Below are 144179 nucleotides of genomic sequence, written 5' to 3'. Positions count from 1 at the left end.
TCTGCTTTGTTTTCAAATGCAATACGTGCTTCATTATTGCATCGAAGCTCAAGAAGTGCCTCTGCCAACCCTTGAGGCTCTTCTGGTACAACAGCAATTTCACATTTAAAAGGGTCTACAATCCAACTGACAGCATGTGAATCGGCAGCATTACCCCCAGGAATTTCATTTTTAGCCCATTTGGGGTAATTTACCCCTGTTCCCTGACCACTGCTTTAATAAGTCATCTTGTTGCTTATTGCCCAAATATTTTAATTTTTCCAGAAACATGAAACAAGTGAAAAACAGCTGCTTGATCTCATGTCCAAATATTAATTTCTTTTTGTAACTTTAGAATGTTTTGTTTTGCAATGTTAAAAGCACCATAGAAATGTTATGAGTAGGTGGAGGAGAGAAGGAGTAGTAACACTTTATAGTTGCTGAGCTGTCAGCCACCCTTATAATTAACGTCTAAAGTCTCATTCAGAAGCATGACATTGTACATTCACACAGTGGGAGAACTTCAAGAGGGCTGTGACAAGTACTTAAGTTCAGGCATATTAAAATGAAGTAAAACTTTTTCATGTATAGTTTGAAAGGCAGGTCTCGAGTTATTTTTAGAAATAATTGCTATGGCTCTCTGTAGATTGTTTTTTTATATGTTAGTCCAGTAATTATGTAAATATTTATTATTTAATATGTAAAAATAGTAATAAAATCAAGATTGATTTGTGAGAGGAAATATTTCTTTACACCTGATGTTTCATATATCAGATCATTAGGAACCCGTGTCACCACATCAAGGGTAATTTACCACCATAAAAAGCTGCAGTGCTAATGCTGGTTTTTGATCTAACATACAAATATACCAGTTTGTAAGGACACAGTGTGGGAGGACAACTGTTTGCACAGGGTGATGCTCAATATCATACCTCACAACGTTTAGACGAGGCAAAATAAGCCCCGCCCAATTTACCCAAACTATCATTTATTTCCAACATTCTATAAAATGACAGTTAGAATCTGATTGGTTGCTATAGGCAACATCTCCACTTTATCTAACCCGCAGCTTGATATAATTACCCCTATGTCTCAGATTGACCAGAGATAATCGCTAATGGCAAGGTAGGGTTCCCATGAGCCTTAGGTCTTACACCATGTGCACGATGGAAAAACCAATTTCATTTCAATAAAAAGAAGTTATATTTTCTTTTCTTAGTGCTATCAGCACTCTTCTAGTATTAGATTTGACTTTCTTTCCAGTGTTACTATTTTATAACATCGATGGATGTGTTTACTTTTGGTCTTATTCCACTCTGTGAAACATGGGCTGGACACTTTTTTCATCACCATGTAAATGAATAAATCAACAAAGTAAATTGTTTTTCCATTTGACGCTATGCTTTGTTGCGACAAACAATTTCCACTCAAACATCGGCTAAAACAAATGATCAATCATGAATTAAAACAGCATGTACGTGCCAAGGAAATAACTTTCATGCATAATTTATGAATGCTATAATTTACCTTTTGACATATGGCAGCTAGCCCTGTAATAAGCTGCACTGCAAGTCATCCTTCAGAGCTGAATATAAAGATAATAATGTTCACTTGTGGTTATTGTTTTCCAGTTTATTTGTCCCGTGGGTACATCCTACTTGCACTACATGTTTGATCACTCACCTGTAGGCAATTTACATGTAAGGTGTACTGGAGTCTGTCAACAAATCGTTATAAATCCTTGAAACACGGGCCTGCTCCACTGCACACATCAAGTAACTATAATTCCAAAATCTATATCCGAGAACAATTACAGTGTTAAAAATACCATTCAGGCTTCTGGGAAATGAAATTTATATTGTAGCGCATTGAGTTAATGACTTACCCTCTGGGAATTCACAGTGTGACAAGGGACAGGATCTCACCACCAGATAGACAGTTTTGCCCTTGGTGGGGCTCATCAGTATAGGATTGGATCTTGTGCTCAGTATATCTAAGAACTGTAAAGGCAGCCTTTCTGTGGAAATGTTAAGGGGGTCATTTAGAGTTGGCTTTATATAATTTTTTCTCACGTTAGATACGCACAAAGGTCCTGGTTCAAGTCCGAACGCAACTTGCACACAGCTTGCAGTTTACAAAAGAGCAGGGAACTTGAATGTACTATATTCAAATCGAAGCGTATCTCACGATAATAAGTACTGTGCATATAATGCATTTTTATGGTTAACTTACTTACATGTTCTGCGCCAGCTAGTGAAACGCATACGTGTACTTTTTAAAAGCAATACTACATCATCACTATCAGCCTGTCCTGTAGCCGGTTCAAATGATAGGGCTGAAAGCAAGAATTCTTCCAAGAAACTCAGGACTTGTATCGGCCGCATCTGCGGAAAGCCCTCGACATTCCCTTACTGTACATTGTCCACGTTACCCTGCCCCTCCCTCGCCCTGTTCTGCCTTTCAACTCGCAGGCAGTCATAAGTGTCATTTGCGTCAGCACATGAATTGCATACAATTGCGTTCATTAGCCTAAAGTCTGTTTCTGAGTCTGTGCAGAGCTATTTCATGCAGGATAGGCAACACAAACAGTCGTATATCTGAACATGAATCAGGCACATACTGCGCATCTGCACCAAAATATATACAAATACTTCAATATATAGCTTTGTGTGTATTGCTGACTTACATCTCCTTACGCCTGCAGATGCGTAATGGGGGTGGATAGCGGCAGGCACACAGAAGCTGAGTACGGCAAAGGCATATTCTCGCAATTAGACATTGATGCCTCCATTGATACGTTCTGTAGGATGCAAACTCTTGTGGTCCTGAAGGGCTGGTGCAACTACACGGAATGTTGATGATGATTATCAGAAACAGAATCTAGTTGCTTCTGATTGGCTGATTGCATATTGACTGATAGTACTTAAAGTCACAACTTTATTAAATCAAAACTACAGCAGGAAAACAAATTCCCATTTGATTTTTAAAAATGAAAACAGATGTTTAATTTAATTTGTATTTAATTACATTTTATATTAAAAATGTGGCATTAGCGTTCATTAATATGTCACGACACTATGGACCTCATTCATTAAAGAAAGTAAATGCTGACACGTGCCGTATTTTTCGTAAAATCGCTCTGCGCATGTCCAGACCCGGACTATACACCAGTGAATGCAGCAACATCCAATTCATCTTTGAGCACAAAGGACTCTTGTGATAGCCTGCGATTTCAAGGGCAGAACAGGATGGGGGGGTCTGGGTGTGTGCGCGTAGTCAGTGTGCAGTAACGGCAGCCAATTAACGTCCCATTCAAGACTTGGGTCTCTCGAAGGTACGTGGTTGTCTGTCATATCACTTGCACCAGCTACAGGTCAGGTGGAAGTGCCGACTGATAGTGATGCCAGAACATGGGTTTGCAAGTAAAAAAAACTATAAAAATGCATTTTATGTACAGTACACATCAACAAAATCCTGATTTATGTATTTCATGTAAAAATTTTGGGTTTTTTCCATATATTTTTTTCATGATTACAGTATTATTAGTTGTAAATGAATTCATTAAAAAAATAATGTATTTATTTTTTGCATACGTTCTGATGGGATATTGTACGCATGTATGTGCGTATCCTGCAGTCTGTTCTATCTGTCTGCATATGGTAACATATAGCCAGGGCATACTTACACCCATATTCAAATGGAAACAATTTTTGAGGTCCGCTTGTACTTGAATACGGGCAGCGATTTTTTTTTAAACGCAAGTTGCGTTCCCATTATGTTAGAAGATGAATCATGACTATGGTAGCAACTTTTCATTAACTCACTGTCCTGTGCAGGGGCGCTGAGAGGGGGGGTGGGTACCAATTACCGGGGCCCAGCCTGCCCCTGGGGTGGCCAGGGCCCCACTGTCTGGTATTTTTTATAAAATAAAAAAATTCTAACAGCGGGTGGCGCTAGCTCGCACCCATGAATTGGAGGTGTGGGTAATGTTAAGGGGGAGGGAGGGAGCGAGTTGACAGCTGTCAGCACAACACAAACTGTCCCAGTAGCAAGGAGGACAAGGAGGAAGAGTTCCTGCTCAACGTAGGTAAGTGAGCTGGGCTGGGGTTGTGGGGGTGTATGATGTGAATGGGGGGCTTATAATGTGTCTAGGGGGGCTTATGATGTGTCTGATGGGGTTATGATGTGTCTGGGGGGGTTAGGATGTGTCTGAGGGGGTTAGGATGTGTCTGGGGGGGTTATGATGTGTCTGGGTGGTTAGAATGTGTCTGGGCGGTTGTAATGTAACGGTGGCATAATGTTTTTGCAGGGGTGGCGTGACGTTGCTGGGGGGGGCGGCATGATGTGGCTGGGGGGGTGGCGTGTTATATGTTATGTTTTATTATAATGTATGTCTTATATATTGCATGCTAAAAATTAAGAGGCCCTCAAAAACCATTAAACATATATTTGTATGTGTGTGTGTGTGTGTGTGTGTTTAAGGGTGTTTGAGCGCCTCTTCATTTTTATATGAAACATACATTTTAATAAAACATAATTTTATATATATATTGAAAAGTCCACGGGACACTTCGCAGTGGAGACTCCAACTGTAATTGCCAGCAATGTGCGCAGCGCAATGTCCACGTGCCACATCACCGACAATTGAATCTCCCCCATATTGTTACTTTATTAATAAATTAGTTTGGAGTTATGTTATTTTCTCTCATTATTGAATTTATGTTTAAGGGTTTTTGAGCGCCTCTTAATTTTTATTGTGTGTTTATCTTTGTGTGGGGTTACAGAGCCCCTAGAGGCAGCCATTTCTCTTATACACTTACAATTGGGTTTCATAATCTGACCATTTCCAAACTTACAGGTATCTGTGATTATTTGTATCACACATATTTTGCTTGTTATATAATTATATACTGCGTGATCTGTGCTATGTACTGTGTTCACTAATTATTTTCCATATTTCATGTACCTATACATTTTCCAACAGGTCCCAACATTCCAGGATCCAGACAAGAATCCAGTACCAGGTTGTGAAAGCTGCAATAACAGGAAGGTGAGAACAACACCATTTTAATACACAATGGGGAAGAATTCAATTACCGGTGATGTGGTGCGTGGACATCACGCCACACACATTGCCGGCAATTACAATAGAAATTTTGAAAAAATCTCCGCTGCAAAGTGTTTCACGGATGCTCCAGAGACACTTTTTGGCTAATTGAATTCCCCCATAATGTCATGTGTAAAGGGGCGCAGCCACAGCCCATGTTGGCCACACCCCCATCACTATGTGACCACGTCCCCTTCGGCGCGGCAGCGCACATCCCTTCTCCTACTATGTGTGGAGGGGGCCCCAGAAAGTTGCTGTAGCGGGGACCAAAATTCCTCTTGGCATTCCTCTTGTCTTGTGATCTACAATCCTCTTATTTTGGTGCAACACATGTTCCTCTGACCCAGATCAACCCTAAAAGAACCCATGTACCTCACCAATACACACTTACTATATATCTATCTAAATATGCAGCTAATACAAACAAGTATATCCATATTTAATTAAAATATGCACCCAATACAAGTACAGTATTAAAATACACGGCAATATATATATATATATATATATATATATATATATATATATATATATATATATATATATATATATATATATACACACATACTATCAAACATAATATACAGCTAACATATATTTATTAAAATTCTCAGCTAACACATTTATTATTAGGATACTTAGACTGTCTCTTTCACTCTGGTTAGCATGAGTCATTGACTGTGTATATTGACATTACATCTTCATCTGTGGTGAGCAGGACTCATTGCACACCTGTTTAATTGAATTAGGGTGTGCTGCTCTCCTGACCTGATTGGATCTGTGGAGTTTAAAACCCCTTCCTGTGCTATGTTTATTTGTCAGTGATAGAGTTTTCTCTGGTCGCCTGCACAGACTGCTTGCACTACAACCTTGGAAAACAGCATATAAAATCTTCAGACTTTGCACATTGGCAAAGTAGCATTACTACTCCAACTCAGGCATCCAGTTTACTTTGAATTTTCTTTGTGTGTACTGCAGCTTGAATGTAGGACTGCATATATAGAACAATTGTCTGCTGGTTAGAAATAATATATTTCTATATCACTCTGCCTGTTGATACTGCACTGAGGGGTTCTGGGCTCATCTCAGTTGTGCTTGTGGTTTTGCTCCCTTCAAGAATGATCATGAAAGAGTGATCATGAATATTGGAAACTCTTCATGACCAAGGTTGCATCATGTGAGTACTGTGTCCGTTTCTACTATCTTTTATTATTCTGTGTGACACATTACAGCTGCCAGTGTCTCTGGAGATCTTTAATTCATTACAGCTGTCAGAGACATCCATTACTAAAGACTTTGTTCTGTGCTTATTAAATCAGTAGCAAGCTATGTTTTCTCTGTTTCTGATCATCAGTAACTCTGGATGTTTTCAACATATGCAAATTAACACAGTTGTTTGAACTTCTCTCCTGTCTCAATCTTGTATTGAATTACCTAATATTTATATATTATATCAAAGAAACCCAGCACTGTCTCTTGAAATGTATGTGTATTCTGACCTAGGGGTAAATGTATTAACATGCGGGTTCTTCAACACCCGGCGAGTTCAGCGTCTTCGGCGATTAAATTTAAAGCGGAGCTGCATTGTAAAGGGAAGTTTCCCTTTACAATGCAGCGCCGCTTTAAATTTAATCGCCGAAGACGCTGAACTCGCGGGTGTTTAAGAACCCGCATGTTAATACATTTACCCCTAGTGTTGCTGCCTTTGGGAAATAGGTAGTATCCATACCCTCATTAATAGAGTTCCACAGTCCACATGGTCGGTTTTTTAGTATAAACAAATCATGTTGGTAATATTATTGACTTATTCAATGTTGGCTTTAAGCAGAGTTGCGGCACAATCTCACTCCTGCATAATTCCTTCTACCTCCCCTATTGGACAGGAGGGGCGCTGACTCTAGGTGTCTGGGAGTTCTCGGAGAGATTCAGCATCTGCTGGACGGAGCTGCGCATGCGCAGTGGTGCGTTCAGTGTTTCAGTGTTTTCAATGCAAGCATAAGATTTCTGCTGCTAGCAAATTAGATCTGTAGCGTATGTTCAAGAAAAGGGTTTGTTAGGCTCACAATGTCTTTGAGGGCTGGTTGGCCTCTTTGTCAGTATTAACCAATGCGTTTCACCTCAATCTCAGGAGGCTTCCTCAGGGAAGTATGAATTAGTTAATTTGGTCAGCGTGTAGGTTTAAATACCTGTCCTCTAGAATTTTGACTGGTCTTTTCGGTTGAGATGGGTAGTGCTACCAATAGACTTTTTATTCGCTGCATAATTCCATAGGCTTTCTTGTAAATTCAGTTGTTCACAATAGTCAATACAAATCAATGAAAAAGTTACAATAATTATATCTATCTCACAATGCATTACAGTACTCATAGCTTCTATAAATAGTGTAGTTCCTTTGAACTTTCTAGTTTGTGGATTAAAGTCCTCCAAAAGGAAACACCTTATTGGTTCTATAGTTCCTATAAGCTTTCATTGTTCAATGATCCCCCCCCCCCCTCATACACATGTTCTGTGCAATCTATTGGCACGTATATGTGTAGTTTTTAAAGCAAAGACAATGCCGTCACCATCATCACTATCATCGTCCCTTACACCTGCCCTTTAGCTGGTGCAAATAATACAGCTAAAAAAAAAAAAAAAAAACTTACGAGCAAGATGCTCAGAGCTTAAACTGGCCACATCTGACTTGGTACACACTCATGTAGCCCTTATTGTACATTACCTACGTTCATCGACCCCTTCCCTTCCCTATTCTACCCTTAAATTCGCAGGCAGTAGTAACTGTCATTTTCGTTAAGACATGAATTGCGTTCATTGGCGTATGGTCCGTTTCTGAACATGCGCAGAGCAATGTCACGCAAGGCATGGCATGCAAGAGGACTTATGTCGGAAGATGAATTAAGCCACTAATGTCCAGTTCTTCAAGGTAACGTGCCCATGAACTATGGGGCGGCCATCAAAGATCTGGATAGGGACAGGACACGTTTTATGAACAGAGGGTATCATATTTTGCAAATGTCTTATCCCAAAAATTTCCCATAGACCAAGAGTCAATGATAGTGGGGATGGTTATTAAGTATTTAGAAGTTTGACTTGAAGTGTTAAGGAAACATAGCACTCTGGGATGGTGGCTGAAGACTGCAGACTAAAGATGGACAAAGGTGAAGTTTTGAGAGAAACCAGACAGTGCCCCTTTATTGTGCCTGGATTAAGGCATTTCCCAACTGACATTTGGGTTTTGCCATGAAGAGGGCACTGGTGCAGGAAATGCTCGAAGTTCTCTGGCATAGCTCAGGTTCCAGCAATACTCGAACAGGATGTCCCACTGGTGGAACTGGGGGAGACCTAACAGGAGATGGTCCAAATCTAGTTGACTGAAATGTATTCAACTACTCTTGTATCCAGTTCATCTGCATCTGTTGTCAACAAAAATTAAGTGCTATTGACTCCTGCAAAATCCATTTTTGTAACCAGTTTATTCCGTCTGTGTAACAGCTGGATTCCAGTGGCATGAGAAATAACACAAGATCTTCCGTTATAAAAAGCTGTTCATTGAACAACTGCAGCAGCAGCAGCTAATGGCAAGTTTAGCAGAGAATGTATATAAAATTTTAACCTCTATACCTTTAAGTACCAGCAGAGGAGCCTCAGACTCAAACAATAATCCAAGTAAAAATAAGCCAGGGATCCAAAGCCAGAGGGGGAATCGTCCAAAGTGGTCAAGATCCAGAAGGGTAGTCAAACCAAAGGTCAAAGACAGATATGCAGTCCAAGGAGATTTCAGGAACTCTGGTTCAAATAAGTTGGTTAAGTGACTAGATCAATAAACTGGCAATATGTGCTTACAGGAAGCTGCTTTTTATAGGCCTGAGATTAACATAACAAGCATCAGATGGTTACTGATCATTGCCAGCAGCTGGCCGTTAAGAGACTTTCAGATCCAGGTCTGCAACAGTATAACAGGATTAACAAAGCTGCTACAAACTGCAAATTGAGCTTGTAGCTTAGTGTGTAGAGGCTGCACTGCTGAAATCCAAAGTCATGAGTTTGAGTCCCACAGCGGTGTCAGATATAAAGAACCTGTATCTACGCCATGTCAGAAGAGAAGTGTGATGTCAGACGGTGACTCCTGACAAACATGAGGTGCTCACCACATACAAGATTTGCACAGAAGTGCAAGTCAGGTCTGTACCAACACAGGATCTGAGGGTGTTATTTAGAGGGGAGTGAAAAATATATTTACTTGGCACTTTCCCCACATTAATAATCATATGATATATTTACCATTATGACTCTGCATTTAAAATTTTAGAATGTAGCACACCCTATTTCTTTTAGTAAGGAGCACTACAAGTCCAACAGTTTTGTAAAATCCCAATGCATGAAAAGCACATATAAAATGTGGCGTTAAAAATGCACCACTAAACATCCTCATCATCTATTTATATATAGCGCCACTAATCCTGCAACACTGTACAGAGAACTCACTCACATCAGTCCCTGCCCCATTGGAGCTTACAGTCTAAATTCCCTAACACACACATAGAGATTAGGGTCAATTTAATAGCAGCCAATTAACCTACTGGTATGTTTTTGAATTGTGGGAGGAAACTGGAGCACCCAGAGGAAACCCACACAAACACAGGGAGAACATACAAACTCCACACAGATAAGGCCATGGTCGGGAATCAAACTCATGACCCCAGTGCTGTGAGACAGAAGTGGTAACCACTGAGCCACCGTGCTGCCCACATTGCATTAATTTTCATGTGCTGTTTTTCCAGTGCATATGAGTAAAGGAGCCCTTAATCTTGTGCTCTCATCAGTGGTTGCACATTTTGTGGGAGGTGCTTAGTACGGGAACACACCTTTGGAAAAACTGAATCATATTTATAGGTGGATGGTTCAATCCTATGGATCCAAGAGGGGTTTGGGTCTGCAATGTGAGATCACAGGTGGCTCAGATGTTGAACAAGGATGGATATTAGTGCTGTGAGGAGCCCTTGTCTGCGTTAGGGCTTCATCATGATTCCTTGGGCTACTGAACACCATTAATAAGAAGCTATTATTTAAAAAAATTACTTATATACATAGGGCTTACTAATATAAATTTTATAGAATATGGAACCATTGACGCAAAGTCCACATTTGATACATTAAGATATTAATGATATATTAAATAAATAAATGTATAAGCCTGATCCTTGCAAATAATACAATTGTTATTTATGTATAATACTATATATATATACCGTATACCTGTAATTGCTAATATTGAACCATTTGAAATATAAATCATGTTGTTTAACCTGTCCTGTTCTCTTGCCTTTTCCTTTATCGCAAAATGTTATCATTGATTGTATCAAATTTAATAATGTTTGAGAATCAATAAAAATAAGTTACAAACAATATATCAATTATTAAAACAATAATTAATAAAATGCTCCTTCATAATGTAAAGAGAAAGAAAATACTTTTCTGTGTGTTGCCATGACTAATTAAAATGTACCTACCGCTTGCACACAGTGAAGGAAGCTATCTTGTGAGCCTAACTAGTAATAGTTCAACCAATCGATTAACTAGGAAATAATGACATCACTGAGACATAACGGGCCTGATTCTTCAAAGAACGCAAAACTAACGTAATGTCCAACAAGGAACGCATATAAAGATATGTCTATTGATCATTACGGATCTAGGTACGCTCTGCTCTAACAGACAACACTTCAGGATACATCCGATACATATGTGAAATATAAAGTCACAAAATAATGCACAGAAAAAATAAAATGTTTCAAATAATGTCACCTGTTACCACGTTCACACTGCCCTAAAAACCCAGGATATTGCCAGGGCGACCCCTGGCGACCCGGGGCATGGCTCAGCCTGAATGGTGGTGGTGGTGGTGGGGGGATTTTTTTGAGGGCTACTCCCAGGTCTGTCCCGGGTAGCCGCCAGTGTGAACGGTGCGACACGGGTTTTTCAACCCCGGTCTCACAGAAAGGAGCTGATTTAAATGACCTCATCTTTGTCAGCCAATCAAAGCGTCTCTTGTGATGACTGACACTTATTGCCAGGGCAGACCCGGGTTCAGTATGAACGGAGTCAACCCGGGAATTTCCTGGGTCCAGGGTGCAATGGGAACAGGGTCTGATGAGCTGGGATGCTCTGTGACACAGCAATAACCCAGGTTCAATAATATAGTCATACATTTTTTTTCTGCCATAAAATACATAAATTAGGATGTTATGAATGTCCACTGCACTTAAAATGTTACAGTTGCACCTGATTGCAAACACATGTCCCAGCGTGCAAACACACTGTCATAACTAGTAACTGGCACTTACACCTGTAGTTGATGCAAGTGATACACCAAAAAAACAATTAGCTTTACAGGGGCAAGCACAGGATCTTTAGGGGTGTTTTCAAATTATTGACTTTGCAACAAGTCCCCCAAAAAATGTTTAAAAATTGCTGCAATAAACTGGAAACAAACACTTTTTTTGTAGTGAATTTTTTTGACTATAAATAAGAAGTTTGGCCAAGTTAAAGAGTATAAGACATAATCTAATAACAAATGGTGCACAAGCAGCTACTGAGAGGCATTTGTGCCACGGTTTCCATTTGCTGGTTTTATTCCTGGTGTTTTGGAAATATTACCCTGATCAGGAAATTTTTGCGAAACCCTGATAATTCTAACTTATTTTAATATTTTAAGTTTAACTTTTTTTAAAACAAAAAAAACATGGCCACCGCCAGGCTTCCGAGACTTTTGGAGGAAAGTGTGCAGGGGAGATTTTCTCAAATGTACATCATAAAGAGAAGTGATACTGTGCAATGTCCAAATGTACAGCATGCAAATGACATACAGAGATGTGAGTGTGTAGTGTCCATATATACAGCATAAGAGTTGCAGAAACAGTAGTTGTAATGTGCAGAGTCTTACAGTGTCTTTACTAGTGTTTAACTGGCAGTGTTGGACTGGGGCATGAAGAGCCCAAGAAACGGTAAGGGCCCACAAAATAGTGCACGCTCTGCTCAAGGGGCATGGCAAGCTATCTGAAAGGGGGTGGGAGGGGGGAGGGAGAGAAATCACTGCCACGGTCACCTGAGTGATTTTCCTTTGCTTCTGGTACAGTGTCAGTGACTGTGCTGCTCTCTTACCTGTTCTTGAGGTTTTCACTCCTGCTGCTGCTTGTGTCCTAAGCTCAGGAGCTGTTTGTGCGGACCATGGAGTATTGGGGCCCTGTTTGGAAAAGAAAATACGTAATTTATTAAATACACATTTATTGAATACGTCCAATCCCCCCCCCCCCCTCGAAGCAGCTCTGATATGATATAATTAGTACTCACATTACATGAATATGAGTGCAATTTATGTCCACTGCTTGCAATGGCAGGGTTAAGCCAATATATTCTCATTATAATATGAAGAATTAAGGATCTGTTACGGCAGTTTTATAGCTTGCCTGGTTCAGGCATGATTTTTTACACTGACCCTGGCCTACGCTGGCTCCTCTGCAATGAAGTGTGAGGACACAACAGTCAGTGACTACTCTCATCATAAAGATAACTTGCAATGGAAATTTATCACTGACATGTGGCACAGTGGATAGCATTGTTGATAGTCCGACCCAGCATCTCCAGCAATAGCAGTATGTAGTATTAGTACACCCCCTCACCACAATAATAGTATGTAGTTTACTGTTAGTACCCCTGCTTCTTAGTACTATTGTGTAATGTAGTATTAGTAACCCTCCAAATAATAGTGTATAGCGTTAGTACTTCCACCAAATGTCCATTTAAACATAGGCAGATGCTCATGTAAATGTTTCCTAGTCTGCAGAAAATATGTTATAGTCCATTTAATATACGTACTAGCTGGGAAGTTCCATGCTTAGATAAAGGGGGTTTCTGGGTAACTGGAAATCCCCCTAAGTATGCTCCTGCTTTGAGATGCCCAAAGCTTGAATTGGACGCTGCTGCATGCGCCCGAGCTTGGCATGCCCTTACTGTATATTGACCACGGGCATATGCCCAGTCCCTACACTGTTCCGCCCCTGAAATCGTAGGCTGTAGTAAGTGTCCTTTGCACTTGAAGATGAATTAGACGTTGCTGGCCCACATGTCGGCATTTAAGTTCCTTTATTATTCAGGCCCAAATGACTTCAATAAATCCGAAAGAATCAGGATTCAATAAGGAACTCAAAGTGAATGCAATTGCGTGTGTTTTTTCTTTTTTTTTTGAAACGGGACGGAAATGCAAGTAGGTACAACCGTAATCAACAAGAAGAGGATCCCAAGAAACATTTTTAGTTGAAAACGGGTCTACGCATGCTCTGCCTATTCTACTTGCTGTATGCAGGCAAACACAACACACTGCATGATACGCACCATGCATATATATATATATATATATATATATATATATATATAAAGTCCCATCAGATAAAAAATAAAATTATTAAATACATTAACACATATTAATATTATAATCATTAATGAAAACCCATTAAAAAAAAAAAATTCACCCCCCCCCATAAAATGCATATATCAGAATGTTATTAATGCCTACTGTACATAAAATGCATTTTTACAGTTGCTCTGGAATGTAAACACATGTTCTAGCATACATACACGACCGTCATCACTATTAGTCAGGACTTACACCTGCCCTGTAGCTGGTGCAAGGGGGATATGGCTGAAAATCATGTACCTGAGAGATGCCCAGGGCTTGGATTGAACAGACGTGCTCGCATTCAGGGCCGGATTAAGGGAATGGAGGCCCCTGCGCTAAGGGGGCCTCCATTCCCCCGTGAGGGCCCCCCCCGTGATCTGAGCTGCCCGCGCCCCCCCGTGATCCGAGCTGCCCGCCCCCCCCCCCCCCCCGGCACGCTGTACGCTCTTTACTGAGGAGATCTCATGAGAGTGAGACTCACAAGATCTCCTCAGTAAGGAGACTACAGCGCGCCGGAGAAGGACCGCAGTGAAAGTGCTCAGCAGCACTGATCGCCCCGGGGGGCGCCCCCGACCGATCACTACTGCTGCTGAGCACTTTCAAGGGCCCCCTGGATGCCATAGGCCCCTGGGCTGTAGCCCAGTTAGCCCTATGGTTAATCCGGCCCTGCTCGCATTCAGCCTTGGTACGCCTTTACTGTACATTCCTTCCCACATTCCGCCCTTGAAACTGTAGGCTGTCGGAAGTATCCTTTGCGCTGGAAGATGAATTGCATGCTCTTGTGTTCACTGGCATATAGTCTGTTTCTGAGCCTGCGCAGAGCAATTTTACACACAGTACGTCAAATATTGCATTTATGTTCTTTATTGAATCAGTCCATTAATGAATAAAATAGCTGCCTCCACTGTGAGTAGGCGACGAGATCACTTTGAGTCATTAAAGGCAGAGGAGTGGGGCATGCATTTAATGAAAGAAAAACATGCAGCATAAAGATGACCAATATAACTGGATTATATATGTGTGCGAGGTAATACACTGCAATTTATTAACTTTTATTTCTAAAAGAATAAAGAAGGGACAAACATCATAATAAAAACGACTGATTTCATCGCTTTGGCTGAGATTATAGTGACATCATGAAATATGAGGTTTATTTCTGGCAGCATAAAAACAATTTTATTACATATACAGCACAATTTTTTCCCATTTTCACTGTTTACTTATATTTCTTGTTTGAAATGACCAAACAGTATTATGTTACCCATAGGTCATGGTGTGTTAGTAAAGGGATAGTTCGCAGTTGATGACTAGTTGAGTGATTACTTGTGTATAAAATCGCCATGTCCTGAGGATTGAAGAATTACAACAGCAAAATATAGAAGCAGCATGGGTAAGTGTTAATAGATGATTAATTAATTATTTTTTAAAACTTAATCGGTAAGAAACCCAACAATACATTATTTTGAATGTGTTAGACTATTTTAAAGTGTATTTTATTTTGTGCTGGTTTACACATATTCTTATGCTTTAATAACAGAAATCCTGTTACATGTAACTGTCATTGTGATAATATTTCTGAATCAATAGAACATTAGTACTAAAGTTCTTGAGTGTATGTATATCTGGCCATCTACTCAATTATTACTTTTGTAGTTTTGCCGATTACCACTCTCTAATAATCCCAGTTTTAACTCTCACCTTAGAAGAAATAGGGGTTGTTGTTATTTTTGTAGATATTCAACAGGTGATCAATTAAATAGCTTTGACTGATAGAGAGACAGACAGACTGAAAGACAGATAACTTGGCTCACATGTATATAGTTTACCTGGGGCAGTCTTGGTTGTAGTCCCTGTAAATCTTAAACCTGGAATGCTGGATTTCTCTTCTTAAATGTTAAAAAGCTTGTTGGAATTACATATTAGTTGAGAGCAGTGTTGTACAGTAGGTGTTAGGTAATTCAAGGCAAGATAGAGGCAGGACAGAATTTAAAAAATTGAGAATTTTATTTTGAATATGTTTTACATACAGAGTAACAAATGATCAGATACAGAGGAAACAGATTGCAACAGATTAATGAGCACAGAACAAATTCCCTAGTAATATTAGTCTCAGACAGCTGTAGTAATTAAAGATCTCAAGAGACACTGGCAGTCTGTAGTACTTCAAACTGTATGATAACAATTCTGATAGTAGACAATAGTTCTCACAGATGCAATCTTGGTAAAGGAGGATATCCAATATTCTTTATCACCTGAAAGGAGCAAAAATCCAAGCACAAATGAGATGAGCCCAGAGCACCACATTGCAGTACCAGCAGGCAGAGTGATGTCTGAAAGATTTCTTCCTTAACCAGCAGACAATTGTTTCATATAAGCACTTCTATGTTCAGTACTCACAGAGGAATTCAAAGTACTGTAAGCTGGGTGCCAAAAAAACTGAATTGGAGTAGTAACGCTGTTTGTCACTGACAAAGATTGCATAGAACAGGAGGGGTTTAAGATTCCAAAGGTCCAACCAGGTCTGGAGAGAAACACTACCTAAATTAATGAGACTGCTGTGCAATGATTCATGCTCAACATGTCACGGTCATCTGGTTTTTTTTTCTCCGAGTCGAGACTCTTGGACCTTGCTAATGCAGGAGTGTAGCTGAAACTGTAGCCCTTGATAAAACCATCTGGGAAATGCTCTGGCATGCCGTAGCAGATACAAAGTAGTCTGTGCTGGAATATGAAACTGGAATCCGCTGCTGTAATAAACTGGAACCATTCGAGGAGAACTCAACCCCGGCTCCTGTAAACAGGCACACGGAGCTGGAACCCAGTAATGGGAACTCAGAAGATGTAACACATGGAAACTCAGAACATTAATAATCTAGAACTGGATACAGGAACTCAGAACTGAGAATAGGAGTGAATAACTCAGGACTGGAACCCACACACAGATTCACAGAACTGGAAATGAGTCCTAGAGACTCAGACCTAGCCCCAGCAACAGAACTGGTGAAACTGGCAGAACACCAAGCTACTGCAGAAATAAGCACTAGATAAATGCAAAGTTCTTGCTGGAGTATGAGCACTTTAATGAAATGCAGATCACTTGCAGAGAAATGAGCACTTTGGAAAGTGCAGAGTGAGTCAGGATAACAACTGCAGCCTGGAGCCAAGGAACAATCCTCAGAAGAAAGTGAGTTGCTCTGGCAATGAGATAACGTCAGGATAGGGTATTCCCAGTGCCTGTTGGCTGCACAGGTCATGTGAATACAGCTGCTGGAGTTTGGTAGAACTGGGAAGATTACCTGACAGAAAAGAATATGGCTGGGCCCATGCAGCTGAGCAGACCGAAGTGTTTGTATACAAATCATGATATAGAGCTCAAGAATGCTGCAGGTGAGCTGGAGAAGCCCAGATGGCCATGAGATGACACCAACGTACATGGAAAATGGGACTTAGACCCCGATGTGTGATACACCACAGCTGAAGAGGTAACAACAGCAACACATTCAGTGATTCATGCTCACCAGAGTTAAAGAGGCAGTCTGATGAAGAGTACATCCTAACATTAAGGCTGCCTATGGGCCGCAATGCCATTTTATGCATCCTGCTGGAAGCAGAAAACATGCAGGGAGACCACAAATGCCAGGATAGAAGTACTATTGCAGTATGTCTGTCCTGTGTCCTCCTTTCTAATCCACATTGTTCTGGGTTTCACTGCGTCTAGGAGAGAGGGAACTCTCCAAGTCACAAGCCTTGCAGATAGACCAGTCATTTGTTGTGAGTTCAGGCAGTGAATCAAAATGAATAAGCTTGATTCGCTGTATTTCTGAGCATTTAAGTCTTAGGAGCAAATAAGGACTATGCAGTAGAATGTGTTGCAACAGGGAGGTGTTGCTACAGAAGGTGGTATCATATACCGCTACAGGGATGAGGGAATGTATTGCAATGGATGAGAATGTGTTGCTCTGCAGAGGGGAGAAGAAAAATGTATTGCTAGAGGGGGAGGAGGGAAAATCGTTGTAATGGCAGGAAAGTTGGAGGGCCATCTCAAGGGGCTATTATTGCAAGAACTTACATTAAGAAGAAATACTGACAAAGGGGATGTTTCTTTAACCCACTGTTTGTATAACCCTCCCAAAAACATAATAAAATTATTGTTCTAAACTCTATTAACTGAGTGGTGGTAGGTGAGAAGTGAGTCTGAGATCAAAAACTGTCAGGGGTCCCATACTTGTAATGGCCGCCCTGGCTACAGGGTGGGAGAATATGTTGCTATGGGGGGAGAGGAGAAATGTGTTACTACAGCAGTGATGGGTGAGAATGTGTTACTACAGAGGGAATAGAGGGGATGTGTTACTACAGATGCGATGGAGAGGATGTATTACTACAGAGGGGATGTGTTACTACAGAAGGGATGGAGGAGATATGTTACTACAGAGGGGATGGAGGGGGATGGAGGAGGATATGTTACTAGGTTGGGGGGAAGCATGTGTTATTACAAAGATGAAGAGTGGAATGTGTTCGTACAGAGGAAAGAAGGCCAAATGTGTTACAGGAGAGAGGGATGGCTTGCACCCTATGTAATATGACCAAACCCACTACATGGGATGGCCACGCCTATTGTGGTAAAGCAGCATTGTGATGGTTCACATGGGAAATTTAACCAATGTTGAGAAGTATGGCTTAAACGGGGTATGGTATAAATGCACACATGTTATGTTGCTCCTTCAATTATATACTATCTCCCAATGTAGTCTTTGGACCAAAAAGGAGGTGTCCACTCCTTGTTTTGAATGGTTCTATTATTTAAAAGTTTTAAATAAAGGCTGCTTTTCAATATTAAACTGCACTGACTGAGTAAGAGTGTGATTGACACATCAAGTCCAACCTTCTCCAACTTTAAAACAACCTCTTACATTAAAATTGTTTTTTTAACCCAAGCCTAGCTCTTACTTTTATCTCTAAATAGTTTTCCCCATATTCCTTTGCTTTTTATTGTATATGTCTTTGAATAAAAATCATTATTAGTCAAACATTTTATGACAATTTATTTATGGGATGTTCTAAATCTTGCTGATCTCTTCCATTGACGGAACATAATTGTGTCACTTACAAAACTTGGGGAAGTTTGTTGGAACTAACAATGAGTGTTTGGTACACAAATGGTTTTTAATAGCTTTGGGAAAATATCAGAACACAGAGGCGATGCCAAACCTTTGCTCCCAAGACATTAGAAAATTGCTCTTTAGGCGACTGTATGGGAACAGCTATATGATGAACAAGAATAGTTACAAATTAATACTAGTTAGATGTTACTTCATATAAGTTGATCTTTTCAATGATCTTAGGCTTGTGCTGGAAGAGGAATGTTCTTTGAAATTTATAGTGATATCTATGGTCCTATGATATCTGCAGTCTACTGACAGCATTTTCTTTGTAGTAATTGCTCTTAGCTGATGATAAAGCTACCAACATGCAATGTAATTTTGGTTGGGAATTTCAACCAAATTGACCAACCACAGCATCATATGTAGGCTCATCATATCTGCTGAAAACCTAATCTGATTGGATCTGAGTTGATAGCGAATGGTGGATAACATTAACCGCTTTCTCTGCATGTGCGTGGGGTCACTGTTCCATCCCAAAGTGCGGCAGTTAATGTCTAATCACCAACCGATATGCAAAATCGCTCACTGATTTGGTTGATGGTTGGCCAATGTGACCAACCAAAAAATTGCAGCGTGATTTTAGTGCATGTCAGCAAGTAAAATTCCCTACAGATTGGAGCTAGTATAATGAGCAATAGTAAAGGCACCATAACAAATTAATAACATAAGTAAAAAGCATTTGCCAAAATCAGTGGTGGAAGTGAGGGTGTACACGGTGGTATGCCATGCCCCCAATTCTCCTACTGCCTTCATTGTAGAACTATTAAATTCCATTCACTTACATTTCCATTACATTTTTCATACCACCACCTCTAAATATTTCTTTGACCACTGGCCAAAATGATACCATATAAAGAGATATTTGGATAATAGCACTCATATAAGCAATGTTTACAATAGAGGGTGTGTGTGAAAAGACTTGTCTGTACATCTGACCACAGGCTTTCATCCCAGCCATTCAATATCATTTTATGAGTTGTGTGAGCATAGAAATGGAACTAGACAGACTTTTGCAAACAGCTTAAAGGAAATTTGCTGTATGCATCTGTTTACATAATTGTGTATAAATGTAAAATGCTCAACATTTTAGATATTAATTTACTATTTGTGCATCTACATAGGTTCAATCTGACATTTTAATCTCTTGACCCTCCTGCTCCCCCCAAACCTAAAAAGCTGCAGAGTAGGTAACATTTGCTAAATTACCCTCTTTGGAAATCATTTCTTATTTTGTTAAGTTCCGGTGACTGGCAACCAGCGCTCAGAGAATATGTGCTTTTGTCCATTTCCTAACTTCTATTATACCTTATATTCCAAAATGGTAATAAATTAGTTGAACACATAAGTTAGAAAAGTGTTTCAAAATACTGAAGAAAAATTAAAAATTGTTAAAAAAAAAAGTTTGGACCATTCTGTTCATGCTTAAATAATTTCTTATTTCTATCAAGTACAGAGTGCAAACAGCTTGTTCTGAACAAAAGATGTCTTCATAAAAGCAAATATTTCTATTTAAACAGTGAATTATTTAAACATTGGGAGGTGAATTTGTTGAGACTTGTAGAATACCAAATGCAAACCCGTTTCTAACACGTCACTTGTCTGTTTTCTGGCCTACTAACCACAAAAATATAATTATATCAAATTCTAATACAAAGTATCATTGTGCAGCGAGTAAAGTTTTTCCTTTTTTCTGAAGCCAAATGAAAGTCATAGTTTCTACTCACAGCTCCAGGCTGTGGTTGTATAAATATCCCTCATTACTGGGCCGAAGGCAAAGTGATTAATGAATGGCATCCTAAATCACAACTTTATTCATATTCCTAAACGCTACAGCCATTCCTAAACTAGTTTGCTAAACTTCCACAAAACAACATTACTGTCATTGCTCAGAGCCACTGATCAGACTGGCACTTACTTACCTCTCTCCCCAACGGCTCTCCTCCGGACAAACGCAGAGTTCTCCGTTGCGGTCGCCATCCTGCCAGGATCTGAGCATGCGCAGACCTGGCGTTTTCATTTCATTCAGATTCCGGGCATCAATCAGTTACAGTCTTACTATAAAAGGCACCTCTTACATGTACCGGCATTACTTCTAAATCAAACTGAGCTAAAGAAGCACGCTGACATAGTGATCAGTGCAGGAGACATCCGATTATAGGACTGTGCAGTTACATCTGCCGTTCTGAAATATGGGTGGAACGTGTTGTCTGTACTGTCTAGAGATGGGCGGGCTCAGTTCCCCGAGAACCGAACCCGGCCGACCTTTAGGTATTGGAGTACCGAGCCAAGCTGACGCTAATTCGGATTCGAAATCGAGGCAAAACGTCATTGTGACATCGTCGGATCTCGGTTCTCGCGATGTTTGAAATCCATAAATCGCCGCCTCCACAGCAATCCAGCGCCATTTGGCAGAGGGAGAGAGAAGGGTTAGGTCGCAGGCAGCATTAGAGCAAGCAGAGAGCAATTCTTCTAGCACTTGTTATAGCAGGAAGAGAGTAGGATAGAGGAGGCATTTTTGCAAACATTACCAACTGTTTGGGGTGTCATATTCCCTCCTCCAGAAACTATTTTCTGCCTGCAGAAATAGAAATATACCAGCAGTATAAAGTTTGGAATTTCCACTACAAGTGCTTTGGGGTCTCCCATATTCCCCTGTGTGAACAAACAATTTTTCTGGTGCTCAAAGTATTATCTAGCAGCACTATATAGTTTATATTTTGCACTACAAGTGTTTTGGGGTCTCCCATATTCCGCAGTGTCAAAAAAACAATTTTTCTGGTGCTGAAAGTATTATCTAGCAGCACTATATATTTTTCATATTTTGCACTACAAGTGCTTTGGGGTCTCCCATATTCCGCAGTGTGAAAAAACAATTTTTCTGGTGCTGAAAGTATTATCTAGCAGCACTATATATATTTCATATTTTGCACTACAAGTGCTTTGGGGTGTCCCATATTCCCCTGTGTGAACAAACAATTTTTTTGGTGCTGAAAGTATTATCTAGTAGCACTATATATTTCATATTTTGCACTACAAGTGTTTTGGGGTCTCATTAAAATGGATTCAAAGTAGTCCACATATGAGCAGGATCAGCAAGCAAGTGCGGGCACCAGTCCTGATGGAAGTCTTCCCTGTACGTCATCTGGTAAAGCCTATGTAAATGTACATAGTCTTTCTAAACCAGGGAAAAAAAACACACCCCAAATTTTTTTTACCGTGTTGAAGCAAAAACGAACTGTAACTGATGAAAAGTTAACTGCCGATAAAAAGAAAATTGCCAACATGACATTCTACACACGCAGTGGCAAAAAAAGGATGAGGCCTTCGCCTTTCTCTATTAGTGCGAGATCTAAAAATGTTACTGAGCCTTCTTCTTGTTCGGTCACTCGTGACCAAGCAAGACCAAGAAATTTGGAGTCCAAAAGTGGTGCACAACTACTGTTACGCGTGAAAGCCGAGCTGCAAGAAAACAGTAAAGCATTAGAGGAAAATATATGCTCAGAATCAGAAATGACACCAATCCCTGTGGAGAGTCCATCCACCAGTGGTATGTGTAATCGTGAGCATTCTGTTAGTGTACCCATAAAGAGGGACCCCTTCAGCAGTTCTGCTGATGTGTGCCTGAACAGCCCGAGTGTAGCTGGTGATACACAAATGAAGGATGCCACTTTTGAATTAGAAGAGGATGAGGTGGAGTTTTGTGTAGGCGACGAGGGCGCTAATGAGGATGTTGATGAGGATGAGGTTGTTTGTGTAAGTCCTGCAGCAGTGGCAGCAGTTCTGGCACGTGACAAGAAAAAGGTCATTGTCATGCCTGGGCATAAAACAAAAAAATCCACTTCTTATGTGTGGAATTATTTCTACACAAATCCTGACAACAGTTGTATAGCCATTTGTAGTGTATGTCAAGCCACAGTCAGTCGAGGGAGGGACCTTAACCATCAGTAACCTCGTCCATGTTACGCCATATGACGAGAGTTCATGGTAAGGTTTTGGGAAAAGCTGAAAGTTCTTCCAAAAATATTACAAGCACTCCATCATCAGCTAGGACCCTTCTGTCACCTACATCCCGACGGCTGCAATCTACACCCACAACACCGTCCTCATCAATATCCTCAGTAGCGATCGGAGTTAGCCCTGCATCCCACTTAGTAAGGCTGGATGACTCCTGCACTATAATTGATTCCTCTGAAGAATGTTTAAGCGTTAGTCCCACTGCTGCTGCTGTTGCTGCTGCTGGGGGTGAATCTTCCTCCCATAAGAAGGCCAAGAAAAAGAGCAGTCCTACATTACAACAATTAACTGTGAAACAATCATTTGCTAGGGGAAGCAAATATGACAGTAGTCACCCAGTCGCCAAGCGAATCACAGACGTCATTGCTACTATGTTAGTGTTAGATCTGCGTCCAATATCCACAATAAATGCAGCTGGTTTTTCACAGTTAATTGATGTTTTGTGTCCGCGTTACAAAATTCCACTACGACACCATTTTTCCCGTAAAGCTATTCCGCAACTATACCAAAAAGTTTGTAAAAATGTAGTAATTGCGCTGAAAAATGCCATTCTGCCCACTGTCCACTTAACCACAGATATGTGGACAAGTGGAAGTGGGCAAACCAAAGACTATATGACTGTGACAGCCCACTGGGTTGGTCATTCGCCTTCACCAGCAGGAACAGCAGAAGTATGTACACCACTACGTAACATTTGTCACAGGCAGGCCACTCTTTGTATCACTGGCTTCACTATTAGGCATACAGCTGATAATTTGTTACGAAAACTAAGAGATTTGATTGATACATGGCTTATACCACTTGGACTCTCCCCAGGATATGTCATTTCTGATAACGCCAACAATATAGTGCGAGCATTACAGCTGGGTGAATTCCATCACATTCCCTGTTTTGCTCACACAATAAACTTGGTGGTGCAGAGCTTTCAAAGAAATAACTGTAAGTTGCAAGGGACGCTTTCGGTGGCCCGAAAAATTTCGGGACATTTTTCCGGAATTCTGCCACAGCATGTAGGAGATTGCAGCAGCTCCAAGAACAATTTGCCCTGTCACCAACTTAAGCAAGAGGTGTTAACAAGGTGGAATTCCACCCTGTACATGCTTCAGAGGATGGAGGAACAGCGCAAAGCCATCCAAGCGTATTGCACAAGCCATGACATTGGGAAAGGAGGGGGGATGTATTTCACTCTTGCACAGTGGGGAATCCTTTCTGTGCTGTGCAAGGTGCTGAAACCATTTAAAGTTGTGACGTGTGAAGTGAGTGCAGACTCTGCTAGCTTGAGCCAAGTCATTCCCTTAATTCGACTATTGGAAAAGCAGCTTGAGAAATTGAAGGAGATGAAAGAAAGCAATTCCGCAAAGTATGTTGGCCTTGTAGATCAAGTACTTAATTTGCTTCGCAATGATCCTAGAATAATTAAAATCTTGAACACGGACCACTACGTTTTGGCGACTGTGCTTGATCCAAGATTTAAGACCTACATTGATTCTTTGCCTCAAAATGAGCGAGATGTGAACCTTTGCAAGGAGCTATTGGTCAACAAGTTGTCCGCTGAACTGGGCTTGACGACATCTCCTCCTTCAGTTTATCAATCAGCTGCTGCTCGGATAAAATTAAACTTTCAAAAGCAAAACAGGATGACGCAGAGGGCAGACCACAACAGTTTAACATCTGAGCTAGTTTGAAAGATTTTTCCAAAAAATATGTGACCTTGGCCATAACTCCATCCAATCCGAGTATTAACATGCAAAGGATGGTGGAGGATTATTTTCAAGAGCTAATTGATATGAAAATGTCAGACAGTCCTTCTTTACTGGGAAGAAAAGCAAGCCATTTAGAAACCCATGTACAAACTTGCTTTGCAATACCTAAGCTGGCCACCCTCCAGTGTGTACTCTGAAAGAGTATTCAGCACAGCCGGGAACCTTGTCAGTGATCGACGTAGGAGGTTACTTCCGAAAAATGTGGAAAAGATGATGTTCATCAAACGGAACTACATCTTCCACAAGGAAGGGCTTTACCATCAAAGACATCCAAGCACTGACAGTTCTCTAATGGTGGATTCAAGCTGAGATTAATTAATAGTATGTGATGATGATGTACACACTGATGAAGGTGAGGATGATGCTGAAGATGATGACGACAACATCTTTTTAAAACTTTCTAGGGTGTAGGGTGTAATCTACCCCCAAACAGGAAAGGGACTTGGGACATTTCTATATCATGTACAGTCTTGAAAGGCTGCTGTTTTGTCAATTTCATGATAAGGGTAGGGTGTCATACACAGACGGACACCAAACTGCCTTTGTCCATTTCTATTTAACGTACAGTCTATGCAGGCTGCTTTTTTCTATTTAACTACAACTGGTGGGGGGCCTATACAGACAGACACCAAACTGCCTTTGTCCATTTCTATTTAACATACAGTCTATGCAGGCTGTTTTTTTTCTATTTAACTACAAGTGGAGGGGGGGGGGAGGGTCTGGGGTCTGATACAGACCGAAACCAAACTACCTTTGTCCATTTCTATTTTTATTGTACATGCATGCCGTCTTTTCTGTTTAACTACAACTGGTGGAGGGCCAATACAGACAGACACCAAACTGCCTTTGTCCATTTCTATTTAACGTACAGTCTATGCTGGGTGTTTTTTTTCTATTTAACTCTATGTGGAGGGGGTGATATACAAACAGTCACCAAACTCCCTTTGTCTATTTATATTTAATGTACAGTCTCTGCTGCCTGTTTTTTTTCTATTTAACTCTATGTGGAGGGGGTGATATACACCCAAAGATGATGGCTACATTGCCATTAGGCTAAGATGGAGAGGAAGACAATCAGGTTTGTGTGTAGAATTAAGGACCGCCTACCAGGTATTAAACTGTTTATTTCCTAATTTTTCAGCTTTAGAATGACCTCACTTATCCAAGAAACAGGTGGAGCACTAAATTAGGTTATTTTAGCCCCCAAAAATTTGATTTTTAAACAAAATTGCAAAACAAAACAAACCAAAACATGCAAGGGCGGTTTTGGCAAAACCAAAACCAAAACACGAAGGTAATCCAGATCCAAAACCAAAACACGGGGGTCAGTGACCATCTCTACATCAAGTGTTTGCAATCTGCACTTTACATCAAAGGTACCTAACTAGATTATAATTTTGTGGGAATTGGAGTTGATTCGAAGTTCACTGAAGAACTCGCTTTATGCTGGGAATTACAATGGCTCTTTTTAGTGCATTGTCTGGCACCCTGGATTGGTGTGTGCCTGATAAAAGCAGGCATCCCGGGGGGGTCAGCGCTCGCTGTCATGTATTAGCTGTAGAATTATCTCAGTTATCCAAGAAACAGGTGGAGCGATCAAATAAACCATAACTGGTTTCATGATCCAAGGACAATTCCATCTGGCACCACTTTTCTTTTCTGCCACTGCTGTGTGCCAATGTGTCCTAGATGTGCTAGGAACTGCCGTGTCTTTGAGTCCTTGCTCTGTCGCTTACCATCCAGCCAGGTTGCTGTAGTATTTGTCCGAAAGTGTATGAAAATAATATTGTGAACCTGTGAGGTGGTCAAAATTGACTGCAAATGACTTGAAATTAGAGTTATTGAGGTCAATAATAATAATGTAGGATCAAAAAAAGAGCAAAATTATGATTGTGATTTTAGCATATTTTAGCAATTTTTCTAAAAAAAAATCCAGATCCAAAACCAAAACCAAAACACACGAAGACGTTTTTGCCAAAACCAAAACATAAAGCTAATCCAGATCCAAAACCAAAACCAGTTCACGGGGGTCAGTGAGCATCTCTAATAAGGGGTAAATCTGAAATGATGTGACAATTTGCATTGCTTGGCATTTGCAGCTAATAAATATATTCAATGACAAAGATGTCCATAAAAACATTAATTGTACATATTCCAATAAAAAACATATATATTTATAAAGTGAGGATATATGTTTAAAATGGTTCTCTCTGTCTATGTGTGTATGTTGGGGAATTTAGAATGTTAGCCCCAATGGGGCAGGGACTGATGTGAGTGAGTTCTCTGTACAGCGCTGCGGAATTAGTGGCGCTATATAAATAAATGATGATGATTATGAAGTATGGGAACTGCACTAAGTCATGTCAGCACCTTCCCCATCATTCTCATATGTCCTTGTTCTATTTCTCTGTATGATTTGTTTATACAATATGTTGTACCGACTCTCCGGCGCCGCATAGTTTTGTGGCGCCTTATAAATAAGCAATGATGAGGATGATATGTTGCTATATTATTTTGAAGACATTTTTCTTCAGAAAGAGACCTCCAAAGTGCTATTGGATACGGTACAGTTTACAAACCTTAGTACATTGGCCACGTATAGCAAATCTCACTTTGAATATGTGTGGAGCCAGGTGCAGCCTTTGAAATTGTAAGTATTATTGTACAGTATTAGTGATTCACTGGTTTCCTAGGAAACCTGACTTGACATAGTCCTCTGCTAATGCATGTTTTATAAGTAGTACTGCGTGTTTCAACAGAATGTTATATGTGAACAATAACTGCCTGTGTCAAGGTAACCACTGTCTGTTTCCAATAAGCTTTAGATTAGAAAAAATATGTTCTGCATCAAAACTTCCAGATAAATGTAAAAGTATGAAGCTTGCTGCTTAGTTATGATTAAAGCATAAAGTAGCATTGGTTTGTGAATGTAAGAGTGGTCATATGCTGCTGCCCAAAATTAGTAAAGGACAGTTTTAGGACAAATCGGGAAAACATGGGACTGTCTCAGGAAAACAGGGATAGTTGCCAAGTATAGGCCGTCTCAACTTATCCTGTGTATTGGTACAAGCCTACAGAAAGTGTACGCAACTGTATTTTGCAATCAACCACATATTCGCATTGAAGATGACCCTTTAAAACAGCAGGCGGGAAGTGAGAACTTAATAGGCCAGGTATTGGATAAAGTGGACTGTGAATGCCTTGTGAGAAGTGCCTTAGGCATGCACACAAAAGAAAAGCAACCACAACAAAACCACATACACCAACAGCACTAAAAAAGAGCAGAACACATGATATCAGAAAGGGATGTTATATATAGCGCTCACTTGAACCTGTGTGACATTGTGATCCCTGAGATCCCTGAGTTGTGCGTGTGGACTCACAGGTAGGTCTTGAAACTTAAATTACTTTTAGTGTAAAGGTAGACCTGTTGTTCTCTGGATCTGTAATGAAGTACTCCCCCATGGCAGAGAGGCAGTGTTTCCAAAAGCAGAATAAAAACGGACTAAAGGTTAACACGCAAATTAACATAATGAAGAACAGCAATTTATTAATCAGCTCACCTGGGAAAGCAGGAGGGTGTTCTGTTTAAATGCCCCAGTGTAAGGATTCTTCTTTTTGCAAACTAATACAGTAATAATTTTTCACTCTCCTTTTTTACAATTTAGCGGAGATAAAATAATAAAGCTCTTAAGCTGGGTACACACCACAGGTTTTTCACCCTATTATAGTGCCAATCACATGATAAACAACTGTTAGGTCCGATATTGCACTAGTGTGTACACTCCCATGATCATGTTTTATTGTACCAAAGCACATTGTATTGTTTCATTTCATTTTATAACCGGACTAAAAATCTCTATAATTGAAGGAACGATGTTGGGCAAATGTGGAAGTGTGTAGGCATTCATGACCAGCAGTGTAGGCAGATCTCTATAGAGAGCGCAGAGTCACGATCCTGTCAGCAGATGGTTATGACAGATGAAGAGCACAGATCTGAAGGTAAGTCGTATAAAATCATGTACGTGTGTACACAGGAATCAGCATGCTGATCGGGACTTTCAGACGTTGATAAAATTGTTAAAGATATCGCATCAGGAGAAATTTTCTGTAGCAGGGGCGCACGGAGGATTGTCGGGGGGGGGGGGTTCTCCCCGCTGACCGAAAGAAAACCCCCGAATAAACCACGAGAGCAGCAGCTCCGTTTCGCCAGCGCTGTCCTATACAGCAGCCGCGGCGCTGTCTAAGAAGCGTCTGCGGCGGTGCTGTATACAATACAGCACCACCGCGGACGCTTCTTTGACAGCGCCGCGGCTGCTGTATAGGACAGTGGCCACTTAGTTAGCGCAGGGGGGGTTTCTAGAGACACAGAACCCCCCCTGCGTGCGCCACTGTGTAGCGTGTACCCAGCTTTAATCAGGATTACTGTGTTATTTAACGTCTATGGCAAAACCACCTACTATAAGTTAAAAATTACTCAGACCCTAATATAAGTTTTTGCTAATTACATGTTGTTAAACTTCCAAGATATTTATAAATATTACACAGCCATTAAGTCTGTTCATCCAGTTCCTGGAACACTTATGTACTAATTTAGCCATCATTTAAGTGTAGGAACACTGCTTCCCAACAAATATTAAAGTTCCTCTATTTGGTCTATTGAATAATGTTGGTATTTCAGGTTAGTTACTATCTTAGTGATAACTGATACAATAGTCTGTGTATATAAATGTTTTCCTCAGAGAATAGTTGTAGAGATACTGGAATTGATTAATTAAGGCACGCAAAACTAACGTATTGTGCCTTTTATTTATTTTTTTAAAAAAACACGTAAATTGGGCATATGCACATCTGTATTCAACTAGGAGCGGATATAAAAGATATGTCTTCTTGAATACAGGTCTAGGTGCGCTCTGCTCTAACAGACAACACACTGCAGGATACGTCCAATACATATGTGTAATATAACATATCATAGCATAGAATGCTGATTTAATCCCTTCTTGCTATGGTGTGTGGCCATTTCACATGGTGCAGTAGACTTGGCCAAAGGATAACACTGTGAAAAAAACAAGCTTGCAGGTCTGGGTAAGTCACCCACACTCATAATACATAATTACTTATGCCAGACGTATCTCAAACATTTTGTACCATTAATTCACAATTCACCCATGATCTGCAGTTAGACAGCCCAATATATGAACACAGTGATATCATCAAGGTTTTCCTTGCTACCATATTCATGACCTTGTATTACCTAGAGATGTTCACTGACCCCCGTGTTCTGGTTTTGGTTTTGGATCTGGATTAACTGCCGATTTATTTTCTAAAAATCCCTTTGTTGTTGCTGAAATCACATATTTTTGCTTTTTTTCCCCCCTACATTATTATTAATCTCAATAACACTAATTTCAAGTCATTTGTAGTCAATTTTGACCACCTCACAGGTCACAATATATTTTTCATACACCTTTAAACAAAGACTGCAGATTTAGAAGACCAAGCCTGCCAGACCTATTATTTGTATTTCAACAATAACAATTAGCAATGGAGCTCTCCTGAATGTCACTGGAGACTTTGAAGAACACTGCTACCCCTCCTCTTTCTTTTCTACCTATGACGCTGCCCAAGTGCACTAGAGACTGCCAAGAACTGTTCTACCCCTTCTGTGTCTCTCTGTTAAATGGCCCTAGATCGCCGTGGAGGGTGGTACTTATAGAATCCCAAACTCGCAAGATCCGAGATCCAACGATGTAATGATGACTTTTTGCCTCGTTTTCAATTCCGAGGGCGTGCAAAAATACAGAGCCGAGCTCGGATCTGCTAAGTTCGGGTGTGTTCAGTTCTTGGGGAACCGAGCCTGAGCATCTCTAGTATTACCTAGTATAGTATACTAATATAACTGTTTAATCTCTTTTTGTGACATACAAATGAGGTCACACTTATATTTAACTATTTCCTTACATACTCCTTTAAGCACTTTCAATTGCATATAATAGAGTTACTCTTACTGTCATCATTTCTAAAACTTTAAATCATTAGATTTTTTTGAATAAGATCAAGATAACCTGTGTACTTAGAAAATGTACTTTTGGAGATTTTCTCAGTTTAGATTCAGCTTAAATAATAATGTTTGCAACTTTCTGTTTTTTTTACATTTTATATCCTCTGTGTTTGTGGCTCAAAACTGCTACTGCAAGACAATTTAATCAATCTCTCAAATTGGATCATTAGAATCATTATTCTGATGGTTACATAGGAAGCCAGTTGCAGAATGGATCATTGTTTTCGTTGAGACAGAATACGAGTTGCTTGAATCTGCAAGATTTCATCTCTATTAGCAGTAATATTTCTCTAAGTATCAAGAAGTGAGTTATGAGAATTAAATCTGGCTTAAGTAACTAGTAGCTAACCAGCTGTTTTTGAACTACAGAACCCTGTATGCCTTGACAACTCCTTTACATTTTCTGGAACTGTAAGAGTTATTTCAAGTGCAGAATGACCTCTTTGTACTGCAAAAGCTTTCATTTTGTGAAGTGAGATTCCGGCAATGCGATAAAGGGGTGAAGAGACGGTACCTTAAGTGGTGTTCATGGCCATGCAGAGAGCACGGACAATCCCGCTACATAAAAAGACTTCAGTCTAGCACCAGTCTTCAGGTCTCATCCTATGTTTTCAATGGGATTAATTTTGCAACTTTATGTTGTACATCAATCCAGGGACAAACACAGGATTTGTAGATTGGGGTTTCCACACCACGCCGCCAGTGGGCGTCACCAGCATGCATGGGGGCGTGGCTATAAATTTAGACAGAGCTTCGCTGCTCTCCAACTCTTCCTATCCCGAATAATATACATGGGCAATGCTGCATGCACTACTGTTTGTTGGACGCAGCATTTCCCTTTTCAAGCAGAGCTGTGTGAAGCGGGAGCAGGGTCCAGCCACATCAATTATACAGTGCCCCAGTCTTGGAGGGGGGTTTCCAGGCACTAGGAACCCCCCCCCCTCAATTTGCCTATGCAATCAATATATACATTTTTGACTGTCCGATCAATGTAATAAGAAGTTAAACACACACATATTTTCCACATGTATTAAAGACATGTCATGTATGTATGTCCTATTACCTAAGAGGTTAAACTGAGCAGTATTATAAGTCAAGAATAGAGTTGTTTTTATTAAAAGGAGTGGTAGTCAAGTGGTAGGAGACTGGTCTTCAAAGGTTTGCACAGAATTGTCCACCTCTCTTCACACCTAGGCACATTTCTGTACTGTGGCGGCATTATGAAGGGTAGGCGTGTACCTTGAAGTGCTCTCTGCAGACCACCCAGCTGTTCTGTTGAAAAACTAAAGCTTAGTACACACAACAGGGTTTTTGTCCAATAATCAGCTCAACCAGCCGACATACGACCGCTCATTGAAAGTCGGGTCAGTGTGTGTAGTGACACGATGGTCGAAAGTCTGCCCAAATGGACGATTGTCGCCTCATTTGGTTGGTCGTACCGTTCAATATTTTCGTTCCAATCTCCTTTCTGTTGTGTAATGTGTATAAATTTTCGACCGATCCGACCGATGTTGCTTCAGTGTGTACGAAATTAAAATCATTGCTCACGACAACATGGCTGTAAAAAGTCACTAACAGGATGGCTGTTCTTCCCTTTATCATCTAAAACAAGGCTAGTGTATATACAGTCCATGGACCGAGCGATCAAACGAACGATCGGATGTAAAATCAATCGGCATAAAAAGTTGGTGTAAAATTCTGTAGTGTGTACCCAGCTTAAGGTGTTTCATGATGCACATTGAGTGACCCTTGTAAATGACCCCCAATAGATTCAGTCATTTTGTGGTAGGCTGCATTTTCAAGCCACATTGAACTAAGCATGAGATAAAATAGGGATTTTGGATTTGAAAAATCATCTGAAAAGTAAAGATTTTTTTATAATGCAAGAAAACCCTGTACAATAAATATTGTTTTCATAATATGTGTAGGATTTATTAGCATGATTTCTTATACCTATATGATAATTACAATACTGATTTGGGGATAAATAGTTTTTCTTGCAATTCTTCTGTTGAAGATAAGCCAAGTGCTGCCAAGAGAATTTAGTTTGATTACAAGTTGAAAGGGTACCCAAGAGCTTGCACACTAATTAGGAATCATCATCGAAAGGATGCTGTATATTCCAAAATCACAAAACTTAAATAGAAAAGCAGTATACCACACTTAATGTATCCTAGTAAAGTAAAACTAAAAATATATATGTAATTCTATGTGCTCACCTGGTATAGGTGGGAATAAAGCATGGAGGTATTACAAGCACACACCCAAGCCACTCACTGGACCACAGTGGAAAGAATTGCGAAATAAGTTATAGTTGTTTGTTCTTCTAAGGCAGTGGAAAATGTTCCTAATACATAAACATTTCCTTGTGTATCACTACAATAGTCAGTGAATATATTTTCAAGCAACATCATGTCAAACTATTATTTTGGGCATACTCAAATTGATTTGAACTGCTCTCAATGAGAGATCTGAGTGAGGATAGCCAGCATAATAGTTTGATATAGTGTCACTTTACAAGTAACATGCTTATTATTATTGATGGATTTTGTAATCCTTCCCACTGTGGTCCAGTGAGGGGTTTAGCTCTATGTTAAATATCTACACAATTTATTCTGAGCTATATCTACGCTCTACGCCCTACGCTCAGCTAATGACCGCCGCCTCTCCTCCACTCTTATCACCACTTCCCACTCCAGAATCCAAGACTTCTCCCGTGCCGCCCCCCTCCACTGGAATGACCTCCCTCGCTCCATCCGTCTCTCTCCTAATCTGTGCTCCTTCAAACGAGCACTCAAAACTCACCTGTTCCTTAAAGCCTACCAACCTTCTACCTAACCCCCATCTCCTCCAAACGTTCTACCCTCTCTCCTCCCGGTCCCTCTCCCCACACTTCAAATTCCTCCAATTGTGTCTGTTCGTTCACCCACCCTTAGGATGTAAGCTCGAATGAGCAGGGCCTTCTTCCCTCTTGTCTCCACACCTGTTCTTCTACTCCGCCTCTACTGCATTGACCTAACTGGAGTTTCTGAAGCATTGGTATTTTTGTTTATTGTTCTGTATTGTTATACCCTGTATAGTCTACTATTTGCTTTGTGTACGGCGCTGTGGAAATCTTGTGGCGCCTAACAAATAAATGATAATAATAATAATAATAATAATAATAATATCTAGTGAGCACATTGTTAATTTGCAATCTACCTGGATACATCCAGTGTGGTGTAATACCTTTCTACTGACTTTTCATGAATCTAGAGGGAATGAAATGGTGAATGAGTGGATCTAAGAGAAAATCTAAAAGAATAAACAATAAAAAGAAATGGCAAATACGAATAAAGTAAAAAATGTAAGGACTTATGATAGGGAGCATATGAAAACTATATAGATGCGTAACTATATAGATGGGCAGCACAGCACTTCTGCCTCTCAGCACTGGGGTCATGAGTTCGATTCCCAACCATGGCCTTATCTGTGTGGAGTTTGTATGTTCTCCCTGTGTTTCCGTGAGTTTCCTCCGGGTGCTCCGGTTTCCTCCCACACTCCAAAAACATACTGGTAGGTTAATTGGCTGATATAAAAATTGACCCTAGTCTGTGTGTGTGTGTGTATATTAGGGAATTTAGACTGTAAGCTCCAATGGGGCAGGGACTGATGTGAATGAGTTCTCTGTACAGCGCTGCGGAATTAGTGGCGCTATATAATTAGCTGATGATGATGATGATGATATAAGTACCGTATTTGCCGGCGTATAAGACGACTGGGCGTATAAGACGACCCCCAACATTTCCACTCAAAATATAGAGTTTGATATATACTCGCCGTATAAGACTACCCCCTCTTCCGCACACCTTACGGTACAGCTGCGGATGAAAAAAACAAACCTTGGTCAATTGAATACCCCCCATATGTTCTAATAAAATGACAACAAGGGGATGTTGGGCAGGAGCGCGCTTCTCTCATTACAACGTGTAATGACGTCAATCTGTGGTAAGACAGGCTGGTGTGACATGTAACTCTGTGTTATGGAGACTGGAAAGCTGAGCATCTACTATATCAATAGACATGACTATAATATGTTAGGCATCAGCTGTCATATTCACAAATGATTGAAAAGTTTTGTTAAAGCTATTAGTGTGATCACCAGTGTATGTACTAGGACCACCATCATTCAGCCACACAGTGCAGGGTGAGAACTGGTGCAGGCATCTCCATCTGAACCATGCAGCAGAGCGGAGTTGATCTGAGCCCTATTTAAGCTGCTGCTCCAGTCCTGCAGATACTGCTCCCCACCCCTGATCTGTACCTCTGGACAGCAATGGGGTGACATAACACACACAACCCCCCCCCCCACGCCGCGCCAGTGATACACGCCGCCCATTGTCTTCAGTCAGCTGTGTAACCCCGCAACTCTTCCCCCGGGTACCTGTCCGTGCAGGAAGATGGTTTTGTCCCGTGCTGACTCTCTCAGGACAGTCTTGAGTCGGAACCCGGAGAAGGGGATGTTGTGTCTCCACTGAGCTCTTCGCATCCCCGCTGTCGCCATTCTGTCGTCTTCCCGCTTCCTCTTATCACCGGTAGGAGCCATTGTTATTAGGAGCATGCGCGGTGTGGCCCAAATGCAGCGCCCTCTGCTGCACAGCTTTCTGAATCAAACCACTCCACTGCCTGCACCCGGCGTATAAGACGACCCCCCACTTGGAGGCATGTTTTTCAGTGCAAAAAAGTCGTCTTATACGCCGGCAAATACGGTATATGGAAATAAGTTCCTAGGGCTACCAACCTCTTACATAATGGTAAATGGCTGATTGAGGTCTCTGCAAAGAAAAATGCATCTCTTTGTTACAATATATAAATAAACACACAGTGGCCAATGTCTGCATAAAAGCATGCAGACATGGTTAAGAGACTCAGTTGTTGTTCAGACCAAATACCAGAATGGGGAAGAAATGTCATCTAAGTGACTTTGACTGTGGAATGACTGTTGGTGCTAGATGGGGTTTCAGTATTTTCAAAAACTGCCAATCTCCTGGGATTTAAACACACAACAGTCTATAGTTTACAGAAAATGGTGCACATAGTAAAAATTATCCAGTGAGCGATACTGAGAGGGGTTCACCAGCTTCAGCTTGTACTCAATGTTCCCTTCCTCTGCCGCTCTGAGGACAGTGGCAGGTGGGTAATTTGACTGGGGCAGTACACCTTTCAATCCGTAATGCAGATGTCCTAAGGCGAGCTTAGGGAGGACAGAAACCTCCCGTGGAGCAGAAGGGCAATGATGTCAGAGAGAATGACCACACTGGTTCAAGTTGACAGGAAGGTAACTCAAATAACCATGTGTTACAACAGTGGTATGCAGAAGAGTATCTATGAACGCACAGCACATGAAGTGGATGGGCTACATCAACAGAAGATCACAGTGGGTTTCACACCTGTCGGCTAAGAACAAGAACATGAGCCTACAAATGGCACAGGCTAGCCAAACCCGTATAGTTGAAGAACCCGTATAGTTGAAGAACCCGTATAGTTGAAGATTGGATAAACGTTCCTTCCTCTGGCGAATCTTGATTTCTGCTGTAAACTACAGAAGGTAGATTCAGGATTTAGCTTAAACAACATAAATCCATCCTGTCTTGTATCAACGGTTCAGACTGCTGGTGGTATAATGGTGAGGATTGTGATTTTTGGCACACATTAGAGAATTGTCCCTTTATGGCCATAGTCTACCCATTTCTAATGACAACTTCCAGCAGGGCAATGCACCTTGTCACAAAACATGGAGCAAAATCTGTAAGTAATGTTTCCAGAGCTGTGAATATTTGTCTGTGTGACTGGCAGCCACACTGCTCTCCCATGTAGAGAGATTAAAAAGAGAAAATTATTTTTTGCTATTTAAAGAGAAAAAAACCCTTCTATGTGGGATTGCTGCTTTCACCCTGATATTTCATGTATGGCTGCGAAAATAGTCTTATGTATGTCATTATTAACTTCTAATCTCTTACTTTCAAAGATGTCAATTACCATTTTACCCCGAATTCTGTTTCTTTTTCTTAGTCTTTCTATTTTGAAGTCTTAGAAGCTTATTCTGCAGCTTTACCAAAATATTCAAACTATTATTTTGAAGGGCAGGTTTCACAAAGTTTGTAGGATAATTAAGTATTGAACCCCAAATCTGGTAGGCAAATGTATATTATTAATATTATCTTGCCAACCAAATTGCCCCACCTCACTGAATGGCAATTCAGTCCTAATTTAAATGGATACATTGACCTGGAACAGATAATTAGTAAACCAGTTTCTTTAAAGTCTCTCTTTTGGATACCTACCACCTCCTGCCCACAGGTCTTAGATAAAATCCAAATCACACTCACTTAAAATATGGGACAGATGTAACTTGCATTCCCAACCTTCTTGCATGACTACTCTTCTGTGCATCCCTGTTTTCCCTTGGCGAGAACAGATGGGCTTTTTGCGTGGCATATGAAACAAGATCTAATTAGTGTAGACAATTGAGTCCTAAACAATATAGATACTTTCATTTCAGTTGCTCTGTTATATCTTTAATGCTGCACAGGAAGAGTTCTATAGGCAGCACATATGTGCCACATTCTGTCCTCGTTCCTCTGTGGACCTCCTTATGGCATTGCTACTTTTGAGTCTATCTATGGAACTATTCCACTGGGAAGGGTAATTCTAACAGCATTATTGTTGATGTAAAATTGGCTTTATGTTGCATTGGGAAAGCGATCTACATAATAATGGCTTAGTACGGTTTGGTTAAAAAAAAAAATGCTTTAGAAGAAACACTGACAGACAACCCTAAGGGCGGGCATATACCTGGGCAGCTATTCTGACAGAGAAACACCATCTGCACCAGATTTTAACTTTTTTTGAAAAATTTTCCAATCCCTATTACATTCATCAAGGATATATCCAGACAACCAATAAGGGAGGTGCCACCTGAAACCTAATAATGACAATTGAAAAATAAAGAAGCCCCGGGAAGTCTGCAGGGGAAAGCCTCATACAGGATTAAATCCTTACAGTCAAACTCCTGGCCTACACACACACACACACACACACACACACACACACAGTCTAATGTGGAAATTAGATCAAAAGGAGGGGATTTATGTATATATGGAATTGTGTACTTGTGCATTGTGACCAATACTGAACAAGTTAGCCAGTGGCTAGAGAGCTGCACCGTGGTTATATAGCCTTAGGGTCACAAGGAGGTGTGAGCAACTTGATGTTGTTCACCTGTTTCATTCGAAGTTTGCAGCTGATTCTGATGTGAACATTAAAACACCATTGATTTCAAGCAAGAAAACTGTTTGTGACTGATGTGCTGGGTGTCAGTGTTACAAGGAGCATCAGAAGTTCTACTTTACACACACACATATATATAGTGACAAAGGCACTGGATTGGTCTTTGATGGGAGATCTATTTCTCCTAGGTGTTTATTTTGGAGTTTTCTTTTGTTTTCTAACCAAATTAAATTGGCTGAGGCCAGTTGCACGAAACCTTTTGTGTGAAATATCTCAGCTGTTACAAACACCCCTGGAGATAATTCCAAACCCCCCCTACCTCTAGATGGAGAGGTGGTGAGAAACAGTAGGAGAAATTTGGAAAAAAATGGAGATGGTGGGCAAAGGAAAAGGAGGTGATGGACAAGATGGTCAAGAGGTGGTTGGATAGGCGAGCTTGAAGAATTGAGATTATAGATGATAAATTATGTAAAATGTGATTTTACAAATACACTGCGGACTACGCATTAGGCGGAAAGGTGAAGCAAATGTGGAAGATTGTATCAACAGAATTTGCTCTACTGTGAAACCTTTGGAATCATCTGTTTGTGCTAGTGTCTAGAATAATGGGGACTCTATATTAAATGCTGAACCCACGAGACTACCATGAGACTCAATTCTTATGAAATTTTGCAACAATGTCGCTAATGTCTACCTAGAATATAAGAACAATGGACTGCACAGTATATTTCCGAAACTGCAAAACATGTGAAGAGAGTGGTTTCTAATACTGCACAACTGCAATTATTTATCTGCCTTGTGCATATAGATACATGCCAGCATCATCATTGTTTATACGAAACCTCAAAATTCTGCAGTGGCGGTAATACAACAAACCATACAAAAAACAAAGAAGGTGACAGACATGAGACAAAGAGTAGAGAGGCCACTGCTTATAAGAGCTTATAATAGTTTAAAAAAAAAAAAAAAAAAAAACAAAAATACTGCTTGGTTAAACTTCATTTACAGTTGGGGGGAAAAAAAAAAAGGCATCCTTGCACTAAACTGGAGTCGAAATTAACAACAGTATTACTTATCAGTTAATATTACAGCCTTCATATTTTATTCTGAATTTAATACTGTATATCATTTGAAATCAGAAAATTAAAAGAAATAACATTGACAAGTATTCACACTCTAGAATTAATATTTGGTATCACAGCTTTCGCTAAAAATAACTGCAATCAACCACTTCCTATAGTCATGGATGAGCTTCTCTACTGGCAGTGTGGTTTACTCTTCTTGTGCAAACTGCTCTGGTTCTCCCATCTGCTGTTTTCAGATCTCTCCACAGGTGTTCTATGGGATTCACATCTGGACTCATTGCCGGCCACTTCAGAACAGTCCAGAACCTTGTCTTGAGCCATTCCTGGGTGCTTTTTCAAGTGTGTTTGGGGTCATTGTCCTGCTGGAAGACTTATGACCACTGATGGAGACTCAACTTTCTGACTAGGTTAAACCTGTGTTCCAAAATGTCCTGATAATCTCCAGATTTCTTGATACCATGCACATGTTTAAGACACCAAGTGCCAGATGTAGCACAGCAACTCCAAAATATCACTGAATCTCCTTCATGTTTGATTGTAGGGAAGGTGTTCTTTTCTTTAAACGCTTCATTTTACTATGTGTAAACATAATAACGATGTGCTTGTTCAGGTGTGTTTTGGCAAATTCCATTTGGACTTTCTTATGTCTCTCTCCAAGCATTACTATTTATTTATTTATAAGGCACCACAGATTCCGTAGCGTCGGATACAGAAGCAAGTAACAAATAGATGAGGCAATACATATAAGTAGCACATATGTGTGTGAGTAATACTATGGGGACTCACACAGAGTGCAGCAAGAGATGTGACGAGACGTAAAAGGGAGTCAGAGAGTAGACAGACGTAGGACAATAGGTAAAGAGGACCCTGCCTGCGAGAGCTTACATTCTAGAGGGAGGGGTGGTGAGAGAGAGTAGGACCAACTGGGAGAAAATGGAGATGGCAGGCAAGGAAGAGGAAGTGATGGATAGAATGGTTAGGTGGTAGGATAGGTGATCTTGAAAGGGTGAGTTTTGAAGGACTGAATGTTGGTGGAGAGTCGAGTGAGACGTGATAAGAAGTTCCAAAGGTTAGGGGAAGTACGGCAGAAGTCTTGGAGGCAAGTATGGGAGGACGTAATGAGAGGTGAATTGAGGTGGAAGTCAGAGGCAGAGCAGAGTGGCCGGGTAGGTATGTACCTCAAGACAAGGTCAGAGATGTAAGGGGGAGAAACGTTGGTAAGGGCTTTGTGAGTGAGGGTAAGGAGCTTCAACTGAATTCTGAAACGGATAGAGAGTCAATAAAGGGATTTACGCAGAGGAGATGTGGAAGAGGTGCAGTGGGAGAGTAAGATGAGCCGAGCCACAAGATTCTGCATAGTTTGAAGGTCAGGAATGCGAGATTCAGGAAGGCCAGTGAGAAGGAGGTTGTAATAGTCAAGACGAGAAATGATGACTGAATGGACCAGAATTGTGGTTGCTTCCTGAGAGAGGAAGGGACGGATTTTCATGTGACGGAGGAGTCAAGTGGCAGGATTTGCTGAGGGACTGGATATGAGGGGTAAAACTGGTGGCTGAGTCAAGAGTGACTCCAAGGCAGCGGACTTGGGTGACAGGAGAAAGAGTGATGTTGTCAACCAAGAGGGAGATATTAGGAAGAATAGCAACATTGACAGGAGGAAAGATGATGATCTCGGATTTGAGATGTTGAGTTTCAAGAAGCACTGTGACATCCAGGTAGTGACAGCAGAGAGACAGCTAGATACCTGGGTTAGAAAGGCGGGAGAGAGATCAGGGGAGGAAACATAGACTTGCATGTCATCAACATAGAGGTCGTATTGGAGTCCAAATGATTGAATGAGTTCACCGAGAGAGGTGGTGTAGAGAGAGAAAAGCAGAGGGCCAAGGACAGAGCCTTGTGAGACTTCAATAGAAAGGAGAAGAGGGGGGAAGGTTCGGAAGCAGACCAGAGAGGTAGGAGGAAAACCAGGAGAGAGCTGTTCTGCAAAGACCTAGGGAGTAAAGGGTGGTGAGATGAGAATGATTGACTGTGTCAAAAGCAGCAGAGAGGTCGAGTAGTATTAGAAGGGAGAAGTGACCTTTGGACTTGCCTGAGAGTAAGTCTAAAGGTCACTTTGGACTTGGCTGAGAGTAAGCATTGGGGCCCTCATAGACACCTACCATATAACCCTCTTTCATTGACTTGTTGACTGGTGTTCTGAGTTGAAACTGTCATACCTTGTGTCTGAAAGTCAGCTTCAATCTGTTTGGCAGTTGATCGAGATTCTTTCTTCACGATTCAAACAATCTTGCACTGCAATCTTTTTCAATCAAGTTTTCTCTTGCAGCCACATTCAGGAGTACCGTTATTCTTAAACTTCCTAATAACATTACGTACTGTGGATTCGGGAACATAAAGGTCTCTGGAGAAGGATTTGTAGCCTTGAGATTATCCATGCTTTGCGACAAACTTCTGTCTGACCTCCTCACACAACTCTCTGGCTTACTTTTTTTTTCATGCTTACTGCAGTACACAGTGACGGAAAACAGTTCAATTCGTGTTTTCTATATTGCAGGCACGTTACTTACCACCGATGTGTTCAGTTCCAAAGTGAAGGAGAACCACTTGTTTGAAATTTAATAATTTCTAAATACTTCTAAAAGGTGCTAATTATCTTAACACGGCACACTTAACGAATCATGTGTGAAATATGCTAAAACATAAATGTTATTTGCTTTTTGCGTTATATTTTACTGCAAAGCAAAAAAATACATTTGTGGATACCAAAATATTTTTTTAATTTCAACAATTTTCTTGAAGAAATGGTGCATTATTAAACTGCAGAGGTGCAATATTTTGTATATTTTATGTTTTTCGGGAGAGTGAGCAAACAATGGAACTGACTATAATGTCAGTTCTCACAAGTAGGACCCTCTCTCCTAGTATTCTCCTTATGTAATTTGGTGGGTCCACTGAGCCAGTATCGCATATGATGTGCTTATATTCACAGGCTCAGCAGAGAAGTGTTCCTGGAAACTATTAAATTGTTGGTAACCGTGCATGTGCACTGCTGAGACACGTGTCCTGCACATTTATAAATTACATTTTTTGAATAGTCTTCTGACTATTACTCTAACTAGGTTGTCAAAACGGCAAAATGCCCCTGGATAAATCATAGGGGTATGTGAAGTAATGGTGACAAGTAACCCATGAAACAGATGTATCATAGGGCCATGTAGAACTGAAGACAGAGAGATTAACCTACAGGACAGATACAGTACATGGAGTTATAGCAGCACTGAAGATTAACTCATGGGACAGAAATATATCATGGGGGAGGGAAAGGGAGGGGTATGTGGTATGCTGGTGAAACTGATTAAACAATAGGACAGAGATATCACAAAGGGTTGTATGCTGAATACTGGTAACCCAGAAGGTTAACCAACAGAACAGAGAAATACATAGGGGCACATTTATCAATCATCGGCAAAAGTGAGAAACAGTTATCAATCCTTATCGCATGGATAAGGATTGAACTATTTCTCAAATTTATTAACAACAGATCACAGAAACAGCAGTTCCGAAAAACTGCTGTTTCTGTGATAAAAAAAATCATACTTACCCCTGCCTCTTCGGAAGCGCTGTCTCGGGATCTCCTACAGGTGTTCTTCATCAACTGCGCATGTGCATTTCGAAGAGCTGCACATGCGCACAAAGATCCCCTCTCTGTCTCTGCACGTTGCAGAGAGAGAGCTGTGAGTGACAGGGAGGGATCATGTGATCCCTCCACACATTCACTGGAGATTGACCTACAGGGCAAATAAATCACAGTGGGGAAATATATGGTACACTGGTAGCAGATATATACATCATCATCATCATTTATTTATATAGCGCCAGCAAATTCCGTAGCGCTTTACAATTGGGAACAAACATTGATAAAACAATACTGGGTAATACCTACAGACAGAGAGGTAAGAGAACCCTGCTCGCAAGCTTACTATCTATAGGACAATGGGAGTTAGAAACACAAGGGCATGTGCTACATCATATTGCACAATGGACCAGCTAGAACGCAAAGGTAAAAGTATTGAGTGGGCTGTGTGTGTTGCAATGTTGGTCAGAGGGTTGTTGTCTTGTGTTAGTTGTGTAGAGGATGGCAATAGGGTAATCTAGGGAAATTAAGATGGTGGTTGAGGAATATCATAATCTTGTCTGAAGAGGTGGGTGTTGAGAGAACGCTTGAAGGTTTGAAGACTAGAGGAAAGTTTTATTGTGCGTGGGAGGGAATTCCACAAAGTGGGTGCAGCCCGGAAAAAATCCTGTAACCGAGAATGGGAGGATGTGATGAGAGTGGAAGAAAGACGCAGATCTTGTGCAGAACGGAGGTGTCGAGTGGGGAGATATTTCGAGACCAGTGAGGAAATGTATGTCGCTGCAATTTTGTTGATGGCCTTGTATGTTAGTAGAAGAATTTTATATTGGATTCGTTGAAATACAGGCAGCTAATGTAGAGACTGACAGAGTGGCTCAGCAGAGGAAAAAACGGTAAGGAAAATCAATCTAGCCGCTGTGTGCAAAATAGATTGTAGGGATTGAAGTCTGACTTTGGGAAGACCAGTAAGGAGGAAATTGCAATAGTCAATGCGGGAGATGATGAGTGCATGAATTAATGTTTTTGCGGTGTCTTGTGTCAGATATGTGCGTATTCTGGAAATGTTCTTTAGGTGTATGTAACATGATTTAGATATAGAGTTGATGTGGGGAATAAATGACAGTTGTGAATCAAGGATTACACCTAGGCAACGAGCTTGTGGGGTGGGATTTATGGTCATGTTGTCAGGTAGGAAGCTTCTGTTTTTGGGTGGGAATATTATTAATTCAGTTTTTGAAAGATTGAATTTGAGTTGGTGAGAAGACATCCAAGATGAAATGGCAGACAGTCAGTAACGCGAGACAACACAGATGGTGAGAGATTAGGAGAGGATAGATAAATTTGTGTATCATCCGCATAGAGATGATACTGAAATCCAAAGCAGCTTATTGGTTTTCCAAGAGAAGTGGTGTAGATAGAGAATAGCAGAAGGCCTAGGACTGAGCCTTGTGGTACTCCAACTGATAAAGGAAGCGGAGCAGAGGTGGATCCAGAGAAATTAACACTGAAAGAGCGATTAGATAGGTAGGATGAGAACCAGGATAGGACAGTGCCTTCAAGACCTAGGGATTGTAGCGTTTGTATGAGGAGAGAGTGGTCAACAGTGTCAAATGCAGCAGAGAGATCCAGGAGAATTAGAAGAGAGTAATGGTTATTATTTTTTGCTGTGATCAAATCATTGACAACCTTGGTCAGCGCAGTCTCTGTGGAGTGTTGATATATACCATAGAGAGCGCACTGGTGATACTGGAGATTGACCTACGGGGCAAATAAATCACAGTGGGGAAATATGTGGTAAGCTGGACAGAGCTATATACCACAGAGACCGTACTGGTGATACTGGAGATTGACCTATGGGACAGATAAATCACAGTAGGTAAATATATGGCATGCTGGTAGCAGATATATTACCACAGAGACCGTACTGGTGATACTGGAGATTGACCTATGTGACAGATAATGACAGTAGGTAAATATATGATATGCTGGTAGCAGATATATTACCACAGAGAGCACATACTGGTGATACTGGAGATTGACCTACGGGGCAAATAAATCACAGTGGGGAAATATGTGGTAAGCTGGACAGAGCTATATACCACAGAGACCGTACTGGTGATACTGGAGATTGACCTATGGGACAGATAAATCACAGTAGGTAAATATATGGTATGCTGGTAACAGATATATACTACTGAGACCGTACTGGTGATACTGGAGATTGACCTATGTGACAGATAATGACAGTAGGTAAAAATATGGTATGCTGGTAGCAGATATATTACCACAGAGAGCACATACTGGTGATACTGGAGATTGACCTATGTGACAGATAATGACATTAGGTAAAAATATGGTATGCTGGTAGCAGATATATTACCACAGAGAGCACATACTGGTGATACTGGAGATTGACCTATGTGACAGATAATGACAGTAGGTAAATATATGATATGCTGGTAGCAGATATATTACCACAGAGACCGTACTGGTGATACTGGAGATTGACCTACGGGGCAAATAAATCACAGTGGGGAAATATGTGGTAAGCTGGACAGAGCTATATACCACAGAGACCGTACTGGTGATACTGGAGATTGACCTATGTGACAGATAATGACAGTAGGTAAATATATGGTATGCTGGTAGCAGATATATTACCACAGAGAGCACATACTGGTGATACTGGAGATTGACCTATGTGACAGATAATGACAGTAGGTAAATATATGATATGCTGGTAGCAGATATATTACCACAGAGACCGTACTGGTGATACTGGAGATTGACCTATGTGACAGATAAATCACAGCAGGTAAATATATTGTACGCTGGTAGTAGTATTACACGACAGTTTTGGTGATACTGCAGATTAACCCACCGTGGCCGCAGAGTACTGTACTCCAGTCCCTGCTCCAACACAAAGCAGTGACGTCTCGGGCGCAGGTTGGCGCGGCCCCGGCAGGGGGGGGTGACGCGCGTCATGGGATGTGGTGGTGACGTAGCGGTCGGGGGGAGGGATCTCAGCGCACACACAGGCGGCTGCGTGTTGACTTCCTCATAGTGGTCACTGTGGCGGGCGGCCGCTCTAACCGCACGGTCTGTCCGCTGGGGGCTTTCTAGGAAGCGCTCTACAGACCCGGCTTCCCCCGGGGTGTTTGCTGCTGAAGGAGGTAAGTCCGGTAGTGAGAGGTAGGGGGTCAGCGGTGGACACAGAGGACTGTAGAGGGGCAGATGGGCGCCACTTACATAGCAGAGGGGCTGCTAGAAGTTACCAGTAAAGGTCAGCATGAGGGGGACCTGCTGATAACTCCATACTGAACTCTCCCACTCCCTGTCCCTTACTTCCTGTGCCCTGTGCCCAGCGGACACTTCCTCCTCCTCTCTCCGTCTCCACCCGGCAGCTGGAGCACTGGGAGTTCACCCTCCACCCATTAATGCCCCAGTTTATCTCCTGTCACCTGTAGTGTCACTTGTGCCGCCCACCTCCTCCTCCACCTAGTGGCCGGTGTACCTGTGGTCATGGTTTCCACTGGCCATAGTCATCCCAGCTACTGTACTTGCCCCTGGACAATGTAATCTCTCTGGGATATCTGCAAATATTTATTCTTCTTATCTTTTTCTGAGTGTAAATTGTGAAGCTCACTGCAGCCTCCTGGGTGTGTTGTAACTTTTTATTTTATTTTATGGGAGCTGTAGATATCTTCCATGACTTTTTAGCTAGTAACTAAAGCTGGGTACACACTACAGAAATTTCAACCAACTTTTTATGCCGAGCGATTTTACATGCGATCGATGGTCCGATCGCTCGGTCCATGGACTGCATACACCCTAGCTTTGCTTAGGATGATAAAGGGAAGAGCGGACGTTCCTTTAGCGACTTTTTACAGCCATGTTGTCGTGAGCAATGACTGTAATTTCGTACTCACTGTTGTGGGTCGGAAGTTTATACACACTACACAGCGGAAACGAGATTGGAACAAAAATATTAAACGGTACGACCAACCAAATGAGGCGACAATCGTCCATTTGGGAAGACTTTCGACCATCGTGTCACTGCGCACACTGACCCGATTTTTGAACGAGCGGTCGTATGTCGGCTGATTTAGCCGATTATTGGATGAAAACAGTGTAGTGTGTACCCAGCTTAATACTAGACCAAAAGAGGATAATACTAAACTTATGATCAGGGATATTACTGCAGCAGGAAGTAATATCTGCTCAAATGAATCGGATGGTTTGATCCACCTGTAGCAAAAGAATAAAGGAGACTTGCTATATTTCTCCTTGAAAGCTGCTTGTGAACCATTATCTCCTATAAAACAATTGTATGATATGTTTATGGCCAGTAGCTGGCTTGTGCCTAGTCCTGTCCTTCACATTCATGCAGTATCATATACAACCCTTTGAATTATTAAGCAAAACAGGCTCTGCAAGGTTATTCTTTATCTTTTTGTATTCTGGCTGTACAGAGAATTTTTTTCCCCCTTCATATTCTCTTCCATTTGTTTGTTATTGTATAACATTTCTACTTCCCTGCATTTTTGTTGAACTTAATTGTACATCTGCCTCTCCTGACAGAACATTCTGTAACTCTTATGTTTTAGTAGTATACAAAGAGATAAAAATAGTTTACTGCAAACTGCCAAGTTATTATTCTTCAGAATCATTTCTTTATAGCCCAGGAATAATTGCAGCAACTGTCTTACTGAGCAGGGTTCTTAACACTTGTAAATAATACATAGTTGTACATAATGTGTATGTGGCTACCCAACTGTACAGCATTACCAGACTGCAAGTAGTTGTCTCGTTTAATTGGAACATAAATCCTGAATATAGTAACTTAAGTGGCTGTATGGGCACAAGCTATAGTGCATATATTATATCTAACAAATAGGATAAAGGGATTTAGCACATTTCTCACTAAGGGGATGTTTGCTGCTTTGTGATTCCAGTCCAAGGTTGATTTTGCTATCCTCTTCTGTCAAAGGGGCTTACAAGGCATTAATGCTGTTAATGCTGTAGCTTCTGGAGGTACTGTATGCTTGTGCTACATGTCATGGACAGGTATCTGTTAAGCAGTGGGGCTAGATTCGGAGAAAAAAAAATGAATGATGAGAATTCCTGACCTGAGGTGCTTTGTAATCTGGAATGCTGTGCAGAGAAGCACTATATACAGGCACATGGAGCTGTAAGCAGCAACATGTGGTGAGAGGGAGGCGTAATCATCAGTGTTTGCTTCAGTTGCTTGGGAGTACATTTCTTTTTCATTGTCAAGTTGATTAACTCTCTCACTGCTGTTGGGAACTTCACTTTGCATTGGTTTAACCTTTTAAAGCATTTGTGCCTCTGAGGCTTTTCCGGTGCAAGTGGCTCACTCGTGCCTTTGTCATAAAGAAAACATTGCAGTTGGTATATAAATTACCGTGTGAAGATTTATTTCACAGACTGGTCATAGTCTATGGAATGTAGTGGTTTGTGTCTCATAACACTGAATGGAAATAGGCGTTAGTCTCATAACACCAATTTATCAGTTGCCACTTATGCACCTTCAAAGTGGAATTAAACAAAAGTATGGTCACTTTAATCCTACAATTTAGGTTTATTCGCTTTTTAGATGGTCATAAATGTACAATTAATGGCATTCTTATTAAATTAGATGGGGGTCTGATATCTCTGCTTTCACTGATGAGGTGTCATGTTGATGAGTCTCAGCCTGGCTTATGTGCCTGGTAGTCTGCAAGCAATGACTATTCAGTGCTGGTCATACATTGCGCTAGTTGTGTTTGTAAACAGGCAGAGGAGATTTGTCTAACATGGACTGTCACAGAAAAATGACTGCGGTTAGCAACTTTTAAATATTTGTTTAGTAAACACTGTTACATTCAAGGAAATTTCAATATACACAAATTTTGAAGATAAATAAGTTAAATGTATGCTCTGCAGCATAGCAATCTTTTTTTCGTGCCGAGTCCAATACAAAACCTAGCTTCTATCGCAAAAGATACCAACTTTTTGTATGTTAGATTGGTATGTATTTTGACATGTGGTTCTACATATGGGGCTTGCTTCCAAATGCATGTTGTCATTCAAAGACTCTGTTTTTAACAAAGGAAAAAAAGAATGGTTTTCGTGTAAAGGAAGGTGTCCTGTTTTTTTTTGGACCTTAATATATCATCCCTTGTTTACCAAATAACAGGGTTACTCCCCTATCCCACAGAAACCTCACTCGATACTTGAATATTTGAGTTGGATCGCACCACGTCCTGCTTGCTTTATCTGCAGGAAAAATGCAAATGATACCAACCATTCATAGCCTTTTAGGAGAGCTGTATTGAAGAGCTGTTAGCAGTGGAGTTCACCTAGAGAGTGCACCTCCAGGTGCTTAGGTTTTAAAGCACTATGCTTCAATGGGCCGCCCCAACATACTTCAGAGTGCATGCTCAGGGGCAGATTAAATTGGCAGCTGGGTGTCACCAGACATCACCTCAATGTCTGGCTGCACGCTTGGCAGGCCAATATGGTAAGGAATCTCTGCTCATTTTTCCTTGCATCTCTGAGACATGAGAGAAAATGAGCAGAGATTTAAGTCAAAACAATGAGGCCATGTGCCTCTGGACTGTTCCAGAGACATATAGTGACATCTCGTGCCAAATTGAATGTCGCCTAGTCTCCAGAAGTGTGCCTTCACATGTGTGAAAGAGGAGCATCATTCACATAAATAAAACCCTACCACCCCTTTCAATGAAACTTTCCATTTTTCTCCTAAAATACTTCTTGATTTAACTTCTTTTAAAAATTATCATAATCATGAGCCTTTGAAGACTGTCTTTACTACAAGTGGCAATGTTGTGTGTGTGTGTGTGTGAAGCATTTTATTATGTTGCTTGATGTGTGCTTGAAAATGTGCATCTCTGCCAAAATACAACGAGCATACAGAGTCCCTTGAAAATGATGGGGTCAGACCCAAAAAATCACCAGCTCTTAGCTGGTTCCAAATTCAAATCTGTTTGCAGAGTGTAAACGGTCAATCTTGGTCAAAATAAAAAACAAAGGGGCATATTCAATTGTTAAGAAGTCCTGCGGCGTTAAAACTATTACAGTTAATACGGCTTCAGCTCGCGGCTCAGGGAGCCGCAAGCTGAAGTCCAGCGAGTAAATTACCGTATTAACTGTTTTTCTGCACATGATTACTGTAATAACGGTAATCGTGTGCGGACCGCGAGATTTTCGGCGTTTCCGCCGAGAATTGAATATGCCCAAAGTGTTATTTTTGCATTTCTTTGTTTAAAAAAAATAAATAAATAAAAAGTGTGTGACAGTTTCCGGGAATGTCTTTACTCCTTCCCGCTGTGTGCAGACTGCTACTCCTCTGAAAACATGGCCGTAGTCTTGCTCTTTAATATTACAGCACCACAGTGAAAATCTAGGCACATTGAGGAGGACAGCAGGTCCAAAGCTGGTTTTGTGCTATGATATTGAGCTTCAGAAGTGAACTTCATTTAATCCTCTGGTGCTGAGATTTGTGGGCAGGTTCGCTCATGGCTTCAGGTAAGGGAAGGCTATACTGTGGACACAGGCTACCACTATTTACTTAATAGTGGAGTTATTTATATTCTGTAGATTTATTTTTTTTTCTCATTGAAGCATCATGCATTTGTAAAGTAAATATAAAATAAATGTTTACAATACGTTTATATTTTGGTACAAACCTTGTTGCATGCATTTTGGATTCATGACTTGTTATCCAGAAGTATTTATAAGACAAGTAAACCAGTCAGCATATTGAATTGCATATCTGCTTTTAAGAGATTGCAATAATAATCTCTCTAGATACCTAGAGATGGTGAGGAGGGCTGCACAGGAGGTCTTGTAATTAAAGCTTAAGTAGAGCATAAGGAAGGATATCATATCAATATGGAATTGGAAGATCACCTGCAACAATCCTAAGTTCAGACCAAGACGTTTGTTGTAGACATCTATGAATCTGACTCTTCATAGCGTTGGGCAATGTATTGATATAGCTCTCCCACAACAAAGAATTGTACAGCCCACATTTCTTTTTCTAACATAGTCTCCACCCAATCCATTAGATAAACATGGAATACATTATCTTTAAATCAGGACAGGAGGGGTGCATCACAGTAAATCCATGATTGTAAACTGGTCTTCTGTGGCACTAATAGCTGAGTCATGTTATATTAATGAGTTTGTCCAATAGTGGACATCTCCTTTACTCCGTTAGCCATTTACATATAACTCTTATTCGATTATTCATATTTACATATAACAGAGGAGCACAGTATTCTATCATTACACTACAGTAGCTCTAAAAAAAACATTCGTCCCCTTCTGGCATGTTTCACATTTAATATTCATTAGATTTATTCAGGAATTCTTACCCCAGATAAACACAAAATACTCTGTATTGTCAAATAAAATAACCAAAGTTTAGTTGCCCATACACAGAAGGTAAACAATTACATATGTATTCAGCAATTTTGCTAAAATGCAACTAAAATAAACTCTGGTGCATTAAGTTGTCTACAGAGGTTACAGAATTGATTGGCGTCCAGCTGTGTACAAGTAATGCCTTCATTGATTTAAAAATAAATATAAATGTCTGTGAGGTGCCACGGTTATCATATTATTCTTTATATAGTGCCAACATTTTATGCAGTGCTTTACAAAGAATGTTTGATTTGCAGCCTAAATTCTCAACCTTGTAAACTCTGCACACACACTCGGACTAGGGACAATTAATTAAATTGTACGTTAAGCCAATTAACATTATGGGGCATATTCAGTTAGCCGCGATGTTCCTCCTCGGAGGTGCATTGCGGCTGCGCACATTGTCGGGTATTGTGGTACTTCAACATCGCGGATTTGTCCACTCGCCTCTATGTGAGGCAAAGAGAGATCCGTGATGTTATATCGCCGCTGAGTGCTTTCACGACCGTTCCGGAGGCACTCCTAGGCTAATTGAATATTCCCCTGAGAAAACCCCATGAAAACACAGGGAAAACATTTAAAAAAAAAAAACCCCACTACATATATAGTTGAGTAGCATATTTTCAAAGATGAATTTCATCATTAAGATAAAAACATTCACGGCAAAGCGAAGAAAAGTTTATTGAAAAGCACAAATTACAGAGACGATATAGCAGGATTTTAAAATACTTAAGATCCTTTGGAGCCATGTTAGGTCTATTGTATGGAAATGGAGGTAATATGGTACAGCTGTCTAGAACAGGCTGGATCTCCAAAACGAAGCATCCATGAGAAGAAGGGTAGTTTAGGGTGGCCACTCGGAGGCCTAGGGCAACTCTGACAGTTCATTTTCCAATTACATTCTATCATCTATCTAGTACATTCTAGAAAATGGTAGCTAGAATCTGATTGGTTGCTATGGCTAACGCCTCCATATTTCCTTTTTTGGAAGCTTTAGTAAATTTACCCCCCCCCACCCCCCTCCCCTAGAGTGAACCTTATGGCCTCGGCACTAGAAACTTAACACTGCTAATCTGCACAATAACACCATCTGTAATGTGAAGCATGGTGGCATAATGCTTTGGGGATACTTCTCTTCAAGGTCTGGAATACTTTACAAAATGAATGAAGCAAGATACCGACTAATTCTTGGAAGATTGCAGTTTGCAAGAGACAGGGCTTGAGAGATCCTTTATATTCCAGCAAGACAGTGACCGTAAAAGCCACATTGGTGTCGTTTAAATACCAAAAAATAAAATGTCATAGAGTGGCCCATTGAACATCCTGACCTCAATTCCAGGCAGGCAGTGGAGTCTGGTTTAGTGAGTCTCACAGTGGGAAATTTGATATCTGCTTGTGCTGATCTGATGTATGATTAGAATGTACGGGCAGCGCTCACCAAGGTGGCTTCTGTACAATGACCAAAAATTACAGTTTGCTATTGATCCCCATCTAGCCTGATGAAACGTAAGCCAGAATGGGCAACAATTGCAGCGTTCAGATGTGTAATGCTGGTAAAGACTTGCCCAAATAGACTTACAGCTGTAGGTGCTTCTACCAAATAGTAAAACAAGATGGTGGATCAACTATTGTCTGTTTTTTGTTTCTTTGTTTTGATTCTTATATAACCACTCTTTAATTATTTTCCATTAATTTGATTGAGTAGTATATGTTGATCAGTGATAAGAATTCCCCAATTTTGACTCCCTGATGTAAGAAGGTAAAGTGGGAAAAATGCTGAAGAAAAACATCACTATATTTTAGAAATATATATGTAGGTATATGTGGACTAACTTGAGGAGCAATTTTTTTAAGTTTATGTGCAAAAAAAACCCAAAAACATCAACATTAACCCTGGGGTAAAAAATGCGTAAAAACAGTACTTTTAACAAATCAAATGGATTTTAATTTTTTGATATTTTAATAGAACGTGTGCTCGTACCTTTACTGTTCTGAAAACATCTGATACTTTCAAAGTGTTGTAATTTATCAACGTTGAATTTTTTTCCCCTAAAAGTCAAAATGAATTTCGATGGTTTAAGCCTTAAAGAAAACATTGCTGCAAAGTTACAAAGCTGTGTAAATCAGGGGATCCTACAGCTTGAAACCACAAAGATGCTTCCTTTTCCTTGGTACCTGCTGTTTTATTTGTTATAGAAACATGGTAAACACCCAAAGGAAACCGTACATGTCTGAAATGTTGCATCTCTTTACATATTTTCTTAACCACAGTCTGCATAATATCACCTTATCTAGTGTTTAGCATCCAAACCAAAATGTCTATTGACTGTCTTGTTAGTGCAAACCACATTTTGTAGCCTACATATGAATGTACTTCTTCTCTTTTTTTTTTTCTTTTTTTTTTCGTCTGCAGTTTATTTTTTATTTTTTTTATGCATGTAGTGTTTTCAATTGTGTACATTTTCTTAGATCTTCAGGACCAGTCTGGTAAATCCCATAAGGGTGGTGGGAGGGACATACTGTATGAGAACCGGTTTTGGTCACTACCAAAAAATCTGTTTCTATATTGTTACCAGGCTCACTTCCAGCTTCCTATGTTCTATTACTTTAGAGATCATCTGGAAAAAGTGTTATGATAGGAAACCTCCTCTGTATTATTAGATATTTTAGAGCAACTCCTTTTAATTGTTTTATTTGTCTTGTTAAAGTACGGTCCCAAAGCCGTATTGTCTGTGGGATGGTAGCATTGGTAACCTGTCTATGTTGAATTATTTGAATGGGGTATGGCCCAAAAAGAGTCTGTTTTATAGCATGAAAACAAGTTGGGTGACATCACGATTACAGCTGCAGGCTTAGACACTTGTATGATTTCTTCATTCTAAAGCAAAGCTTAATATGGGCCAAGATATGGGAATGGGCACAACATGGGGTATGTTGCTAATGAAAAAAATGCAGAGTAGAAATACACACGTGTTGTTTATATAGGAACAATCTGTATTGCATTCTTCAACTTGTACATTAATTTACATTTGCTTTCATAGGGCATAGGTTATATTTGCAGATAATTATGTGATATCTTCTCTGCATGAAAAAGGTCAGAGTTCTGCAGAAAGAATGTTCACATGTTCTGTAGATTATGCATTATTTCCATGTATTTTATGGAGTGTGCTGTAAAGGTTTGCCTTCACACATTTATTATTGGCTTATACTTTGTGTTGCTTTAGTTGTAGTTAAAGGTTATAGACCTAATTGCAAAGTAATAGAATTGTTTCTCGTCCAGGATTATATGGGCTTTTTTTTTTTTAAACACCGATGGGGTTTAGCTTGTCAGAATGTTAGGAATGTGATCAGTCATTCTTAGTCACTGTGTCCCACTGTGCCTTGTAGAACGTTTTGTAGAGTCCAGATTTCCATACTTTCACTGTGTTTATTACAGGTGTGATATAGAATATATACAGTATATTTAATTTTTGTTTTGTTTATTACAAGTTGAATATTGACCATTTTTCCAGATTGTTGTTGCTTCATTTTTGTATTTTTGGGCATCAGCTGCAGGGTCACATCACATTTTCCTTGGAAAATAGATGTTTATTTCTGTAATCCTACGTCCTGAGTCACAGATCTGAATCAATAATTACGTGGCCCTTTCAGCAGCAGTGTTTGTGACTGGTTTACATATTACATTGTTTACTAGACGATCAGAGAAAATGATCTGATATCTCTGCTGTGAACATACACATTTCTTTGTCCTCTTCAGCATCTTGCACATTATAGAATGGCTGTAGTATACCTATATTTAATATGGAAAACTGACTGCAATATAGGTAGCTAACATCCTCACAGCTCTTCTTAAGAGGTGATTAGCATAAAAGTAAGGTTGTTAAAGTGCCTGCCTATGCTTTGACCAATGTGCATTGTGGTAGAGTACGTTTATGAATATAAGATTTTTGTAATTAAATTTACCAAGTTCAAAATCTCAAAGAGAAACAATTTATCATTCAAATTCCAAGTGCTGTTGCTAGCCAAAATCTGATTACATGAAAAAGCTAAGGAAAATGCTAACTAGCATATTGTATAAGTGTATATGATGGTTAAATCAACGCAGAAATTTACGTTGGAACATATGGCAAGAATTGTATTTACCGGTAAATCTGCACCTATGTCTTTCCATTTTCCCTGTCTTTGGCACATGTGAAAGATCTGCTGCTAAATTCTATGTTTTAAGATGCTGTTTCATACTGGATTACATTATTTATCTGATAGATTACAGGTGTCTGCTTTTCTTTAATGTTGTCTAATCTTTAGCTATAAGTGTCGGGCCATAGTACTATGTACATTTCATATTGCGGTCTACTGTCCTATAGCTCTTAAAATAATTGTTTTATATGAGGCAATTTGCACTACAATCCTATCAGCAGTTCCTGCCTTTCCATTGTATCTTCTTGCAACTTTGTTGCTACTGCAAGGTCTTCTGTGAGAAAGTAGTTTTAGTGGTTTTGTTTTTGGAAGTACAGTTTAAAGACTGTCCTTAAAGTTTACGTGTCCCCAAACCACAGAGCAGTCAGTAATTTTGTTGACAAGAATGCAGAGTATCGATTTACTAGAACTCTGGGGTAGGCAACAGTTACAGTTTAAGAATTTTCATTGATCTCCGTGCTCCTGCAATTTGTTTGCTAGATATTTTATGACCTTTCCTTTTCTTATGTTTGTCTCTCTAGAATTTTCAACACAAACTGTCATAATGCTCACGGCTCTTCTAAAGAGGTGATTATCTCAACTGAAGATGGCTGACAAGACTGCCAGGCCGACGCCTGGACCGTTGTTCATTGAGGTAGAATACGATTATGAGTATGAATATAAGAGCAAGAAGATTATAATTAAGCAGGGAGAGAAGTATATTTTGATGAAAAAGTCAAATGAAGACTGGTGGCAGGTAAGAAAGGATGAAAACTCCAAACCAATGTACGTTCCAGCTCAGTACGTAAAAGAAGTTGGCAGAAAGGCGTTGATGCCACCTGTCAAGCAGGGCGTCCTGCCCAACAGTCCTCTGAAAGTCATGCAGGGCCTGCAGAGATCCACAGAGAATGTAAATAAATCTCCAGAACTTTCTAGTTTTGGGAAACCCACTACAATTCGAGATGCCAATCAGAACTTTGGACCCAACAGTAGCCCTGGACAGACAAGAGGACTGACTTTAGATCTGATACATAATAATGGCAAGCTGGGTACTGATTTGCATTCGCCAAAGACCACTAGCAGGAGCCCCTCAGCCATGCACTTGCCTGGTTCAGACTTGGAGATAGAAAAGACCAGCTTTTCCAATGAACACTCTGATTCAGCCGGGGAAAACTCAGAAAAACTTCTAGCAGACTCCGAATCTGGAGATGAGTTGAGCAGCAGCTCTACAGAACAACTGCAGGTAAGATTGTTCTTTCTTTATTCTGCTCTACAACGTAAAGGGGTCATTTCTGGGAATAGTTCTAGGTCATCTCTTCTGCAAATGCCACAACACTTACTGCCTAGGCTCACTTTTTTTAAACCAATGGCAACACTGATCTGGTAGTTTAAGCCCAGTCAGCTGGAGTTAACAGCCAACATGATTCTGGGGCAGCTGTAAATTAGGAGATGGTTGTACAAATACCAGGAGACCAATGGATTTTATGCCTAAAGAAATTGCAAATAGTGCCTAACTTTAAGGAGTCATTCCTGTTGGTCAATGGAGGCATTTTTGCTCTGACTGCTATATTTATGATGCTGTTGCTTTGTTATACTGAAACACATCTTTATAAAAACCAAAGGCCTGGATTTAGTAAATACTGCCCCACGTTTTCCTGTGGCATAAAATTCTCTTTATTGTTCTTTTAATCAGACTATCTATTTGATACATGTTCCAAATGTTCTTAGTTTGTATTGCAGAAAAGTACCCCCAAGATCTGATTACAGTTGAGTTACCAGTACAAAAGAAAAAAAAGTTAATTCTTTATGGTATTTCCATATTCTTTTCCTACCAAACCCAACTCAATTAACTTTAATTGCATTTCGTTTACTATCACAACTACTGGAAACCATTGGTTGAGCTGCATTTTTTTTCTTTTTAAAGCCAAATTACACTTTAATATTTTTAAGGTGTCTATCCAAAGAGAATTAGGGTGAGGAGTATGGTGTGAGTGTATGTAACATTATCGTTTATTTATATATATATATATATATATAGCGCCAATAAATATGTTGCACCGTGTCACAGAGAGTACACGTGGTCACATCAGTGTCTGCCCTGTTGGCGCTTACATCATATATTCCCTGCCACGCACCCACAGGTCCATTCTGCCAGTTTACTTTTGGAAGCTGGTGCACCCGGAAGGAACCCAGGCAAACACGGACATAACATGCAAACTCCACACAGATAGGGCCGTGCTTGAGAATGAACCTATGACCCCAATGCTGGCAATACTAATCACTGTGTCTGAGTTGGTTTATGTATATAATGATTATTTAGTGTCAGGAGAGGGTCATTATATATATACACATGATCTATTCTAAATGAGCTGGAACCCAGATATTCTAGTAATGTTCTCATAATACCCCCCCAATTATCAGTAAAAGACAGTGATAGGCAACCTGATACACGTCAGGGGCTGCATGGCCATCCCTCTTCCCTTATATGCACATTATTCTCAATCTCACTAATAAATTAAAATAATTTAACCCAAGAAAGACACCTACCTGTAGTAACCCATCAACAGGCATTTTAGACAAGTGTTACCCTCTATAGCAAAACCATCTGACAGTAATGCAGGAAAGAGCTGAAGTCACGGTGGATGCTTGTTGACCGTCACTGATTTGACAGTGACAAAGGTGTCAGTCAAGTAACTATAGTGTATGAGAAACATTCCTTATTGGTGATGTCTGAGAATCATCCAGCATATGTACACAATGATCATACACACAATGACCCTATCAATGTTAATTACACACACACTGGTTTCCTGTTTTATTTATCCAATCCCTCCACATTCATCCATCTTCCTCACAGACCTGTATGTGGCTCTAACATGCCCAATATCGGGTGCACATTTTAGATGACCAGTCTCATGCCTACGACACACGTGTTTAATCTGGAGGAGCGCCAGGGTTTTATACGACTGTATAGGTGACTGTGTGACCTCCACTCTAAAGCCTGCATGGTTATATTATAAGGATAATGTATTACTTTTATACAGATGAACTTGCAATGATCACTCCTTAAATTACACAGGAAGCAGTAGAACAGTGCTCATAATACCAGAAATAGGTGCAGGATTGCCGGCTTTTGTATAGCGGTAGGAATGTAGTAGAAGCTAATTTTTTTTTGTATTTTTTTTTTTATAATTTGGGTGTCCTGTTTATCACCTATCTTATCAGATAGAACATTAAGAGTGCTCAAACTTAGTATAAAAACACTTATGTTGTTTTTTTTTTTTTAATTGAAGATCTTCCATTTTAAAACCTTAATCCCCTTTTATAGAATCTCCTCATTATCTTTCCCCTCTTATTTTCTCTGCAGCCCCCCCCTCCCCCCCCCCCTTCCTTTCTCCTTATGGAAACAAATGTGCTTATAATTTTCAGAAAGTTAAGACAGCTTTAAAATGTGTAAATATTGTATGAACTTTAAAGCCAATAACTGTTTAATGCTTAACGCATTTTTGAAATGTGTTTTAATCATCTTGGTCAAAAAAGGAATTTGCAGTAATAGTTTAGGACTTGTTGCAGTACATTACATTGTCTTAAACTCTCCTCTTCTCCGTTGTACTGATCCAATTCTATCGTTCCGCTTGTATGTGAATTTTTCACTTGTTTCTGACATGTATGTGACTTTCCACTTGTTACTTATACATGGGTACCAACATGGAGTCCCATTGATGTCGTCACTGGAGTCTAGTGAATTCATAAGCAACATTATTACAAATGTTGATTCAGAGTCGCTGCTTCCACCGAGTCAGCCATTTTTCTACATCAGTCGTGTTTTAAATGCAGAATAATCTTTTGCCTTCCTTCCTTATAGGTTTTTCTTTTGAAACCTAGTGCACTACACTGCAGGGAAGATTGCAAGTCAATAAACTACTAAAGGAAGGGCAAAGTACAACATTATGTTTATACTACATAGTCACCCAGACTACCGACTTCTGAGCAAGGTGGTCTAAAATAAGTTCTAATGTTTCCTTCACAGTTATGTTAATCAGTGATTTACAATTATCTTTCTACTCATACAGAAAACCTGACCACACCTGATTATTTACATTTGGAGGTGTACAAAGGCACTCCCTCAATAATAAAAGGACTTGATACTTGGCAGTTTCTAAGCTCAGAACATTTCTTCTTGCATTCGTTTAGTGATGCTTTGTACCAAGCCTCTTGTCTTTAAAATGAATTTTTAGAATGCCAGAAATTAAATTTGTTTCATATTTTATCCCGAAAAAACCCCAAGAATGCTTTCATGTTAAACTTGGAATTTGTCAGTCTTTAAAAACATAATTAGACCTTTTTGAAATCTGTATTGTGTTCAGATGTGACAAGGTGGTGATTGTAGTATCCATGATAAGCCAAATATTGTCACATTAGACCACTGCTGTAGGCTTTCCATAGCTAGTCTAGGCTGCCGTTATCAACAATCTTGAGGATTACAGGTAAAGTATATCTAGTTTGGGGAGATACTTTTGTCAATAAGTTATATAACTGGAATTAAATGTATTGAACTGTACATACAGTTCTCTCTACAGAACAAGCAATGTGGCAGAATCTACATATATTAAATAAGGTTCTTTGTGTATGACAATCTGTGCCTCAATGGTTTCCATCTGTTTAAAAATGTAAACGCTGTGAGTTTCTGTTCATGCTCATTCATTCATATCTGAAAAGTGGGTGTTTGCAGCCTCGGACTGGCCCGCCGGACAGCCGGTCAATCCACCGGTAGGCCCAGCGGGGTTGAAGCTCCGCCCCCTCCGTTGTTAGGGCGGAGCTTGATGTTGAACTTTGTTTAGATGGCGGCGGCGGTCACATCTCCTGTAACCACACTACCGCGCAGATGCAGAGAGCCCAGGCGCGGTAGTGTGTTTTTCAGCAGTTTGAGCAGGGGAGGAGGACGTCCTGATATCAACATACTGATCCAAGGTCAGTTTGGTCATCATAGGTTCATGCAACACTGGACGCAATAGACCACGCCCCCTCTGACGCTGCAGAGTTTCCCCGGGTTATCTGAAGCCCAGCCAGTTTGATCGTGGCTGGGATACAGAAGCTGGATACTGCCGTTTGATCGAGGAAACATATGGACTGAAAGATACCTTTTTAACATACAAAATGTGAGTGTTTTTAACCCCATGTTTTAACTTAATAAATAGAGAACGTAAAACACCATGAGATCTTTCTCTGTTCTCTCCCTGGTCTCCCATATGTGCACTCTGGTGAGGAGAAGAAACAGGTTTAGAGGGGAGTAAAAGTACATCGTGGTGGTGCTTTTTGAAGCAAGAGGACACATTATTCAAATACTGTATGGAATAGAAAAGGTCACATTGATGTAAGTTTACCATCTGGGACATCGGTATAGGTGGAACTAGAAGACCAACATCCTTTAATGACTTTGGGACCGTTTTCCCCTTGACTTATTCATTGACCCAATCCTTGTGTTTCTTTACCCTTCCCCCATTTGCGCCCGTCCTTTGATATTTATATTCTCTTTCATACAACACTGGCAGCATACCAGCATATATGGAATAAATGTGACAGGCTTTGGATGGGCTGTATTCTGTTCTTTTTTTTGTTTTTTAAAATTTCCCTTCTCAACAAGCATTCATTGGTGAAGTACGCAACCGTAGTAGCACTGATGCTGTGTGTATGGTCTTTGACGAGTGGCATATTCTGTAAGAGTCCTTAAAAAATAATTATAACAAAGAGTCATTTTAATAATCAGACTGTGTATACAAGATCTGGCAAATGAAGGGTGCTTTTCATGTAGTCTAGTATTCCAATTGCATCCAGTTGAAAATATAATCATTCAGGGTTGTATAATATGTTGGTCTATATTGTATGTTAGTGTAGAAAGGCACATGCATAGGAGAACATAATTATATTTATATATTTTTCCTTTTGCCTATTGTGCATTCTTTTTGATGGTTGTCCTGTTTAGAATTTAGGGGTGATATAGTGAAAGTATTATAGGCATATATCAACCGTATTTAAAATGAAATTAGATGGATTTCACTGAGATTAGTTGAGAATTACAATCACTTGTTTTTTTATGAATTGACTTTTATTCCAGGACATGTCACAGCAACAACAGGTTGGTAACCATTGTACTAAAAAATTAATTGTGCAGTTTATGTCTTCTAATTGATGATGTTATTATTTGGTTTGTGTAGCCCTTGTAATGGCTTTTAATAAGCTCAATACATGATGGGCAATAACAACATATGAGGCGAGGGTTGGAGGTAACCAAATGATGCACTTATCATAAGTAACTGTCTTGGTGCATTAGGAGACGACAGGAGCTGGTACTGGAGTTTCTTCCAAACCACAAGTGTTTTATTAATGGGTCCCATGTAGTTCCCTACCAGTAGAATGGGCAGGGTCTAATGCAAAAGGTGCACATTTAAAATAGTGCTATAAGTTGTCCTCCATAGCCTGACCACACCCCCTTTACTGGCCACACCCACTCCTAAAGTTGGCCACACCCCAATATAGTGGGCCCCTATCACTGAATTCCCCCGGTGGGCCCTTCATGCCCCAGTCCGACACTGGGTGTTTGTACTGTATGATTTGGGAAAGGCTTATAATGCAGCACTTAGCTGTGATGTTTAGTTTCTATAAGGAGACAAAGCAAGCTTCTAAAGAAACCCAAAAATAACCTATTTGTAATATAGATAAATGAAACTTGTATTCATGAATGCAGTAATAACTGCAGGACATGATGATAAATGCAGTGTGGTTTTCAATGTGGTGACAAGTATGACGTTGTGTTACTTTACAAATCTCACATGATCTTTTGAGCTGCAGCGTGCAATCTCTTTACATCAGTGCCTTATCCCCAATAATAGGTCCCAATAACCTTATTGTTTAAAATTTTTTTAAAAGAAAACTGTTTTCTAGAATGAAAACTCACCATAAATAATTTGTCTTGATATGTATAATTACATTAGTATATATAGTGGACACAGATATACCGTAGGGGTGGTTGTTGGTTTTTTTCTCAGCTATCCTAAAACTCCAAAAACATACTGGTAGGTTAATTGGCTGCTAACAAATTGACCCTAATCTGTGTGTGTGTCTGTCTGGGAATTTAGACTGTAAGCCCCAATGGGGCAGGGACTGATGTGAGTGAGTTCTCTGTACAGCGCTGCGGAATTAGTGGCGCTATATAAATAAATCGCGATAATAATAATATCCTAGCAGTGGGTCGTGACCCTGAAGTAGGCCCCCATGATTTCTATTGTGTACCTTAGAAACTTAATATTTCAGTCATTTGTATAATTAGCTAATTTCCTAACCCACAATTTAATGTAAATAATGTATTCAAGTTATAGCCAGCAATAAATTTAATTTAATAGGGTATGAAAAAAAAACCTTAATCTTTTTTTTATTTAAAAAGTTTAGGCTCCTAGGGGTGTAGCGGACAAAATAATACAAACATTAAATCTGCTATAGAGCATATATAGTGCATGGAAGGCTCACATCCAAATAAATAGAAATAAAACACACACAGCTTGAACTAGCCCTAATCCTATTCTGCAATGCTAAACTCGCTTTTTATTTTATTATCTTGGCCCCACCAGCTGTATTTTTGGCTGTTCTCCCAGTGGAGACTGTTGTACACAGAGTACCTGGCTTTGCAATAATCCTGTGAAATGTGGGTAATTTGCACAAAGGTTTGCTTGACCAAAATAATGGGCTTGGTCCTGGATGTTGGCGTTGTTAAACGGTGACATTTGACTAAGGGCAAAGGGTTAAAATGTCAGCCCCAATATAGCTGGCACAATGTTGGCATGAGTGGAGCACTGAAGGGCTAGTGCCAGCCTTCTCTACGGGAGCAGCCCCCATACTTGTTATCATTCAATAATACTCATTGTTCTTAGTGAATCAGCTGTGCAAAATGAACAGTTTAATAAGCTCCTTTTCCAGTCTGCTTTCTCTTCTTTTTTTTTTTTTTTTTTGTCGTCACTAGAACATAAAGTCCCTGAGAAACTCACTGCACAAACTAAGCCTAATGTCTGCGTTTTATTAAGAAAAATAGGGCACTTGTACATACCGGGGTGTGCGCATTTTTTTTCCATTAGTGCTACATTAAAAATACAAGACTCTTCTTTTCCCGAGAGCCTACCCAGCAAAGCTTTAGAATGTTGACCTATTTCAGCTGTACAAGAAAGTTATCAATGCATGGTAGTGATGTGCGGGTTTTATACCCAGCTACATGTAGGTATTTGCATCAGCAGAGTGTTAAACGATGCCTTTATGTTTCTTTAATATTTTATAGCTTGATGAGTGTTTTTCCAGCTCTCTACACATTCTGTGTGTGTTCTACCTATGGATCAAGTTGCATCTACAAACCGAAACAAGTAGTAGAGATCTACGCTCGTGAAATTGTGAAGAGAGTCAGGGATGGGTACATGACACATTCCATGCTGCTACTGTCACGCTCTTACCATAGGCATCTCTAAATGGGACATTGTTCTTAATGAGGCCGGGGACCATAGATATTACATTGGGCTATAATCTGAATGGCTCTGACCTACATAGATCTTACTCAATTTTCTCTTATTGAAACCTATTCTTGCTTATTGGGTTAAATTGAGTTCTCATGTAAAATGGTTCTGGCTGAGCTTTGATCCCTTGCACATACAGACTCCTATCTACGGTGATTAGTTACGGTGATCTCAGAAGTGTGTAGGCTTAGAGCTTCAGCACAGAGGAATGGAGCGGAGGCTCAACCTGTCTCCCTGCTGAGTGTGCCCCATATCCCTGAACACAGCGTGATCCCTGGAGCTCATTACTAGATCTGCACCTCCGCACGTCCTTGAACAGATGGAGACACACTGAGGGCTGGATTCTGTACTCTGTCCTTTCAATGCGACTGTACAGAGTATGTTAAATGGAACAGAACTGAGGGGGCACTCGCCTACTCATAGCTGTAAGAGCGGTATTTCTGTCTTCTATCTGAAATGAAACATGAACTTTATAGCAAAAACACTGCTTTATTTGTAGTAATCACTAAAAGTTTTATGAACATGATTGTGCTGTTTTGCAGTACAGTCTGTGGCATTTGGTCTCTTATTACATAGAAACATAGAATTTGACATCAGGTGAGAACCACTTGGCCCATGTAATCTGCCCAGTTTTTACATATGGTAACTTCAAGCCTTATTTGACCCTTTATTCTATGTAAGGATATCCTTATGTCTGTCCCAAGCATGTTTAAATTGCTCTACTGTATTAGCGTCTACCACCTCTTATGGTAGGCTATTCAATTTATCCACTACCCTTTCTATGAAGTTCCAGTTTCAGTGCATGTCCTCATGTTCTAATACTTCTCTTCCTTTGAAGGATGTTTCCCTAATGTACCTTGCAAAACCCATGATATATTTAAAAGTTTAGATCATACCACCCCCCCCCCCCCATATTCCCTTCTCTGTTCCAAACTATACATGGTAAGATTTTTTTAAAGTTGTGCTGTAGGCCATGCACCATTTTAGTTGCTCTTCTTTGTACAGTCTCTAATGTATTTATATACTTGAGATATGGCCTCCAGAACTGAACACGGTATTCTAGTTGAGGCCGTACCAATGACCTATACAGGGGCATTATTACGTCTGTCTTTCTTTCTGCTACTGATTCCTCTCCCTATGCAACCAAGCATCTGACTTGCCTTCCTCATTGCTTTGTTACATTGTTTACCTGCCTTTAAGTCAGCTGAAATAGTGACTCCTAGATCCCTTTCCTCCTCAGTAGTTTCTGCTCTAGTGCTATGAATACTGTATTTAGCCTTTGGGGTTTTTTGAGACCCATGTGCATTATTTTGCTTTTTTTGACATTAAACTGTAGTTTTACCCCTCCTGGTGTGTCTACCAAGATATGCCAGTTTTCCCATTCATTTCAATGAAGAATGCTTTTCAATGGGTGCAGAAAGCCAATGGAAATGAATGTGAAAATGTGCCGTTAAATGCCACAAAATTATTGTATTTGCATTGCTTTTCCACCAGTCCAATGTTTTCCATAGGGCTGCCGGCCTGTACCTGCTCAGCCAATCACAAACAGTCAGCATGTAAACATTACTTCTGATTTGCTGAGCTTTCTCCATTCATTTCTATGGACCGTGCATTTTACTCCTATTGCAAAAAACATTGCCTATTCAAATGCATGGGAAAAGTGGTGATTTTGTCCAGCAGAGTAAAATTGGCTAAAATTATCTTTTTAAAATTTGATTTTAAATTCACATTCAGTTTGGGAAACGGGTTAACGATTTAGTTATGTGGGCAATATTAATTTCTGAACATTGGTCACCTCTGTATGTGTGATATATATAAAGCTTACATTCTTCTAGTTTTCTATATCACAAGTTCTTTTTCCAACCAGCCACCATGTCTCGTACCTTCTGTCTCTCTGGTTCCTTTTCCCCCTTGGGTTTTTGGTTTGTCTTTATGTAGGCCAATAACTTTAGATGAAGTCCATACTCCTTATATGTAAATATTAATAAGACGCAGACCTTAATACAAAACAGACCGCACAAAGTCCAAACGGTAGAATGAAGGAAGTGTGGTCTCTTCCATGCTTGTTGGTCAGTGGAAGAGGGTGATAGGACCATTTCTAACCCACTGGAGATGTAGTAATGTCTGTTTATTCTTTACTTATTGTGCTGCAAAGTTTCGCATGTTTAAGCTTGAAAAAAATAAGTAATGCTCATTAGTAATTTAAATATGCAGAAGAAAAACGTTCTCTGCAGAATGGCTCATGCCCACGCTTCCACCAAAAAGTGGATTTTTATTTTTAAAATAAATAACGTATCCTGTAACCTTAAGGTGGGGGTCCCACCTTAATGTAACTGGGACCAATGGTCCCTCCAAGTTTTGAATGCGAGTGGAGATACTTTGTGAAGAGTGAAACATTTGGCAGTGATTATGTGACGGGACACAGTTTTTGGTTGGTTTGATCATGCAGAATAATGGGGGTGATTTTATCTGGAGCATCTGTGAAGCGTTGAAAGGCTCTTATCCCACAGGGTGCTGTATTTACTGGACACTTTATTTCTGCGTTGATATAAGTTCTTCTTCCCTCCTCTGTTTCTCCAAAACCTACTGAAAGAACAATGGTTCCAGCACCAATCACAAGGTGGTAGTGACTTCTTCATGAGGGACGGGTCTGTACCCAAGAATGGACCTAACGTTTCATATTGTGTGCATGGTGGTTGATGGGTTAATCATGTAAAATACAAAAAAGTGTAATCATTGGATTTTGCAGAAGAGATCGATTTTAAAGTCCTATTTTGTCTGGCTTTAATTTGTTTACGTTCTAGTAAATACAACTACATGTGGCCAGGATTGGAAGAATCTTTGTCCTAAGGATTTTTATTTTATTTAGACCGTTGGACTACTTTGCTGTTTATCTCTTATTGGAACCAGAAGCGGTTGTGAGTTCCCTATATGGTTTTTTTATATCTGGTATAAGAGGTGTAGGGCTAATCTCAGTGTAAGGGCACAGGGGAACAGAGTAGAAAAGCCAGTGTTCTCCCCAGACCCTATATTGTGGGTGTTCAACCCAGCTGTTTTTACTTGCCATCTGTCTCTTGGTGCCCATCAGAGTCCTATTATAATAGAATAAAGTGTTGTTTCTCCTATTATAACAGTCACTATGTGAGCATTACAGCCCTCAGTGTGTGTTACACCACTGGCCACCAGTCTGACCAGTCCTGGCAGGTGTGGTCAATAACCACCAACAGTTTTCTTTATTATTGCAAAGTATTACACCTGCCCCCACCCGGTGGATCCTTCTTAATGCCACCCAGCTAGCAACATTTTCTGGGGAGAAGACAGAGTTATGCAGCTGGACCGATGTAGTCCATTGTCTGTTGCATTGACCTCTCCAATGCTTATAGTTATGCATTTCCCTTTTGTGGTCAGCTTGCTTGAGCCAGTGCTATCTTTTGTGACAGCTGGTACTTGGAGGCATGTGCTGGAATTATTGTCAGTCTTGTTCAGTGTTTTCATCTACAGAAGACAGATGAGTAAGGGCACATTGTGCCTGTTATCTTTACTTTATAAGGTGGTTAAACGGATGCCAGGGATTTAATACAGTAGGATTCGGCATCCATTGTCATTCCCTTACATTGTCAGCTCTCTGGTTTGGTCAGAATACTGCACTGTTCACATTCGCTCATGTTACTCCAATATTTTATTTCTTCTTCTTGAGAAATACTTACATTATATCACAATGCAGTGACCTATTTGCAAATATTGTTATTAGTCTTTTATCCTCTTAAGTAGTTGACTATTGCTTGAATTGTGAAAAAGGGGATTATAAGGAGGATGACTGTTTTGATTAATTGTGAGTAGCTAAGATTCCAGCTGAAGCCTTCTGTTTTTTTGTAATGAGCATTTGCTTTGTTTGTTTTTGGTGGGTTTTTTTCTTTTTTTTTTTTTTTTATTCATTTGTCTTAGATTTAAAAGACTTAATATAAGATATGCAAGAAGCACTCATGAGACGTGTTTCTTATATTGAGGCATAAATGTATTGCTTTCATCTGCTTTCCTTGGACGATATCCAAATTGGATCAAACATTCCCTTTTGTACAGGGGTATTGATAAAATGCATGATCTTCTGAAGTGTAAAAATATATATATTTTTTCTGTAAGATGACATGTGGCTTGTCTATATCTGTGTATGTGTTACTGTTATTTTTGTTTGTCGTCCCCTCCCCCCCTCCTCTCCCCCCCTCTCCCTCCTTCCTAGCATTTTAGAGGTGTGTAAGATTTAGAAGAAAAGCTCTCCCATAACCTATTGGGCAACCTATTAATGTAGAAGTCAGGAGATAGACGTTTAACAGGATCCTTACAGGGAGATGTGCATTCATTGATAGCCATATAAATGACTCAACAGATTTGTCCATTCCTGACATAGATGTCTATAGAAGTTTTAGAAGGCACAAGCTCTTACACATGGGTGTTTTTTCTGTTTGAAAATGCTGCTTCCCGTTGCAATAAAATATAAAACCCCATCACTTTCATGGTCCTGGAAGTTGTTTTAGGCTAATTTTACTGCATTCAGTTAGTGCTGCAATTCAGAGTGAATATAATCTGTTCTTTGCAATATGGAAAAACATGTCCCTACATGTTATACTAATGCAGATCCATGGAATCCAATAATACTGTAGCCAGGGGTAAGGCGATCTTTAAGGGAAGCCACATAATTAAGTTAAGTGGATTGAGTGTGTATCTATATATACCTGTGTGTGTATATGTGTGTATATATATATATATATGTGTATATATGTGTATATATATGTGTGTGTGTGTGTGTGTATGTATATGTATATGTGTATATATATATATATATATATATATATATATATATATATGTGTATATGTATATATATATATATATATATATATATATAAACAAAATAAGTAGGAGGGGGCGCCACATAGTATAATACTGTATTCAACAATACAGATAGGTGTACCGCAAGCCAGAATTTAAATCACCAAGTGGACATAGGCACTCAGGTATTAGAAGTGAATCAGTAAGGATAAAAACACACAGAGGAGGAAATATTTCCAAGACCACCAACACCATACCAATATGCGTACCAGATAAAAGAACTTTAAAGCTTATCTGTAGGTATAGTCGGTCCCTTCATAGATTAGAGTAGCTTTGATTCCCCTTCAGGTTGGTGAAGTGTTATTCTCAACACTTACAGGAGCATGAATAGGCACTTCATATATCCTCAGTGGTAGCCACATTTATATAAAGGAAAAAAGGGGGAAGGCTTTCATAGTGTAATACCATATGGTTACACATTTATTGCAGAGTAAAATACAGATGTACACTTACATTAAAAAATTAAGATATATGCTTATCTGGGTATCTTTGAGCTGGAACAGGACAGCAGGATTCAGTAACTATCACGCTACCACATTGCCAAAGATCCAGATCACTGAGTCCTTAGGAAATAATCCTCAGCCAAGTTCAACACAGAATGCGCTGCCACGCTTGCTGATGGAGTGTTTATGTGCTGTATATAATTTGTGTATTTGTGTGTGTTTCTCCATCTTTTCGCAGTATAATATACAGTTCCTATATAGATAAATTAGAATAATAACTTGGCATCATTAAAACTGTTGAAATCAGCGCCCCAGTTAGTAATGTGGATATCGGACCAGTCATGACCAATCAAACTCTGGTGCTACGACAGCCACCAAAACTCACTCTCAGTATAAAGAATGAACTGTAACGGATAGGGTGCAGTAATGCTTTTTAAGTGATTAATGGGACTTCTGAAATGGAGTATATTAAGTATACTTTTCAAAATATTAAAGCCAATGCAGAAATACCTGCCTTTCCTTTTCATTGCAGGCTATTTTTCATTTAGTAATCAGTGTTTGCAGCTCTTAGCAGCGTGTTTAGTGAAGGCGTGATGATCATTCTGCCAGCAGAGAGAGAACAATTGTGGAGCCAAACTTTGGCAGCGGGATGTAATGTTTCGTAATATATCAAGTAATCCAGGCTGGGTAGATCTCAGTGGAGGTTGTTACAGTTTTACTGCTAGCATTTGTGGGCGTTCTGTACAGATTCGTGTGAATGTCCTGGTAACTGGTGCATACAAAAGTCAGATTGGCTAAGGAATGCTATATTTTCCCTGTACCCCTTGTGGTTTGACGTGGGGCAGGGTTAATTTGGCAGATGGTGCTTTAGGTCTGCTATAGGGTGTTATTCGAGGTACATTGAGATGTTGCCATCTGCTGCTTCTTTCATGAGTGGGGCTAAACGCTGGAGGCCGATGGTTATGTGAACTGCATAGTACATACACGTGGGAAGTACACCCTGCTTATAAGTATGAATTGAATACGCGCATCCAGGGCTGCTCATGAGAATTATGGGCACCTGGACACACTTTGATGCTAGACGGACTTCTCCATCCAAAACTTCAAGCAAAGGTTCCATGGTATGTTCTCTATGGGACACATGCCGATTCGGATCTAAGAGCTATGTTGGTTAATATGAAAAGTTCAGCGTTCCTTCTTATTCGTCCACCAGATTCTTAGTGTAGATGTAATGTGCGCCCCATGGTATCACCACCCCCCCCCCCCCCCCCTCCCTTCTCAGTAACTTTTAAATTACTGTGGGCAGAGGACACTTGCTGTAAACCATGTCACCTGTTTTGGTGGTGTTTTTTTTGGTTTTTTTTTTTACCAGGAGGTGGGTGGAAAGCATTAAATTAAGTATTCCCAGTTACTGCAGGTTCAAAAGATCAGCTATAAGTAGTAGTATAACTTACTTTTACTATACTGTGATACACAAATTTATAAGAACAGTATTCAGTAGCAGTGCTCTGGGGTGCTGCAGTGATCTTCTCGCTTGATAAATGGCAATGCTGCAGGTCACACTGGCAGCCGCGTGTCACGTGTAAGGCACCATGACTATGCGGTCCTGACTTCGGGAGCAGAGTTGTTGAATGTCATTAGCAAAAGATTACAACAATAACCACGGGGCCCTGTCGCAGGCACCCCGACTTGTGTCCCCCACTCTGGTTACACCTACATTGTTTGTTGGTTCCTGTGTAAATTGCTGCTCGTGTCTCAAATCATTTTGTGTGACGTTCCTGCCAGTGTAATAAATATTCAAATCTTCCTGAATCAGGAATAGGACCTTTCCATTCTGTTTTAATCGGCAAAACTAAAGAAGAATACTGAGATGGCTTAATTAGTATGTATAAATATGTGCAAGGTCAATACAGAGATATTTCTAATAAGCGTTTTATACATAGCACCGTCCACTTTCACACAGTGTGACACTGGTTTTGCATCAGAACGGAAGAGGGTTCTTCACAGTAAGGGTAGTCAGACTATGGGATTACTTACCAGGGGGTTGTGATGGTCAATATCTTTAACAGGATATAAACGTATATTGGATACCTTTTTTTCAACAAATAGTTCTCTGCGAATATTATAATGCATTATTAAGAGTATCAAGGCAGAAGTTATCCTAAAAAGAAAGGGGATAAGTTGGCAGCTGCATATGATGGTCTTCGATTTTCTTTTTCTGGACCAACACTGGTGGAACATATAAGAATAGTACAAACATGATGGACTTTGTCTTCAGCCTGTCTCAATATATAAAAATATCTTTGGACATTATTGCCATTGTTTTGTTTTCCATTCCTTTGTGGCTTTTTTTTGGTACTACGGAAGTTTCGTTTGATGTAGCAAAGGAACAAAGTTTAGAAGAAATTGATGATTTAAAAAAGAATTTCGCTGACTGAAAATATAACTTCCTGCTACACAAAAATATATTTGTAAGTCAGCAAATCAAACAGATTGCTCTTGCAGGCTGTTGACAAATGACTTTTAAAAATAATTTTCCAGTAGAATGCTAGAATGCCCTTCAACAGTTGCTTTTTGAAAAATGTAATTGTAGCGATACCTATATTTTGATTACAAAAATGATATTAATGCGACATTTGCTGTAAGAAGCAAATGCATTAGTTTATCTTGTAGGGGATGAGTAAGTCTTTCCATGCACACAATATGCCGTAGAAATTGGCGTGCCTACTGCAGTTTGTTTTACTAAACATATTAATAAGAATTGTCATGTTGCATCTTGAATGCTACACCATACTTGCCACCTCTCCCTGAATGTCAGGGAGACTCCCTCAGAGTCTGGCATTCTCCCTGATGCTGGACCAGTACAAGACGTGGTTGGCTTTGCCATCTGTGGCATGATGACATAGTTCAGAAATTGTGTCCTATGTTCATGTATTGATGCCTATGGAGGTGGCCATTTTCATGGAGACTAAGATTTAATCAAAGACTGACAGGTAAGACAACATGACTTCAATAAAGGAGACAGAAATGTAAAAGACACTTTAGTCTCTAGAGATTCATTAGCTGCTTTTCTTTAACGCATAGTTGCCTACTCTCCCAGAATTTCCGGGAGACCTCCTGGGCTCCCGGAAGAGCAGGGCAACCTCCCAGTTCTCGCCCCCGCAATAGGATAAGTGGTGGGGCTTAATGATGCAAATATCGTGTCATCTTACCCGCACCCCCTGCTGTAATTAGCCAAAATTGTGACAATCGTTTAGGAGGCAGGACAAAAATGATTCAATTAGTCAAGCCCGCCTCCGCAAGCCCACCTCCCCCGGGATCTCCCTGAACCCAACGAAGAAAAGTTGGCAAGTATGTACTACACCCCTCTGCTGCGCTGTCTGCTGTGGTTGCATTTCTATTCCGAGATAATCTTTGCGTTGTATCACTTGTCTTTATCAGGAAATAAACTATTTTCTTGATAATGACATGGACGAATAACAGAACAAAAAAGCAGTCCATTTAGTAAAAGTTGGAGGAAGATGTGATCAAAACAATAATTGTCCAGTGTAAAACTTTCTCCTCCTGTAGTTGCATGGTTTTCTCTCTAAAATGTTAAACTAGTTTTTATTGTGATCAGCAATTTTACCCATGTAGTATGCTAGATTTTCTTCATCTTAAACTTGCCCTGACTAAACTTGTATATTTCATCATAACCTGTATAAACTAGATTCAAACTTGTACAAATATTGTGATTTTTACCTGCGCTAGTTCATGGTGGAGCTTAGGGCATTTAGACTCCTCTGCTGGTAATGATTACAGTTTGGGCTCTAGTCTTTATAATACTTAGCTGATCAATGGTGATATAAAATCCACTGGTGATGCAAACTATGCAGGAAGATATAATGATTGACAGTATAAACCTACTCGTGTATTATAACTGCATTCTTGCAGGTATACTGTGTTGTTTAAACCTAGTTATGTTCTGCAGGAGCTCATAGCACCACCCAAAGCTGTAGTGCATACATCTAGTGTTCTGCCTTCTGACACCACTCCCAGTGACAACACCGCGTTGCACATCCATTCCAGCTATTGTTACTTGAACTTTTAAACTTGCACAGTGAAAACAAAGGCTGGCTTGCTAGTGGATTAAAGGTGCATTGTTCTGGCACAACATACCATAACACCAGCTGTCTTGTTCCTGTCATGTAATAATGTTTCTAAGCCGCTATTGAAATTCAAGGTGCCATGTCACTAAGCAAAGAGAAATATCCCAGTGAAGGTAATTGTGTTTTATAGGAAATAAGTGCTAATCTTGTTGTGATCGCCCTGTATTGTACAGTAATTGGCTGCCTCGCACCACTGGTGCCATGGGTTCTGTTCGTATTGACCCGTGTGTGATAGAGAGTTTAGACTAGTGACACTGAGGCTGCCCATGGCCCTCTGTTAAAACAGAGACTAAGACAAAACTTGACCTAATATTTTTTGCCCAGAGTAGCCACATCTGCATGATGTGACCTTTTCCGTACAACGCAGAGGGGTGGCACAGCACCAGTAGTGCGTGTTTGTGTGCAGTCTGCACCACGCAAGTAATGGCTGCGCGATTCCTCATTATTAGCAGTCCCTGTAGTGCACCAGTGTGCTGAAGTTATTGTCTATTTCTGGTTCCAATTAGACACGTGAACAGATGGTCATTGGACATAATAATTAATAATAATATCATTGTTAATTTTTGTATCCCACCGTATTATGCCATGTTGTTCTGAGGGTATAGTTATTCACATCAGCCCCTGCCCCCATTGGAGCCAACAGTCTAAATACCCTAACACACACACACACACACACACACACGTTTTTGGAGTGTGGGAGGAAACCAGAGCACCCAGAGGAAATCCACGCAAACACGGTAGGATATATATATGATGATGATAAATGTGGTGGTTTTGGGGAGTATTTTTTTTGTCTGTGTAGGTAAAAAAGTAGTGTAGTGCTGATGAAACTTCTAACTTAAACATGTATCTGTACAGGAAAAATACTAATACAAAGAAATAGTCACTATGTATGATGACAGATCTGTTTATTATGTAATTGGAAGGATTATTCGATTCCCTTCACAGCCATATGCAGGAAGGATTTAATAATTTTTGTTTGTATTATAGGGATTTGTGTTTTTATGTTCCTACCCTACCCCCCCCCCCACCACCTCCTTCTGATAAAAATAAATAAAACATTTTTTATTGTAACTCCCATTAGCTAGACAGGTGTCTACGGTCAGGATGCCTTTGTGTGCTTCTCACCCAAGTGTTCCCACTTTGCAGTGGGCGGGTATAGGACAAGCTGTCAGTCTTTCAGGAGAGAAGTGTGCTGATCCTGAGGGCAAGGCAGTGACTGCTCTGAGGATGGGGATAGAGTCATGGTGTGAGCAGGAGAGGAATGGAAAGGAGTGGGAAGACGGAGTAGGGATGTGAGTCTCCTGTCTCTGATGCAGGAAGATTATGGTGTTAAATGCAGCCATGTATGAAGCCGAGATTACACAAACGGCTTCGCTCATGGTTCTGCCTCTTTCGTTTTGATTTACTGTTACTTCAGTGAAATATTCTTAGCACACAGCTCTGTACACACAACTGCAGATTTACATGTGGTCAGTCAGTTTCACAACACTATTTCGTATGCAACAGACTATTTAGAAATCTCTAAATATAGCCGGGCTGGTTAAAGAGCATGACTTACCGTATGTGGTCAGTATAAAACGTCTGACTGTATGTTTGACATAGAAAAGTGTAGGGAGAAAACCTGCAAACAAGTCTGACCCAGCTAATTTTATTGGCTCTTTGCAGTAGCCAAATTCTTTGTTCCTTTTAACTTGTCACTCGGCAGTTGTGGGGTTTGTTTAGAGAAGTCACACCCCTTGGTATAAACATAGTGGTAGGTTCATTGGCTAAACCTAGTGTGTGTTCTGTGGATTAGGGAATTTAGACTGTAATCTCCAATAGGGCAATGAATACATATCTATATCTGTCCTTGCCCTATTGGAGATTACAATCGAATTTTTGATAGCAGCCAATTAACCTACTAGTATGTTTTTGGAGTGTGGGAGAAAACCCACGCAAACATGGGGAGAACATACAAACTCCTCACAGATAAGGCCATGGTTGGGAATTGAACTCATGACCTCAGTGCTGTGAGGCAGAAGTGCCAACCACTAAGCCACCGTGTTAAATTAGGTTTCCGGTCCGCAGCAACGCGCGTTACCGCGGAACCTGCGCAGTATTGCCGGTAAAACGGTGCCGCAATAATGCAGATTTTCCTACGCAACCCTATGAGGTGCGCACGAAAATCCACGTCGCTGCGGTACCGTGAATTGACTTTGCGGACCGGAAACCTAATTGAATATGCCCCAATATGTCTTCATGATATTGCCAAGCTGAGGGAGTCCCATAAACTCTCCAGTGGTTAGAGAGTTGACCTCACTGAGGCCAAAGGTGCAGTGGTACATTGCAGTCACACTTGTGTGTCATGCTCATACACGTTATGAACCGAGTAATGTCTATGAAACGAGGGCTGTTTTTTGCTAATGGTAAGAATAAGTCAGGTCACATCAAGCATCTGTCCTCAGAAGTGGTTGAATGTTTTCATGAGTTTTATTACCCTCTCATAATTTGCAACCTCATGAGAATGAATTGGCCCTTCGGGCTTGTGAGCTGATACTTGTACTTTTATAGCCATCTCCCAGGCTCCTAGTTGAGACCGGGACTAATAGAAGGGGTTGAGCAAGGCCCTCCCACCCCTGCAATACAGAGCCAGCAAATTAATTTTGTAAACCTACATAAAATGTCAGCTGAGGAGGTGTTTGAGCAGGAGGACCAATCACAAGCCACAATCTCTTGATTGTGACTTGTAATTGGCCCTACCGTTTGCACACCCTGGTTCCTGCAGTTCCTGGGCTCCAACTAGGGGGCAGCCTGCACCACCACCACCATACAATTGTATTACCAGACTGATGTCTTCCTTGATATATAGACCTAATGGATGGGTCTGTAAATAAAATGCCCTGAAACAAGTTGGCAAAACTTGCCAGCTATGTATAACAACATATCGGCCTTTGTTCCGTGTTGGTTTGTCATGTTTACAGATTAATGTTAGAGTTTCTAAACCGTTTTTTTGCCCAACTCTTCTCCAGCTGTTGGGACTTATTTCTATAATGTAAAGTATGTGAAATGATTTCTTTTTCAGTAAGCATAATTTTAACAGTTCTGGCTCTCCTTTTTTTCCCTCTGAGTAATCAGGCATTTATGATCTGCTGAGCAATTGGAAAAGCATGCATGTATGACAGAACCATCCAGTCCTATCACGTTAAATCCGGGTTTAAATAAGCACAGTGTGCTCTGAAGAACACATCACAACTGTTTGGTGCAAACATTCCCTCCCCCCTCCCAGTGTTAAGCTGAAAACTTTTCAGTACACAGACAGATCAGGGAGAATGTTCTGCAAATCTGTCCGTTCTCGCGTTGATTCTCTATTTGCTGATCCAGAATTATATTTGAATCCTGTAGGAGGGGACATGTTTGTTATAATTAATGGCAGAGTTCCAGTTTGCTGTCCACTGCTTTCTCAGCACAAAACCAGAAGTTGCTTCCTGCCCTCTCAGCTGTAATAATGAGCAAGTGGATTTATGTGTTGATCATTTAGGCAGCACAATCTAGTTACTTAATATTCTAAAAACATTCCTGATGTGCTGCAGCTCAGTGCAAGGTTTTCCTCCAGAACCGCCTCTAAACATTCTTTACATATGTTACTTTATTGATTTAAAAATCTAAAAGTAAACTGATCAAACTTCACGTGACTTGTGATTCAGTTGACTATACTGTTGGTTGGTGTACTTACAAAATATCTATTGTTTTGTATAGATTTATCAGGAAAGTTGTCAATGTACAGGTTACTTAACTTGTAAGTAAATTAAGCAGATGGTCTGGCTTACACCATTGTATAGTAGAGAACAGTTTACAACAGACCTGAAAGTCAGCCATTATGCAAATAAAAATTTGCAAATTGCACAGAATTTATATTTGAAGGGGCATAATTTGTAAGAATTACTCTGAATATTATTTTACATATAAAATGACCAGCATATTATACCCTACTGGAGCCCATGCCATAGCATCTTGTGTACCTATAATACCAGTAGCCAGAGTCTAATACACATTCTACTCACTGTTCATGCTTTCTCTATAGAGCATATGCTGGGAACCATTAGAACTGCTGTTTGATATTCAGCTTTCCTTAGTCCTGCATTATAGAGCTCTGCTGCTATGCCAGCCAGAGACCATGTTTCTTACAATTACAGGAATGCCCCTCTGCCTGCTGTTTATGCTGAATGCTGGGAACAGAGTAGTGTATGTATATAATATATATATATATATATATATATGTGTGTGTATATGTATATGTATATGTATGTATGTATGTTAACCCATGCATGATACTCATGCATTCTAGTCAAATCAAGCTGCTTAAGGTGTTAAAAAGGTTCTTGTCATGCATTTGGGCCATAGCCCAGGCCTCAACCACCAACCACTCCCCACTGTCACCCCCGGCAACCACCAACCACTCCCAACTGTCACCCCCGGCAACCACCAACCACTCCCAACTGTCACCCCCGGCAACCACCAACCACTCCCAACTGTCACTTCTCCTTCAAGAAATATATATATATATTTTTTTAAATCTTTATAAACACTTTTAACAATTAACAAATTAAATTAACAAATTAAAAACATCTTAGTATACCAAATTTCAGCCCTTTCTGAATTTTTTTTCCCCACTAAGAATTTAGTAGGTCAGTGTATAACTCCGCCCAGCAGGTGGCGCTGCAGCTTGGTTTTATTTTTTCCACACACAGACAGACTAACACACGCCACTAGACATTTATATATTAGATATTAGAGATATCCGGAACAGTACGCAGGGTCGGTCAGATCGTCGCTAGAATTTTGGTACTCTTTGGGGAAATGTTTCTTTAGGCTAGTTACCCAATGGTGTTGCATCAAACACCAGTGATACCGCATGCCATAAGTGATTGCTTTTGGCATTCAATGGTAATGAGCCCTTGCACGAGGGTGATGTGGGGGTTGTCAGATACAAGTAACTGGAGTGTCCAAAAAATGTTGTCAAACTCTCCTGACTGCAAGTGCAACTGCTACTTGGTATGGGGATCATTGTCGTACCCGTTTACTAGTGTTTTGTAGTGCTACTAAAATGCATGTAAACAACATAAAGTGGGTAAGCTACCATAACAAAGTGTTTGAAGTGTCAGTAACTTTATTTATTTTGTGTATTGTTCACAAGGCTTATTTTGCCAGAAAACCTCCTGCAATTATAGGTCAGCAGACTTATATGTGTAACTGCAGCTTCCCTGTCTTAAGCTGGGTACACACCTATGCAATTATAGTGCAGATCACACAATAACCGACCGCCTGGGATGATACTGCAACAGTGTATGCTCCCGCGATCACGTTTTATTTTACCAGAACACATCGCATCATTATGTTTTTTAGTTTTATAAACTTCCTAAAAATCACTTTCAACGATGGAATTCAGTTAGGAAAATTGAAGTGTGTCCGCAATCACGACCTTCTGTCCAATGCTTCTGCCGATAGTTCCTCTGTATATGTGTATAAGGATCTTTTCAGCAGATGGTTATGAGAGATGCAGATCTAAGATCTGACAGTAAATCATGTAGGTGTCACATGAATGGACATGCTCATCGGGACTTTATTTTTGGTGAAGTTGTTACAGAAATGACATCTGCAGTAAGATTGCTTCGGTGTGTACCCAGCATTAGGATGTAATGTTTGCTTGCATGCCTGGAAACATCTGTTCTCCATTTAAACTGTGCAGGGCTTTTCCGAGAAATGTGAAACGTCAACATTTTAATCTGTACGTTTACAAAGAATTAAATGCTGACTTTCATAATTGCCCCGATGATGATCTCTGGAAGAAACAAGTATGCTGCAACATAATTAGAATGCAACTTTATTACATAACTTTTTATTTGGAATAGATAAATGTATCTAGGTTTCGGTGTATGTTTTTCCTCATTGTGTAATTCTACTTCGAATGTCTTCAAAATGGAATGTTAATGATTTATGTTGTGCATTTAATAAATGTGATTACATTTCAGTGATTTGCAGGTATCTGATTTTATTTGATTTATATATTAGAATTATCCTGGAGATTGAGCGCTGTACACTTAGTATTTTTCTCTATTTTTATATCCCTTTATATAGAGTAGCAACCACTATCGACACAGCTGCTGATACTAGGCTTTATTTCTACCATTTTAATTAATATAGCACCACACAAGTTTTTGTTTTTTGTTTTTTAATATTTGTTACAATGGATCTCCTTTCTCTTGTCCAATACACCTACTGGATAAATCTACTTTATGCAAACTCGCAACTTCCAAGCATGGTAGAACTAATTTGAAATATTTCAGTAGCTGTGATAACAAACTAGTAAGTGCCTAATATACCTAAATACAATATCAAAAGGCATGAAGTAGCATTCATCAATATATTAAAATACCAAGGCAGGACTTGATATTTGACATTGTAGCCACAAGTTTCAGGCTCCCCGGTCCAGCATTGCATATACTGGGGAATGCAAACCCAGGCTTCAGCAAACTGTACTTTTCCAGCTATAGTTACAGCTCCCTGTGTGTAACAGGGCATGCTGTCACTTGTAGTTCCACAACAGTGGAGTTGCACACTTCAGTTTGTGTAAATATCCATTTTGAAAATATATGATTAGTGTGTGTGTGTGTATTAAATTCAATTAGTCGTGATGTGTTTTTTTTTTTTAACACTGCGGGTACGCGATATTTCCTAGAAGTCTCCGCTGATGTTTTTACTTCGCGCCCCAAATAGAGGTGCAAGGACAAATCAGCAGAGATTTGACCGTAGTAACGGTAAAAATGCACAGCCACGATGTTCCCGAGAACATTTCGGCTAATTGAATCTCCCCCTATGTGTCATAATGGGTCATTGTGGACTGTATGCGATTGGTGCATCATTTGAAGGCCTCTGGGGACATAAATACACAGACAGAGCAACACTTTTATTAAACTGTAACATGTACAGACTGGGGCACTGGTACATACGTGTAATGGAGTACACACATGCATAGAGAAACGCAAACAGAGGAACACTGCATAAGTGACGGGTAAGATTAACTTACAGACGTACATGCATGAGAACAGAACATGCACTTCATTGTGTGCATACATCTAGCAGGATACACTCTGCTCCAAATGCCATTTGCATTAATTTTAATACAATCTGCAAGGAGATTGCTGCAGTGGTCATGTGATTAGATGTCAGCCAATGACAAGCCCCTGACATAAAATCAATGCATTGTCTTCTGTCCCGGATGTTCCACTACATCAACAGTTAAACAGCGTACAATAAGAACTGAAGGAAGAGCGATTTGTGACTTTCTTTTTTTTTTTTTTTTTTTTTTTTAACATAGAGCAACTTTTTACAACACTGACATAACGTCAAAGTAATATACACACAGGTAAATAAGCATACAGCCATGTAATAAACACCTCTAGGTTTACAGTGTTTACACGCTATTCTATACAGGCACACGTCTGACACATTTACAGGGACGCACACACTTGTATACATTCACATACACCAACCAAAAGAATAACGCACCCACAGGACCTTCATTTGTACTAGTTGTTACTAGTAGGTGATTTATAGAAAATGGCTTTTATTTTTATATATATGTATTATGCACACACATACATTCATGCTGCTGGGAAATGGTTAACATTGAATAAACGGACAGTACTCTTATAGCTGTATGAAAAAGAAATAATCCATTTAATCCTTATCTTATATAGTAATCATGCAAATAACTTGCACAACAGGCCGGGTTAGATTTAAGTATTACCGTTATTGTCATACGAGCTCTTTGGGGACCTCTAGTGTATTGTAATGGAGTTAGATATAAATTTAGTTTCTAAAATGCAGCTTGATCTTTTCTGTAATTTTGTTCTTTGATATTTTTTTATTTATTTTTTATTTATTGTTTGTGTATATATCTTTATAATCATTTGATCCTCTGCACTCTCCATGTACAAACTGGGATGCAAGAGGGGGGGAGTGCCTAACAATTTATAAACAAATAACAAGAATGCTCAGAACCAGCATTGATTGTGTATTTGAGTGCAAAACACTTTTCTATATCAAAAACGGGTAATTTTAGATCCACACATTGTAATATATGTTAAGCTGATCAACTTACCTACACACACACACTTCAGATTTAATAACTGTATACGTGCCTACACAACACTCCAGAGAAAGTAGTGATGTTAAAGTACACACAGGGCTGCAGTCAATCAAAACGGAGGTGGCTTGTTATCGCTTTGTCCCAGGGCCATAGGCTCAAACGAGGACAAAGATTTGTGTGTTTACCCTGTCGTCCGCCAAAGCCTCATACAGGGAGAGTATGAATGCTCCTCAGCCCCCCCATACTATATCCTCTGTGGGGTGTGAGCCCCCAAGGGTTAACCATACTTGTCAATCCTGCAAGAAAAGTAGGGGAAAAAGCCAGTGAATTGCCATCATATATCACCTCAACCTACAGCTTTTAAAACTTTTACTGCCCTGACAGGAGGCCGGATGGCCAGTGTATCTTGTCCATTATCAGCGGGGGTTTCCTGCCCTCCTTCGACAGTGCTACACTTGATCTTCACCAAAAGGCAGATAACGTTTACTAGAAATATGGGTTTGGTCACTGGCTAGAATGTGTTACATCCACTGCTAGTAGAACAAGAGCTATAGCCTTGTAAATAGAACAACCTTTTGTACTATAAACCAACCCTTGTTTGTTATGGATTCAATGCCGGGTATTTCATATGTATAAACTGTTTTCTCTACTTTATTCAGTTTGAGTCCTTTTAATTTTCCCCATTGTTGTGGAACCTGACTTCTGATTCACTATTTGTTTTTTTTCTCCTCTACTTCTTTCCAAACAATAAAATATTGGATATTGTGCCTGTACTTTAAAAGTAATTTACTCTTCCTGGTTTGGATCTCTAATTAATTTGTGCACAAAATCCTTATTTAATTGTTGTATTTAAGGATAAAAAAAAAATAACAAAAGTGTATTTCCCTTTTATGGCGTTGTTTGTTATTGGCAATCATTGAAAGTTGGTGTTTTGGTTTTCCGATGTATATAGTTAAACATGCATAATTCCAATATTTTGGCAATTGCAAAATAACTGCAGTAAAGCTAGATGGGGCAGCCGCTTGTATGAGAGCAGACACCTTCAGAGGTAGAACATTATTTGAGACCAAGTGTTGTGGAAGTTTATTTTTCTATACATAGACATCAATGCTATAATGGTTTTCTTTATCTTCACATGAACAGTAATGTTCTACCTCCAGGAACGTCTGCACTTGGGCACCATGGCACCTTCTCACAGCCTTATTCAGTGCATTTGTTAATGATTGAAACAATACAGCTATCTAAATCCTATTGCTTAAAATACACATTATCAAAATGTAATTCTGCTTGTTTATTTGGTTATTAGATGGTGACGGGGGGTGCATGGGTCTCCTTTTAATTCTCCTCCAGTAATCGGTACCTTTTCTTTCCGCTGTCTATTCTCTCTAGTTTTCTGTCTCTCCCGCCCCTGCAAGATCTGACTCTCCCGTATATGCAAATCTACAAGAACTGAAGATCTCTCAGTCCAATCTCCCCCCACAGCCTAATACTCCCCCAGTCCAAATTATAGGGGAGTGGGAAACCCACAAAGATAACACTGGACGTTTCTATTATTTTAATAAAACTACACAAGAACGAACTTGGAAACCGCCGCGCTGCACAAAAGATACAAGTAGGGGAGAGTCCTTTACTCAAGCAGATCATGAGGTAGGTAGCATGCAAACCCTATTGTGAAATCCCTGAACACAGGCCAAGTGATTTCATGTATGTCATGGGGCTCTGAGGTGACTTAATACTGATTTCATTTTACAGTAGGAGGTACGTTGTTCCTGTATTACACTGACGTTTGTTGGTTGTATGCGATAACCAACAGTTATGCATTCAACATATCTGTTTTGGCATAACTGCTTATCAAATATAAGTGTATATTTTACATTAGTGTTATCACTAATCTCCAATTATAAGTACAGACTTCACTGCTTGGATAGGTCTGTGCTGCACAAACCCCAGGATCCAGGTAACTAATGTTTGAGAGATATATCTCATACTGCCAGTCATTTCTATTGGTAAGTGGATGCATCGCCCAGGACTCGAAGGCCTCCTAGGTTTGTCTGATTGGCTCCTGAATTCTACATTAGTTTAGTTGTTGAATATCAGACAATGACATGATCAGCCATAGCCAATAATCCTGCCATTGGATACAGATATGTTCGTATGTGTCTCTGGATCATGATCGGAGACAGAGGCTGTTCTCTGCAAATTGCCAGCCGTGCTGGTATAGTGTGCTCACTGTGTATCCCAACAGATCAGAGGGTGGATTGTGACATTCATAAATGTTTGGGAGAATAAAGTTATATGATTATTTGTTTTTAGCTATATTCATTTTCTGCTGTCTGCAAAATAATCTTGTTGTATGGTGACCTAGAATCTTGTTACTTATTATCTTACACTGATAACAGACATAGCTGTCTGGTCAGGGGTCTAGATGCAAAGCAGTGATGATATATATCCAGAATGGGAAGCTGAAACTCAGACTCTTCATTTCCATTCAAAGTAATGAAAGAAAGAAAAAAAAAAAAAACGAGCAAGTTTTATTATTTTTAATTTCATTTTGTGGGTTAAAAAAACCCCAAAAAGAGCTCATGGCGAGCCTTTCACTTCTACTTTTTAATTATATACTATTAAATTTATATTTGAGTCACCTGTAAGGTTGTTTTAGTAGATACAATTATTCAATTTGTATTGTTAGATTAAACAAAATAATTAATTTTAATTCTCATGAAACATCCACTAAATGTAAAATACAAGCTGCCTAATATACAACGTCTTAATAAACTTTTTAAAATATATGTATTCAAAGGTTCCAGATTACCAGAACTGAAAATATTTCAAAATTGAAATCGTCAAAAAGGGAAAATATTTTCCTGTGTAGATGTCCTGTTTACAGCCTATCATGGATGCTCTGGGCAATAATATACATTGGTTTTGGTGGTACTTTTTATATATACCGTGGAGGAATTAGAACAAGTTACAATTTTATTTATTTTTTTAAAAATAAGAAATATAGACCAATTTTGCTTGTCTGCATTAAGATTGGCTTTTTCGCTTTTTCGTTTCTCTTAATTTCAAATCATGGTAAATTTTTCTGCTCCCTTATGGTGGAAATTAACTGCATTTCAAAGCTGTTTGAACATAAATTAAGATTTGCCTTCAAACCCCTACCTCCCTCCAGCCTCAGTTACATGGGAAGTTTTTAGCAGGAGATTAATTATATAGAAAACTGTGTGATTTATTGCCCCCAAATTAATTTCATTTTTTCTTTATTTATGTCTGTATCCCTGAATGTTCACCACAAAGGTCAACAGAGCATTTCCTCTCTATAAAATATCAATTAATCGCTGGCCCCTTATACTCTATTATTTGCGTTAGAGATTTTCTTTGCACAATGCAGTTAGTTGCAGAACCGCTTGTGTAGCTCACCTAAGTGATAAATGAAAAATCTGTTGCGATGCAGCTGCTAAAGATCTCCCATGTAACTTAGCCCCTCACCAAGTTTTGTTTTATCCACTATAACATAACTTAGTAGGCAGCCAGTTTATCTGTCTGACCACAGACACACGGTTCACATCTCCGTAGGGGACTTTCTGACGGCTTTCTTTTTATTGGCTTATACGACGTACTTTCCTGTAACTTTTTTACTAAATATTTTTCTTTAGCTCTGTGGTTTTTTTGTGCTTTTCAGACAAGTCTTTATTACTAGGTATAGCTTTTTTTTGTCCTTTTGGCTGCTAAACAGCGATCTCTGTATAAAGTTGTACATAATACATAGCATAGTGTCCACAGCAATGAAAATAACCAACTCTACCTGATTTATAAATATATGAAAAGCACAAATGAACCTATAAAGCCAAAGGAATATATTTAATAAAGTTGCATGTATAAGCCGATAATGAATGAAGGTGGGCACTTATTTATCCCTTAGTTGTGCTGAGAAGCTGAAATGCTATATTTCAACCATAAGGCAGGAAACTATTTAGTGATTTATTTATTTTTAATTTATTATTCTATGGCGAATATAAATTAAGAGCATTAAAAGCTAATTTGCTGTATGCTTATTTTCTGAACTTGTAATCATGATCCAACTATTACGGTTTACAGTAAGTAAAGGGAAACGTCACTTCGTTTAAAAATATAAGGTCAAATTGGATACTCCCATTTATGTGTTATGCTTTATCAAATGCTGATACTGTTGAATTAATTTTCCAGTTGGCATTACTTCTCCAGGCTGCTGGTCACCTGGAGCACCGCAATGCCTGAGGCTGTGAAACCAGTATTGGGAGTATCTAACTAATATTTTGCAGACAGTATCAGTGATGCCTTTTCCTTTGCTTACTTTTTCTGGACTGATACAGGTGACATTTGTCATTTCCATAATGCTACGGATCAGCTTCTTTCTGCATTGGCTCAAATTTTTCCAACTCTTTCTAGCAACTTTCAGCAGAAGAAAATTTTCACAACACTTGCGACAACCAATCAGATAGTCTGTATGGTTCTCCTCCCAAGGGGTGGTCAGAAGAATTGGATCAGCATGGCCATACATTCTTTATCAATGACCAAACCAATGAGAAGGTACATGTGATTCTTTCCTACATTCATATGCTGTGTGACTATTGTCTGTGGCTACTAAAGCCACGTGTGAAAGGATTCTCTGCTGTCTGGGACTGTGGTGACGCATCTCCGCTTCTGGCGTGGCCCAGCATTACCTACTAACCACGTTTATTAGTAGATAATGCTGCAGTAGATGCAGCAGCTTCAAAATAAACTGGGAAATTGGCATTGGTCAAATGTTTGTGCTCCCACATTGAAAATAATTCAATATACCTAGGGCTGATTCACAGATATAGTGGGGGGACATTTATGAAAAGTTGAGTTTATCCATAGCATCCAATCTGCTTGTCATTTTATTTTTTCTAGTGTAGTTGAGAAAATGAAAATAAATGATCATATTAAATATACAAACAGTGTTTTGGAAGCACAAGGCACCCATCATGTGCGTCTTCCTGTGTTTTGTGCTTCTGCTGCGTGTTTGGTGTAATGTCTGCATTCAAAATGAAAATCTTGGTGTCCTCTGCTCTCTGTGGATGTGGCCATTTTGTCGGTTGTACCATTATTGAGAATGCAGTCTTACAATGCACTAGGGACTAGAAGATGTTTGTACGTCCCACAAAACAGCTGCCTGTTCTGGAGTGTAGGTGAGGAAATATAATATCATATCTGTGTCTGTTTTTGATGCGTGTAACTGTTTACAGTGGATGAAGCACGTGGACGAGCAAGGCCGACCGTATTACTACAGCGCCGATGGGTCACGCTCTGAATGGGAGTTGCCAAAGGTAATACAGGAACCTGTTAGCTGAATAATATAAATGGTTTTAATTTCGGAGAATTAATTTGCTTCCTGATTTTGAATTATGCCATGACCTTGTTTGTTCGCAAAAATGTTTTACAAGAATTAAAGAGGGGGAATGTGCCACCTGAGATGCCTTTTTCCTTGTTTTCCTTTAAATTAACATGATTGACTTCATTCTTTCTTTAAAAGGAGCTCTCTGCTTTAAATTAAAAAAAAAATAATAGACCCCCTTTATTGTTTGTGGGAAGTACATAGTGAAGTAGTAGGATTCTCATTTGCCACTAACGATTTAGTGAAAAATGATGACTTATCTCCTAACAGCCATCCTCACTTCAGTATGCTGCACAGGCAGAAACAAGCACTGTGTAGTATGTTCTGCGTAGTATGTTTTGCATATGAGACGGTGGGGTTAAAAAATAATAATAAAAAAATCAGTATGATCACTAGGTAGCATGTATATAGTTGTATTGAATGTAAGGAAACAAGACACGAAATCAGTTGGTCCACTGCTTCTACTGTGGCAATGCCTTTAACACAGCACCCTGTTATGTGAGAATATCATCATCATCGGCATCATTCATATACTTCAACATCATCCTATCACACGCCTTTAGGACTCTTACCCATGGTATTAAAATATATTCTTTTACTAGTGTTTTTCTCATCACTAGTAGTAATAGCAGGTACATGGCTATGGTAATGACCCCCCCCACCAACTAGCATTTGTGCTTGCAGTCAGGAGCATTTTGAGTTGTGACGCCATTTTTTTGGTCACTGTATTCTCCGTTTACGTGCGCTCAGCGCAAGTGAGCGTGTTTGGGTCAATGGAGTGTCTTCCGTTGTCCCCCTATACCTCCAACCCCAAGTCAAAGCGCTCGATACCATCGGATGTCACGTTTGGCATGCTGTGTCACTGGCGTTTAACAACAACCATGGGTAATTAGCCTAAAGTAAAGGATTGAAACCACTTTGGTAACGCTTAACTTTTTTTGTTTTGTTCAGTATAATTCCTTATTACTGCCGCATCAGAGAGAGATCACTAAAAGCCGGAGTCTTGACAGAAAGTTCCAGGAGCCAATCGTTTTAACAAAGTGGCGACACAGCACGTACCTACTGGAGACCAGTGATAAGGTACCGCCATGTCATTTTGTCATTGTTTTACAGAGGACTGTGACTTACTGACAGTTCTGAGCAGACAGTGACAAACATCAAGGCCTTTTCCCCTAATTCCAGTTATACGTATTTTACATTTTACAATTGCATAAATCAACTACCCAATCTTCTACGAAATGCAGCCAACCTTGTCATGCAGAATAATTATTGGAAATAATTCTGTAACCGCAGTTTGTGACCATTGAGACCGTAGACATTAATGACATTAACAGGTACATTTTGTATTTTCACAGTTGCATATCAAGCAAAAGCGTAATTCCTCAGTGTATTACATACCTAGCCCCGGCTATTTGCCTCCCTGTTCAGAAAACGTTAGTATGCTGAGCGTGGTTTGTGCGTGCTTGCCAACACATGTCCAAATTCCCAAAATTCTTCAGAACTGTGAATGTGCCTGCTGTGTACAGACAGAAAGAAAAGTCTATAGAATACAGAGATTTGTTACGGCTTTAATAGCTTATTCTCTAACTTGGATACCTGGCAGAAACCTCCTGCTGAGGAGGTTAATGTTACAGAAGAATCATTACACAGAAATATATACATTTAAATTCTGTGTTCAATGTCCACTCTGGATTAAAGTATAACTACTGGAATCCACCATAGTTATGTCCCCCGTTATTCTCAAACCCTTCACCAGTATTTGACAATGAATGGACAACCTGTGGCTCTTCCATTGTTGTGTAACTACAAGCCCCAGCATGCTTTGGCAGTTTATAGCCATCCTGTAGCTGTCGGGGTATGCTGGGACTTGTAGTTTTCCACTACCTGGAGAGCCACAGGATGTCCAGGCCCGATCTAGACTAAGCTAAGCGAACTTCATGTCACCTGGCTTGATGTTCCACAAGGATGAAAGCCCTAATAGGTCCTCGTAAACTTTCAGTTACTCTTATCTTTTTAGGGTTTATTTGGGAGGGGTACTTGCACTCGTACTTTTCTTTCTGTTTTACTGACATCATTTTTATAATTTTTTTATAATTTGTTTTTTAATACAGTCTAGTTTGCAAACTATGAATTTAATGTAACCCCCAGGAAATGAAAAAAAATAAATCAAAATCAAGTCCATGTATCAGCTTTTGCTTCTCTTACTACTTGTGTATGGTTTGACTTATGGCCCTGATTTGGCTACGTTGCAAGACTAATTGTATTCATTAATAATGTTTAAAGTTACTAACAGCAAATATTTTGCTTCGTTGGTGGTTTTTTGCAAATTCTCCCCATCCCCTCTCCCAGTCAATTTTTTTTTTGTATACCCCTATCTGCTTGTTATCCAGAAAGGGGGGGGGGGGAGGAGTAAGTAATTTGCTGTTTGATCACGTCACTCACAGACTTGATTACAGGGTGCTTCCTCATGCAGGCACTGTGACAAGCACCAGTGTGGCAATTGAAGGATCATGTTAAAATGCAATTTTTGTTTTCTCTAGTCATGGTAACCAAATGACACAGAAATTCAGAAAACCCAGGGGATATGCATTATTTAAATGCTTACTTCTGTTTCCCTGTTCTGCCATTCCGCATTTATTTTTCCTTTAAATCATCAAACTGCTTACTGGTGCTCCTCGCAGTGTCTATGGGTGGAAGTCTTTGATAATCCTGCCTAAATGTTTCATAATATTAATAAGCTGTAGTCATTTATTTGCATTTAAAAACATTCTAAAGATCTTTCTGGATGACAGGTTTACAGATAAATGATACCATAATTGCATAGGGGAATGATCTTCATTCTCTGTACAGACTCCCCACATGTAACAGAACTTATGTGTTTCTGTTGAATACAAAAAAGAACTCGTAACCCATAGCAATGAAACAGACCTTAACGTTTAATTTTGTAGAGTGTACTCAAAAAATGACAATTACAAAAACATGATTGCTCTGGGTTAGCCTCTATTCATTACCTGAGAACCAATGTTCTTAACTGATTCCTATTGAGATTTCCGGAGCATGTACAGTTCTATCTGGGCCCAGGCATCAGTTGGGACACACATGCACATGGCCCATATGAGAACCTCAAACCTGCACAGAATATTCATTTTGGCACTTTGGAAAATTCTATAGAAAGAATATGTAATTTTCGATTTTAATTTTTTTTTTTTTTTTTTTATAAACTAAAGACTATTTATGTGTTTAATTTGTGTTCTAATTTGCTTGCGTACTGTGTCTGTTATAACAAATCACACAATCCTGCAACTTTGCACAGAATAAATGTAAAATATGTCTTAATTTTGCAGGAATCGTCAACCGCATCCAAGCAAAGTCTCCCTGATGTTGAGACCTCCCCGTCCTCCCCAAAGCACCAGTCAACGGTCAGTGTGGTTCCGTCGCAGCGTAGTGTGCATCATAGACAGCTGGCTTACGTAATGTCCACACACAGCACCAGCTGCAGCCCATTGGAGGAATAGGCTGTCTGTCTTATCAATGGGGGGATGGGATGAGGACAACTTTAGGCAAATACATTACACTGTAATCCCTATGTTCCAGTAATCAGTGCTCAGTGGCTGGGTTACCTTTACTTGTCACACAGAATTGACATACTACATCTAAGCTGTTGTAACATACTAAGATGGGAAAACAGCATTAATAAGAACCTATAATAATATATCATAATACCAAGGAATAACTTTGCTCTACATAGTTCATTTTTAACTTCAGGAAGTTAGACCCTAAAGTCCCAATGAGGCACAATGCAATGTTCTGCTCACATTGCTCCGTTAGTTGCTGTAGTGTGTTTGGCAGATTTTGGTGCAGTGACACTGCAGCTGAAACCAGTACTCATGATAAAGAAGCAAAACTGCTCTCTTTATACCAGGGGTGTACAACACTCGGCCTGCAAGGTCGCTTCTTGAGGCCTGCAGGAAGCAGGACGGATCGTCAGACCTGGGACATAGATACTACAGCAGTATTTCTGTCCCGCGTTGTACCAGATCTCTCTGGGCGGTAGGCACTCTACAGGGGGACAGAGGGGTTTTATGTGTCTCTAACGGGGAGGGGCGTGCTTAGCTCCCTAAGTAATGTGACCACACATACTACATGGGATACATTGCTATCCCTATGGAACTCTAACAGTGTTGTGAGGTGTGGCATCATTCCTCTCCCCTTGTAGTAAGTTCTATGTATTTCACATACTTGAAAAACTTGAAAATTATAGTTGTTTATGTTTTCTTGTGGTTTGAATATATGAAAATGTGTCATGTCCGTGCAATATGAAGTTCAGATTTGAAAAAATACAAATGAACAAATTCTAAAATAATATCTTTATATGTTGTGGAGGAAGGAGGACAATGGTACCCGATAGAGCAGCTGTGGTTAACGAGAAATAGTTTTTAAAGTTACTTACTGAATGTTGCCATATTTCTTTTAGCATCCATAACGCATGCCTAGTCAGTGATTTCAATGCATAAACAAATTGCCCTGTTGCAATGTACGGTGCAAACTATAGAGCCATCATGTCCACCATTATACAATTTTCCTTTCTCTCGGCAAAGCTATACCGAATATGAGACTTTACCTTGGCATCTCCCTATCCACAAACTGGCCAATATAGAACTAGCATAGGTTAGTCTGGATTGTTAATCTATCACAGTAACGACTTCAACTAGAAATCCTCATTTTAAAATAAGTATCCTCATGTTTTGGCTTATATTCATTATATTATATATCATATTATAATATATTATATTATCATAATATTATGATAATATATAATATATAAATAAATATTATATAAATAAATATATAATAATAAATAATATTATATAAATAAATATTATATAATCATGTTATATTATATATTCTATACATGTCACTGCTGTGCATCTTGCACAGGTAATGTTACTATGCGTTGTTTTTGCAGGATCAAGAAAAGTATGGGGTGCTAAATGTGACCAAAATCACAGAGAACGGGAAAAAAGTTAGGCAAGTACCATTGTTATTTTATTACCTCTTATTTACATGGGTCTTCACCATTGTTGTATTTGAATAACAGGACATTTCAGCTAAGGGGCTCTGGTCGACATGTGTCACTGAGGTTAAACTAGAAATGATTGGAGAACAAAAGAGAACATAGTCAGTGATTGGGGTGCCCATACCTGCTGCCGTTCTTTGTCTGATTGTTTTATACCAAATTGTCTGCATGTGTAGACCCAAAATAACAGCTGATTCCAAGCAATATCTGCTGAGGGTCTATCGGGTGCCGATGGGGACTGGTGACAAATGCATATGGACAGTCACTTCAATCTGAATTGTGCAGACCTCGTCCAACTGCACTATCTTGTGTCCCGTTCCAAGCACCAAACATAGGGTGCTGACCATATAGCTATTGTACCAAAGAACCTGCTTTGAATCCCACTGTGAGATTCTGTTACAGAACACACCTATAATTCTATAATACAATCTTTGGTAGTATTCTGTGTGTTTTACTAGTGTAGATTAAAGGGAAAATACACTAAAATGTAATTTAAATGTGTTTACCATAAATTGACCTTTCCAGCTAATCCTAATCAGTGTGAAGAATATACATCACCCTGTCATATGATTTCTGTGTGTATTAGGATGTCATAATTTGTTGGTAATCGCATGCAATATTTGGAGATGACAATAAATGGACAATATTTCTCCTTTTAGGAAGAACTGGACATCGTCGTGGGCTGTTCTACAAAGCTCTTCCATCTTGTTCCAGAGCACTGGAGCTAGCTGGGTAATGGGGTCACATTTCATTGTTTACCCTTATTCTGATACTGATAGTAGGAAACGACATTATTTTATCTTTTCTTTAGAGCCCTATGTGTCCTGACTGTCTGCTTTCAATGAAAGAGAAACGGGTGTATGCCAAGTCATTAATTTAATTTCCGTTTTATAAACGAATCAAAATCTTATAATTCAGTTAATGGTTTATTTGTAAAACAGGGGTCTCATAGCAGTTTGCATGTCAACTGTTATTAGTTATATTTGTCATAAAGAGATCTAATTAGTTGCTGCAGGAAACATGTGACTGACAGCAGGACCAGGATATCACTAGTTAATTTTACAGGTGTCTGGGATATGATTTAAACACAAGACTGAAAATATACTTAATATGAAGGAGAATAGGGGGATTATTTTAAAATGGACGGAACAAACTGGCGCAGGTTGTGCTGGCAGCTTCAGGGTTAAGAAAGCAGTTGAGTGAGCTGGTAGCTCCCACCTCACCTATCAGAAGTCATCAATAACTTGCTGCTTAAAGCTGGGTACACACTACACTGTTTTCATCCAGTAATTGTCTCAAACAACCGACATACGACCGCTCGTTCAAAAGTCTGTTCAGTGTGTGCAGTGACACAATGGTCGAAAGTCTGCCCTAATGGACGATTGTCGCCTCATTTGGTTGGTCGTACCGTTTAATATTTTCGGTCCAATCTCATTTCCGCTGTGTAGTGTGTATAAACTTCCGACCGATCCACAACAGTGAGTACAAAATTAGTCATTGCCCACGACAACATGGCTGTAAAAAGTCGCTAAAGGGACGTCCGCTCTTCCCTTTATCGTCCTAAACAAGGCTAGTGTGTATGCAGTCCATGGACCGAGCGATCGGAACATCGATCGCATGTAAAATCGGCATAAAAAGTTGGTCGAAATTTCTGTAGTGTGTACCCAGCTTTAGTGATTGCTTGGAACACATAGGAAAATGTTTCAGAGATCGCTGTGCACCATATGTCTGATGCTGCAGACTAAACCATATATAGCCGGTGTATATGACCTGCACCTCAGGGTAACACACAGCACACTCCATCCAGGTGCTGTCAGCTCTGTAAATCCTGCTGCAAGTGCTTAACTGAGCACTAGAATATATTCTATTCGCTACCATGAATAGACTTTCATCTCATAGGATTTAATGGACTAGTTCATACAGCCCTGAATTAGGGCACCAACTAATTAAACTGTTGGATTGGGCAGGAGATTCAGACTGCCAGAACTAGAACGAGGACTTAAAATGGCACCTGGTTGGACAGGAGACTTACACTAGGGTGCCACATTTACTTCACACCTCCCAGCTTAGTGAATCATTAAGTCAGGTTCAGTCTACTAATGCTGACATTCATTTCCTCTCCTTGCTGCCAGCACCTACTGTCAGATAACGGACAACCTCCATTTATGATTTAAAATCAAAGTAGAAGTTATGAATCATTAAACTAATGTAATGACACCTTTTTTTTCTAGAAGTTTGGGAGCAACCAATCCAAGCCAGAGTTCACAGTTGATCTCAAAGGAGCCTCTGTGGAATGGGCTGCGAAGGATAAATCCAGCAAAAAGAATGTTGTAGAGGTAAACCTTGTAATGTCTTTATTTCAAAATGTTGAGGATTAGAAAGAAAAAAGACTGATTAAACAAATGTAGAAAAACATTGATGCTCACTTCCTCCGTTGTGTTATAAATGTTTAATATTTGTGTTTTTCTGATTACTGATATTGACAGAAATGTTAAACACTATGGTTATACATCTGCAAAGCAGTATCTACAGAGAGTGATCCCTTATGTTCTCCTCATTACCCTACGCTGAAGATTAGTATGAATGGTCTGCCAAATACTGGTCAATAGATTACTATGAAGAGCACACTGCCGGTACCTGCAATATTGACTTCAAAGGCCAGACAAATAAAAATATGCAATAAGCTTCCTCAAGGGTATGGGCAGCATTTGAAACACATCCAGTGAGATTACTGACCGTGTGGTTCTCTGTGATCTGTTGCTCACTATTTTGAGATGGACAGTGCTTTGGTATAAGGCCCAGGTGATCCAAACCAGTTGGGGACACCAGGAATGTCATCCTGTCATGGGAAACGGTGGTGCGCCTAACTGTTGTAGAAGGCTGAACTGTACACTTTATTGTCTGCTTTAGTAAGGGCAGGTAAATACTGCAGCTTAATAGGGCAATAAGATGTGGCAAGGATTGAAGATGAGCACAGGGAATGATTATTAACGTTTATTTATACAGCAACAGCATATTCTGTAGCGTGTTACAATTGGGAACAAACACCGTAATAAAACGAGACTGGGTATGACAGACAAATGGGTAGGAGGTCTCTGCTCGCAAGCTTATATCTGTAGTATAAGACAATAGAAGTTAAGTGGTACATAATGCATATTGGTCCAGCAAAGGTAGAAAGTGCTTAGTGGGCTATATGAGACAGTCACACAGCTATGCTGGTCAGGGGTCATAGGGCGTATAGAAAGAACACATTCAAGGCTTGTATATACCGTGTAAAGGGTGGTAATCTGATATGCTTGGGTGGTTGAGGAATTTAATAAGCTTCCCTGAAGAGGTGGGCTTTCAGAGAACATTTCAAGGTTTGGAGTCATGGGGAAAGTCTTGTGTGGTGGAGTACATTGCAGAGGGTGCAGCCCAAAAAAAGTATTGTACCTGTTAAAAATTATTTTTATGTAAATTATTTATTTGTGTAAATAACAGATTTTATTTTCTACAGTTAAAAATCCCCCCGGGAACTGAACTGCTGATACAATCTGATAATGACAATATGATCAAAGAATGGTACACAGCACTGTGCAACACTATCGGCATTCCGGTATGATCACATTCTAGGAGTTTGTTTACTACTTTCTGTATAGAAAATCACAATGTCATTATTTGACCATTTCAGATATTTACAAAATGCTTGCAATAAGAAACAAGTTTATATATAAAAAAAAAAAACAAACCTGCTGATCACATAAATTTATATTATATAAATATTTTGTAAGCAAACTTTTCATATAGTCATGTTGCAGTGTAGAACAATGGTGCTCCATTGAAATACTAGTTTCATAATTATTTGACAATATGAATTAGACAGGTTCCGTAGGTGGCTGTTTGGAGCCTGAAGTTTATATTGCACCCTGTCACCTGGTCCCAATCAGCCAATCACAGAACCTTTGTAATTCATAGGTGCCCCTATTTTTGGTTCCATCATGCAAAATAAAAGTTTTAGTTATAGTTTGACATGCAGGTGGGGTTTTATTGAGCAGTAATAGAACAGTAGTGAACATGGGCCCACTCTATAAATAGAATATTTTTCCTTTACTAGTAAACCGTTACATATAGGATTTGAGGCCTTGCTAACAGTAATATTTGTTGGTGTGTGCAGATTGCAGAGTCTGAAGAAACCAGTGAGGATAACGTGCCTGACTCCCCAGTAGATAAACATGGGAAAGATAAACACGACAAGGAAAAGGATCACGATTCCAAAAAGAATCGTTGTAAGTTCTCATGATCACGTGTTGAGTATGTTTATACCCAGAATGCACTGAGGTTTGGTCAATATGAAGGCAAATCTTATTAAAGTCTATATAATGAAATAAGCCATCTCTATTTACTAACCACTTTTGCATACATGTATGTGTTTGCTTTGCAGACCCATAGCAAATATTAAGAGGTTATGGGTAAATTGTATCTGAACCTATGTAGTTATTGATTTTAATCATGATCTTGTAAATAAGAATTGCTGTTAATTTCCTTTCCTTTTAATTTTAACATATTTATTGTAAAGTAGAAGTAACAAGTGTGTAATGTGCTTTCCCTTACAAGAACATAAGGTGCCCATAGACACTACGATTCTAACTAATTCAGTTGTGTTTAGATTGCATTAGGCAGTGTATGCTATAGCTGCCAACTATACAAAACTGTGCCCCTATAAGCTCTGGCTGTAACGACAGAGCACCCAATAACAGGATGTTTCAGGTTTGTCCGTACATGTGTATGTGGCCAAATCGGACAGTGATTTGGCTACTCAGATCAAGCTGCTTGATCTACCTATTTTCTGGAAACCTTATGGGAGGATACTAGATGAGGAGCTTTGGAAAGCATAAGCAGTTAATAGGTCATGTGACATAACTCTGGGCTTCCTATTGGCTACTACATCTGTCCTTTTTAATAAAGCAATGACTAAGCACTTTAAAGATTAAAAAAAACGTTTTTATAAATTCAACCCGTTTATGAGAGCGAGCTAAAATAAAACTAGTGTAAACCATTATAATAAAGGCTAGCTTTAATGACTCCTCAAGAATCTTATACATTGTTTTTGGTTTAAATGTAGAGCCGATGGCGGTTGCGTATATTCTGAATGTGCTTTACACCATTACTCTTTGATGTGACATTGTTTAGTGTCAGTAGACAATGCGCAATACCTCCTATGTCCCTGGGGTTGGGAAAATGCTCTGCCTGAAATGTTTGTTTCATAAATGTCATATGCTAGAATCTGCTGGCATCCAAAAACTGTGTGTTCTGCAAACTGTAATCTGTTTATTCACATAAGTTCTGTCATTTCTGAATTTCTAGCTATTAAACAAACAGCCAGCGTTGATAACACAGAACAAAAAAAGACAAAAACGAAGTTAAAGAAATTTCTTACCCGGCGTCCTACGATGCAAGCGGTCCGTGAGAAGGGTTACATTAAAGGTAACTTATCTACAAGGCCTTGTTCCAGCTTGTGCTTCAGCAAATAACACTGAACATAGACACATTGTAGCACTAGATTATATATATATATATATATATATATATATATATATATATATATATATATATATATATATATATATATATATATATATATATATATATATATATATAAAATTTTATATATAGGAGTGTAGTGGAGTATTATATATAGGAGTGGAGTATATATAGGAGTTATAGTCCTGGCCTTTAAAGTGTGGGACATTAATCTCTAAATCCTTCACTGATTGAGAAGTTGTGGACATACATGAATACAGCAAAGTAACCTTAAATAAAGTGCATTGAAATGTAGTAGAAAATACATAAGGGAGCTGCACTAATGACCTTGCAGTTCAATTCAAATGATTGTGGAGGCAATTGGTTTATTTTGCTGCCATGACATTTACTACTAAAGATACATTAGACAACGTCTGAAAATGTTAATAGAAAAAGGTAACTGATCATTTTATTTTTTTTTATTTTTTTTAAGATAGAAATAAACTGAAAATGGATTTGACTGAGTTAGTGGGATGGATAAAGGTTTTGCTAATGGACAGGATGTTGTAAAATCAGATTAAGGCTGGTGACCTGTGGAGGTTTACTCTGGGATTAACCATGTATTAGTGGTACAAGCACTTGTAAAGGAAGTGACGTCAGTCAGCAACAACAGTGGAAGGCGCTTGGTATTATGGCTTCAGATAGTATAATGGTAACAAGCTGTGGGAAAGGCTAGTAGAATACTTTGATCCTTGTTGATTATTATTGTTTGGCATCACAGATTTTCTACCACCGATTTATCGCAACAATAGAAAATCTGTTACTGTCGCGTAACATCTCGCTAGAGCAGCTGAGTGGTAATCATACTGGCAGCAGAGCCGTCTAACCGCTTTGCCGGGACAGTTTTGGTGAATATGCGCATGCATGACGCGATGGAGCTGGAAATCCTGTTTACCCCGATTTGAGAAAAATGCTTTATTTTAAAAAAAATTTACATTTATTATATACAGCTATTGCCACCCTGAGATGGCAACGGTGGAAGTAGGATCTTGTTATATAGGCTTTCCATGAGGATGCCTTCGCTGGAGAAACCCAGCAAATCTCTCTACCGGCGTGGCTACCTGTTTCCACATCATTATAAGTAGAGTCCTTGGTTGGATAGTAAGAGGTATTGGTAGCAGGAAGAGGCAGGGTTATATTACCACTTGATAAACTATTGGTTTTAGTAAAATCTGTCCAACTAATACTGTTTTTAGTTCCAGCTCCCGGGAGCTCAGATATTTAGATTCCTTCTGTTTAAATGAAATGGTATGGATTTTGGACCAATATTTATCTTTCTTTTTTAAAGGATTTTGTTTTCTTACAAATCCTAACATGGCTTCTGCATACCTAGTTTATTGTGCTCATTATTCTAAACTTGCCTCCAGAATTTTGACCACTGTTCACCTCTGTTTTGGTTGCAGACCCCGTGTTTGGCTCCAGTCTGGCCAGTCTTTGTCAAAGAGAAAACACTACAGTGCCAAATTTTGTAAAGATGTGTATCGACCATATCGAAGAACAGGGTACGTGATATGTTTTACTTCTTGGATTCATCTCCACTTGACATTAAATCACTAATTGTCTTTAAAGAGGACAATCCCTTCATAAATAAACTTGCCCTCCACATATTGGGGACATGTACACCTAAGAAAAAGTTTCTTTTACAGTGTAGCAACTGGCTGACTTTGAATAACAGCTTTTCCTTGTAATGACTTGTTTCTCTATAGGATTGGACGTTGATGGCTTATACAGAGTCAGTGGAAACCTCGCTGTGATACAGAAGCTCAGATTCGCAGTAACACACGGTAAACACTTTGCTTTTGTGCTGCTACGTGATTCATATTAGAAAGTGGTCATTGTAGGTTTTTTTGTTCGTTACTTTTAAAATGCAGACTTCATTCATAAATACTGTAGCAGCAGTCCTATTTGTTTTCTATGTAAATCATAGCACATATAGTAGCATATCCGGATGTTTGTACAAAGTGAGAGTAACTGGATGCATACAGCTTGTTGCTAGTGATGAAAACTGTGAGGCCTCCAAGTTACATATTTATCATTACAGGAGACATCTGCTTATATTCTGCTATCTATCCACATTAAATATGATTTCAGATGTTTAAAAATGTTTACAGACTTAACTGCGGGTTTAAAAAAAAAAAAAAAAAAAGATATTTAAATAGGTTTTGTTGAAATCAGACATTCAGAATATGATCTTCATAAACGATGAATAAGAATATCAGGAATACGTTGTTTGTTGCCAGAAAGTTTGATACAGCAGAAAAAAAACATTTTAATGTGATAACTAAGTTCTGATGGTTCAGCAAGTGAACTAAATGTACACGTTCAAATTTATATAGAAAGAGGGGTATCAGGAGGATGTGATAGACACATGCCTTGATATGGAAATGTTGTGTTACCGTTTGAATTACATACAGTGGTGAACATGGACGGAGTGTAATAGAAACACCACCCACAATGTCAAAATGATGATATGGGAGACTCCCCTGAGCCTAAAGCTAAGTAAGGGTTGGATATTGTGAGAGGACAGGCGATATTGAAATAATATAAACTTTTCCCTAACCTCATCCTCACAGGTTATATTTGTTGGTGGCAAAAAATAAATCTCAAATCCCCATTACTGATATAATTCTGGATTTTATTATGAGCCAGTCTGCATTTTAAGTCTAGTGGTCCTTTAAATGCCTAGAAATATACATTTGTCATCAACACAATTATACATGTCTCTTATAATGATAATACAAGTATAATTATAATGTCTCTTTTCAGATGAGAAACTGGACTTGAATGACACTAAATGGGAAGATATTCACGTGATTACTGGAGCACTGAAGATGTTCTTCCGGGAACTGCCGGAACCTCTCTTCACATATAACCACTTTAATGACTTTGTGAATGCAATCAGTAAGTGAGAAACATAACGCTCAATGATACATTCATTCACCTTTTGTTTTGGTAAATTGCAGTGCAATAGCAAATTTAATAAAAACCCTTTTTTCTTGTTTGTACTAACCTTACACTTCAATAACAGTTGATGGAATAGCATGAACATGTTCTGGTAGCACCTGGATGTCACCACTAGAGGGCACTGCAAGATTGAATATAGCATGTCAGTTCTTTAGATCTTTGTATCTGCAGACATCATTCATAGCAAACAACTTTTTTTTCTATTTTTTAATTCAGAACAAGAGCCCAAGCTTCGTGTTCAAGCCGTCAAAGATTTAATTAAACAGTTGCCAAAACCGAACCAAGACACAATGCAGGCGCTCTTCAAGCATCTCAAACAGTGAGTTTAAAGTGCTGAGTACATTGATAAGATTTGTTATTGAAATTCTTTGATTTCTTGTAAGTGGCATTTCATAGTGGAGCTTAGCGTGGAAGCCAAGGACAATTCTTCATGGAAGCAGCTTTCAACTGCGGTTTTAAAATCTGAGCTGTCGCAGCTTGTACTTGTTGGCGAACAGACATTTATGGTGTTCTATAGAACGTAGTGGGTACATTGATTTATTTATTTTGTTCTTAAACCTGAACTCCACCAAAAACTTATATTTAGCTAAACTACAAAGATTTGCTCAATTGTGTTTCCCCAATGCGGTGAGTCCCCTGATACATCTGACAGTCCAGTGTTTCCTCCTTTGTGTTACTGCCACTTATAAATGTGTCGGAGAAGCAGACCTTGTCAGCACTGCTCTATTTCTGAATCGGGCCACCTCTAGCATAGAGAACCGCTGCACACCGGGTAAGCCACACTCTCTAGTTTAGCAAACTTCAAGCCAAAACACAAAATTTAGTTTTGTATGAAGTTCTTTAAGATTAAAGTGTACCGGTCACCTGCACACAGTGGAGGCAGCCATTTTGTAGTTGTACCCAATATTGAATAATAGTCTATGAAGGAGACACACATTTATGACACTAGCTCCTAGAGATGTGAGGCCCCCCCTTCGGCGTGGTTGCGCTCGCCCCCGGTGAGGCCCCCCCTTCGGCGTGGTTGCGCTCGCCCCCGGTGAGGCCCCCCCTTCGGCGTGGTTGCGCTCGCCCCCGGTGAGGCCCCCCCTTCGGCGTGGTTGCGCTCGCCCCCGGTGATGGCCCCCCCTTTGGCGTGGTTGCGCTCGCCCCCGGTGAGGGCCCCCCCTTTGGCGTGGTTGCGCTCGCCCCCGGTGAGGGCCCCCCCTTTGGCGTGGTTGCGCTCGCCCCCGGTGAGGGCCCCCCCTTTGGAGTGGTTGCGCTCGCCCCCGGTGAGGGCCCCCCCTTTGGAGTGGTTGCGCTCGCCCCCGGTGAGGCCCCCCCTTTGGCGTGGTTGCGCTCGCCCCCGGTGAGGCCCCCCTTTCGGCATGGTTGCGCTCGCCCCCAGTGAGGCCCCCCCTTTGGCGTGGTTGCGCTTGCCCCCAGTGAGGCCCCCCTTTCGGCGTGGTTGCGCTCGCCCCCCTGTGAGGGCCCCCCCTTTCGGCGTGGTTGCGCTCGCCCCCGGTGAGGGCCCCCTTTCGGCGTGGTTGCGCTCGCCCCCGGTGAGGCCCCCCTTCGGCGTGGTTGCGCTCGCCCCCGGTGAGGCCCCCCTTCGGCGTGGCTGCGCGCTATAGTAGGTAAACTGTTTGTGACTCAATCCATATTAAGGTCAGTAGCTCATAGTGAATTGATATCCATATCCTGCATTCATTCTCATTTTTTTCAGAGCACAAGATTGCTGCCACCATTGTATGCAGGTGACTGGTGCAGATTATGAAAAAGTTGTAAAAGCTACACAAACTTAGTTTTATCTGCTCATAGTATTTTGTATCATGACTTAACCTTTATTTTGTCTTGTTTTTCCTAGTGTTGTGGAAACTGGAGAAAAGAACAGAATGACTTTTCAGAGTTTAGCAATAGTTTTCGGCCCAACTTTGTTAAAACCGGAAACAGAGACTGGTAATATTGCCATTCACACGGTGTACCAGAATCAAATAGTGGAGCTAATTCTGCTGGAATATAATGTGATATTTGGCCGCTGATCTCACAGTTCATGAAGCGACCACTGAACAACCATCTCATTTTGAAGGACACATAATTATTCACATTAATGATCCATATTTTTTTTTTCTTTTAAACGGTTTTGGACCAAAACCGCTTAAGTTGATTTCTGCACTTCTGAAAAGATGGCGAGAGCCTCTGGAGTTCTGAATGATTTGACCTACATTTTTTTTTTTCTTTTACACATGGCATTGACTTCTCATTCTTGACTTTTTATCTAATTTTTGGGTTTTGCATTCAGTTGCTTTTTTCTAAACACGACTGCAATTCTAACACACACTGGATTGACTGGAAAATAAAACTACTATTCTGACGCCGTAGATATGAACCTTTAATCACTGTTGCTTGTTCTGAAGTGTTTGAAGCTGATCTTGGTACTTAGTGGTGAAACTTTTGAAGTTCATTTTTAGTGACATTGCATCTCGTAGGTGTCTTTTGAAGCTGACAATGACGTGTTTTGTGCTGTAAACCGGTCAATAGCAACTACAAGTATTTGGAACATTGCTCAGTTCTGCATAGAAATCAATGTATAATCTCTCGAGCTTTATTTACTGGTAAATGTTGGCTTCTGTCATTATGGCCTTGCAGAACTGCACAGTAGTATTATTATTTTTATTGTTAAACCACTGAAATCCTGCTCTGGACGGCTATTTATCAACGTGTTTGACTTTTGATTGTGTGTATAAGTCAAGTATTCTTTTACATTACTTACGGTGTTCTAACCTGAATCTAGGACTGATACTGTACACGGTGGCCATGCTGATTCTGCGGTATTAAAATAATACATGGATGTAAATAGAAGCCAAATAGCTGTATAACGTTTGGCTCATTGTATATAATGAAAGCTGTATAGTCTTATTTTCTTTTCTTTTCCCATTTCACACTTTCTAATGCAATACAGGCAGCTCTTTCCTTGATCCTCGAGGGACAAACGCCCTGCCTGTCAGAACTAGCCGTATGCACTTTTAGATCGTAACTATTTTATTTTGCAGGTAGACATTTTTAAGCAAAGGTACTGGAAATATTTAAAAGGCTTTCAGTTCTGAAGCCAGCGGGTTATTTAATATGTACAGTATATTTTAGAGAGGAAAAAAAAGCTACCACAAGAAAGTTCTATATTTCATTGTGCCTGTTGGGGTGGACTGTGCCCATTTATGAATTGGTAAAACGCTTTAAAGATCAAAATGATGACCTGTGAAGAATGGAGTATTTCTATTACATGAAACAATGTAAACCAATTTGTAAAATAAAAGTGAATCTGGAAGATTTTGTTACAAGAGATGCTGTGCGAGTTTTGTGTTTTGTGAATGTATTTGTGAAGTTTTAGTACTTTTTGTCTGTTTGTAATAAATCTAGTTGGGTAGGCTGCTGGTCAATGGTTCTGGCCATTAGCATATCATCCACCTTAAGGGTTATTTTTACTGAATATATTTGCTTTGTGTTTCTTGCCTCTGTGCCTTTTAACAAGGTCTACATATCAGTTGTCCGTTTTATTGCAATTGGATACAACACAGATTTTCTTTGGACCCTGTAGTGGTTCTAATTGTATCCAGAGAGCAATCCTGTGTCATATCCCAGGGCATAACGAAATCTATAAAATATATACATTTTGCTGAAAAGAAGGAAACAAATAAAATAAAATGTATTTAGTAGTAGGACACACAGTAAGGGCTGTAATCTAGATTTGGAGTACAAAAAATAAATAACATGAATCAGAGAAGAACATGATTGCTTATATATAGTCTTTTTTTTTTCCAAAACCCATCTGTATGCGTTTTGGGATACACGAAATCCTAATGCAACCAGCATAATCCTATTTTTTTGCTTAGGCCTTAGTTACTGGTTCCTGGAGATAAAATTATTGGTAACATTTGGTTATATAGGCCTCTCCTACATAATCTTAATATATAAATTAGGATTTGGTGCAGTATTCAGGCTCTGACTATAGTCACCGGCTGTGCCTCAGTACACCACGCAGGCCTCTAGTGCTGCTTCCTGTTTGCCGATACATGCACCACCTGACCCGGAAGTGACATCAGCGCAGTAGTCTTGATGGCCATGTATGTTCAGCGTCCTGTCCATAGCACTCTGCTGATTAAGCTGTTTTGCAGATCCTCTGTTTGCTGCCTATAGCAGCAACTAATGACCCAGGCAGTTACCCCTGCCCTGGCTATCTTTCTCCCAGGGGCCCTCAGGCTCTATTTGGGAACATCTCTAGATTTTTCTAAAATATTTTGTCTAGAGCCTTAAACATCTCTTATGTATCACCTTTTGCTTACATGAATAGATATTTGTTTATGTTGAAGTTTTTATGTGGTTTTATTTTTAGGTTTGTTTGACTAAGATCATAGAACCTATTGTATTAACGAATTGATGTGCAGTACATAAATTGGGCTACATCTAGAGTAACATCTTTCTCATCAGTCCACTAAAAAATAAAAAGAATGTCAGCACCACCAACTCGAGCCTGTCCATCTGTAGGCAAGTTTAAAGAGGGAATGGTTAGTGTTACATGTAGTTAATCTGAGTATTTAATACTAACAGCGCTGAGTATTGGCTTAATAGGTCTTTCGAACTGGTTTGGGAACATTGTGTTGTCAAACGCACCTCTTCATAAAACAATGTATGCATCAAACTTGCATTTAGTTTTACTTTAACGTTGTAATTAAAGATTGCTGGGCTGCACACGTGATCTGCTTTGCAACTAAAATTGGTTTCCTTGTGCGCAAGTAAAAATAGAGCTCTGAGCTGAAATTAACTCTTGTTCATCGTTGGATCTAAATTCTTAGTTAGGGTCTCAATTGGTTAATTCCCTCAATTTCCTTTTAGTGTCTACATACTTGTCACTGTGTAATAAAACAATTGTTTTCCTGTTCATTCCATATAAGATCATCCTAATTGTTTAAATGTGGTTCTTTGTAAAATGTAACTACTTGTCTCATTTCCATTGGTCTGCAGGGTTCAACTTGCACAAAAAAAATAGCAAAGGTCAAGTAGGTTAACTGTGTTCCCTCTTCAACACATTAAAAGACTCCATTGTGGTCCGTTCCTGGAATCCTTAGCAGTCTTTAGCGTCTCCACAATCCCCAAGGGGGTTGCAGTATGAGAGAGCTTTTGGTATTGGTGATTAAGAGGTCAGGATGGCCAACATCTACTATTCAGCTTCAGGGTCAACAATAATAATGAGCCACAGTTCCCATTTTATTATGGACTCCATTACCGTGGCTTGGTGACGGGTTTTGGGTATGAAGCAGATTTCTAATTCCCAGGGTTGACGCTGCGCTGGTAGTGACAAAGGACATACTGTAAGTCTCTCTCTTTATAATGTCTGGGAATGACAGTGTGAAATCCAAATCTTAGCCTGGAGCACAGAACAGACAGCACCCATAAATTACACAGAATGTGGCTAAGCATTCCTATATTGTTTATGATTGTAATAACATCAGGAAAATATATTTAAAATTAAATACTGCATATTGTCTCGTGTGCTTTTTTTTGTGACCTATACCACAACAATGTAGAAGCAAGTGTCAATCCACCCAAATCTAAAACTAGAATTCAGTTAATGCAAAAAACAATTGCCTTGGCCTGGATGTATTGTTTGTTTGGATCTGCCTGTGTAGCTATTGCTGTGCCACATCATACTATTAACTGCTTCATGCAGCCTGAGCGGATGTCAATGCCCCTCCACAGTGACCTTTTCATATGCATCAGGGACCTATGTATTTATTATATGAAGTGCTTGAATACAACACAAAATAAAATTGTACTTCCCATGGATGCACTATTTGTTGGATCCATTAGGTTCTCCAATGGGAAGCTCATAGGGCCAATGTGTGATTTCGTACATCCTAGACCAAAGGTCCACATTTGTCTGGGGGCCCCAACTGAGATGGGGGAGCCAGACTTTAGCGAATACGCTAGCTCAATCCATCACATAGCTGATAAAGTGTGCACTGATTTAATGTTCTGTCCTGTCGAGGTAGGGGATCTTATCACTCCCGCCTTTCTATTAGGGACTCCATTAATGGGATCCCCTTTGTCAGGAAGCTGTGCCTCAACAGGCCCCAGTCAATACAGGGGGTGTGTTCCTCTTTGGAATGGCTGTTGGAGACTTCATCACCCACCAAGCCTCGTAAGTGCCAGGCTCAACGCAGGTCAAAATGTTAGGAGATTCCAAGTCTGACCTTTCCTCTCAGGAAGAAACTTTTTTCCATGGGGACTCAGATTATGAGGACCTGACTGGATGGGATGATGACTCTTCCAGCATATAGGGGGTTGAGGATCTGATTTTAGTGGTCAGACACACCCTTGATATTCATGATATGGAGGAACCAGTGATTTTAAATTAAGAAACAGTTTATTTTCCCTTCTCCCCACAGTGTTCCGAACTCTTGGGTGAAAACAGAATGCAGTTTTCAGGTTCCATAGAGGTTTCAGTTCAACTACCCCTTCTTGGTAGTAGTCATGGAGGAATTTGAGATAACACCAATAGTAGATGCTCTCATTTCCCATCTTGCGAAATCCACCAATTCCTATTCCGAACACGGCTTCTTTAAAGGAATGAATGGATAGAATATCTTTGTTGCAACAGGTTCATCACTCATTCTTACAGTCGTTTGAGTAATCAAATGAGTGTATGCTGAGCTCCCCATCCTGTTTTTCCAATTTGGGATGCCTATATCGGAGTCAATGTCCTAAGTGGACCATATAAAGGAAACATTTAGGTGATGCTGGTCTAGGTCTATCCAGAACCTTAGCAGTAGCAGTCATGCGTACTCTCTGGCTTCAGTCATGGAAGGCAGATGCCCAAAAACCCTTATCTTTTGAGAGGACTGTGTTCTGTGGCCCAGAATGGACAGGATCATCTCTTAGGACACTGGAGGAAAGCGCTATATTCTTCCACTTAATGCTCCAATATATAAAGGACAGATATTTCAGTTCTTTCATTTCTCTGGGAAGATCCGTTCTTTGCTTAAAGTGTTCACTAAAGTGGTAAGCTGGTTTGGGGCTAGGCAGCTTACAGAAAAACAATCTGAAAGTAGTCTGTGTTTCCTCCCCACCCAAAAAAAAATTGTTACAGGTGTTGGTCTCTTGTCACACTCATCTGCTGACCTCTAATTCTAAACCTTAACACACATGGGTCACACACCATGTGACATGCGTGCAATCCCCTGTGTACAGGAAGCAAGAGGCAGACACAGGTGTCTGCCTCTCCAATGCAGAGTACCAGATTGAAGAAGGTAAATGTTAGCTGGAGGAAGGACTCTTAATGTAATGGGGGCTGGAGGCTGGGTATTCATGTAATGAAGAGGATGGGTGATAATTATTTCATAGTGGGTGGGAGATATTAGTTTATTGGTGGGGGGCAAATTATTTAATGGTGGGGACTATTTTATGTAATAGTGTGGTAAAGGTAGTACCTATTAACTTAAGGTGGGGAGATGTCAATACAGTATTTAAAGCTGGGTTGGTTTGGGAGGTTAATAATTGAATGTGCGGCTAAGTTGGGAAGAAGGTGGGCTATTTATTAAATGTGAATACTAATCTAACATCAGGGCTATTTAAAGGTGAAATAGGTGTATTTAATGTAAATACTGTTAATTTAATGTCATGACATGCTGGAGGAAATAGATTTGATTATTTTTGAATGCTAACAATTTAATGTTGGGGCTAATTTGAGGTAATCTATTTAATAAATTTGAATGCTATTTAATTTTGGGACTGGCTGCAGATAGGTAGGACAAATTATTAGACATTAGGATGCTATTGATTTAGTGTTGGGCCTGGCTTGGGGTAGGGAGGCATAGAGTGTTCACTCATTGCTAGGTTTTCCATGTTTCATGTTCCTATCCCTTTTCCCAAACAGATCCCCACATTTCAGGATTATGATAAGCAGCAACTGAGCTTATGATATGAACAGCAGCTGTTAGTGAAAGCTACAAGAACAGATAGGAGAGAGCAGAGAAGTCTGTCGACTGTACTGGTGGGGCATTCCTGAATTTGTGTGACTGTCCTGATTTGTATTGTCTGGGTATTTGAAGGGGATGTTTAATAGTTGGAGAGCAGTATTGACTCAAATGATAGCCACGCCCCTTGCATGTTGGTCATGCCCACACTGGTGGCATGGAAACCCCCTTTCAGAAATCCTGTGTTCTCCCATGGGAATCGTATGATCAGTGATCAACGCATTAGAGCAAGATTAATTTCTTGCTTTCGTAGACATCTCATGGTCTTCTCAGGATTGTGGTGGAGAAATTCTATTACCCATTTTAGTGCACTAACCTTTGATCTGGCTATAGCACCAATGGTATTTACAAAAGATGTAGCAGCTCTTAAGGTCCAAAGGATTGACAGTCATACCATACCTGGATCTTTTGATAAAGGTGAGCTCTGTCCCTCTTCGTCTGACCTATTTGCACATTACGGTGGAAACCCTGGAATCGCACAGCTGGGTTATAAAAGTGCAGACTTGCCCCTGACCAGTGCATTGTTTTTCCGGGTATTCCTTTCGACACCAGTTGTCAGTGTTTTTTTTAACAGCGGAAAAGATTCTGGACATTCAGAAAACAAGTGAAAGCTCATATCCCTTAGAGAGGTCTCTATTATCCATGAAGCTGTTGGGGAGAATGAGATCTTGCTTTGAAAATATGCAGTTTGCTTATTCTCACTCTGACATTCCAGAACAAGATTCTAGGCAGGTGGTCAAGGTCCAACTCTCTGTAGCCTCAGACTTGTTAGTTCTGTAATGACTGAAGAGGCAAAATCTCAACAAGGATCACCCCTTCTCCATCTGGGACTGGACCATGTATGCCAGTCTCAGAAAATTTGAGCAGTGATGCTGGACCGCCATCAACAGGGCCTTTAGTCCCAAGAGGAAGCGAGGCTACCAATAAACGTAGCGAGTTCAGAGCTGTGCTAAATGGTTTGCTGCAGGCTTAGTCCCTCTTAAGGGACAGACCCATATTAATTCAGTCAGACAATGCCTTGGCCATGCAGTATACAAGAGGACACCAGGGGGTAAATGTATCAAGCTGAGAGTTTTCCGGTGAGTTTGAAAAATGGAGGTGTTGCATATAGCAACCAATCAGATTCTAGCTATCATTTTGTAGAATGTACTAAATAAATGATAGCTTTTTTTTTTTTAACTCACCAGAAAACTCTCAGCTTGATACATTTACCCCTAAGAGTCCTCTGGTAATGAAGGAGACAGCCAAGATTATGTGCTGGGTGGAAAAATTATGTCCCAGCAATCTCCGCTAAATTTATACTAGGACTGGACAATTAAGAGACCGTCTTCTTGAGTCGGCATGCCATACATGCTGGGGAGTGGTCCCTCCATCCTGAGATTTTCAACAAGATGGTGGAGAGATGGGGTCAGCCAGAGGTAGAGATAATGGCCTCTCGAACCACAAAATAATTTGGTACTCTGGAAGAACCAGAGATCTGCTGGCTTTCCTAGTGGATGCCATGAATGCTTCACATGTAAACACCAGGTAGTGTTTCTCTTCACTCCGATTCCCATGCTGAAGAAGGCCAAGATAGAAGGCATCCCAGTAATTCTAGTAGCGCCAGAATAGCAGAGAAGATCATGGTATGCCAATATTCTATGCATAGTGGCAGAACCACTGTGCAGACTATCCCTCAGAGGAAATCTTCGAAGTCAGGGTCCATTTTACCACCATGACTTAGCCTGTCTGGCTTTAATGGCATGGCTGTGGGAGGCCATGATTCTTTGAGCTAAGGATCATGGTCTGAATGACCTCAGATAGCCCAAGGCCAGTTGGCTTCCTCTAAACATTACCACAGAGGGCCTGATTCTTTAAGGAACTTAGGCAAGAAATTGAGTAAGTTTTCTTAAGTTTTCTGGACAAAACCATGTTGCTATGCAAGAGGTGCAAATTAGTTTATTATTTATCACATAAGTTAAATACTGGCTGTTTTTCTTCATGTAGCACACAAATACTTATTTGTACACTGAAATTCAAAGTTTATATTTGTGTCTCACCATAAAATCCATGTCTCAAATTCCATTTGGGGACACTGCATTCCCACCCCTTTTAGTTCTTCACTGGTTTTTGGTTGATTGTGGTTCTTGTTTGATTGTCATTTCAGTCCTAAATAACTGAATAGTCTTCATGGAAGGGGCATAGAAGGGTAGGAGCAGGCCAGACAAGTTTTAGTATACATGAGTACATTACTCCCCGCACAGCGCCCTCTATACTCCATGGTGAACAATGTCCCCCAAATGGATTAATAAAAATGGATAAATCCTCTTTTATCACATATCGACTGTTAATCAGCTGTAATTTTCCCAACCATACTTTTATTTCATGTATGCCACTCAAATTTACATTATACATACTATATGTGTATATATATGTGTGTATGTGTATATGTGTGTATATATATATATATATATATATCTCATACTTGTCAGCTCTCCCTGAATGTCAGGGAGACTCCCTGAAATAAGGGTGATCTCCCTTACTCCCTGAAGAGTCTGGCATTCTCCCTGATGCTGGACCAGTACAAGACGTGGTTGACTTCGCCATCTGTGGCACGATGACACAGTTCAGAAATTGTGTCCTATGTCCATGTATTGATGCCTATGGAGGTGGCCATTTTCATGGAGACCAAGATTTAATCGAAGACTGACAGGTAAGACAACATGACTTCAGTAATGGAGACAGAAATGTAAAAGACACTTCAGTCTCTAGAGATTCATTGACTGCTTTTCTTTAACGCATAGTTGCCTACTCTCCCGGAATCTCCGGGAGACTCCCGCATTTCTGGGAGACCTCCCAGGCTACCAGGAGAGCTGGGCAACCTCCCGCAATAGATAAGTGGCGGGGGGGCTTAATGACGCAAATATCGCTGCATCTTAGCCTCAAAATGGTGCGATTCATCAAGCCCCGCCCCCACACACCCACCTCCCCCAGGATCTCCCTGAAACCAACGAGGAAAAGTTGGCAAGTATGATATATATATATATATATATATATGTGTATATATATATATAATTTCAGTCAAATTCATGAGATAGCATTGTGTTAGATTTATTGTATATGATAAAAAGCTTTGCTTAGAAACTCCCCTGCAAGCAATGCTGGTTCTGAGAAGTCTATACATCCGCTGTTAGCCTGTTCATAAAACACAGACATTGACAGGCTAGCTCGGGGCATAACTCCAGATACCTTTAATTAATCACATGTGTGGCATTGAAAATGACAGCTTCAGTTACTGAAACACCTGTGATTAATTGGAGATAGGCGAAACATGGGCCTGATGCCAGTATTTGAGAATCTGAGACTGTCCAGCCCTGACCTGTTTCAGTTGAGAAGTAAAATGACTGCCACATGCAGGTTTGTTTCCGTGAATAAAGCTTGTGTTATTCTAGCCATAGGTGCTGCGCGACTAGTATCACATATCCCATCTGTAACATGCTATCCTGTATATATAATATATAGAATATATTAGCTAAATTGAAGCTGCATTCTATTGTCCCTGTAGCTGGCTCCATTTAACTACATTTGTTTAAATATGACTGATGAAGATGTTGGTGTAGCGCTTTGCTTCTACAAACGGTTGGTTCAAGGCGTTCCTAGCAGAAGGCTCCTCATTTTGCACAAGACATGTAAAATCAAGATTTTGTTTTGCAGAAATATATTATTTAAATGGACTTCAGGAGCTGGGGCGAGAGAATTTAGTGGGTGTGGGTGGTGGCCTGTTCTTTGTTTAACAGAACAAATGCAGAGCATTTTCCTCCCTGCAAAAGGACTTTAGACATGCCCTTGAAGATTTTGGAAATTGGGCTTCAGGATACACTTTCAATTTCTTTCTCACCTCCCAGGTGCATTTTCTACAGGATGAAGAAATGTAATGGAAACAAATGTATCTACAGAAAATTAAATCAACATTAAATATGCTGCAAAACCGTATGTTTTGTGGATTGAATATTTTATAACTTTATTTTATTTAGCAAAGTAGAGTCTAAGCTTTTGTAAAAAGATCTGAGGCTCTCAACGCGTCGCTGACTAGCCGGGGCATGGGCCCACAAGGAGGGCGCCACCGTCTGGGCAGCCAGAGTAGATCTTGCAAAGGGAAAAGAGGATTGCGAGCCCGTTCCAAATCTACCCAAGGTTTTGTATTGGGGGGAAGAGACCAGTCTCTAATTGTGCAAGGAGGCAAGCCACATGATATCTAGCCAGGTCTGGAAGAGCTAGACCACGCATTTGTCTGGTTAAGGACATACGAGCACTTGCTATTCGGGGGGGTTTATTCTTCCAAATATATGAGCACATGATAGAGTGTAGTTTGTCCATTATAGATTTTGGGAAATACAAGGGCAATGTATGGAACAGATACATTAGTTTTGGCAAAAATCATCATCTTAAAAGCTGCCAGCCTCCCTAACCAGGAGACCTCGCTGCACATCCATGACATCACATCTCAAGGTGAGAATTAGGGGAATCAAAGCCGCGAAGTTAAGGTCTACAATGTTGTATATCGAGGGAGTAACCTGAATGCCCAAATACTGGAGCGCTGCAGACTTCCAAGAGTAAGGAAAAAGAGCTCCAAGGCTCGACACTTTAGCTGGCGGTAAATTAATAGGTAACGTGTCGGATTTAGTGGTATTCAGCTTATAGTAGGACGCTCCACTGAATTTATCAAGTATAGCATGAAGGGGCGGCAGCGAGGACTCCGGGTCAGTTACAAATAGTAAAATGTCATCTGCAAAAAGGCATAGCTTGTAAACCGTCTGATTGTCTGTAACCCCAGGAAAGGACTCAGCCTGTCTAATAGCTTGAGCAAGAGGTTCTATTGCTAGAATGAAATTTAGGGGAGAAAGGGGGCACCCTTGGCTGGTGCCATTAGAAATCTTAAAATGATCGGACAGAAAGCCGTTGCTAAGCACTCTAGCTATAGAGGGCCATAATCCCATTCAAAAACCTATCTTTCAAAGCGAAGAAGGACCTGTTTCATAAACCCCCAGTGTAACCTGTCAAAGGCCTTTTCTGCGTCGAGGGAGAGAATTACCAGTTCTTGGTGGGACCCCTCGACACTTTCAATAATGTTAAAGACTCGCCTTGTATTGTCAGAGGCCTGACGCCCGCCGACAAATCCCACCTGATCGGGGTGTATGAGCTGCGGGATGAGGTCTTGTAATCTATTAGCAATGAGCTTGGCATAAATTTTAATGTCCGTATTTAACAAGGCAATAGGTCTGTAGTTAGAGCAATATGCAGGGTCCTTCCCTGGCTTCGGGATTGTTATCAGCCGAGATTCGAGCATCTCTTTAGGGAAATGCCCCTGTTCAGTACCAGTATTATACACTTGCATAAGAATAGGGGCTAAGTCAGACTTAAAGGCACTATAGAAATTATTAGTATAGCCGTCTGGGCCTGGGGCTTTATCTTTCGGTAATTTTTTGATAGCCTCTTCAATTTCAGGCTGTGTCCACGGGGCATCTAAGGTCACGGCTGATTCAGGATCTAGACTGGGGAGATTTAGGCCTTGTAGGAAGGAGTCTATGGTTTTACTATTAGGCTGGATCGTAGAGGGATCATCCTTCAGATTGTATAGGGTGGCATAGAACTTTGCAAATATATTGGCTATATCTTTGGGGTTAGAAGCTTTCTGATCCCCTCCCAACGATAAATATTTTATTCTGTTCCTAGCTTGTCGGCCTCTTAATTTGCGCGCTAGCATCTTCCCTGCTCTGTGTTGAGAGCCTGGGATAAGCTGGTTGAGACCTCCCCTACCATATTCCTCCCTGCTAATAACCTGTCACTGTGGACTTTGGCGAAATTGATCCCAGACTTGAATTTGTCCCTGTGGATAACGAATGGCATAGTAGACCTAAGGTCTTTATTTGATGACCAGGGGTTGATGTCTTTCGCACAAATTCAGCACCAATTCCATATACCTACAAGAGATTTTTACAAATATTTACAAATCAGGCACTGGATTGCTTCCCTCTTGAGATATAACATGACCCTGCAGGCCCCGCCAGCCCCACTTATCTCGAAACTTACGAAGGGAGATAATAGAGCTGGGATCACCTTCTGGTACGGATTCACTTCCCCGAAGCCAATAGCCAAAATTTCTAGCCAACTCCAGTGGGAATCAGATCTCCAGACATCCTTCACAGAGGACCAGTGGCAGGCAGTTTATGTAAATGCTTTTCGTATGTCCAAATGTTTAAACCACACTGAAATGTTTATCAAACAAGTTGATAGACTATACCTGACCCCCTCCAGAATCCATAAAATGTGGCCCTCCAAGTCTAAGTTGTGCTGGAGACAATGCTCGATGGTTGGGGATTTGCTTCATATTTTTTTGGCATGTCCGGTTTTACGCTCCTTTTGGGCTCAGGTATTTGATTTAGCTAAGAGGGTGACCGGATTAGATCTTTTTAAGGCCCCTGAAATTGCCCTTCTTCAAATATATCCACCTCATGTCACAAGACAGGCCTGTTATGTGTTTAACCATATAATTACTGCTGCCAGAGCTGCCATAGCCCAGGCATGGAGGGCGCCGCTACCCCCCACCCTGTCAAAAGTAATAACCAAAGTCCATTATGCATTCGAGATGGAAACACTTGATGTCCCCTACTCTATGAGACCATCCTCCCCACTGTGGAAATGGTTTGAATATCATGTCTAAGTGACTGATGGGGGTGGTGCTCCGGTTAATAATCCTTCTTCCCCTCCCCCTACTAATGGAGGTCCTATGCCAATAGATGTGCCTTGATGGAGTGTTTAAATTGGGCAGTCAAAGATTTAGACCAAGTCTGGTGGGTTAGGTGAAATAGCCACAGTAGAATGTAGAATGTATGCTGTATAATGTCTCTAACCTGCATACGCTGTATTGGTGTGTTCATATCCCCCACCCTCCCCTTCTTTCTTTCTGTATCCCCCGTTAACCTAACAAATCTCAATAAAAATGATTAATGAAAAAAAAATAAAAACAAAATCTGAGCTTATTCACACTTGTGATGAACTCTAGGAACTAAGCAGTATCAGGCCTCTGCAAAGGATACAAGGTCACTTCTTGCAGTTGGAAAATAAAATAGCTTTCCTTACATGCTATTAAGAAGGTTCTTTACAGTAAGAGCAGTGATTCTCTGGAATATACTGTGCAGCAGTGACGGACTGGGTCTAAACATATTGGTTGCCAGGAGACAAAGGGAGCCCACCCACAACTATAAATCTATCATTTAATTTTTATAAGTAATGGATACAATTTTCAAAATAATTAATATGTGGAAAAAAGGTACAATTAAAATTTTTGTACAATAAATGTCTATTTTTTTTTATTTTTTTTTAGTAATTACAGTATAATATACATATATTGTACATATTGCTGGCAGTGTAGAAGAGAAGTAAGCGCCTTAGTAAATGGATATATTCAAATATGCTTACCACAAGGAAGATAATCACAGGCACTTCAAATAGTATGTTGAATGGGTGATTTTTCCAAACGACAGTTCCTCAATGCTGTCCAAGGAGATCAGATACTCTCAGAAAGAAACAAATGCATATCATAGTGTATTATCCTTTAAACACCAAATTCCAAAACCAGGAGTATTCCATCATAAATGTGTACCAGAATGTGATAAATATGAGGCTTATCTGTATAATAATGTATCCTCTGTCGCTGGCACTGAATCCTCTCATATGGTTATTCCGTGATCCCTCTGGATATCATGTCCGTGTACATAAATGCCAAATAAACAGGGGAAAAAAACCGCACAATAGTGTATTATCCTCAAAAATATGAGTACACTGTACCAATTAACTTTCCAAATATTAAATGCGTACCAGAATAATAGAGATTAAAGGCATATCTCAATGGTCTTGTATCCAAACTCATAAGAAATGGATACTTCATATCTACTTTTTTATCATCTTATTTTTTTCTGGACTAACCTACCAATATCTGAAGCAGAGCTGCGACATGTACATATGGGACTTATTTTCATTTTCATATGAACTTTAATTTATTGTGTGTCAGATATACATTGAAGCGCAAAGGGTATTCACACATTGGTCTATATTATCTTTTGATACAAAGGTCTGTTGCTTTAAGTATAGCACTTTCTAATCTTTCCCAGCTCTCCCGCACTCCTTTCAAGTTCTTCCACTCTGCCAGAAAATCACTTACACATTTTCCCATCTCTACAAAGTCAACCTTCCTAAAATCTAACACCTTTGTATTTGTGTGGTATGAGTCGGTCTCTGTCTTTATACTAAACCATACTGCTTGATGATCACTGTATCCTATATTGGAACTTCTAGTATATTTTGTAGTAACTAAAAGGTCATTAACATTATTAGCATATTGCCTAATGTTTAAAGGGACCCACTTCATCAGGGTCCCACAGGGCCCATTTCCCATCGGGCACGCTGACACCCTGGCCAGTCCGCTACTGGTTGAAAATGACCAAACTTTTATCATTTGTGGGTGGAGTTGGAGCAGAACGAAGGTGGTGATTAATTTGCCCCAATTTAGCGATTCTAAATGTTGGGAGGTATTATGTACTCAATTTAATTCCAAACCTTTCTCATAGACTTTCTAGGCATTTTGCTGTGTAGGATAAAGCTGCTTTATCCTGTCTACTAAGGAAGTGGTTATTATCAATATTTAGATGCTTACACTTTTACTGTACCATAAGAAAAGAGTTTTTATCATGATTTTTATCCTTCATTTATAAAATGCCAACATATCACCGTGTAATACTTTGAAGAGATCATAATCAGGCACGGGCTGGGAGATGACAGCCCGCGGGGAGCACAGGCGGCTGCATTCCATAACACAGGATGATGATGCGGCTGCATCCCGTGTCATGTGATGCGGCCACCTGTGCGCTGATGCGGCCGCATCTCGTGTCATCAGATACGGCCGCGGGTAAATATCCTGTGGAATTGAATCCGGAGGGCGGCCGGCCCTAATAGCGGCGAGTCTGAGCGGCCCGGGGGGGGGGGGGGGGGGGCGATGCCCCCCTGCCCTCCAGCCCCTGATCATAGTACAACTAAATGAAGTACAATGATGTGACACAGAAGGTAAAAATGGCCCTACTGACATGAGCCTGCGATTTAATAGGTGTGGGAACAAATGATACATCATTTAGTGGCATAACAATAGCTGCTGGTAGAGAATGTGTCTGACTGCTTCAAGGCAGCCACTGATATTACAGAAGCCATTGGTGGCTGGCAGTTCTGTGTGGCTATTGGCTGTGTGTTACCGTTGGGATGAGGAGAGACAGTGTAAGGTGGAGACATGAAAGATGAACTAGTTAGTCAGTTTTTGACAACCATGACTGTCCTTCACCATTTATCTTACCTGAATCCTTCTCCATTCTCTGACTCTGTGCTGCTAATTCAAATTGTTTGATCATTTTTGTTAAAGGTATTTTCCACTTTATTTAAGTTTACTATATCCTCCCCCTTCCCAAATAATGGTACTTTTATTGGTCACCCATCATTTACTCAATGTAGGGGCTCACATATAACTGGGACCTTTGCTTAATCACTTCCGGCTACTTGTCTCCCAACAGCAGGAAATGTCTAACCAGATTTCACCCATTGAAAGCCTTAGACCCTCTGGGCATAAGGAGCATGATTGGTGTTTCTTTTGTGTAAAATGCGCATAATTACTCTGTGTATGCCGAGAACTGGACCATACACCACAGAACGTAACAACTTCCAATTCATCTTCAAGCGCAAAGGACCCAAATTACAGTCTACGATTTCAGGGAGCGAGCAGGGACGCTTTCCTGCAGACAATGTACCATAAGGTCGGGCTAAGCTCAAGCGCACCAAGCAGCGTTTGATTCAAGCTTTGGACATCTCTAAAGTACGTGTTTTTCAGCCATATCTCTCCCTCCAGGCACAGGTCTAGTCTAACTGCCGACTACTAGTAATGACGGCTGAGTATGTATGCTAGAGCATGTGTTTTAAATCAGGAGCAACTGTAAACATGTTGTTTTATGTACAGTAGACATTAATTATATCCTAATAAATGTTTTTCATGGGGGAGGGAAACTTTTTTTTTAAATTTTTTGTCATTAATGACTATATTATAAATAGGTGACATTAATTGAATAGGTTTTTTTTCTGCGTTCTTTTGTGAGTTTTCACATATATCTAGTAGATCAGAGCAGACCTACACCCGTATTCATAACCAGACGTAGCTTCACATCCTCTCCTTGTGGAATATGGATGTGTGTACACCCGTTTCATGCGCATATTCTAAAAGACACACATTATATTAGTTTTGCATCCCTTAATGAATTAGGCCCTTTATGTCTTATCTCCTCTGCTGTGGAGAGGGGAGGGACCGCCACCAAAGTACTATCATTGGGAAGAGTGGACATTTATTACACTTATTAGATAAAATGTAAATATTAATGCCAATAAATGTATTTAGTGGGATGGGCAGCAGTGTTTTATTTGGACATATTTAAGTTTTCTTAAGGTGTTATAGGGATAAATGCCTAATAGTACAGTCCCAGTTATTGTGTCTTTATAAGGTAGAAAACCATAAATGATTTGTTTTTTTCTTTTTGATAACTGCAATCTTCTGACAGTTATGGACCTAATTAGCAGTATATTTAGAGGTCTAGAAATACATTTAAAAGAGAGTCAGATTTATTATGTATATTAAATGAAAATATGTGATAGGAGTTGAGTGAAAGTAGATTGGAATAAAAGAAAATCTTGGTGACAGAAGACTATATCATCAGATGTGTGATAAATATCCTGTGCACTCTGCCTCTTTATGGAATGTTGAGCTGAGTGAGGTCATGATGTGACATCATAATGGTAACTACTGATATCACTCCTACAAGACTCCACCCTCTGTCACACACAGGACACTGACCCAGCACCAGCATCCATCACCAGCTCTCCTGCATATACTGACTACATCCTCTGGACCGCGCCATCCTCTGACATTTGCTTCAGAATTTTGTAACCATCTCGCCGCAAGTGGCCTGCATTAGGTAAGTATATCATCATAAACCTGTGGATGTGCCTGCAGACATGGAGCTGACTACCCTAAAACTTGTGTTGATCATGTGAAGGTAAAATGTGTATTGATTATGTGAAGGTGAAACGTGTGTTGATCATGTGAAGGTGAAATGCATGCTGATCATGTGAAGGTGAAATGCGTGTTGATCATGTGAAGGTAAAATGCATGCTGATCATGTGAAGGTGAAATGCATGCTGATCATGTGAAATTGAAATGCGTGTTAATCATGCTCAACACACATTTCATCTTCACATGATCAACACACATTTTACCATCACATGATCAACAAGCATTTCAGCATCACATGATCAACACGCTTTTCACCTTCACCTTCACATAACATGATCATCAAGCATTTCACCATCACATGATCATCAACCATTTCACCATCACATAATCAGCAAGCATTTCACCATCACATGATCAGCAAACATTTCACCATTACATGAGCAACACGCATTTCACGTTCATATGGTGAACACGCATTTCACGTTCATATTGTGAACACGCATTTCACGTTCATATGGTGAACACGCATTTCACATTACATGAGCAACACGCATTTTATGCTCACATCATAAACACACATTTCACCTTCACATGAGCAACAAGAATTTCACTTTCACAACAGCAACAAGCATTTCACCATCACATGATCAAAAAACATTTCATCATCATATAAACAGCACACATTTCACCATCATATGATCACTAAACATTTCACCACCACATAATCAACAAACATTTCACGTTCATATGGTGAACACGCATTTCACGTCCACATGAGCAACACGCATTTCACATTCATGTGGAGCGCATGCATTTCACGTTTACATGGTGAACACGCATTTTACGTTCACATCATGAACACTCATTTCACCTTCACATGAGCAGCAAGCAATTCCCCTTCACCTGAGCAACAAGCATTTCAGCATCACATGATCAACATGCTTTTCGCCTTCACATTACATGATCATCAAGCATTTCACCATCACATGATCATCAAGCATTTCACCATCACATAATCAGCAAACATTTCACCATCACATGATCAGCAAGCATTTCACCATCACATGATCAGCAAGCATTTCACCATCACATGATCAGCAAGCATTTCACCATCACATGATCAGCAAGCATTTCACCATTACATGAGCAACACGCATTTCACATTCATATGGTGAACACGCATTTTACATTACATGAGCAACATGCATTTTACGTTCACATGAGCAACACGCATTTTATGTCCACATCATAAACACACATTTGACCTTCACATGAGCAACAAGAATTTCACTTTCACAACAGCAACAAGCATTTCACCATCACATGATCAAAAAAATTTCACGTTCATATGGTGAACACGCATTTCACGTTCACATGAGCAACACACATTTCACATTCATGTGGAGCACACGCATTTCACATTCTTTTGGATCACACGCATTTCACGTTTACATGGTGAACACGCATTTTACATTCACATCATAAACACTCATTTCACCTTCACATGAGCAGCAAGCAATTCCCCTTCACCTGAGCAACAAGCATTTCACCACTACATGACCAACAAACATCACATGATAAACAAACATTTCACCATCACATGAACAGCACGCATTTCACCATCATATGATCAACAAACATTTCACCATCACATAATGAACAAACATTTTACTATCACATGATCATGAAGCATCACATGATCAGCACGCACTTCACCATCACTTGATCAACACGCATCACACGATCAACATGCATTTCACCATCACATGATCAACAAACTTTCACCATCACATGAGCAACAAGCATTGCACCAGTACATGATCAATAAGCATCACATGATAAACATGCATTTCCCCATCACATGATCAACAAGCATCACATGATCAACATGCATTTCACCATCAAGTGATCAACAAGCATTTCACCATCACATGATCAACAAGCATCATACATGATCAATAGACATCACACGATCAACATGCATTTCACATCACATGAGCAACAATCACATGACAACACGCATTTCACCATCACATATTCAACAAACATTTCACTATCACATGATCAACAAACTTTCACCATCACATGAGCAACAAACATCACATAATCAAGTATTTCACCATCATATGATCAAAAATCTTTTCACCATCATATGATCATCAAAAATTGCACCAGCACACGATCAGCAAGCATCATACATGATCAACACGCATTTCACCATCACATGATCAATAAACATCCCATGATAAACATGCATTTCACCATCACATGATCAACAAACATTTCACCATCACATGATCAGCAAGCATCATACATGATCAACACGCATTTCAACATCACATGATCAATAGACATCATATGAACAACATGCATTTCACCATCACTTGAGCAACAATCATCACATGATCAATAAGCATTTCACCATCACATGGTCAACAAACATTGCACCAGCACATGATCAACAAGCATTACATGATCAACAAACACTTCACCATCACATGATCAACAAACATTTCACCATCACATGGTCAACAAACATTGCACCAGCACATGATCAACAAGCATGACATGATCAACACGCATTTCGCCATCACATGACCAACAAACATTTCAAAATCACATGATCAGTAAACTTTCACAATCACATGAGCAACAAGCATCACATAATCAACAAACACTTCACCATCACATGTTCAGCAATCATTTCACCTTTACGTGATCAACGAGCATTTCATCTTCATATATACATATTTGATTAAGGCTCAGTAATGTATCTCTGCATAGCCCCTTAATGCCCAGAGGGAAGGGCAGTCCTTGCAGCCATGGTTCCCCAGAGGTTTCCTCCACAGGGGGTTTTTCCTCTCCTGAGTGCTGAAGGATGACTCTTCGTGAGTCCGGGGTATCCATTATATTGGTTCTCTTATAGAACAAGTTTGTAAGAGCCATAGGCCAATCTTCGACCATATGTTCTTTTAATATGCAGAGTAAAAAATGTAAGTTTTAATGTTAAAGAAAACCTTAATAAATTTATTTTAAAATACTGTATATTTGTTTGATTTTCCTTTTGTTTTCTTCATAAATGCTTCTGAAATGGGAAGAGAAGTTGTGTGTGAGACAATGACTGAGGGCAGAGATGGTGATGGAGGGCAGTACAGGGGTAGATGAAAGAATGAAATCTCAGCTTATTACACATAGACCACAGGTAAAGAGAAGATAAAGGCAAATCTGAGGGTTGAGGAGGAAAAGACTAAGGGCTTGATTTACTAAGCTGCGGGTTTGAAAAAGTGGGGATGTTGCCTATAGCAACCAATCAGATTCTAGCTTTCTTTTATTTAGTACCTTCTACAAAATGACAGCTAGAATCTGATTGGTTGCTATAGGCAACATCCCCACTTTTTCAAACCCGCAGCTTAGTAAATCTAGCCCCAAGACTAAGTGTACACAATGATTTTAATCCATCCGTGCTACTTCCAGTTTTCTGTCTTCTGTAAGTTAGATGTCAGCACACTTGGGGTTATTGGTCTGTATGCGAAAAATAAATACCTGTCCGCATTGGTTTCTTCAGATAGCATGAGATGGATGTGGATGGACAAGAACAGACATGTCCTTTCATATCCACAGTAGTCTTAGGGTTTGTGACCAAACCCCCTTGTGCACAGTCATTGCTTATTCTCATGTATCAATGACCCCTAGTGCCCCAGTCTTACCCTAATGTGTCTCCTCCATCTACTGATGGAAACATGGGGAGCACCATGGGCACTAGCTCTAAGGAGGGAAGATGATCACCTGGAAGAGACATCTGATGTTTATAAGTCATAAGAACTAATAATACATCTAATATGTGGTCAAAGAGGGGCTAAATATTCTGTGTCAAAGAAACATATATCAATGTACCCTAACCCCTCCTCCCCACACACACAACAGGTTGTGTGTCATGACACCCACCAGAATCACAATAAACCAGCTCTGATCAGCCTTTGAAACATATTTGATGTGTGTTACCTGATATCACGATTATTGTTGGATATATGATTGGGAAGTGGAGGAGCCCAGAGAGCGTATTTAGGCACCACACATTGGAACTGGAAGAAGGAGACAGACTCTACGGTGAGACTTGGATGGATTGGAAAGCTGCACAGAGGATCCTGACACATGTTGCAGTCTACAAACAGAAATATAGTATCTGACAATAAAAAAATAACAACAACAACAGTCCATTTCGGGAGCACATATTTTACTTTGGTTATTTTTATATCTTGCATTTTGTTTTTGTTTTTATTAGTCTGTGTCTTACATTTTTAAAATGTTATGTTGTTGGTGTCAGTGGTTTATGATACATAACATATAAAACACATAAGTATCAAAAAGGTAAGATACATATTACACCCATCTGCTGGGTCAGACACATCAGATACATCCAGTTCTGCACCCTTTTGATACAAAGGTCTATTGCTTTAAGTATATCACTTTTTAATCTTTCCCAGTCTCCTGCACTCCTTTCAAGTTCTTCCCCTCTGCCAGAGAGTCACTTACACATTTTCCCATCTCTACAAAGTCAGCCTTCCTAAAATCTAACACCATTGTTTTTTTTTGTGGTCTCTGTCTTTATACTAAACCATACTGCTTGATGATCACCGGAATCTATATTGGAACTTCTAGTATATTTTCAAGCAGCTAAAAGGTCAATAACATTTTTAACATATTGTCTAATGTTTAAGGGCAAGTTGAAACTCTTGCCAGTCCGCCACCGCTGCACAGGACATCGTAGACACATTCAGGAAGGCAGAAGCATGGAAGCCGTCATTGTGTGGGTCTGGGCATAGTCAGATTGTCTTCATGGAGTCAGGAATTATAAATATGAAGGAATGTACTTTAATCAGCTAAATATGTAAAAGTACAAAACCTAAACACCACAAGTTGTCCAGACCTTAAAATTCACCGGTTCTGTCCTAGTACGATCTAAATGAGCTTATAGGAACCCTATTAATTTGGGAACATCAAAAGTCTTATTTCTGAGAAAATAGAGACTCCTGATAATGATGGGAAGAAATATGTCAGCACTCAATCTAATCTTTAATGGGTTCCTGTGTGATTTAAAATGTAATTCAGTGTTATTCAGCACATTCAAGTGTAATAAAATGCTTGAGATTACTTAGAAACGTGCATTTTTTGGCTAAAGAACGTCATTAATACCAAATATTGTTATTAAGATTCTTTTATACACATTTATATTGATTAATGCTGTTGTGAACAATTGTTTTTTTTTTATTATGCAACTATGCTTGCCTAATCTGATATTGATAGTTATCCATGGGCAGCACAGTGGCTCAGTGGTTAGCACTTCTGCCTCACAGCAGTGGGGTCATGAGTCTGATTGCCGAACAGACTCATGTTCTCCCAATGTTTGCGTGGGTTTCCTCCAGGTGCTCCGGTTTCCTCCCACACTCCAAAGTCACACTAGTAGGTTAATTGGCTGCTGACAAAATTAACCCTGCATGTATAAGTTAGGGAATTTAGACTGTAAGCTACAATCGGGCAGGGACTGATGTGAGTGTGTTCTCTGTACAGCGCTGCGGAATTGGTGATGCCATATAAATAAATCATGATGATCACCATCTATTTATTTTATATAGCGGCACTAATTCCGCAGCACTGTACAGAGAACTCATTCACATCAATCCCTGCCCCATTGGAGCTTACAATCTAAATCCCCTAACATACACAGACCAAGAGAAACTAAACTCAATTTAATAGCAGCCAATTAACCTACCAGTATGTTATTTTTGAAGTGTGGAAACCGAAGCACCCGGAGAAAACCCACGCGAACACGGGGAGAACATATAAACTTAACACAGATAAGGCCATGGTCGAGAATCAAACTCATGACCCTAATGCTGTGAGGCAGAAGTGCTAACCACCTGATGATACTGTAATTCTGACATTTTCTATGACCTACATGTGAAACAAATCTGTCTTCATTCTTAGAAAAAATAAAACTAAGAACAAGATACAGCAGCAAAGACTGATGAGTACAGATCTATATTTTATCAAAGCATGGAACAAAATGTATTTATTACCGTTGCAGTCTGCGATATCACCTAGGAGCAAATTACATTCTTCTAGCTGTAATTTCCTTTTAAAGGGTGAGGATACAGCGCAGGCTAAGAGCAGATTTACTTAACGTATAAGCTCTAATGAAATGTGGCTTCTTCTGAAAAACATTAAAAGCAAACTTCCTCCAGGCTACAGATTTAAGTAGTCTATTGATTCTTTTTTTTTTCCCCCTCTCTCGTTTTCGGCAGTTGAAAGTGAGAATTAGGTTAGACTGATTCCCTTAGAAGCAAATAAATAAATAAATTGTACTCAACCTCTAATTTAGAGACTTTCCCATTGGAGTGTGAATGCAAAATAGCTTGTCCACAGTACCCAGTGTCTGTCTGATTAATCTCCATAGTAACTCTACTTGAGCAAATTATTATTCCCTCCTCATGCTCTGTTATCTCTCCTGTTTATATATAAGATTAAGTAGGTCTGTTCTTTTGCTTCCTTCTGAGGTTGAAGCTTGCTTTAACCCCAATTAATCCACCAGTGCAATATTTAGTGAAAGCAAAGCAAGGTGATTCTTTTGTGCTGCCTTTCGGCACCTTGTCCCCAAGAATTGATGTGGGAGATTGGTTGGAGCCTGGAATTCTACACGTCTCTGAACCAATGAGAGAAATTACCCTGGATACACGGATGTAGACTCCCAGAAGTGTTGTGACATTGTGTAATTATTGTAGCAGACAGCTGAAAGCTGCAGGGTTCTGAACGCTTTAACTTCGTCATTCTGCCACGATGGCTGGCATAGAGAAATGCTGATTATCAGTAAACAATCATTACGGCTGACAACAAGCTGCTGCGTTAGTGTGGTTTGATGAAACTACAAATGACCTGAATTTTCTTTTCTCAGCTCTGTGTTTCCTCTCAAGGCTCCTGAAAATCCAATTAAGGCCAGCATTTTTATTCTTAATTAAATGGATGTTTATAACGCAGCGCTCATATTAAAGTACTAATATGTATACACTTTTATAAGGAATCCTTTTTTCTTCTGGCTGAGAAAATGGGTCACAGAGGAGCAATATCTTTCGGGAAGCCTTGAATTCAGCATCAGTTTCACAGCACAATTTCCTCCCACACTTTTTTTCTAGATTGAAAAGAATTCCATTGCAAGTAGAAGTGTTTCAAACGCCACAACGTTAGGTTTAATGGCACTCTGTATCAGATCAAGAGGTACATGGCACAGACAGAACTTTTAAGGGAGAAGTTAGAGGGGCTGTTTAGCCTGTATATAATGTGGAATGGAATCTATATAAGTAACACAAAGGGGTGTATTTAGAATGGATGCTGAACTAGGCATTGTGAGTTAATACAATGTAAAACTAAGACTAACAACAACTTTTAACTGTTGGTTAGTAAAGCCAATTTTGTGTCTTCACCCAGTAATCAACCCTGATAATTTGTTAACCCTCCCGTGGCCGTATAGTTAGTTTCTGGACATGCGCAGAGCAATTAAACACAAATCAGAGAGACGGCTCTCAGCACTTTGGGATTCGGCCTATATCACTTCTATAGGGTTTTAATAAAGTTCTATGGACAGCTTTGCTCTAAACATTAGCAAGCTGTCTCTTCGATATAGGTAACGGGGAGCTCTCTATTTGAATTTAGAGACAGATTATATAATGGTTGTAAACCTGCTAAAAAGACATGAGGTGACTACACAGAAAAGTGATGTACAAAGAACTTATATGTTAATGTTGCAATTGCGGTACAACTACAGGATGTCTCTCTGGGCAGATTCCTATTTTCCCAAACATATCCAGAATCAAACATACAACCACAGAGGGTGTCGAATGTGTGCCAGGGTCAGATGGGGTGTTACCAGGGCCTGATTAAGGGTTCTGGCCGCCCTAGGCTAATACGGCCGCAGCGCCCCCCTCCTCCGAATATATAGGTGTATAGGAACACTCCTGAATATGAATGTTCAGGTGTATTCTCCAGCATTCAAATTTAGACAGATTGTGCCATTGTCTCTTACCTGTTCTTGCTCTTCTCTCTTGCAACTTTGTTATCCTCTCGCTGGCTTCTGGAAAGTTGGCGTCCTGTTTTGAAAATGCAAAAATGTATTATAATGCAAACCCTGAATGATTAGGCCCTTTAGTTAAAACAAAACACTCCATTATGGCCAGCTAAAAGTACCCCATTGGACAGGCATGTATAAGCAATATCTGAATATTTGTTGTCAATCAAATACAAACCTCTACCAGCCCCATCTCACTAATATTTAGTATTCTAGTGATTGCTGAGACCACCTATGTGACCACCACACAATCATGAGATTCTGCCCCCCAAAGCTGCTCTATTTTTTAAATACCTCCTGCAGCCGTTTTCCTTAACCACAACCCCCCCACACAGCCATTTTCCTTAACCCCTGCTGCAGCCATTTTCTTTACCTCCCACCCTGCATCCATCCCCCTTGCAGCTATTTTCCTTACCTCCACTCTGCTAGCTAGCTATCCCCCCCCATCACATCAAAACTCCCCCAGTCACATATATCAGCCCCCCTCCTCTGCCCTCCTTCATACATACATATCAACCTCTCTCCCTCCCTATAGATTTTCATGGCAGCCCCCCCTCCCACCCTATAGATTTGTATGACAGTCCCCCTCTCCCTCCCTATACATCTGCATGACAGTCCCCCCTCTGCCTCCCTATAGATATGCAGGGTAGTCCCCCCCCTCCCTATAGGTATGCAGGGTAGTTCCCCCCCTCCCTATAGATATGCAGGGTAGTTCCCCCCCTCCCTATAGATATGCAGGGTAGTTCCCCCCCTCCCTATAGATATGCAGGGTAGTCGTCCCCCCCTTACTATAGATATGCAGGGCAGTTCCCCCTCCCTATAGATATGCAGGGCAGTTCTCCCCCTCCCTATAGATATGCAGGGCAGTTCCCCCCCTCGCTATAGATATGCAGGGCAGTTCCCCCCCTCCCTATAGATATGCAGGGCAGTTCCCCCCCTCCCTATAGATATGCAGGGCAGTTCCCCCCCTCCCTATAGATATGCAGGGCAGTTCCCCCCCTCCCTATAGATATGCAGGGCAGTTTCCCCCCCCCTCCCTATAGATATGCAGGGCAGTTCCCCCCCCTTCCTATAGATATGCAGGGCAGTCCCCCCCCCCCCCCTCCCTATAGATATGCAGGGCAGTCCCCCCCCCCTACAGATATGCAGGGCAGTTCCCCCCCCCTCCCTATAGATATGCAGGGCAGTCCCCCCCCCCTCCCTATAGATATGCAGGGCAGTCCCCCCCCCTACAGATATGCAGGGCAGTTCCCCCCCCTCCCTATAGATATGCAGGGCAGTCCCCCCCCCCTCCCTATAGATATGCAGGGCAGTTCCCCCCCCCCCTCCCTATAGATATGCAGGGCAGTTCCCCCCCCCTCCCTATAGATATGCAGGGCAGTTCCCCCTCCCTCCCTATAGATATGCAGGGCAGTTCCCCCCCCCTCCCTATAGATATGCAGGGCAGTTCCCCCTCCCTCCCTATAGATATGCAGGGCAGTTCCCCCCCCCCCCTCCCTATAGATATGCAGGGCAGTTCCCCCCCCCCCCCTCCCTATAGATATGCAGGGCAGTCCCCCCCCCCTACAGATATGCAGGGCAGTTCCCCCCCCTCCCTATAGATATGCAGGGCAGTTCCCCCCTTCACTTACCTGTAGTTGTGCCAGCGTCGCTCCTCTCCTCAGATCAGCAGATAGGAAGTGAAGACGTCCTGCTTCCTGTCTGCTGCACAGCAACAGGCAGCTTGGCGATTGGCTGTGTGTTGCTAACCACTGACCACCAATGCTTTTGATCGTCGAGCCCTCCACCCCCCGCGGCGACCCCCCCCTCCCCCACCCCGAAAAAAGAAAATGAATGAAGAAAAAAATAATAATAATAATAAAAAAAATACCCACAGCGCCGCGCCCCAGGCTGCAGCCTGGTCAGCCTAGTGGTTGATCAGGCCCTGGGTGTTACTGTCAATTGCATTACTTACCTGGCATTGTTGCCAATGGTGTCTTGTGTGGGTTGGGTACGATATGGTGACAATGCCAATGTCGACATTCAGAATGTTGACACAGTTAAAAGGCTGACATTCAGAATGTTCAACAATCATTGTGTCGCCAGGGTTAAAATGTCAACATTGTCGAAAAAATGCATTAGATTTAAAGCGCCAATGCCGCTGCCGGCAATATACAGTAAAAAAAATCAATAAAACAGAACACAATGTTAAAAAACACTTAAGCTTAACCCTAGTGCTACGGGGGAGCCAATCATCTGGTCCGATTGACTAGTACCAGCACTAAGCTTTGCTAGTCTGGGATGGTGGCACTATAGCACGGGGTCCCCCTGTCATAATGACAAACCAGCTCCAGGCTGGTCAGCACAGGGCTGGATTCCCCAAGGAGATGTAAAAAAAATGGGGATGGAAATAAAAGAAATTGTACATTTCAGGGACCCTATATTGGTTTCAGATTTACTGCCCATTGCACTATACATAAACAGGTGCACACACATGTATTTCATGATCTGTCTCTGCAGATACTTTGCATAATGTAACTCAAAATCTGAAAAAAAATGTCAGCAGAAAGCGTTGTCCGTTATCACATTTGGACCTCACGCCTCATTAATTTCATCTTTTCCTCTTTCCTCCCAATGCATTACGTGTTTGACCATATTATATCATTCAGGATAGTAAGGGGACTGTACAGCTGCCTTTATTTTAAGCCTCAGACTTCTGCATATGTTCTGAATTATACGCTTAGACCAACCAAAGCAAATAGCTGAAATCAGTGGAAAATGAGTGTGTTATGCAGCCTGGTGGTGTTAAAACCTGGACCTCATGCACAGAAACATCTCTCTGCCCTGCCCCGCAAATATCACAGTCTCTACCTTTTGTCGCTCATTTTAATACGTCTACAGAAAATATTGTGTCACTTTCATGGTGCTGTGCACAAATTTAGTCAGGAGATTCCACAGCGGCTTTAGCTCTACACCATCCATTCATGATTAAATCCCCACACCCTGCCTCGTATTATAATTGGTCATCCGAGGAAGACATAGGCAAATCTGACTGTGAAAGACAAAATACTAAATAACATTGACTCTATGACAGAAGTCATAATACACAAGTTTATCTCTATTGTCATTTCATGGGTACATGATATGGTTTTACAACGCATCAAGCCAAAACAAGAACTACATTGTGACCTATTACAAAGCAAGCAGAGCATAGGCAAATTGAGGAGGGGTTTGCCAGTGCCTGGAAACCCCCCTTCAAGTCTGGGGCGCTGTATAATTGAGGTGGCTGGTCGCTGCCCCCGCTTCACACGGCTCTGCTTGAAAAGGGAGCACCTAACAGTAGTGCACGCAGCATTGCCCATGTATATTATGGGGATAAGTAGAGTTGGAGAGCAGCCAAGCACTGTCTAAAATTATAGCCACGCCCCCATGCATGCTGGTCACGCCCACTGGCGGCATGGTGTGGAAACCCCCCTCTACAAATCCTGCGTTTGCCCCTGCAGAGGTAGGCCAACCCGTAGGGTGCTAAGTCCCAGAATGCCCTGCAAGCCATAGGCAGCATGGAGAGTTAGAGGACCTGACTCATTACGCAAAATGAACGTAAACCGGGCATATGCAGTTCCGTATTTAACAAGGAGCGGATGCAAAGAAACGTGAGTTGAAGAATACGGGTCTAGGTGCACTCTGCTCTAACAGACAATACATTGCAGGATATGTCCAATACATATGTGTAATATAAAGTCCCAAAAGAATGCACAGAAAAATAAATATATTCAGTTAATGTCACCTGTTGATAATATAGTCATTAACGACAAAACATTCACACAAAAAAATCCTCCATAAAATACATTTATTAGGATGTGATTAATGTCTACTGTATATAAAATGCATTTTTAAATTTGCTCCTGATTGCAAACACATGTTCTAGCATGTATACACGACAGTCACTCGGCACTCACACCTGCCCTATAGCTTCTGCAAGTGAAACGACAAAAAACACGTACCTTAGAGATGCCCAAAGCTTGAATCAGACTCTACTGGGTGCACTCTGGCTTGGGGCGCCCTTACTGTTAGTTGACTATGTGCATACACACGGTCTCTTCACAGATCCGCCCCTGAAACCGACTGTAGTAAGGGTTCATTACACTCAAAAGTTGAATTGGATGCACAATCTCTGGCGTATACAGGGGCAGGCTGGGCTGGCGGGACAGGTTGGTATCTGAGCCCCGGGCTGGTCTCATAGTGGGCTACCTTTTGCTGGGTCACTGGGCCACCTCCATTTTTTTTAATTTTTTTTTAAATGTTCCTAATAGTCCGCTGAATCAAGTCTTGTCCCCACCCCCCATTCCTGGGCTAAAAATTGTCAGCCCTCCCCTGGGCGTATATTTAGTTTCTTGGCATGCGCAGGGCAATTTGACACAAAATACAGCATGTATCTGCATTTACGTTCCTTGATGAACGCTGCCCAGAGTGAGTATACAGACTAACAACTTGTGTCTTAGAGAATTCAGAAGTGATTCTAGAGCCTGTAGTTCCTTCAACCTCTCACTGGGTGACACTGTATCACAACTGCTTAGTGTATCACCTGCCCAAGCACCAGACAGTGTAACATTTTCATTGGACTGTCACTACAATAATACACAATAAGGGTCAATTACAAACGTGTGGGCCCACAGAGAAAATGACAAATTGTCATATTGTGTGCTTATTCTTGTATAAATGTGCCTCTTTATATAGAAATGTCAATAGATTTTGGGGCTAAAATGGCAGTATCTGCAGGGGGTGCAACATGTTGCATCTTCTATTGGCAGGAGCTGGGTGGTCTAGTGAATGTGGGGGACCTCTACTCTCAGGCACGCACTTGGGAAGGGGGGGGGGGTTTCTTGTTGCCCAGAAACCCTCCCTACACCACAGTTTCACTGCATATTAGCCTCATGCAGGGGGCTAGTCAGACTACAATAGACTCTGCTTGGAGCGCAGCCTGGCTGCTCCGTGAAGACATCACGCAGTGTCGTGTGACCAGCAGCAGAAAGCCGCTTATCATTGCAACATTGACAATCAGTTTTGAATGTCAATCAAAGACCCTTAATGTGAATAAGTATAGACAACTATAACTGCTACAACACAATCGTGTCTCAATCTGTTTTCTGTTTCACAAATATACATTGTTACCAGCAGTCAGTGAGATACAGGTAAACTTTCAGGTTTTCAATATTGTAGTTCCCAGACATATGTTCCAGACAAATACATAAACTATAATTTAATTGTATCATAAGCTTGTCCAGTGGTCGGTCGTATTAGGTATGTGAGTGTAATTTGTTTGGATAGAATGTAGAGATCTGTATTATATCCAGATATCAGGTTATGTTGGGTATATGTAGTGCCCTATGCAGAGTATAACTGATTTGTATTACGATAATTTCCAGTGGTCAGGTCCTGTTGGATACATAGAGGTATATTTACTAAACTGCTTGTATGAAAAAGTGGAGGTATTGCCTATAGTAACCAATCAGATTCTACCTGTCATTTTGTAGAATGCACTAAATAAATGACAGCTAGAATCTGATTGGTTGCCCTAGGCAACATCTCCACTTTTTCAAACCTGCAGTTTAGTAAATATACCCCATAGTCTCCTTTGCAGTAATATTATGATCATGTCCAGTTTTCATCATATGTAGCACATATAATGCACTATGGCTATAGACTAGCAATATAATAATAGTAATACATAAGTATTAAGGCAATCTTCAATGATCAGGGCATCTTGTGTAGGTGTATTGTCCTTTATCTATAGAGAGAGCAATACAATTAGATTATAATTATGGCCTGCTCTCAGGTCATCTTGGCGGTAAGAAGATGTCATGTCCTAATCATCCAGGGAATGGTATATAAAAGCAGCAGTTGCTGTGAATTGTGTGGGCTGTGTGGTAGCTCAGTATTTCAGCTAAAATATTCATTATGGCACAATAGAAATTAATATAATGTATACTATAAAATGTAGTTATTCTTTAAGAGATAATGTCATGTTCAAACAAGTGGCTACCATTAATTATAGTATATCCAAACATTTAGCAATATAAATTTTTACCTGAGAGACTTACTGTGGAAAATCCAGTTATGGTTTACTGCCATTGGATTCCTGTTTGATGGATTATGTGAGTCGTAGTTTACTGCCACAATGATAACACAGTCCTTCTCCCTCTAGGACTGTATGCTGGAAAGCTGGACAACGGCTAAAAACAGACATACAAATTGCTTGGATAAATATATTAATCCTATTCAGTGATGGTGCTTGAGGTTGGGATGCAGTAGATGCACCCCCCCCCCCCCCCCCTTCTGCGCCACCTTCACTCCCTTCTTCTTACTTACTTTTGGGAGTGTGGTGCTGGGCTGTGACATCATAACCAAACGCCACAGCCCATTATAAACATGTAGCAGCAGCAGCCGGCAGCCTCGCAGGTAAGAAGCTTCTAGCTGCTGCCCCTCCATATTAGTGTCCGGTACTCTGTGTGGGAAAGCACCGGTGACAATCAAGACACTAAATGAGTGACTTTATGTCACTCATTCAGTATTTTAGGTGCCCCCTACACCCTGGAGCCCTAAGCAACTGCCTAAGTTTGCCTAATGGTAGCGCAGGCCCTGGCCTTATTGCAGATTTTTATTTGAAGATGGAATTATCGTTTAAGCTTTTTTTTAAGCAGGGACAGGGGTTTGCTGCAGTGTGGTTGATTGAAGACCAAGGGGTAAATGTATCATACTCCGATTTGTACAAGTCGCTGGAAATCGGCGAGTTGACAGCTAAAATTTAAAGCGCCACTGCCTTGTAAAGGGAAGTTTCCCCAGGTATAAATCTGCCCTGAGCTCTTGTACATGTTATTCTGTGCTTTCAGGAGCTTTCAGTTGTGAGGAACATTTTTATCTAAATTCGCAAGTCAAATACAACCCCATGAAATACAAACCATGGTACATAATTAAGTAACCAAAGTCATTTGCTGCCGCTAAATATGTGCACATCACAAAACACCATTGTTGTATCAGCTTCGGCACTTTGGTCTAGGAAACAGACCACAGAGTTAGCCTGCTAATTGCTGTTGGCCGCTTACTTTAGAGAGTGTTTTATTGTAAGTCAGAACCACACATTTCAGCAGAAGTTCTTTGATGGTTTTCAATGGTAAATATTGATTAGCATTTTTTTTTCCTATTGTGTTCAGTGTCTGTGTGTTCCTATTTTATCTGTATTTTTGTCTGTGTATTGCAGTGCTAGGACATTATTGTTATGAGAGTACCAGCATGAAAACAGAATCTGTTCTGAGATATAACTGCAGCTTAAAATATAGCATTGGGTGGAGTTCAGTTAAAGTAAAAATCAGAAATGTATTTGCTGTACGACTGATCCACCAGGGTTCCCAGTTCCTGCAATAGTCCCTCACTAGAGTGCCCTGTCCTCCTCCTACTACGGTACCTGTTTCAGAAGAGAGAGCAATTGTCACTGATAATCCTCTATGGTTACCATGTACTAATGACTATTTCAGCTCATGTTTTAGTGTTTCTGAAAAGTAAGTAATGAATTATGAATATAGAAAATAATGATGTGCAAATTGACTAGAGTCACAGGTCTATCCTTTGTGGTCAAAGCAAATCCATAACCTGAAGCAATATAACAATAAGAGGTTACATATAAAATACATTCTAACATTGCCCAACATGGTAGTGATAGAATATTACAAGTCTTTGGAGTATATTTACTAAACTGCGGGTTTGAAAAAAGTGGAGATGTTGCCTATAGCAACCAATCAGATTCTAGTTATCATTCATTTAATGGAGTCTGCAAATGATAGCTATAATCTGATTGGTTGCTATAGGCAACATCTCCACTTTTTCAAACCCACAGTTTAGTAACTATTGAATGTAAATTAAGTATAGAGATGAAAATACAAATAGTAATAGATAAATATTGTAGCAATTACACCCAGTTTACCAGCAGTCATCACTTGCACAAAACGTAAAATTAGAAACAGAAAGAAAACAACAGGAAATTGCCTAATACATCCAGGGTGGGATGAAAATGCAGGTCAGGAAATGGTTCTGCAGATAAGGCAGTTTGCTGCGCGTGCTAGACAAGGAATAATAGTCAAACCTTTACTTACCGTGACATTCACCTCTGCTAACAATGGTGCTTGGGCTCAGGAAGGATGTTTGTCCTGATGTAAGTCTGCGACTGTTTCCTTCAATAGCGAGGAATGATCAGAGACCTGTCTAAGTGAACAGGATAGTAATCAGGTAACAGGATGGAGCTGGAACTGGAAGTTTAGTTAGACCAAGAAGCACCTTTAAAGCAAAACAAATGTGTTCCTGGCTTAAGCTGCTACCTGGTGTTAGAGTACAGGCTGAATGTTATATGAATTATTTTATTACGTGACAATCTCTCGTCGCTCAGGGATTTGCCTTTGAACCCAAGCACCAAATGCTCCCCTCAAACATGCGTGACAGCAAGAAACACATAACTTTATTTTCTCTTATGGCCCTACACCAAACTTCTATGAGTTATATATTACTGTTATTGAGTTAGTAATACTATAGCACAGTGGTAGACAACCAGCTGTTGTGGAACTACAAGTACCAACATGCCCTGCAGCTGAAGGGCCTGAGGGTGCTTTAGCCCAACCTTAACAAACGTTAAAGGGAAAATAACTATATATTTCATGCTATTATATTTTGCACATGTCCAGAAAAACTTTTACTCTTGGATCTGAAAAATCACATTATACAATAAACTGAATAGAATTGGGCAGTGGAATTTTAATAAAAATCAGTGAAAAACAATTAGCATGATTAAGCTGTGGTTGAAGCCATTTGCTAGCATTTAGGAAGCCTCAAGTTGATGGACATTGGGGTGAAACTTGATGACCTAAAGGCAAACAGTCATTGTATCCTTTTAGCTTGTGTGGTGCACATCAGAAAGTAACAGACCAAGGTGCCAGCAGTACCAATAATTGCTTTACTTAAAGTTCATTAGGGTGTGTGATAAAGTTGTTTTATGCTTTGTGTCCTTCTCCTATTGTTAACCCTGTGTTTTCACCCTCTGCTATAAACTGACCATGGTTCCTGAATAGGCACTGCGCAAGCCTGCTCATGTACCTGACCTTGGATTGTTGACCTACATTATTGTTTGATCATGTGCTTCTGCGGCCATGTCCGGCCATCACACTAAAAGTCAGTTCAGAGGGCTGTGACCTGCGAGTTCCCGGCATTGAAGCCCATACCACTTAGTGGAGACTCTTGGTCCTTACACTCTTAGCCTCCGTCCTGCCAGAGCCAATTCTGGATAATAGTTGAAATCCAGTTTTTTCACAATTGGTCATAACAATTTCCCAGTATTAGGGTAGGCGGCATCCTGCCATCCCGATTGGGATGTCAGGACAGAGCCCTCAAATTGGGATTGTTGGGACGTGTGCCCTAGTGGAGGAGATCTTAACCTGTGGGTCATGAGTCAAAAACTAGGTCCCCATACTGTTTAAAACAATGCAATGCTAAAATCAGCATAAAATAAGAAATGAAAAATAAAATGAAATAAAATACTGTCTCCGTGACTGCTCACTATTACATTTTTATTTTTTTTTCATTGACATAATGACATCCAGTGATTTTAATGCCCCTTTAGTACCCCCATACAGAGCACCGGTTTGTTGCTCACATGTGAAGCTGCTTACTGCTGCTGCTAGTCCTGTCAGTGTAGTGCTGGAAGTGTCGCTTGACCCCCACCCAGGGCTTGCTCAGGACCTGCATATATTGCAAGTGCATAAACTGTTGTCAGTGGCTAGGGGGTCACATACTTAGGATATGCTGCGCAGTTTTCCTTAGTAGGAATGTTGGTTTCAGCTACTGAGTCAGTAGAACAGATAGGTCATTATCTCATTGGGTATTTAAAGATTCACTTTTTTTCAGCAATGTTCCATCTTTGCCCACTAAGAATAAACTAAGAATAAAAAAAAATGAAGGTCTTAGGAGGCCAACAGCAAATAGCACAAAATAAAGTGTCATCAACACTGTCCAGCAAAAGGTGGGAATTTAATTCTGTCTGAGGTCCCGTCTCCGTTTGATGGTCAGAGCTTAAAAATATCACTGTTTACACCGCATAGAAGTGTAGCAGTGATGTTTTACTTACCATGATACCCGTAATATCATGTGAGGCTTCTACCGGAATTGAATTGCTCCGTATTAGACAATACTTCTTCTTGCTTGTCATGCGTGATATATTACATACTCTGCACTGTAGTTATATACTGCCTTACTATTCCACACAGTGCTGCCTCCTGTGACTGCTCTGAACTGTGGTTCTACCCTTGATGAGAGGCACGTTCCACATTCACCCTTCACTTAACCTTATGAGTACAAGACAGAAAATGGTGATAAGATGCTGGTGATATCTCCAGGTAAGGCTTATTACTGATTGTATCACACCCTTCACACATGTGCTTCTCAGAGAAATTTCCTACTTTGATTCTTGAATCTATTTATATGTAAATTGCAGATTCTGCTGTTCGTATTGGGTTGGAAGGATTGTAGATTAATTGTGATTAAACTCTTGATAACACAATGAGGGACATGAGAAATGTTATTCATATGACTAGTATGACAGTAATAGCAACATGTCTGCAATCAGTAATGTCATAAGAAATAAGACGCTGAAACTTAAAGTTGTTCTAGGACATGCCCAACCCCAACTATAAATCCGCCATCGCATTTTAAACTTACCTCCCGCTCCAATGCCACATGGTTTTGCCAAAGTGCAAAGTTACTAATTTTTTTATTTGTACATGTGTTGTATCCATAGTACCAGAGGGGGTGTGGCCAGCCATCAAAGAGGCGAGACCAGACACTAGAGGGGGAGTGGTCAGCCCACGAAGGACAGCTAGCACCATAGTGTAGTATATAAAGAATGCAGTGTGTATATAAAGAATACACAGTCTTGACCTGCCCCTGAGATTGGGCAGAACAGTCACCAAAAATCGGGATTGTCCCACTAGACTCAGAACATTTGACAGATTGTCCTACCTGTTCTTGTCACTCTCAACACCTGTGGCTGCTGGTTTCCTTAGTTGCAGCTTGTCTGGATCCTGGAATGTTGGGGGCCCTATTTGGAAAAAAAAGGGTACATTTAGAAAATTCCGACCACCCCCGGCGTTAAATCAATAGGACCCACAATTAATAGTTAGGCCTTCCTCCAGCCCCAACATTAAAGTAATGGTATTCCCATTTAATAAATAAACCTATTTCCCTCCCTCCAGACAGCCCCAGCAATAAATTAATAGCATTTACGTATAATAAATATACCTATTTTCTGCAACCATCACTCACATTAAATAATTCATATTCACATTTAATAAATAGACCTCATGCTCCTCAAACTCAGCACCGCATTCAATTAATAGCCCTCAAAACACCCCATCATAAATTAATAGTCCCCACTATAAAATTAAATTGCCCCATCACCCCACAAACAAAATAGCACCCACCAACCACACACACATTACATTGCCATAAGCCTGCTGTGCCATCACACACACATTACTGTGCCCCTTCATCACCATGCTGTGCCTCCTTATGATCACACTGTGCCCTCCATGCTGCTTTTGCCTCCCCCTTTCATCACCATGCTGTGCCTCCTTATGATCACAGTGTGCTCTCCATGCTGCTTTGCTCCCTTCTTCTCCTGGCCCCCCTTCATCACCCTTTGCCATGCTGCTTTGGCCCCCCTTCACACTCTGCCATGCTGCACTGGCCCCCCTTCACACTCTGCCATGCTGCACTGGCCCCCCTTCACACTCTGCCATGCTGCACTGGCCCCCCTTCACACTCTGCCATGCTGCACTGGCCCCCTTTCACACTCTGCCATGCTGCTTTGGCCCCCCTTCACACTCTGCCATGCTGCACTGGCCCCCCTTCACACTCTGCCATGCTACATTGGCCTCCCTTCACACTCTGCCATGCTGCATTGGCCCCCCTTCACTCTGCCATGCTGCCTTTGTCCCTTCTCAATCTCTGCCATTCTGCCTTTGCCCCTTCTCACTCTCTGCCATGCTGCCTTTGCCTCTTCTCACTCTCTGCCATGCTGCCTTTACCCCTTCTCACTCTCTGCCATGCTGTCTGTGCTCCCCCTTCACTCAATGCCATGCTGTCTGTGCTCCCCCTTCACTCGTTGCCATGCTGCCTTTACACCCCCTTGCTTCAGTTCTTCCACTTACCTTTTCTATCGGCTTCTTTCTTCTCTACTTCTGTCTTCTTTCTTCTTGCCGGCTCCTCACTGAACGTTGGACGTGATGACGTCACGCCCGACATTCAGTGTGAACAGAGCAGAGAGGAGTATTTTTTTTTAAAAAATTTTTAAGTTACCTGTTCCCCCACCAATGAAGAAGTGAGCGATCAGGGCCGGGGCCTACCGGGGGATAGCACGGCCCCCCGGTGACCCAGTGCGACCCTGCTCCTTCTATTGGAACTACATGTGCCAGCGTGCTTTGCCAGCAAGAACTTTCATAGTATGTGGGGAGCCACATTTCACTCAATCTTGATTTAAACCCATTAGTGAATGCATTTGTATTGTTTGTGTAATTTGCCTTGTTTCTTTTTACCTGTAACTCACTCATACACCCATCTAGGGTATAGCGTCTTTAAAGAATCAGGATAGCTGCCACTTCCCATCTAGTGTGCTTACCTCTGAACCATCATGATTTAGATGGGACAGTCCCCATTTGAGGGCTCTTGGGAGGTATTCTGTTCACTACTGTGAAGGGGCTTGGAGGGGAGGGAAGGGGAGGAGAGAAAGTGTTAGGCACGCCCCCAGCATGCAGTGACCACACCCCCTTCCCTGCATATGTTGGAAGATATGAGTGTGACATACCAATACAGGGCTCAATTACAGAAAACATATCTAATTTAAGATATAAATAGTAGCAAAGTTGTGATATTTTATATATATATAACTATAAAATATATGTCTGCCCTGGAAAAAGTCTACATATTATACTGGTCTGCAAAAGTCTTCTGATTTTAAACATGCTTTTCAGTATTGGTAACATCAGGCTGTGATTCCAAACACCGTTTAAAGCAAGCTATAGAATGTAAGGAGGGCTGCCGAGAGGCTGAAGGGTACAAATTATCCGGGCCCGAACCTTCCTAGGGGTCTCGGGGGCCTCACTGGAGACCTATCTTTTTTAAAAAAAATAAAATAAAAATTGTACCTTTTTGTTTGGTTGCGGGTGTCGCGTGCACGTGCACCCACAAATTTGGGGGGGTGGTCGGTAGTGGCTAAGTCCCCAGGTACCTTCAGACGCCAGGTGAACAGGTCATGTGACTGCAGTGGTACTCAGTGCCGGCAGTAGGCTACTGGAAATCTTCCCATCCTGTGTGCTGTGCAGTGGAGAAGAAGGTGTGCTGGAGAGGGGGCATTTGTGACTAAAGGTGCTGGGCAGAGAGGGGGCATGTGTGACTATAGGTGCTGGGCAGAGAGGGGGCATGTGTCACTATAGGTGCTGGGCAGAGAGGGGGCATGTGTGACTATAGGTGCTGGGCAGAGAGGGTGCATGTCTGACTATAGCTGCAGATGGGGGGCAAGTGTGATTAAAGCATGGGGGCAGAGAGAAGCATGTGTGCTTAAAGCATGTGGGCAGAGGGGACATGTGTGAGTAATGCCTATGGCCTATTGTTTTTCACCTGCTAGACACGCCCCCAATGATGCACAGCCACACCCTCAATTGTTCCTAGGAAGGAGGGAGAAGGAGAGCACATTGTACTGCGCCCTGCTCCCTTATGCAGAGTGACCTTTATCCTATGTGCAGTGGAAGTGGACTGACCTGTCTGCCTTATTCACTGCTCTAACAAAGCAGTGGATAGGATTGAAAGCAGGGGCGCCGCCGGTGAAGATCCTGCGGGCCGCCTGCTGCCCACCGAAGGTCTAGAGGATACCCAACACTAGCTGCCAATCCATGTCAAGGCCCCACATGTAGATTAAAAAGCTAGCCTGCGATAACATATGAACCGTGAATGTGTTTCTACTTGTATATGATAGAAAGCATTGCCTGTCATTCCTCTCAGCGTTTATATGCTGCTTCTCACTTCCCAACCACTGTCTAAGTCTGTTTTCTAAAATGAGAGGCTAAATATGTTAATGGCTCATTGCAGAGCTTTCCAAGGCAGGTGACTCCCGAGGCAGCGAGGTTCAGGCACGATTGTCATTTTGCAACTTCATTCCATTAAGCTAATTGTATTAAATGTAAATCTAATTTGCAAGCGAGCACCGATTTGAAGACTCTTCTCTGTCTTTCAGAAAATTAGTTTCAGCACAGCTAATCCTGTATTAAACGTCTCAAAATATAAAACTGCCTTCACAACATTTTTCAACACTTATTTTTTTTTTCCTGTCCTTTGGTCCTTAATAATTAATTGGCAGTCTAGTTTCATTATGTTTATCTCAGGCTCTGCTTCCTACCAGCAGAGGACAAATGCAGGTAATCTTTGGATTAAACGTGCTATGCTTATTTGCAGTAACCCTAAAGGGGAATTATCACCTTTTTACAAGTCATGTTAATTAAATAGAGCATGCTAAGAGAATTACCATCACGTGTCCTTGGGACGAAAATGAAGTACATTTATATTTATTCCTTGCATATGTTAGTTTAAGATATTGTTATTGCCATACCATTTTATATTAATGAAAACATTATTAATATTAAGAAAAATATGTACTGGGAAAGCATTCTAATTATTTAAATACAGCCCAAAACTTCAGTAGATGTCAATATCAACAGTGCCCACTACAGGTTATACCTGGTACTGCCACCCATTTAAAAAAACCAAAACATGCTTGCTGCATTTTAATAACTTCTGAATGCATCTCAAAATGAAATAACTCTAGTACTTCTCTGACTAATAAGATGGCGATGGCAAATTATGGTGGGGCCGAATGGAGCTCTGACCCCATCTGAATCACATTAAGGACTGGGGAAAGTGACGGTGAAGACGTGGCTTTTGCCAAAGCTGCGCTCAGCTGTGCGCAGTCACACACCATGAGGTGTCAGGTTAGGTGCACATGCAGCCAATGTGGAGACCCCAAGGAGAGGTCACACCAAGGCCTATGATTACTCTCATCGGCCCTGTTTGCATGGATCTCTCCCACAGTCCAAAAAGCATAGTGATAGGTTATACTTGCCTACTTGTTTAAATCTGTACTCCGGGAGATCGGAGTACAGATCATGGTACAGAGAGTAGGAGGGGGCGTGACGATGTTGTTACGTCACTATAACCCTGCCCCTACTATAAAATACAGAAAATGATTGCCATTGAATAGTGGGGGTGGGGCTTAATGACACAATTAAGCCCCGCTCCCGCTAATTAATGCCAAGAATTTCAGCATTTTACAGGGTCTGGGAGGCTTGCCTACTCTTTTGGGAGTCCGGGAAATTCGGGAGCCTCCCAGAAATTCCGGGAGAGTAGGCAAGTATGTTTTAGGTTAATGTTAGTGTGTATTTGTATGGTAGAGACTGTAAGATCTACTGAGGCAGGGACGGATGTGGATGGTTAAACATTCTTTGTAAAGCGCTGAGCAATATGTTGCAGCCATAAAAACAAAAGTTAATAAATAAGTTGCAGGGGGCTGCAGGAAAGTAAAAGTTCCTGTGCTTTATAGATGTGGCGCTCTACTGAATGCATTATTATAGGAGATTTAATTTGCAATAGTGTAATAAATGCCCTCAACTGTATATTACAAATTTAATTCCCTGCTCATTTGTTCCAGGTATAAAGTTCACAAATTATTCATATTTTATTAAAAAGTAATTGTGTAGCCACACATTATGTACTAACCTATTTTCATTATATATGTCACGAGTCGCGGCGGTACTCACAGCCACTGCGGCTCGCTTTCTGTCCCTCCGGCGTCCCGGCCGTCACCATGAAGTCACTTCCTCCCAACTCCTGACCGCTGCCGAGGCAACGGCTGGACGCTCCGCAGTATAGCGCCGCGTCCCGGCAACAGGGGACAGCCGGGCGCGTGCGCAAAGGTACTCAATAGCCTGGTGGCTATTAGGCTCTAATTGTTTAATCAGTCAGCTCCTGGAAGTAGTTGTAGAGCTAGGCCCTGATTAGCCCACATGTACATTTAAGGCAGTGAGGTTTGCAGCCTCACTGCCGGTTATAGCTTCCTGTTGCCAGTTTGCTGACCTGCTGTGTTCCCAGTTCTGTCCTGTGGATATTACGATCGGATTGCCTGTGTATGACCTCTTGCCTGGATTTGGACCCTGCCTGTGTTTCTTGTGACCCCGACCTCTGGAGTGATTATCGACTCTCCTGTTTGCTCGTGACCATTGACTTCGGCTTGTTCTCTGGATTCCCTGTATGCTGCTGGCCCACGACCCTTGCCTGGACCTCACTCCGCTTTCCTGGGTTCTCCCCAGGCGGTACGCACTTCACGACCCGCTGTCAGTCTGCGGCCAAGTCTGTCCCCACCACTAGGGGCTCCAGTGAACACCTGACTGGCAGAGCAGACTCCGGGTTGTGCAGTACCGGCTAGAGGGGTTCCTAACAATATATACATATTTTCTGTTCAAAAATTATCATTTTTAAATTGTGGATCTGTATTTCTATTCATGCACTTAGATATCTTTTTGTTTTTTTCTATAATTCTTTATTTT

At 40.4% G+C, this 144179-nt stretch overlaps 1 protein-coding gene and 1 long non-coding RNA gene across 15 annotated transcripts; one reads left to right on the top strand and one right to left on the bottom strand.

Annotated features, from left to right (window-relative positions):
- Positions 1-45544: 45544 nt before the first annotated feature.
- Positions 45545-103632, top strand: ARHGAP12 (Rho GTPase activating protein 12). Of its 13 annotated transcripts, none has more exons than XM_075212033.1 (19): positions 45545-45705; positions 55702-56402; positions 82708-82965; positions 85747-85887; positions 86568-86648; positions 87668-87796; positions 88072-88149; positions 90061-90135; positions 91683-91744; positions 92453-92525; positions 94028-94129; positions 95290-95388; positions 95947-96058; positions 97137-97256; positions 98756-98854; positions 99059-99136; positions 100119-100253; positions 100533-100635; positions 102160-103632. In XM_075212033.1, exons 2-19 carry the CDS (start codon positions 55767-55769, stop codon positions 102332-102334), a joined length of 2556 nt encoding a protein of 851 aa, XP_075068134.1. In that variant the 5' UTR covers positions 45545-45705; positions 55702-55766; the 3' UTR covers positions 102335-103632. The 13 variants fall into 13 exon arrangements, with proteins under 13 accessions (XP_075068134.1, XP_075068136.1, XP_075068132.1 ...); XM_075212035.1 differs by having other exon boundaries at positions 91683-91748; positions 92457-92525; XM_075212031.1 differs by having other exon boundaries at positions 45546-45705; positions 94025-94129.
- LOC142158246 (uncharacterized) lies at positions 81341-116635 on the bottom strand. 2 transcript variants are annotated; one of them, XR_012692739.1, is made up of 5 exons: positions 115781-116635; positions 100363-100437; positions 91770-91862; positions 88115-88232; positions 81341-81614 (listed from the first exon to the last, which is right to left on the bottom strand). It is a non-coding gene; the product is annotated as an uncharacterized LOC142158246 (long non-coding RNA). The 2 variants fall into 2 exon arrangements; XR_012692740.1 differs by lacking the exon at positions 115781-116635 and adding an exon at positions 110362-110496.
- Positions 116636-144179: the final 27544 nt, after the last annotated feature.

Source organism: Mixophyes fleayi, chromosome 5, assembly GCF_038048845.1.
Source record: "Mixophyes fleayi isolate aMixFle1 chromosome 5, aMixFle1.hap1, whole genome shotgun sequence".
NCBI lineage: Eukaryota > Metazoa > Chordata > Amphibia > Anura > Limnodynastidae > Mixophyes > Mixophyes fleayi.
The sequence above is the reverse complement of the archived record's forward strand: the minus strand, read 5'-3'. Positions and strand labels throughout refer to the sequence as shown.

Bases quoted from the DNA above. Each gene is read 5' to 3' on its own strand.
- ARHGAP12 (XM_075212031.1), top strand. From the start codon at position 55,767: ATGGCTGACAAGACTGCCAGGCCGACGCCTGGACCGTTGTTCATTGAG. The intron at 100,254-100,532 runs GTAAGTGAGAAA...TTTTTAATTCAG, and splicing joins TGACTTTGTGAATGCAATCA to AACAAGAGCCCAAGCTTCGT. The intron at 100,636-102,159 runs GTGAGTTTAAAG...TGTTTTTCCTAG, and splicing joins CTCTTCAAGCATCTCAAACA to TGTTGTGGAAACTGGAGAAA.